Genomic DNA, 135,246 nt, shown 5'->3' on the forward strand with positions numbered 1-135,246 from the left:
GCCCCACGAAGAGCCCTGAGCAGTGTGTGAAGGGAAAGGATCTCCCTTCCCAGGGGCCAGGGGACAAGGCCTGGTCCTTTATTTTGGTGACACACAACCAGTTTTCCTACACATCGGTGTCACCTTCACATTGCCTTTTTCTGCTTGTCCTCACTGCCTCCAATGCTCTGCTCTAACGAGCTCCAAGGGAGGCTGTGTCAGTGCTGGCCCTCAGGGGGACACGGCAGGAAACTTGCCTCTGACTTGGACTTGTTGAGAGATGTCTTCAATTGTCTCTCAGTGCCTGAGGTTCGTGGGCTCCCCAGCAAAGCCCCCCGAGGGGGGATTCCAATGCCTTGGGCTGGGCGTCTGGTGCTGAGCTGGGCCGGGCTCCTGGGACAGAGAGAGCTCGTGGCAAGAGGGCCCTGGTGCAGAGAGACAGCTGTGCCCAGGAGCAGCTCCTGTGCACAGCGCAGCAGGGCTGGGGGCTCTGACCGCAGCTGGCATGGGGAGAGGAGAGAAGGAGAGAGGGCTTGGAGGCAGTTGGCAATGGGAGGATGCTGAGAGCTGCCTGCAGGAGAAATCTGCACAGCCCTTGACAAGGTACGTCTCTGGCTGCAGGGCCATGCAGGTGGGGTTGCCAGGGGGGTCTTCTACAGCTGGCACATCCGATGCCTGACAGCATCTGTCGGGATGGGTCTCTCTGTTTCTCCAGCAAAGTGTAGAAGAAGCTGTAGAGAATGGCATTTATAAGAGGAAATTTCGAAGGGAAGACAGAGGCTTGGTTTATCTAAAGGGAAGAGATTTTTTGGAGTCTGTGCTTTCAGATTCCTGCAGTGGAGGGGAATCTGAGTGAATCCGAGTACACAGCTTGTGGGATGGGTCTGTGAGCATGGACAGGGAGGAGACATGGGGACACAGAAGCGGCTCCCAGCAGGGACACGGGCAGGCAGCAGGGACATGGGCAGGCGGTGAGAGGGAGCTGCTGCCAGAAATGCTGTGCGAGGGAGGGCTCAGGCACCTCCCTGCCAGCCCCTGCAGGGCAGGCGCCTTCCCTGGGACACCCCCTGCTCTCCTCTGCCACCAGCACAGCCTCTGCCCTCAAGCCCCCCCTGTCCCCAGCAGGAGCTGCCTCCTCTGCAGGCAGAGCTGCAGCACAGGAGGGTGTGCTGAGTGTCCGTCTGTCCCTCCCTGGCCTTGCCTCCGCTGGCAGCAGCACGCTGCCATTCCTCCTGGCTTCTCCACCTGGCTGTGCTGCTGCTGCTCTTGTTCCCAGGCTGCCTGGGGATGGGGGTTTCACCTGCCCATGGAGTGAGCCCTCGGGGTGCTTGGGGGAAGGGGAGTACGGGGACAGGGTGAGGGGTCTGGAGATGGGCACTTGGAGCCTGGCTTCTTCTCCTCTCAGCAGTACCCAGGTTCTTCTCAGGAGAACCTCCTTAGTGCAATTGTCCTGTAGCTCAAAGAGATGCCAGCACAGCTGAGACCAGCACTGATGGACAGACTGGCTGTCGTCTCTGTGGGACGCTCTGCACTAAAGGGACAGTCTCTTTGCCTCTGAGGATCCACAAGGTGTTTCTTGGAGTGCAGCAGAACGCCCAGGATTTTTGACTTAGAATCACTCCTCAGGTGTGGTGGGGCAGCTAGAACCAAAAATACAAAACAAATAATTATATAACTAAATCTCCGCACCTTTGTGCTGCAGTTGGGTGAACTAGGATCAAAACTGGGGAAATCTCTTTGATATCAGCAGTAAAGTGAATCTGAGACTACCCCATGTTCCTACCATGTTACTACCATGTTACTACCTCTGGCTGTAGTGCAGGACTGATTCTTGCATTGCCCACAGATGAGTCCCCTGCTCCCAGAGACACTCTCAGGCAGAATCAATGAAAGAGACCTTCAAAATATGTGCCTGGAAATGGGCAATTTTTGGTGATTTTAAGTGACAAAATGGAAAGAGTTTTCCTCTGATATGCCTGTGGTACATTATCACTGCCTTTGTCCTCCTTGTACAGGACCTCATGACCAGAATTAGCAGATGTCCAACAGCAGCTCCATCACTGAGTTCCTCCTGCTGGCATTCGCAGACACGTGGGAGCTGCAGCTCCTGCACTTCGGGCTCTTCCTGGGCATCTACCTGGCTGCCCTCCTGGGCAACGGCCTCATCCTCACCGCCGTAGCCTGCGACCACCGCCTCCACACCCCCATGTACTTCTTCCTCCTCAACCTCGCCCTCCTTGACCTGGGATCCATCTCCACCACTCTCCCAAAAGCCATGGCCAATGCCCTCTGGGACACCAGGGCCATCTCCTATCAAGGGTGTGCTGCACAGGTCTTTTTCTTTCTCTTCTTCATATCAGCAGAATATTATACTCTTACAGTCATGGCCTACGACCGCTACGTGGCCATCTGCAAGCCCCTGCACTACGGGAGCCTTGTGGGCAGCAGAGCTTGTGCCCAGATGGCAGCAGCTGCCTGGGGCAGTGGCTTTCTCAATGCTGTCCTGCACACGGCCACTACCTTTTCCCTCCCCCTCTGCCAAGGCAATGCTGTGGACCAGTTCTTCTGTGAAATCCCCCAGATCCTCAAGCTCTCCTGCTCAGACGCCTACCTCAGGGAAGTTCGGCTTACTGCAATCACCTTCGGTTTAGGTGTCGGTTGTTTTTTTTTTGTTGTGCTGTCCTATGTGCAGATCTTCAGGGCAGTGCTGAGGATGCCCTCTGAGCAGGGCCGGCACAAAGCCTTTTCCACGTGCCTCCCTCACCTGGCCGTGGTCTCCCTGTTTGTCAGCACTGTCCTGTTTGCTTACCTGAAGCCCCCCTCCATCTCTTCCCCACCCAGGGACCTGGTGGTGGCAGTTCTGTACTCGGTGGTGCCTGCAGCACTGAACCCCCTCATCTACAGCATGAGGAACCAGGAGATCAAAGATGCAGTGAGGAAACTATTACTATACATGCTTTTTCATCATCAAGAATGACTTCATTATTGAGATTATTATCATATCATTTTTTGTCATTATACTTATTATCAAAATGTAATATTAGAAATAATCCTAACAGGACTACCTGGTTATTTGGGAAAATGAGAGAATGATTTCCTTAAGTATATTTTTATTAATATTTTAGCAACATTTTATATTGATAGAAATAATGTTATTCTTATCCTTCTGCGTAACAAGTTTTAAAAATATTTTTAACCAATCATAGAATCGCGGAATCACAGAATGGCCTGGGCTGGAAAGGACCTCAAAGATCATCTAGTTCCAACCCCCCTACCATGGGCAGTGACACCTCCCAGTAGAACATGGTTGCTCAGGACTTCATCTAATTTGCTCTTGAAGACCTGCAGGGATGGGGCATCCAATATCTCTGTGGAAAACCTGTTCCAGTGCCTCACTATCCTCTGAGTGAAAACTTCCCTGGTAACCTCTAATAGGAATTTCCCCTTTCTTTTAATTTAAAACCACTTCCCCTTGTCCTATCATTATCTACCTGAGTAAAGAGTCCTTCTCCATCCACTTTATAAGACCACTTTAAGTATTGAAAATCTGCAATGACGTCACCCCGGAGCCTTCTCACCTGGTAGGCTGAACAGCCCCAGCTCTCTCATCCTTTCTTCATAGGAGAGGTGCTCCAGCCCCTTGATCATCTTTGTGGCCTCCCTTTGGACCCGCTCTAACAGCCCACATCCTTCTTGTGCTGGGGGCCCCAGACCTGGATGCAGGACTCCAAGTGGGGCCTCACAAGGGCAGAGCAGAGGGGGACAGTCACCTGCCTCCACCTGCTGGTCGCCCCTCTCTTGATGCAGCCCAGGATGCACTTGGCCTTCTGGGCTACAACCACGCACTGCTGGCTCATGTTGAGCTTTTCATCCAGCAGAACCCCCAAGTCCTTCTCTGCAGGGCTGCTCTCAATGAGTTCTTCTCCCAGCCTATCCCCATGTCTGGGATTTCCCTGGACCAGGTGCAGCACCTTGCACTAGGACTTGTTGACCCTCCTTAAGTTAACATGGGCCCAAATTTCAAGCTTGTCCAGGACCCTTTGGATGACATCCCTTCCTCTGTTGCATCCACTACACCCCTCAGCTTGGTGTCATCTGCACACTTGCTGAGGGTGCACTCTACCCCACTGTCCCTGTCATTGATAAAGATATTAAACAGTACTGGTCCCAGGATAGACCCCTGAGGGACACCACTCATCACCAGCCTCCACTTGGACATAGAGCCGTAGACCATCTCTCTCTGGGTGTGACCTTCATGCCAAATCCTAGTCCACTCAATGCTCCATCCATCAAATGTGTATCTCTCCAATTTGGAGACCACGATGTCATGTGGGACCATGTCAAAGGTCTTACAGAAGTCCAAGTAGATGACATCGGTCGGTCTTCCATTGTCATCGGATGAGGTCACTCCATTGTAGAAAGCCACCAGATTGGTCCAGTACAACTTACCCTTTGGTGAAGCCAAGCTGGCTCTCTTGGATCACCTCTCTGCCTTGCATGTGTCTGACATTGATTCCAGGAGGATCTTTTCCATGATCTTGACAGGCACTGAGGTGAGGCTCACTGTTATGGAGTTCCTTGGGTCCTCCTTTCTACCCTTTTTAGAAATGGGAGTGATGTTTCCCTTTTTCCAGTCACCAGGGACTTCACCCGACTGCCAGGACTCTTCAAATATGATGGAGAGAGGCTTGGCAACTATATCAGCCAGTTCCCTTAGGACCCTGAGGTGCAAGTCATCAGGCCCCATAGACTTGTACTTGTTGAGTTTCATCTGGTGTTCCCAAACCTGCTCTTCACTTACAGCAGGTGGGACTTTGACCCCAGCTTCCATCTCTGGGTTCAGGGAAAGGAAAGACTTGGGAAGCCTGACTGGCACTGAAGACTGAGGAGAAGACATTGTTGGGTTCCTCAGCCTTCTCCATGTCTGTCATTACCAGTTCACCCTTCTCATCCATCAGAGGGGGTACAATATCCTTGGCCTTTCTTTTCTGAGCAATGTATCTACAAAATCTCTTCCTGTTATTCCTTGCTTCACTCGATAAGCTCAGTTCCATCTGTGCCTTGGCTTTCCTTATTCCATCCCTGCACATCCAAAACTGAAACATGCATGAGAAAAAAGTAACCCTGGATCCATAGAAGCCATTTGGGAAACAAATTTATAGGTAGGAAGTGTGATTCTGTGGAGGTGCAGAGCTGATGGGCACATTGTGCAGGATGCTCCTAAAGACGTTTGTGTCCTTTTCCCTCCTGACTACAACGCCACTTCCTTCTCAGGAATGGAGTAGCCAACAGAGGTGAGACAGATACTCTGAGGTCAGGAATGTCGTCAGAAAGCTGATCCCAGTAAGATATGGGGAGGTAAGGAGTAGCCTGGACAAGAGAGATGGGAAATTTTGGGGTGGGAAGAGGAGCATGGCCAGCTGAAATAAGAGGGTTCATGTAATGTCGAAGTTGTGGAAACAGTAACTTAAAACAGTCATGTGTGGCCCTTACCTCATTTTAACCAGTAGTTTTATTCCCTAAAACTAAATGCTACTCCAAGACTCTGACAGGAATCCCCTACTCTAATGCTTGAACTCAAAGTATCCCTTGAAGTAAAACTCACCCATAGCCCCTTTCCCTTCCCGTTACTCTCTTGCTCACCCTAATCCCTTCCCTTGACACTAGTATTAAAATGCTATATTGAGGCCTAGACAAGTTCTTGGCAGACCTAAAAAGACATTAAACCACAGAGCTTTCCCATACCCTAACCACAGAGGAAGACCAAACCTTCCCATTAAACCTTTGTTTACTCTCTGACCCACAAAGGTGAGCCCTATTCCCGTGGGGACAAGAAAGTGGTCAGCTCTGCCTCAAGATCTCCTGCCCCAGCAGGAGGAATGTGACTGGGGCAGTGACTGGGAGGTCACTTCTGTCTCTGCAGCTGATAGGGCAGCAGCAGGAACGTGTCACGCAAAGGACCTGTGAGGTCCCTTGTGTCTGGAGGTGGCAGCTCACCCTTGGCTTCTCCCTGGGATCTGCACTTTGGGGCTGACATCTGCCAGTGGCCCTGCTAGGCCAGCAGAAGGCCCCTGCTTGGCATGCCAACTGTGGGATCCCCTCTGCCTCCATCCCCAGGAGGACCCAGACAGAAAGAAGGCCCGCAGAGGGCTTGTCCTGTCCCTTCTGCTTGACGCCAGGACTGGACAGCAGGAGGCACAAGGCTTGGCTGTGTCTAGCCAAGAAGCTGCAAGGCCAGCAGCAGGCCCAGGCCTTGGCAGATGCTGCTGAGGTGACTTCTGTCTGCTTGGCTGACAGGCCACAAGGAGCCTGATGGGTTGGGATGCCTACTTCAGGCGTGGTTTCCACCCTGATGGAGCTTTCTTTGGTAGTTGGAAAGAGCAGGAGAGAAAAAACTGCCACAAAGTGCACCTTGGAAGTGTGGCACTGGCCATGAAGAGGAAGAAATGTCCCTCAAAGGGTCGTGCTGTGGTGAAAGAGGTCACCCAAAGAGTGTCTATGATCAAACCCACGCTTTTTGTTCATCAAGGAACAGCTGATGAGGGTTGATGAGACATGGGGGAAGTGATGGAAAGTCCTGGATGAGAGCAAGGTGGTGGACAGAGATGGGTGTCTGCAGACTTCAAGGAAATAGGGCAAAGTGTGGGACAGCAGAGGAAAGCCTACAGAGGAGAAGGCAGAGGGTGCTGGCAGGAATGGAAGGCCCCAACAGCCCTGACGTTTTTGTCCCTTTGGCTAGAGCTTCTGAGGAGACGAGATATAGTCATTGCAATGGGGCCTCACTGCTTCCTTGATACCCTGTGCAGGGGTGGGGAGGTGTCCTAATGAAGTTCTTCTCGTGGCATCACACTGCCCACCACATCATACAGACCCCAAGAAGAGCCCTGAGCCAGACGGGGGGGTGCAGGATCTCCCCTCCCAGTGGCTGGGGTCAGGTCTTGGCCCTTCTGCTTCACCAAAACCAACCAAGACTTTTCTCAGCACAGCGCTTTGCCTGTCTGCAATCATGGCCTCCAATTATCTGCCCTAACAAGTCCCTGGGGAGGCTTTGTTAGGAACAGCCCTCAATGGGGCCAATTAATACTCCAAGTCACTTCAGCTTTTCCTTCTGACTTTATTTTCTCAAGTAGTTGCATCATTCTCCTCTCAGTACCCAAGTTTCATTGACTCAGCACCAAAATACACCACAGAACTCATTAAAAGAGAGAAAGTCCTAAGGAGCCATATCTCTCCCACAGTTTTCTTCAAGTGTTCAGGACTTGTGCAGGTAATTGGAGAGCTTTCATGGTGTAGTTAAGGAGGAAGATTTCAAAGAGCATCTAATAAAAATCTTTTCTCATTTTAAAGGCTGAATTTTGTTGCATTTCAGCTTGGAGCATCATTTTCCTATAGATATTGGTCTAGGGTTACTCCTTTGGAGCCCTGCTTATGTAGGAAGAGCAAGGTTTTTCCTATTTAAAAACAAACAACAGGAAATCATGCTGCAATTTAAAAAAAAAAAAAATTCTTCCTCTTGTTGCCTCCAGTGATGTTTACCTTCCCGAAAGGATGACGTTACATGATATATTTTACACTGAGTAATAGGAAATTTAAAATAATAGTGTTAATATCACACACAGAATCACACAGAATCACCGAATCGTCTAGGTTGGAAGAGACCTCCAAGATCACCTAGTCCAACCTCTGCCCTAACAGTAACAAGTCCTCCACTAAACCATATCACTGAGCTCAACATCTAATCGTCTCTTAAAGACCTCCAGGGATGGTGACTCAACCACTTCCCTGGGCAGCCCATTCCAATGCCTAGCAACCCTTTCAGTAAAGAAGTTCTTCCTAACATCCAACCTAAACCTCCCCTGGCGCAACTTTAGCCCATTCCCCCTCGTCCTGTCACCAGGCACGTGGGAGAAAGACCAACCCCTACCTCGCTACAGCCTCCTTTAAGGTACCTGTAGAGAGTGATAAGGTCGCCCCTGAGCCTCCTCTTTTCCAGGCTGAACAATCCCAGCTCCCTCAGCCGCTCCTCGTAAGACTTGTTCTCCAGACCCTTCACCAGTCTCGTTGCCCTTCTCTGGAATCTCTCGAGCACCTCCATGTCCTTCTTGTAGCGAGGGGCCCAAAACTGAACACAGTACTCGAGGTGCGGCCTCACCAGAGCTGAGTACAGGGGGACAATCACTTCCCTAGACCTGCTGGCCACGCTGTTTCTTATACAAGCCCGGATGCTGTTGGTCTTCTTGGCCACCTGAGCACACCGCTGGCTCATATTCAGCCGACTATCAACCAGTACTCCCAGGTCCTTCTCTGCCAGGCAGTTTTCCAACCACTCATCTCCCAGCCTGTAGATCTGCTTGGGGTTGTTGCGCCCCAGGTGCAGGACCCGGCACTTGGCCTTGTTGAACTTCATACAGTTGACCTCAGCCCATCGGTCCAGCCTATCCAGATCCTCCTGCAGAGCCTTCCTTCCCTCGAGCAGATCGACACACGCACCTAACTTGGTGTCATCTGCGAACTTACTGAGGGTGCACTCGATACTCTCATCCAGGTCATCCATAAAGATATTAAAGAGGACTGGCCCCAGTACTGAGCCCTGGGGGACTCCACTAGTGACTGGCCTCCAACTTGATTTGACTCCATTCACCACAACTCCTTGGGCCTGGCTATCCAGCCAGTTTTTAACCCAACGAAGCATATCCCAGTCCAAGCCATGAGCAGCCAATTTCTTGAGGAGAATGTTGTTGGAAACAGTGTCAAAAGCCTTACTGAAGTCAAGGTAGACCACATCCACAGCCTTTCCCTCATCCACTAAGCGTGTCACTTTCCTTATCCCATCCGTGCACATCCAAAACTGAAGCATGCGTGAGGGGCTGGGAAAAGGACGCTGAAACCATAGAAGCCATTCAGGAAACAAAAGTTATAGGTAGGAAGTGTGATTGTGTGGAGGTGCAGAGCTGATGGGCCCATTGTACAGGATGCTCCTAAAGACCTTTGTGTCATTTTCCCTTCTGGCAACAACACCGCTTCCTTCTCAGGAGCAGAGTAGCCAACAGAGGTGAGACAGATACTCTGGGATCAAGAATGTCATCAGAAAGCTGATCCCAATAAGATATGTGGAGCTCAGGAGCAGCCTGGACAAGAGAGATGTGAGATTTTGGGGTGGGAAGAAGAGCTTGGCCAGCAGAAATTAATGATTTCGTAGAGGTAAGAGGGGTCATGTAATGTAGACGCTGTGGTAACACTGACTTCAAACAGTCATGTATGGCCCTTACCTTACTTGAACCAATAATTTTAATCCCTAAACCTAAATGCTACTACAACACTCTGACAGGAATCCATTTCTCAAATGCTTGAACTCAAAATATCACTTAGAGGAAAAAGACCATACTCCTTCCCCTTACCTTTACTCTCCTGCTCACACTGACCCCTTCCCTTAATACTAGTATTAAAATGCTCTGATTAACCCTAGACTTCATGGCAGACCAGAAAACAAACAAACAAACAAAAAAAACATAAACAGCAGAGCTTACCTAACCACAGACCTGATACACAAAGAAGAACACCAGAGCTCCCCAGTAAAGTTTTGTTCACTCTCTAAACCAGAAACGAGAAACCTGCTTGCTTGGGAACCCTGCCACTCTAACTTTGTTTAAACTCTAACACAGAAATTGAAAACCAAGTCCCCAGGGGACTAGAGAGAGGTCAGCTCTGCCTCAGGATCTCCTGCCCCAGCAGGAGGAATGGGACTGGGGCAGTGACTGGGAGGTCACTTCTGTCTCTGCAGCTGATAGGGCAGCAGCAGGAACGTGTCACGCAAAGGAACTGTGAGGTCCCTTGTGTCTGGAGGTGGCAGGTCAGCCTTGGCTTCTCCCTGGGATCTGCACTTTGGGGCTGACATCTGCCAGTGGCCCTGCTAGGCTAGCAGAAGGCCCTTGCTTGGCATGCTGCCTGTGGGATCCCCTCTGCCTCCATCCCCAGGACGACCCAGACAGAAAGAAGGCCCGCACAGGGGTTGTCCTGTCCCTTCTGCTTGAGGCCAGGACTGGACAGCAGGAGGCCCAAGGCTTGGCTGTATCTAGCCAAGAAGCTGCAAGGCCAGCAGCAGGCCCAAGCCTTGGGAGATGCTGGTGAGGTGACTTCTGTGCGCTTGGCTGAAAGGCCGCAAGGAGCCTGATGGGTTGGGATGCCTCCTTCAGGAGTGGTTTCCACCCTCATGGAGCTTTCTTTGGTAGTAGGAAAGAGCAGGAGAGAAAAAACTGCCACAAAGTGCACCTTGGAAGTGTGGCACTGGCCATGAAGAGGAAGAAATGTCCCTCAAAGGGTCGTGCTGTGGTGAAAGAGGTCACCCAAAGAGTGTCTGTGATCACACCATGGCTTTGTGTTCATCAAGTAAGAGCTGATGAGGGTTGACGAGACATGGGTGAGATGATGGAAAGTCCTGGATGAGAGCAAGGTGGTGGACAGAGATGGGTGTCTGCAGACTTCAAGGAAATAGGGCAAAGTATGGGACAACATAGGAAAGCCTGCAGAGGAGAAGGCAGAGGGTGCTGGCAAGAAGGGAAGGCCCCAACAGCCCTGACCTTTTTGTCCCCTTGGCTAGAGCTTCTGAGGGGACGAGATATAGTCATTGCAATGGGGCCTCTTTGCTTCCTTGATACCCTGTGCAGGGGTGGGGAAGTATCATAATGAAATTCTTCTCGTGGCGTCACACTGCCCACCACATCATACAGACCCCAAGAAGAGCCCTGAGCCAGACGGGGGGGTGCAGGATCTCCCCTCCCAGTGGCTGGGGTCAGGCCTTGGCCCTTCTGCTTCACCAAAACCAACCAAGACTTTTCTCAGCACAGCGCTTTGCCTCTCTGCAATCATGGCCTCCAATTATGTGCCCTAACAAGTCCCTGGGGAGGCTTTGTTAGTAACAGCCCTCAGTGGGGCCCATTAATACTCCAAGTCACTTCAACTTTTCCTTCTGACTTTACCTTCTCAAGCAGTTGCATCATTCTCCTCTCAGTACCCAATTTTCACTGACTCAGCGCTAAAATACACCATGGAACTCATTAAAACAGAGAAAGTCCTAAGCAGCCATATCTCTCCCACAGTTTTCTTCAAGTGTTCAGGACTTGTGCAGGTAATTGGAGAGCTTTCATGGTGTAGTTAAGGAGGAAGATTTCAAAGAGCATCTAATAAAAATCTTTCCTCATTTTAAAGGCTGAAGTTTGTTGCATTTCATCATGGAGCATCATTTTCCTATAGATATTGGTCTAGGGTTACTCCTTTGGAGCCCTGCTTAGGTAGGAAGAGCAGGGTTTTTCCTGTTTAAAAGCAAACAGCAGGAAATCATGCTGCAATTAAAAAAAAAAAAAAAAAAAAAGTTCAAGTTGCTAATTTTTTTGCCTCCAGTGATGTTTACCTTCCCAAAAGGATGACGGTACATGATCTATTTTACACTGATTAATAGGAAATTTTAAATAGTAGTGTTAACATTAATCCATATCATACTAATTCAATGATAAACCATGAGTTTCTTGCTAAGGAAACCATTAGACCGCTGAGAGATGGGCGAGCTGGAACTCACTGAAACTCAAAGGAGCAACTGGGTTGGTGAGAGCGGTCTGAATGATCCAAGAGTAAGGGGAGGGCAAAGCAGGAGAACCATGGGAAGTGCATAGGTCCAGACAGGCAGCTGGAAAGGGGACATTCAGCATGTTCTGTGTAATGAAGACAGGTTTTGTTCTTGGAAGATGAGGGAGCACACCATGATAGAAAAAGGGATGACAATGCAAGTACAGGTGAACACCAGTATTTCTTCTCCTGCAATGAATATAGATCATGGAAATTCACATTTCTTCATGATAGGAATTGCACTTCATGTGAGACATTTAATAGAAGGGATTGAGTCATTTGAGCTGATGAGTACTTACTTTATTTTTAAGTACAAAATAATTACAGGGTATTGAGGCAGAGCTTTGCTGTGTGGCCATAAGCATAACCAGGGAAAACCTCCTGATGCCCCGTTGTGTTTTTGGCACTTCCCTGGACCAGCAGATGTCAGAAAAGACCTTCAGGAGACCGGAGCCCTTTGGGAAAATCAGGTGGAGCCAGGTGGAGTTCCAAGGGCACCTCCACTGCCAGCAGTGGTCTTTGTCCCTGTAACTGCAGCCCAGACCAGCACAGGAAACCCCTTCAAAGACAATCCCCTTCTTCTGTGGGTTCCTGGGTTTGTCCTAGATTTAAAATGGCCATTAGGAACCCATGATACTGTCCCTTATTCCTACTAGACAGGTGAACATCCGTTTAGCATCCTGGGTCTTCTTTAGCAAACTGAGGCTGAAAAACTCAAGTATAGCACGCTTCAAATGGCTGAGGCAGAACCCATAAGCTTGCCCCGCTTTGGAAATGGTCCCTGTCCACCTGAGGTTCTGAAAGAGAAAAATGTGAAATGACCCATCAGGTCAATGTGCAGAGTAAGGGAAAGTCACACATATTGTGCTGTAGGGACAGAAGGCAAAAAGCACTGCACTGTGCCTCAGAGTAATCAAGGAGACCTAATCCAGTTCATCCAGGAGTTGAAGCAGAGCGAAGAACGAAGAGTTGTGGCCTAATATGAAGTTGGGTGTAAATCACTGTTTGAAGAAATGTCTTTTTGTGGCATCACCAATGAGAATTACACAAAACTATATCAAATAAGGGTAACGTCCCACCCTGGCCCTGTCACCCCACGGGGCAGGAGAGAGGGAGCTGACAGACAAGGGACGCATTTGGGTGTGGAAGCTGGGGCCCAGCAGAGACAAAAATCCAAGGCAGTAGCTGGGGGAGGCCAAGAGAAGCAGCCCAAGGAGTGGTGCTGCTTGTGAGGACACGTTTGTGCCAGCAGCCTGAGTGGGCAGCAGCTGTGCGCAGGCGAGGGGAGGCCAGGAAGCGCATGCCAAGAGCGCTCCTGCCAGCAGAGACAAGGCCGGGGCCGAGGGCAAGGAGAGGGGCAGGCGCAGGGCAGGGGGCTGCAAGGGCCATGCTGAGCTCCCTGCCCCTGCAGCAGCCGCACTGGCCCTCAGCAGATGTGCTGGCCGGCACGCACGGGGAGGTGCTGGCGTGCATCAGAGAGCAGCAAGGAGGGCGCTGGAGAGGGCCGGGGTGAGGGGGCTGGCAGAGCCCCATGCAGGGGCTGGCTGGGGGTCCCCTCTGCTGCAGCCACCACACGCGGCGTGGCAGGAGGAGGGCTCCCTGTGCACCACGGGGCAGAGCCTGGCCCTGGGCTCTTCCTGACGTCCCTGCAGCTCCTGGCAGGCTGCGGTGAGGTGCCCCTCAGCCTTCCCTCCTGTGCTGCCAGGGCACACGGCTGCCTTCTGCCCAGCTCACTGCCCACCAAGAACGTCCGACAGGGCTGCTTCCCAAGCTGGGCCTTGCCCAGGCTCAGTCCCCTGCAGGGGCAGAAACTGGCCCTTGTCCTGGTGGCTTTTCATGGCCTTCCTCTCAATACATGCTCTTCTCATGCTTGATCTCTTTTACTGAATTCAGAGGCTTAGGAGAACTTTTTGGTACAGACTACCACAGAAAATACTTTGAGTCCCTCAGCCACATCTCTGCTTTTCTTCCACATTGCAGCTGGGCTTTTCAATCCCACAACCTCTGCTGTACCTGAAGAGAAATCATGAGAAACAAGAGTCACAGAAAATGACTACCTGCTGGTTCCTTTATTTCGTTAATTACCAAGAGCTTATCAGCACCTGTACATGAGGTCTCTGGGTTAAACTAACTAACTAACTAAATAAATAAATAAAAGTTAGAAGAAGTGAGATAGAAGTGAGATGAAGAAAAAATACTTTAATTGGAATTTTATTGCAAAGATTGAAAGGCAATTTTGAAATACATGAACAAAGGTGTTTCTGCCTTGCCCGGGTATATGTGAGGAAGATGTGCAGGTACCTCATTGATGGGGAAATGCTGTATATTAGAATAACATCCTCAGTGCCTCCTTTAGCTCCTTGTTCCTTGTGCTGTAGATGAGGGTTTCACTGCTGGAGGCAACACCGAGTACAGAACTGAAACCACCAGATCCAGGGATGGGGAGGTGATGGAGGGAGGCTTCAGGCAGGCAACCATGGCAGTGATGCTACACAGGGAGACCACTTTGACCCAAAACACAGCACATCTTTACACCTGCTGAGGGTGCACTCACTCTATTCCATCATCCAAGTCATTGACAAATAAATTGAGCAGGACTGGACTCAGTGTAGATCTCTGGAGGACACCGCTGGCTACAGGCCTCCAACTAGACTTTGCTCCACTAAGCACAACCCTCTGAACTCTGCCATCCAGCCAGCTCACAATCCACCTCACTGACCGCTCATCCATCCCACACTTCCTGAGCTGGCCTGTGAGGATGTTATGGGAGACAGTGCTGAAAGCCTCGCTGAAGTCAAGGTACACAACATCCACTGCTCTCCCTCACCCACTCAGCTAGTCAGTCCATCATAGAAGGCTATCAAGTTGGTGAAGCACGGTTTCCCTTGGTGAACCCATGCTGACTGCTCCTGATCACCTTCCTCTCCTCCACATGCTGGAGATGACCTCCAGGATGAGCTGTTCCATAGCCTTTCCAGGGATGGAGGTGAGGCAGACCAGCCTGTGGTTGCTTGGGGCCTCCTTCTTGCCCTTTTTGAAGAGCAGCATGACATGAGCTTTCTTCCAGTCTTCAGGCACCTCTCCTGTTCTCCATGACCTTTCAAAGGTGATGGAGAGTGAGCCAGCAGTAACATCCGCCAGCTCCCTCAGCACTCATGGATGTGTCCCATCGGGGTCCAAGGACTTGTGGGTGTCAAGTTTGCCTAAGAGATCTCTTAGCTGATCCTCTTCAACCAAGGGAAAGTCCTCGTTTCTCCAGAGTTCCTCCCTTGTCCCTAAGGTCAGAGATTCCAGAGGGCTGGTCTTAGCAGTGAAGAGTGAAGCAAAGAAGGCATTCAGTAATTCTGCCTTCCCTTTGTCCTTTGTCACCAGGGCACCCACCTCATTAAGCAGTGGGCGCACATTTTCCTTTGTCTTCCTTCTGCAACTGATGAGTTTGAAACAGCCCTTTTTGTTGTCCTTGACACCCCTTGCAAGATTTAACTCCAAATGGGCCTTGGACTTCCCTGTCGCTTCCCTGCATCCTCGGACAAGGTCCCTATATTCTTCCCGAGTGGCTTGTCCCCTTTTCCACATTATGTATGCTTCCTTCTTCCATTTCAGTCGCTCCAGGACCTCCTTGATCATCCAAGCAGGTCTCCTGCCCCCTTTGCCTGACTTTTTGCTCACAGGAATACACAGCTCCTGAGCTTGGAGGACTTGGAGGTCAGTGCGCTATTGCTCCCGGTGCACCGTTGTGGCAGCCATCGGCACCTGCTCTGCTTCGGCTCTCAGCAACCCCACAACAGAAGGGTCCTGTGCGAGACCAGGCAAGGTAGACAACTATTTGATGTTCTCTCTATTCAAGGCAGTTATGCCAACAGCCCTCTGGTGCCCTTTTGCTTAGTTGTTTACCCTTGGAACAAGCCAGAAACACAGCCTGGAGGCATGTCGTTGGGGTTACCCAATGATGTTCACGGTACTCACGAGCTATCATGACTGGCCCCAAAGAAAGAAGGGGAAGGTGCCCTGCCTTGTGCCCTCCACCAAGTGGATTCATGAGTGTCGTACCAGTAGCACCTCAAATAGTATTTATTGGTGCAGATTTAGGGAAAGCATCACAAGCCCATATTTGCTTTCCTAGTGGTAACGTAGAAGTTTCTTGCAACACGTAGTTGCTTTACAGGTAGGGATTTGTAGCAATTTGTAATAAAGACGTTCATGAAGACAGAGCAACGAGGTGTCCGTGTCCTTGTGTACTATGGAATCCTACCAACCTCCTGCTGCGATCCATGGGTGGGCTGACCCTCCTAGGTCCTGAGCATCGTTACTGTGATGCCCTTGGAGTGGTCCTCAGAGCTGCAGGAGCAACCACAGACCTGGGGCTTGGTGACAGCCCTTTGCTGCAGAGAACAGACCCAGCCACAGGGGCTGGACCCTTCAGATGCCCCAGTGCCATGAAATTGGCTTTTTTTCTGCTCAGGTCTGCTCTCCCTCACACACACCAGATCTGTGGCTCATCTCCCTGTGGAGGAGGAGGAGGCAAAGCGCTGCTGGTGCGCGAGTAAGGGAGAAATACTCCACCTGTGGGAGGGCAGGGCTGGCGGGGAGGTGGCACAGGACAGGCACTGGCCTCTTTCTCCTATTCCCCACCCAGGGAGCCTTGAGACCGCAGGTCAGTGTCCGTACTGCCCACAGGCGCCTGCAGTCCTGTATCATCAGGATCCACCTTCTCTCCTTCTGTACGTAATGTTTTTACTTTGTTTCTCACAGTTTGGGGCCAGCATTGGTGGACCTGGTACCTGGCACTGCAAGGCTGTGTCTCACACCATGTTTTTTTGGTGAGTTTTTCCCATTGCAGCAGCAGAGCAGCAGCTAATTGCTTCTGGAAGACAACTGAAACAGCTTCTTCAGTGCATGCTTGAGCTCCTGGTTCCTCATGCTGTAGATCAGCGGGTTCACTGCTGGAGGTACCACGGAGTACAGAACTGCCACGACAAAGTCCAGGTATAGGGAGGAGATGGAGGAGGGTTTCAGGCAGGCAAACACGATAATGCTGACAAACAGGGAGACCACGGCCAGGTGAGGGAGGCACGTGGAAAAGGCTTTGTGCCGGCCCTGCTCAGAGGGCATCCTCAGCACGGCCCTGAAGATCTGCACATAGGACAGCACAATGAAAACAAAGCAGCCAGCACCTAAACAAAAGCTAAATGCAATAAACCCAACCTCCCTGAGGTAGGCATCTGAGCAGGAGAGCTTGAGGATCTGGGGGATTTCACAGAAGAACTGGTCCAATGCATTACCATGGCACAGAGGTTGTGAAAATATATTGGCAGTGTGCAGGACAGCGTGCAGAAAGCCACTGCCCCAGGCAGCTGCTGCCATCTGGGCACAAGCTCTGCTGCCCACGAGGCTCCCGTAGTGCAGGGGCTTACAGATGGCAGCGTAGCGGTCGTAGGACATGATGGTGAGAAGGGAAAACTCTGCTCCAACCAAGAAGACAGCAAAGAAGACCTGTGCAGCACACCCTTGATAGGAGATGGCCCTGGTGTCCCAGAGGGCATTGGCCATAGCTTTGGGCAGAGTGGTGGAGATGCAGCCCAGGTCGAGGAGGGCGAGGTTGAGGAGGAAGAAGTACATGGGGGTGTGGAGGCGGTGGTCGCAGGCTACGGCGGTGAGGATGAGGCCGTTGCCCAGGAGGGCAGCCAGGTAGATGCCCAGGAAGAGCGCGAAGTGCAGGAGCTGCAGCTCGCGCATGTCTGCGAATGCCAGCAGGAGGAACTCAGTGATGGAGCTTCTGTTGGACATCTGCTTTTTTGGGAGGTGGTCCTGAACAAAAAAGAGGATGAGAGGAATAAAGTACAAGAAATTCATCAGGGGAAAACTAATTCCATTTCTCCTTTAAAATCACCAAATAAATTGTCCACTTGCTGGCAGACATTTGGCAGATTCCTTTCATGCATCCTGATTCATTCTGCCTGGGGGTGTGTGTCAGAACAGGGGGCTCTGCTTAGGGTAATGCAGGAGTCAGTCCTCTCCTACAGCAAGAGGTGAAGAGGAACATTGGAGAATGTCAGATTCACTTCCCTCCTGATATCAAACGAGTTTTTCCCCAGTTTTGCTCCTAGTTCACCAAACTGTAGAGCAGAGCTCTGGTGGCTTATTAATAAATTAATTAATTTGTTTATTTATTTATTAATACGAACATAAAAAATATAAATATAAATATAAAATATAAATACAAATATGAACATATAAATATATGTTCTAGCTGCCCCACCACTCCTCAGAACATATTCTAAGCCAAAAATCCTGGTATTTCTGCTGGAACTGAAGAAGTGAATCCTTGTGGATCATCATCAGAGAAATCAGGATCATCATCACTTTAGTGCAGGTTGTCCTCAAGGAGGACAGCCAGTCTGTCCATCAGGTCTGGTCCCAGGTGTCCTGTGAGAACTGCAGGAAAATTCTACTCACATCTTTGACTGAAAAGAACAAGGCCACTTCTGAGAGCAGAGGAATCCAGGCTCCAAGTGCCCATCTCCAGACCCCTCACACTGTCCCCGTACTCCCCTTCCCCCAAGCACCCCGAGGGCTCACTCCATGGGCAGGTGAAACCCCCATCCCCAGGCAGCCTGGGAACAAGAGCAGCAGCAGCACGGCCAGGTGGAGAAGCCAGGAGGAATGGCAGCGTGCTGCTGCCAGGGGAGGCAAGGCCAGGGAGGGACAGACGGACACTCAGCACACCCTCCTGTGCTGCAGCTCTGCCTGCAGAGGAGGCAGCTCCTGCTCATTGTAAACGATCTGTGATCCCCTCAAGCCTGCAGACACCTTCCAAAGGCAGGGGGTATCAGGGCTTTTGTAGCTCCTAAAGATCAGCTAGGATAAAGCCTGAGAGGACCACAATGATGATATTGGTGCAGTCTGTGGGCTGAGGGGTGGGAAGGGACTTTATGAAGTTCGTTGATGAAATATTGGTCCCTCACTGCAACGCTCCAGGAGTCTCAGTCTCCTGTACAATCCTGGCAATCCATTACCATGAAACCTGCCTCCCCTCCACTGCAGGATTCTTAAAGCAAAACTTACAGAAAACTGCTTGCATTTCAGGTAGCCCCTGCCTTGGTCTTTCTCTTGAAACATCCAACCATAAATGCCATTCTCTACAGCATCTTCTACACTTTGCTGGAGAAAGAGAGAGACAACTATCCAGAGATATGCTGTCAGGCATCGGATGTGCCAGCTGTAGAAGACCCCTCTGGCAACCCCACCTGCATGGCCCTGCAGCCAGAGACTTCCCTTGTCAAGGGCTGTGCAGATTTCTCCTGCAGGCAGCTCTCAGCATCCTCCCACTGCCAACTGTCTCCAAGCCCTCTCTCCTTCTCTCCTCTCCCCGTGCCAGCTGCGGTCAGAGCCCCCAGCCCTGGTGTGCTGTGCACAGGAGTTGCTCCTGGGCACAGCTGTCTCTCTGCACCAGGGCCCTCTTGCCAGGAGCTCCCCTTGGGCCCAGGAGCCCGGCCCAGCTCAGCAGCACAGCACCCGACCATGGCATCGCTTGCTCTGTGTCATTGGGCTCCCTCGAGGTGTCCCCAAGGCCTCAGGGCTGACATCTCCCGAAGGCAGCAGGGTCTCTGCTGGGCTGTGGTGTCTGAAGCAGACTGAAGGCATCACCGACTGCTCCTTGCTGAATGTGGGAGAGATTGGTTTTCGAAGTGTGATTTGTGCTATTAAAGTTTGGTTGTCAAACATCTTGAGCTTTTAACCTGTCAGGCACTGAAGCACCACAGAGCTGTTGGCTCACTCCCACCATTCAAAATCTTATTTTTTGAAATATAGACAGTTTAAAGGGACAGGAAATGAAGACATAAGAATAACAGTAACAAAAATAATAAATAATAATAAATTTTATTTTTATTGTGTGTAAAGCATGTGATGCAAAATGCAATTGCTCATCAACCACGGACCAAGAGTCCCATTGAACCTGGCCATCCTGCATTTGGATCTCCTGTGAAGGTCCCTTGACCTTACTTTGTTTTAGGGCAATACAAGCTTTCAGAAGGATTAGGACTATTTTCTTCCCTTTCTCAAATATTCTTGAGCTGGGTTGCCCCATGTGATGACGACATCAATGTACTGGAGGTGTTCAGGAGCTTCCCCCTCTTCCAGGGCAGTCTGGATCAGCCCATGGCAAATGGTAGGGCTGTGTTTCTACCCCTGGTGCAGTCCATTCCAGGTGGACAGGATGCCCCTCCAAGTGCAAGCAAAGTGCGGCCTTCACACTGCTGCCAAAGGGATGGAGAAAAATGCATTAGCAATATTAATGGTGGCAGAGCGCTTGGCTGCCTTTGACTGCAGTTCGTACTGAATGAAGTTCTAGCACGGCCAGCACAGCAGCACTCAGCGGTGGTGTGACTTCATTCAGGCACAGAAGCCCACCGTTCTCTTCCACTCACCATTAGAATTTTGCACTGTCCATATGGGACTCCTAAAGGGTGAGCAAGTGTTGCTGATCACTCCTTGGCTCTGCAGTCAATGAACCAGCTCATGCATGGGAATCAGGGAGTCTCTGTGAGTGCAGTACTGCCTCAGGTGCACTGTTGTGGTAGCGATTGGCACCTGCTGCCCGTTGGCCATCAGCACCTGCACAGCAGAAGGGTCCTGTGAGAGAGTGGGCAAGGTAGACAACTGTTTGATGGTCTCCGTCTCCAAGGGAGTCATGCCCAAAGTCCATCCAGTAAATGTTTGGATCTTTGAAGTACATTCTCTTGATTTAGTCAGTGCCAAGGTTGCACAGAGCCTCCAGGCCAGTCCCAATGGGTCGCTTTTGCCACTCCTTCCCAGTTAGGCTCACTTCAGCCTCCAGTACAGTTAACTCTTGGGTTTGATGTGCCAGGCCAATACTCCTCAGAGTCCAATACACCCGATTGTCCCCTTCCTCCCCCTGGATGTAGGCTGGGCCCCTCTAGTCCTGCTCATAGTATTCATTACTCTATTTGGAGGACTGTCTGCTAGAAACTGGAGCAGTAATTTTCTCAGAAGAACCACTTTTTTGCGAATGCTTTTCCTTGCACTTCATGTATCCCTGCCTCTAGGGTGGAGGTAGGGCAGATTTTTGCATCCCGTTTTCTCATGGCCTTTCCGTGGTCACACAGTTAAAACAACAGGGTAGCACGTAGAATGCACGCACTATATCAACTTTCTTGAGCAGAGGGATGCTTACACCTGATAGCCGAGCTATTGGTTCGTGCAGGTGGGGAGGAAGATGTATCCTCTTGTAGTTCTAGCATCTCGTAAGAAAGTTTCTCTCAAGATGAGATGCAGGCCCATAGGGAAGAAGAGAGACTTTTCTTGTAATGCTGTAGTTGGCTACATCCAACTACATCCGATTCATCCATGTGGGTTCCTCTTGGTCTTTCCAGGTCATAACTGCCAATGAGCTGGCATATGGTGATGGTGCGCTCTGTACAAACTTCTGCCACATGGGTCACGGGCACTCGACTTCATCTGGAACTTTGGACAGCTGTTTGTTGTCTAGGTCACTATCAATCACCTTCAGCACGGCTAATTCCCTCAGGTACCGGATACCCCTCTCCATGTTGGTCCACTTTCCTGGTTGACATACAAGATCTTTCTTGAAGGGAGAACTTTCCTTGACGCCTGACAGGATTAAGTTCCTTGTGCCCTTTTCCAATGGCTTTGTCAATCACTCCTTCTCTAGAGGGGGATCCCAGCTGCTTGGCTTCCCTGCCCTCTAATTCCAGGCTATTGGCCCTGTTCTCCCAGCACTGGGGCAGCCAGGTGACAATGTGCTCACCAAGATGATGGCTGAAATCTTTTCCCTTATCTCATAGCTTACCCTGGGAAAGGGATCACGTGGTTTCTGATGTTTAGATGATCTCTTCTTCTTCGTCCTCCTGCTTCCATGGTGGCCCTTCTTTGATGAAACCTGCCTTATCTTCTTCTTCCTCCTTTCTTGTCTGGGTAGGAGTTTCTTCACTTTCTAAAGAACAACTGACTTCCGCACACATTGTTTTCTCTTTAATAAAGAGGCAACCAATAGTGGCACAGGCTGGTTCTCTGGCCCAGCCATGGGGCCCATTTCAGGGGCTGGAGTGGCTGCAGGGCCCATCACAGGAGTTGTCCTGGCTGCAGGGCCTTTCAGAGGAGTTGGAGTGGCTGCAGTGCATATCGCAGTTCTTGGAGTGGCTCTAGGGCCTGTCACAAGGGTTGGTTTAAATTTAGGCCCATCTCAGGGGCTGTGGTGCTTGAAGCAGACTGAAATCATCAGCGACTGCCCTTCTCTGAACACAGGAGAGATGAATTTTACAAGTGCGATTTGTGCTATTAGAGTGTGGTTGTCAAACATGTTGTCCTTTAACCTGGCAAGTAGCTCAGCACCACACAGCAGTTAGCTCACACCAACCCCCCAAATGCTTATGTGTTGAGATAAGGGCAGTTTAACGGACCGAAAGGGAAGAGAAATAATAATAATAGTAGCTTTTATGATGATGATGATTATGACGTTGATTGTTATTATTGTTGTTGTTGTTGTTATTGTTATTATTATTATTGTTATGTACAAAGCAAGCTGTGCACAGTGCAATTACTCATTACTTACTGATGTCCAGCCCATCCCCAAATGGTAGAACATTGTGGTAACCTACCTGCACCTGCTCTTCTTTGACCTTCAACAGTTCCACAAACGGAAGGCTCCTCCCAGAGACTGGGCAAGGTAGACAACTCTTTAATATCCTCTGTCTCCAAGGCAGCTGTCCCAAAACCCCACCTGTACCCTTTTGGATCTTTGAAGTACCCCCTCGTGGGGAAGTCTGTGTCAAGGTTTCATAGATCAACATTCTTCTTCCTCCTTTCTTTTCTGGGTAGTAGTTCTTTTCCATTCTAAGGAGCCTGATTTTCACACCCAGTGTTTTCTCCTGCATATAGAGGCAACGGATACTGGCACAGGTTGGCGCTGTGGCCTAGCAAGACCAGACCTGGGGGGTCTGGTCTAGTCCCCAGACTACACCTGGGCCTGTCCCAGGGGCTGGAGTGGCTGCAGCACATGTCAGAGGTGTTGGAGTAGCTGCAGGGCCTGTCACAGGGGTTGGAGTGGCACTGACTGAGGCTCAGTAAGCACAGACCAAGTCCCAGCACATTCCAGTGATTTGTGTCCCTTTGGAATTGCCAAGGTGATAACACCTCCTTTTCAAGCACTTCTACAGTTTTTAAGGATTCTGCAGGTGCTCAGGGAGAAGTTCCAAAGCCCTGGAGGTGCCCACTGCTCTAGGTGCCTGCCCTTATCCTCCCACTCTCCCTGCCTCTCCTAACTCTCCTGCCTTGGGGCAAGTCTCTGGAGGGCATTCTTAAATAGTTGTTTATCCTTAAACAGAAGTTGAAATACATTCAGGAGACATCACAATAGGAGCATCCCAAGGATATTCAAAGCTTTGTAGAGCTAGTGTAATTAGCCTGGAGGAGAAGGGGGAGGTGAAGGGGAAAGGGGGACTGAATAAGTGTCCCTCCCTTTTCTCCCCCTAGATTGGCTCCCTAAAGCAAAAAGGTCAAGAGTGTAATTCTTAAGTTTCTAAGCGATGGTTCCTGAGGTACGGAGGTGATGGCAATGCTCAGTACAAATAGCACATTGTCACATGACCAGACATTTTATAGAATCATAAGCCAGTGTTGCACAACATAGCAAAATAACTTTAAACCAGCCCCAGAAATGATAAACAGCACAACGGGAACACATGCAGTAAGTAATGTGCTATACAACACATTTCTGAAAGCAAGCACAACAGACCTGAGATCCAAAACGTCGACATTGTGATCAGCAACTACTAAACTGGTCTAATGTTTATAACAATTTAATTTTAGCACTCTCTGGTAAGATCTGTCATTATCTCAACCCTTCGTGCCCCACACTGGGTGCCAAAAAGACTGCTGTGGTTTAACACGGCAGTTCGAGTACGTGGAATTATTTGAACAGGCCCAGAGGAGGGCCACAGAGATGGTCAAGAGGCTGGAGCACGTCTGCTGTGAAGGCACACTGAGCAAGCTGGTACTGCTCATCCTGGAGAAGACAAAGCACTGGAGAAACCTTAGAACAACCTTGCAGTACTTAAAGAAGACCTGCAGGAAAGCTGGGGAGACAGTCTTTGTCAGGGAGTGTAGTGATAGGACAAGGAGTAATGACCTTAAACTAAAAGAGGGTAGGTTTAAATGAGATACCTGGAAGGAATTCTTTAGAATTCTTCAGAGGGATCTGGATAGGCTGGATTGCTGGGCTGAGGTGAATGGGATGAAGTTCAACAAGGCCAAGTGCAGGGTCCTGCAATTTGGCCACAATAACTCCATGCAACGCTATAGGCTTGGGGCAGAGTGACTAGAAGACTGTGAAAAGGAAAGGGACCTGGGAATGTTGATTGATGCTCGGCTGAACATGAGCCAGCCGTGTGCCCAGGTGGCCAAGAAGGCCAATGGCATCCTGGCCTGTAGTAGAAATAGTGCAGCCAGCAGGAGCAGGGAGGTGATCGTCCCCCTGTACTCTGCTCTGGTGAGGCCGCACCTCGAGTAATGTGTTCAGTTTTGGGCCCCTCACTACGAGAAGGACATCGAGGCCCTGGAGTGTGTCCAGAGAAGGGCAACCAAACTGGTGAGGACTCTGGAGCACAAGTCTTATGAAGAGTGGCTGGGATTGTTTAGTGTGGAGAAGAAGAGGCTCAGGGGAGACTTTATTGCACTCTACAACTTCCTGAAGAGATGTTGTGGTGAGGCGAGGGTCAGCCTCGTCTCTCAGATAACTAACGATAGGACTCATGGAAATGGCCACAGGTTGCGCATGGGGAGATTTAGATTAGATGTCACGAAAGACATTTTCTTTCAAAGAGTAATCAGGCACTGGAATGGTCTGCCCAGGGAGGTGGTGGAGTCACCGCTCCTCGCAGTGTTCAAGAAGCACCAGGACAAGGTGCTACGGTATCTGATTTAGTAGCTTAGTGGGTAGTAGTAGTGATAGGATGGTTGGACTAAATGATTCTTTCCAACTTTGTGTTTCTATGATTTCTATGATTCTATGATAGGACAAGGGGAATGGTTTTAAACTTGAAGAGGGTAGATTTGGATTAGATAGTCAGACGAAATTCTTGACTTGGAGGTGAGGCACTGGCAGTGGTGCTGTGGGTCCAGAGGTCACCCAGAGGGACTTTGGATCAGCCCATGCCCTTGTGTTTGAAGGAACAGCTGGCGAGAGTGGAAAGGCATCAGTGAAATCCTGGCAATACCAGAGTGAGAGCCAGGTGGGGAAGTGAAGTGGCTGTCTGCAGCCTTCAGAGAGGTGTGGGACAGCACAGGAAAGCCTGCAGAGGAGAAGGCAGAGGGCTCTGACAAGAATGGAAGGCCGCAGCAGCACTGACACCTCTGTCACCGCAGCCATGGCTTATGAGGAGACGTGTTATTCTCATGGCACTTGGACCATGTATTTTCCTTTCAACCATGTGCAAACACTGGGAGGTGTCATACCATTGTCCTTCACATGATATTATGGGCATCGTCCCCTACCCCACAGACCCCAGGAAGAGTCCTGAGTGAGACATGGGGGTGCAGGATCTGTCCTCCAGTGGCTGGCGTCAGGCCTTGGCCCTTCTGCTTCACCAAAACAAACCGAGACTTTTCTCAGCACAGCGCTTTGCCTGTCTGTAATCATGGCCTCCAGTTATCTGCCCTAACAATTCCCACGGGAGGCTTTCATAGTAACAGACTAGAATAGCCAACAGAGTATAGAGTATAGAGCACTCTAATACTACGGAATAGAGTAGCCAACAGAGGTGAGACAGGTACTCTGGTTTAACGAAAGCTGTCAGAAAGCTGATCCCTGTTAGATGACTGATATGGGGAGGTCAGGAGTATCCTGGCCGGGATATATGTGAGATTTGGGAGAGGGAAGAGGAAGGGAAGAAGAGCTCAGAAGCTTACTTTCTAGAGGTTAGAGGGTTCATGTAATGTTGATGCTTCTGTAACACTGGCTTCAAACAGTCTTCTGTGTCCCTTACACTATTTTCAACAGTAACAAAAATCCCTCAACATAAACATTAGTCCACCACCCTGATAGGAATCCACTACTGTAATGCAGAACTCAAAGTATCACTTTTAGGAAAACTCAGCCCATAGCCCCTTTCCCTTACCTTTACTCTCTTGCTCACCCTAATCACTGCCCTTAACACTAACATTAAAATGCTCTATTTAACCCCAGACTTCCTGACAAACCTAAACAAAACCCTTAACCATAGTGCATGCCCATACCCTAACCAGAGACCTGACTCCACAAGCAGAACACCAAAGACTCCCACTAAAACTTTGCTTAATCTCTAACTGAGAAAGGTAAAATCTAGTCGCTAGGAGACTAGAGAGAGGTCAGCTCAGCCTCAGGATCTCCTGCCCCAGCAGGAGGAATGTGACTGTGGCAGTGACTGGGAGGTCACTTCTGTCTCTGCAGCTGATAGGGCAGCAGCAGGAACGTGTCACGCAAAGGGACTGTGAGGTTCCTTCTGTATGGAGGTGAGAAGAGAAATGGTATGAGTTTTCCTCTGCTAAGTCGGTTGTACATTATTAATGTCTTTCTATTCTTTCAGCAGAACCTGATGCCTCTAAACAGCAGATGTCCAACAGCAGCTCCATCACCGAGTTCCTCCTGCTGGCATTCGCAGACACGCGCGAGCTGCAGCTCCTGCACTTCGGGCTCTTCCTGGGCATCTACCTGGCTGCCCTCCTGGGCAATGGCCTCATCCTCACCGCCATAGCCTGCGACCACCGCCTCCACACCCCCATGTACTTCTTCCTCCTCAACCTCGCCCTCCTCGACCTGGGCTTCATCTCCACCACTCTCCCCAAAGCCATGGCCAATGCCCTCTGGGACACCAAGGTCATCTCCTATCAAGGGTGTGCCGCACAGGTCTTCTTTTTAGTCTTCTTCATTGGAGCAGAGTATTCCCTTCTCACCGTCACAGCCTATGACCGCTACACTGCCATCTGCAAGCCCCTGCACTACGGGAGCCTCGTGGGCAGCAGAGCTTGTGCCCAGATGGCAGCAGCTGCCTGGGGCAGTGGCTTTCTCAATGCTGTCCTGCACACGGCCACTACATTTTCCCTGCCCCTCTGCCAAGGCAATGCTGTGGACCAGTTCTTCTGTGAAATCCCCCAGATCCTCAAGCTCTCTTGCTCAGATGTCTACCACAGGGAAACTCGCGTCCTTGTGTTTAGTGTTTCTTTAGCCTTTGGCTGTTTTGTTTTCATTGTGCTGTCCTATGTGCAGATCTTCAGGGCGGTGCTGAGGATGCCCTCTGAGCAGGGCCGGCACAAAGCCTTTTCCACGTGCCTCCCTCACCTGGCCGTGGTCTCTATGACTGTCAGCACTGCCATGTTTGCCTACCTGAAGCCTCCCTCCATCACCTCCCCATCCCTGGACCTGGGCTAGCAGTTCTGTACTCAGTGGTGCCTCCAGCACTGAACCCCCTCATCTACAGCATGAGGAATCAGGAGCTCAAAGGTGCAGTGAGGAAAATATTTCTATACATGCTTCTTCATCTTAAATAATGACTTCAGCGTTCTGATTATTATCATACCATTTTTATCATTAATCTTATTATAGAAGTCTAATATTAGAAATAATCCTAGTAATAAGAGTACTAGCTGTTTTTTATTTTTTTGTGAAACTTAGGGAATGATTTCTTTAAGTCTATTTTTATTAATATTTTAACAACATTTTACATTGATAGAAATAATGTTATTCTTATCCTTCTGCATAACAAGTTTTAAAATTATTTTTAACCATAGAGTCATGGAATCACAGAATGGCCTGGGCTGGAAAGGACCTCAAAGATCATCTCGTTCCAACCCCCCTACCATGGGCAGTGACACCTCCCTGTAGATCATGGTTGCTCAGGACTTCATCTAACTTGCTCTTGAAGACCTGCAGAGATGGGGCATCCAATACCTCTGTGGAAAAACCTGTTCCAGTGCCTCATTATCCTGAGTGAAAAATTTCCTTCTGACCTCTAATCTGAATCTCCCTTCTTTTAATTTAAAGCCACTTCCCCTTGTCCTGTAATTATCTACCTGAGTAAAGAGTCCTTCTCCATTCCCTTTAAAAGACCCTTTAAGTACTGAAAGTCTGCAACGACATCACCCCAGAGCCTTCTCTTCTGGAAGGCTGAACAGCCCCAGCTCTCTCAGCCTTTCTTCATAGGAGAGGTGCTCCAGCCCCTTGATCATCTTTGTGGCCTCCCTCTGGACCCACTCTAACAGCCCACATCCTTCTTCTGCTGGGGGCTCCAGACCCGGATGCAGGACTCCAAGTGGGGCCTCACAAGGGCAGAGCAGAGGGGAACAATCACCTGCCACCACCTGCTGCCCACTCCTCTCTTCATGCAGCCCAGGATGCACTTGGCCTTCTGGGCTACAAGCACACATTCCTGGCTCATGTTGAGCTTTTCATCCAGCAGAACCCCCAAGTCCTTCTCTGCAGGGCTGCTCTCAATGAGTTCTTCTCCCAGCCTATCCCCATGTCTGGGATTTCCCCGGCCCAGGTGCAGCACCTTGCACTTGGACCTGTTGACCCTCCTTAGGTTCACATGGGCACAAATTTCAAACTTCTCCAGGACCCTTTGGATGGCATCCCTTCCTCTCTTGCATCAACTACACCTCTCAGCTTGGTGTCATCTGCACACTTGCTGAGGGTGCACTCTACCCCACTGTCCCTGTCATTGATAAAGATATTAAACAGTACCACTCCCAGGATAGACTCCTGAGGGATGCCACTCATCACCAGCTTCCACTTGGACATAGAGCCGTTGACCACCACTCTCTGGGTGTGACCTTCAAACCAATTCCCTATCCACTCAATGGTCCACCCATCAAATGCGTATCCCTCCAATTTGGCGACGACGATGTCATGGGGGACTGTGACAACACAATTCCTAGTAGATGACATCGGTCGGTCTTCCCTTGTCGTCTGATGTGGTCACTCCATTCTGGAAAGGAATCAGGCATGATTTACCCTTTGGTGAAGCCATGCTGGCTGTCTTGGATCACCTCTTTCTCTTGCATGTGCCTGACATTGATTCCAGGAGGATCTTTTCCATGATCTTGCCAGGCACAGAGGTGAGGTTCACTGTTTTGCAGTTCCCTGGGTCCTCCTTTCTACCCTTTTAAGAAATGAGAGTGATGTTTTCCCTTTTTCCAGTCACCAGGGACTTCACCCAACATCCAGGACTCTTCAAATATGATGGAGAGAGGCTTGGCAACTACATCAGCCATTTCCCTCAGGATCCTGGGGTGCAAGTCATCAGGCCCCATAGACTTGTACTTGTTTAGTTTCATCAGGTGGTCTCAAACCTGCTCTTCACTTACAGCAGGTGGCACTTTGCCCCCCAGCCTCCATCTGTGGGTTCAGGGAAATGAAAGACTTGGGAAGCCTGACTGGCAGGGAAGACTGAGGAGAAGACGCTGCTGAGTCCCTCAGCCTTCTCCATGGCTGTCATTACCAGTTCACCTTTCTCTTCCATCAGAGGGGGTACACTCTCCTTGGCCTTTTTTTCCTGAGCAATGAATCTGTAGAATCTCTTCCTGTTATTCTTTGCATCCCTTGCTAAGCTCAGTTCCATCTGTGCCTTGGCTTTCCTTATCCCATCCCTGCACATCCGAAACAAAACCATGCGTGAGGTCCTGGAAAAAGGAACCCTGATCCATAGAAGCCATTCTGGAAACAAAACTTGTAGGTAGGAAGCGCAGTTTTGTGGAGGTACAGAGCTGATGGGCACGTTGTGGAGGATGATCCTAAAGACATTTGTGCCCTTTTCCCTCCTGACTACAATGCCACTTCTGTCTCAAGACTAGAGTAGCCAACAGAGGTGAGACAGATACTCTGGGATCAAGAATGTCATCCGAAAGCTGATCCCAATAAGATATGGGAGGTCAGGAGCAACCTGGACAAGAGAGATGTGAGATTTTGGGGTGGGAAGAAGAGCTTGGCCAGCAGAAACTTATGATTTTGTAGAGGTAAGATGGTTCATGTAATGTCGATGCTGTGGTAACACTGACTTAAAACAGTCATGTATGGCCCTTACCTTACTTGAACCAGGAAATTTAATCCCTAAACCTAAATGCTACTACATCACTGTGACAGGAATCCGTTTTCTCTCTTGCTAACCCTAATGCCTACCCTTAACACAAAAAATAAAATAATCTCTTTAAACCCAGACTTCTTGGCAGACCTAAAAAACACTAAACCACAGAGCTTGTCCATACCTTAACGACAGACCTGACACCACGAGTAGAACACGAAACACTCCCACTAAAACTTTGCTTAATCTCTAACCCAGAAAGTAAAAATCGGTACCGAGGGGTCTAGAGAGAGGTCAACTCAGCCTCAGGATCTCCTGCCCCAGCAGGAGGAATGTGGCTGGGGCAGTGACTGGGAGGTCACTTCTGTCTCTGCAGCTGATAGGGCAGCAGCAGGAACGTGTCACGCAAAGGGCCTGTGAGGTCCCTTGTGTCTGGAGGTGGCAGGTCAGCCTTGGCTTCTCCCTGGGATGTACACTTTGGGGCTGACATCTGCCAGTGGCCCTGCTAGGCCAGCAGAAGGCCCCTGCTTGGCATGCTGCCTGTGGGATCCCCTCTGCCTCCATCCCCAGGAGGACCCAGACAGAAAGAAGGCCCGCACAGGGCTTGTCCTGTCCCTTCTGCTTGAGTCCAGCACTGGACAGCAGGAGGCACAAGGCTTGGCTGTGTCTAGCCAAGAAGCTGCAAGGCCAGCAGCAGGCCCTGGCCTTGGAAGATGCTGGTGAGGTGACTTCTGTCTGCTTGGCTGACAGGCCGCAAGGAGCCTGATGGGTTGGGATGCCTACTTCAGGAGTGGTTTCCACCCTGATGGAGCTTTGTTTTGTTGTGGAGATGAGCAGGAGAGAAAAAACTGCCACAAAGTGCACCTTGGAAGGTTGGCACTGGCCACAAGGAGGAAGAAATGTCCCTCAAAGTGTAGTGCTGTGGTGACACAGTTCACTCAAATATCAGACTCTAGCTTTGTGTTTCAAGGAACAGCTGGTGAGGGTTGATGAGACATTGGTGAAATGATGGAAATGCTGGGATGAGAGCAAGGTGGTGGACAGAGATGGGTGTCTGCAGACTTCAAGGAAATAGGGCAAAGAGTGGAACAGCTTAGGGAAGCCTGCAGAGGAGAAGGCAGAGGGTGCTGGCAAGAATGGAAGGCCCCAACAGCCCTGACGTTTTTGTCCCTTTGCCTACAGCTTCTGAGGAGACGAGATAGAGTCATTGCAATGGGGCCTCACTGCTTCCTTGATACCCTGTGCAGGGGTGGGGAGGGGTCATAATGAAGTTCTTCTCATGGCATCACACTGCCCACCACATCATACAGACCCCAAGAAGAGCCCTGAGCCAGACGGGGGGGGTGCAGGATCTCCCCTCCCAGTGGCTGGGGTCAGGCCTTGGCCCTTCTGCTTCACCAAAACCAACCAAGACTTTTCTCAGCACAGTGCTTTGCCAGGCTGCAATCATGGCCTCCAAATATGTGCCCTAACAAGTCCCTGGGGAGGCTTTGTTAGGAACAGCCCTCAGTGGGGCCCATTAATACTCCAAGTCACTTCAACTTTTCCTCCTGACTTTACCTTCTCAAGCGGTTACATCATTCTCCTCTCAGTACCTGAGCTTCATAGACTGAGCACCAAAAAACACCATGGAACTCATTAAAATGCAGAATGTCCTAAGCAGACATATCTCTCCCATAATTTTCTTCAAGACTTGTGCAGCTAATTGGAGAGCTTTCATGGTGTAGTTAAGGAGGAAGATTTCAAGAAGCACCTGAAAAAAATCTTTTCTCATCTTAAAGGATGTGTTTAGTTGAATTTCAGTTTGGAGCATTATTCTCCAACTGATAGTGATCCAGGGTGTCTCCTTTGGAGATCTGCATAGGGAGGAAAAGCAGACTCTTGAGGTCTGACACTGCATGGAGAACCTTGCTCCTCAGCACCCCAGCCCTGACATTTCTCTCTTTGGCGCTTGCATCACTTTTCCTTCCACCAGACTTCAGCCGAGAAGTCTGCAGCTGGGTGTTACAGCTCCTTTGCACCAGCTCCCTCCTGCTGTCCTTAGAGACCTGGATGCACACAGGCGCAGAAGGGTTTCTCCTTATTTCAAACCAAACAACAGGAAAACATGCAGCAATCTTCCAAAAGCAAAGCAAGCTCCTCATCCTGTGTGCCTCCTGTGAGGTTTGTGTTCCCAAAAGGATGACTGGACCAGAAGTCTTTTATACTGATGGACCGGAAATCATATGTGTTAAGATTAGAATTAATCCATATGATATTAATTCAATGATAAATGATGATGAGCTTTCTAAGGACATAGTTAGACAGACTTCAGGTAGATGGGCAAGCTTCAACTCCCTGAAGCTCAAAGCAGCAGCTGGGTTGGTGAGGGCGGTCTGAGTGATCCAGGAGGAAGGGAAGGGCAAGCCAGGAGAACCATGGGAAGTGCATAGGTCCAGACAGGCAGCTGCAAAGGGGACATTCAACATGGACTGTTTAATCAAGACAGGTGGATGTACCTGGGAGGTGAGGGAGCACACCATGATAGACAAAGCGATGACAATGCAAGTACAGGTGAACACCAGTATTTCTTTTTCTGTGACGAATATACGTCCTGAAAATGCCTATTTCTTCATGAGAGAAACTACACTGTATGACATTTTACGGAAGGGATTGAATCGTTTGAGGTAATGAGTAGTTGCTTTATGACTTAAGTACCTAAGAATATACTGGGTACTGAGGCAGAGCTTTGCTGTCTGACCATAAGCAACCAGTGCCAAGGTCTTCAGAGTAGTTTACTGACATTTGAAATATTTCCTTGAAATCCCATTTCCTGGTTCTGCTTTCAATGAAATCATTAGGCCTCCAGAGGCCCTGGTGCATTTAGAGTAATTCCCTGGAATGGAAGCTGTGTGAAAGGACCTGCAGGAGACCAGAGCCCGTTGGTGGATAAGGTGGGGACAGGTGATGTTTCCCGGGCACCTCCACTGCCAGCAGTGCTCTTTCTCCTTGAAACTGCAGCCCAGCCCAGCACAGGAAACCCCTTCAAGGCAAATTCCTTCTTCAGCCGTTTCTTGGGATAGACCTAAATTTGAAATGGCCGTTGGGATCCCAAGACACTCTCCCTCCTTCCTAGGAGACACCTAAACATCCATTTACCGTCCTGGGTCATCTGTGGAAAACTGAGGCTGAAAGACTCAAGAGCAGGACACTTCAAATGCCTGAGAAGGAACCCATCAGCTTGCCCCACTTTGGGGAATCATCCCCTTCCAATTAGGGATATGAAAGTGAAAAATGTGAACTGACCCATCAGGTCAATGCGCAGAGTAAGGGAAAGTCACACATATTGTGCTGGAGTGTCAGAAGGCAAAAAGCACTGCACTGTGCCTCAGAGTAATCAAGGAGACCTAATCCAGTTCATCTGTGAGATAAAGCAGAGTGAAGGACGTTGAGTTGTGTCCTAACATGAAGAAGGATGTACATCACTGGTGACGGAGCTGTCTTTTTGTGCCATCACCAATGCAAATTATACAAGAACTACATCAAATAAAGGTAAGCTGTCCCACCCTGGCCCTCTCACACCACGGGGCAGCGGAGGGACCTTTTTCAGTTTCAGCCTCTTTTTCAGAGAGGCTTTGCCCTCTCCCTGTACACCACGGGGCAGAGCCTGGCCCTGGACGCTGCGTGAGCGCCGTGCAGGTTGTGGCAGGCTGCGGTGAGGGGACGAATGCCCTGGGTCCCCTTCGTGCTCTGCCCAGGCCAGCAAGGGCCCCGAGCGGCCTCGTGTTCCCTGCCCCTGCAGCTCTGGGCTCCCTTCCCCAGCCCTGGCTCTGCAGCACCAAGCCCTGCTGGGAGCCCTCCCCTGCATGCTGCCACTGCTCCCTGACGCTGCTGGTGCCCTCTGACGGGCACTGCCCAGCCCAGCCCAGCCCCTGCCCACCTCTCCCCACCTCCCGGACCTCTCCCCAGCCCAGCAGCCCAGGCTGGGCTGGCCCCAGGCCAGTGCCCACTGCAGCCTGCTGCAGGGCTCTGGGCACGGCCAGCACAGCCCCAGCCCCTCGCAAGGCACCGCAGCTGCTGGCACAAAGGCGGCTCTGGGCCTCCCCAGCAGCCCCCGCGCTGGGGCCAGCCACGGCTCAGGAGATGGAGGGCCGTGAAGCTGCAGGAGCCCTGCTCTCCTGCCTGGGACATCCCCAGCACAGAGTGCCTGTGCCCTGCAGGGCCAGCCCCGCTCCCCAGGCCAGCACAAGAGGCCTGGCCCAGGCACAGAGCAGATCCAGATTCCTCTCCAGGATGCCATTTGCCATCAGAACCAGCACCACTGGGACAGTCCCAAGCAGATAATTCAAGGGCAAGTTATTGTTTGCTGGGCCATAGGTAAGCAAAAAAGGAGCTCCTGGTCCAGCCCTTGGTCCTTCACTGATCACTCTGGGGTTCTGATCCATTGTGAGGCCCAGAAAAGCAAGAGGTCTGTTCAGGAAGCAGCTCCTTGGGTGGATTCCTGAAACCAGGTTTGCAAGAGGCGTGCAGAGACAATGAAGAGATGCCAATGTAGAGATAAGAGGACTGTCACCAACATACATGAGATCTCAGGGCTTATCCAAATACAAGAAGCACAATGTGAAGGCAGAAGAGAGCAGCAGTTGAAAGGCCAAGTCCTGCTGCTGGCCATGGCCATGGCTCCAGGGAAGCAGCAGCCCCGACCCGAAGGCAGCAGAGAGGCAGAGCCCAGCGGGCAGTGAGGGGCAGCCGCGAGGGCCAGCGGGGCTGCTCCTCCCTGTGGCAGCTGGGCTCTGGGCCCTGAGCCCCTCCTGTGTGCTGGGGCTGCTCCCCCAGCTGCACAGGAGACGGGAAGAGACGGCAGCTGATAACAATGAATTTCTCCTGGCTTCTTTACTGTATTTATCTACACGTGAAGCCCAGTTTTATAAGTACATTAGACTATTTGCTTAAAGTAAGTTAGGAAATATAACGGGCAGCATGTTAAGAATAACATTATTTAAACGAAAACCACAACTTGGACAAAGTATTCATAAAGACAAATAGTAAAAAATATTTTCCTGTTACTGAAATATACCTGGAACTCAAGTGAACATTAATGGTTCACAAAAGCATGTGTCCAAAGAGTTTCCTCACTGCCTCCTTGAGGTCCTGGTTCCTCATGCTGTAGATGAGGGGGTTCAGTGCTGGAGGCACCACCGAGTACAGAAATGAAAACACCAGGTCCAGGGATGGGGAAGAGATGGAGGGGGGCTTCAGGTAGGCAACGATGACAGTGCAGAGAAAGAGGGAGACCAGAGCCAGGTGGGGGAGGCACGTGGAAAAGGCTTTGTGTCGGCCCTGCTCAGAGGGCATCCTCAGCATGGCCCTGAAGATCTGCACATAGGACAGCACAATGAAAACAAAACAGCCAAATGCTAAACATGCACTAACCACCAGAAGATTAACTTCCTTTAGGTAGTCTGAACGTGAGCAGGAGAGCTTGAGGATCTGGGGGATTTCACAGAAGAACTGGTCCACAGCATTGCCTTGGCAGAGGGGCAGGGAAAAGGTAGTGGCCGTGTGCAGGACAGCATTGAGAAAGCCACTGCCCCAGGCAGCTGCTGTCATCTGGGCACAAGCTCTGCTGCCCACGAGGCTCCCGTAGTGCAGGGGCTTGCAGATGGCAGCGTAGCGGTCATAGGACATGATGGTGAGAACATAAAATTCTGCTGATACAAAGAAGAGAGGGCATTGGCCATGGCTTTGGGCAGAGTGGTGGAGATGCAGCCCAGGTCGAGGAGGGCGAGGTTGAGGAGGAAGAAGTACATGGGGGTGTGGAGGCGGTGGTCGCAGGCTACGGCGGTGAGGATGAGGCCGTTGCCCAGGAGGGCAGCCAGGTGGATGCCCAGGAAGAGCCCGAAGCGCAGGAGCTGCAGCTCGCGCGTGTCTGCGAATGCCAACAGGAGGAACTCACTCAGCGAACTGCTGTTGGCCATTTGCTGTCTTTGGACACAGCCTTCTGTTGGAGAGGATAAGGCAGAAAAAAGTTAGAAAAGGCTTCAATGAGGAAAACCTATTCCACCCAGACGATCCTCTCTCTTGGCAGAAGAACCAGTGTGAATCTCATTGCTTCCATACGGATCTCTCAGTGCAATGCTTCAGACTTCTCTGAGGAAAACATGATGCAAGTGTTAGAGCACTCTCATTACAAGCCTCTCTCTTTGCAGAAGAAAATTCCTGCAGCTCTCCTGCTTGAGCTGCGGCTGGTGCTGGCTGAGAGTGGCACTGGGAGCAGGGGCTGCTGTGGGCTCCAGAGGAGTCCTTCCTGCTGTGCAGCAGGAGGGAAGCAGGAACATGGGGGAAAATCAACTCCATTCGACTTGTCGGTTCTTGCAAACAACTCATCTGAACGCTGAGCTGAGCTATAGGGATTTTGTTTGCTTTATTTTATCCCAGTAGCCCCTGTAACGCTTAGGATAGGTATTGGATGGTTGAATGCCCTCACATTTCCTGGACACTCCTGCTGATATTTAATGGGAGTGTCCATTAGTGAAGACCGAGAAGAGCCCCTCTCTCCACCAGTCCTGTTCTCAGCTGCCTTGTGTTGCCCATCTCTGAGCTGCACTGTCATCCCATTCAGGTGTTTCCCTGAGAAGGAACAGGAGAATGCTGCTGAGGAAGAAGGGTCACAGCAAGCCAGACGGAGCTTGGGAGCTTCTCTTCTTTCCATGGCTGCAGGAGCTCCGGGGCAGCTGGCAGAGAGCCTGGCCTGGCCAGGTAGGGCAGGGTGTTCTGGTCTGACAGGGGGCACCTGGCTTAGGGCACTCCGAGGGGCTTCTGCCAGACTTCCTCACCTCGCAGTGCCATCCAGCAGGACTCCCAAAGCCTACTGCATTGCCAACTGCCCTCCCAGGAACAAGACCCAGAAGGAGACCCTTCCAGGATGTGCAGCTGCATGGCCGTGTAGCCAGAGACGTACCTTGTCAAGGGCTGTGCAGATTTCTCCTGCAGACAGCTCTCAGCATCCTCCCACTGCCAACTGCCTCCAAGCCCTCTCTCCTTCTCTCCTGTCCCCGTGCCAGCTGCGGTCAGAGCCCCCAGCCCTGCTGCGCTGTGCACAGGAGCTGCTCCTGGGCACAGCTGTCTCTCTGCACCACGGCTCTCTTGCCACGAGCTCTCTCTGTCCCACGAGCCCGGCCCAGCTCAGCACCAGACGCCCAGCCCAAGGCATTGGAATCCCCCCTCGGGGGGCTTTGGGGAGGAGCCCACGAACCTCAGGCACTGAGAGACAATGGAAGACATCTCTCAACAAGTCCAAGTCAGAGGCAAGTTTCCTGCAGTGTCCCCCTGAGGGCCAGCACTGACACAGCCTCCCTTGGAGCTCGTTAGAGCAGAGCATTGGAGGCAGTGAGGACAAGGAGACAAAGGCAGTGTGAAGGTGGCACTGATGTGTAGGAAAACTGGATGTGTGTCATCAAGCACAAGGGCTAGGCCTTGACCCCCATCCCCTGGGAAGGGAGATCCTTTCCCTTCACACACTGCTCAGGGCTCTTCGTGGGGCAGGAGGAGATGGGGATGATCATGGCCAAGTGCCGGAGAATGGTACGACCCCTGCCTGGTTAATCAGTGGGGATGAGGAGGTCCTGGTTCTTTCGCAATACACTGTCTCCTCCTAGGCCTCAGTATCAGAGACAAAAGCCTTGGACACAAAGATCTCGGTTTGTTGGGACTTTCAGCCTTGCCTATTTCCTTGCTCCTCTGATTACCAGAGTATCGTAGTGTCTCCCAGACATGCACCTCTTTCGCTGCTGGCTGTAGACCCTTGTCCATGTGCTGTCATATGGGGTCTTAGCTGAGTAGCTCGTATGAGACCACTCGTGGTGCCCAGGCCCTCCTCCTCCTGGGCACTGCTCACTCAGCAGGGTCCCAGTGTGCCCTGATTTGCAGGGTTCCTCTTCCTCTGCTGCAGGACTGGGCTCTTCTCCTTGTAAAGGTCAAGAGGTTTCTGTAGGCAAAAGCCTGCAGTTTCTCAAGGTTCCCCCAATCTGATGCTCCGTTCTGACAGGTGTTCATGTCTGCAGGCAGACAGTTCCACCTTTCTGTGTTTGTGCTATCTCTGACAAGACAGCAGCATCAGGAGCTGCAGGGAAGTTTGGATAATACAGGAGTAACCAGCTGAATGGAATCGCAGCACAGAGTCACAGAAGGGCAGGGGACAGAAGGGTGCCAGGTTCCACCTCTTCTGTGCTTCCTTCTCATGCATGGTTTCAATTTGTCTGGAGCTGTGTCCTAAAAGTTATGGAGCTGTGCAGGAAAGTATACAGATGGGTTAAAGCCCAGGTGGATGTCAATCCATCTATTACTGTCAAAGACAATGAAAACTCTTTATAGAAACACTCTAATAATGGAGGATTCAGGAGCTTCATCATCTTTTATTGTCTGTGGGAGGAAACCTGGTGACAAGAGATGAGGTGAAGGCTGAGGCACTTAATGCTGCCTTTGCCTCAGGCTCTAGCAGCAAGACCAGTTGTTCCCCTGGACATTTCTTCTTCCTCATGGCCATTGCCAACCTTCTAAGGTGCACTTTGTGGCAGTTTTTTCTCTCCTGCTCTTCTCTACAACAAAACAAAGCTCCATCAGGGTGGAAACCACTCCTGAAGCAGGCATCCCAACCCATCAGGCTCCTTGCGGCCTGTCAGCCAAGCAGACAGAAGTCACCTCAGCAGCATCTGCCAAGGCCTGGGCCTGCTGCTGGCCTTGCAGCTTCTTGGCTAGACACAGCCAAGCCTTGGGCCTCCTGCTGTCCAGTGGTGGACTCAAGCAGAAGGGACAGGACAAGCCCTGTGCGGGCCTTCTTTCTGTCTGGGTCCTCCTGGGGATGGAGGCAGAGGGGATCCCACAGGCAGCATGCCAAGCAGGGGCCTTCTGCTGGCCTAGCAGGGCCACTGGCAGATGTCAGCCCCAAAGTGCACATCCCAGGGAGAAGCCAAGGGTGACCTGCCACCTCCAGACACAAGGGACCTCAGAGTCCCTTTGCGTGACACGTTCCTGCTGCTGCCCTATCAGCTGCAGAGACAGAAGTGACCTCCTAGTCACTGCCCCAGTCATGTTCCTCCTGCTGGGGCAGGAGATCCTGAGGCAGAGCTGAGCTCAGCAGAGCATTCCCACCCATCTCCTCCTTGTGGCCCACAAGCTGATCAGATCCATGGCCCCTCACACTCATCGGTGAATGCAATGGTACTGCACGGCAACCTCATGGTTCCTGCCCTGCTTCAAGGGAACAAGAACCTAACATTACGGGTTAGGAGAGGGTCTGAAGGAGAGGAGGTTAATGCACAGGAGGACAGGGTTTGGATATTAGTTGTTCATGTATGGCATTAGGGACTACGGCAAACATTTCTGGGTGAGAGCTTAATCAAATATTTAGTGGGAGGGTTTGGTGTTGTGCTTGGGGTGTCAGGTCTGCGGTTAGGGTATGTGCAAGCTCTTTGGTTTAGTGTTTTGTTTAGGTCTGCAAGAACACTGGGGTTAAATAGAGCTTTTTAATGCTTGTGTTAGAGGCTGGAATCAGGGTGAGCAAGTGTGTGAAGGTAAGGGAAAGGTCTTACGGACTTATCTTTGCTTCAGGGGATATTGTGGTCAAAAATATGAGCAGTAGATTCCTGTCAGGGTGTGGAGTGGCATTTAGATTTAGGTATTAATGTTACAGGTTAAAATAAGGTAAAGGCCTCACATGACTGCTTTAAGTCAGCTTTATAGTGGGATCAACATTACCTGAGCATTCTTACCTCTCCAAAATCATTAGCTTCTGCTGGCCAAGCTCCTCTTCCCTCCCCCAGATCTCACATCTCTCCTGGGCAGGCTTCTCCTGACTTCCCCATATCAGTCATCTTCTTCGGGGCAGCTTTCTGATGGCTTTCGTGAACTCTGAGTGTCTGTCTCACCTCGGTTGGCTACTCTGTTCCTGAGAAAGAAGCAGCTCCCAGGCCAGCACGGAGAAGGACACAAAGGCTGTAGGAGCACCCTGCACAATGTGCCCAGCAGCTCTGCAACACCACAAAAGTGTGGTTCCTACCTGCAGTTTTGGTTCATATGGACAGGGTAAATTTTTGCAGGCCCTCCTGCAGGCTTTATGTTCTCCCAGGCATGTAGGAGTCAGTGGCCCCCTCTGTGTAGAAAACTGAAAGCAGCCCTGAAGGATGAGTTAGGCAAATGCTGAAACCTCTGACATGACAACACCTGTTCAAGACCTCTTCCCCTATGGGGCCCACTTAGGAAGAGAGGATCTCAAAAACTGTGTGCAAAGCAGATGCATCTGGTGTCCCATCATGGAGACCAGCAGATGTGAGCCTAAAGGCACAGATTCCAGCCAGGAGCCAAGGGATGACCTGTCAGCCGCTTCAGAAAAAAGTCACCTCACAGGCCACTTAACAGCCATTAGCTTCCTACTGGACTTGGAGCTTCTGAGGCACCACTAAGCTCATAATACCACACCTAGAAAACACCCCCTTTTTGGCCCAGAATCTGCCCAGGTAGAAGTGATCTGGTTGTGATCCTTCCAGCCCATGGCACAGCTCCTGGGCTCCCAGCCTCTCTGACACACAGGAGCCAGTGCCGTGCCAGTTCGGGGAGGTGCTAGGGCAGGAGGGACCTTGCAGTCAAATCACTCGCCAGACTCCTTGGCTGGGGCTGCTGCGTGCCCTGGGGCTGCAGAGCTCTCCTCTGCCTGCTCACAGCAGACTGAGCCCTTGAGCTGTGGTCAGTCCACCTTGGAGGAGATCCCCCCTTAGGAGGGAAGTGCTGCAGCGCAGGCCGGCTGTGCCACTGCCGTGCCCACTGCCTGTCCCTGCCTGCAGTCCCAGCACAGCCCCACAGCAGCACTGGCACCAAGCTACAGGAGCAACCGGGCCTGACCCCACCAGCAGGGCTCAGCACGAGAGGGGGGCAGTGGCAAGAGAGCAGCTCGGCATGCCCCAAGCGCTGGTGCTCCCTGGCCGTGCTGCTGGGATGGGACTCTTTTCCTCTGCAGCCCTGCACATGGCACTGCCCCTGCAGAGCCAGAGCAGCTCTCAGAGGAAGGACGTCACACAAGGAAGGCAGTGCAGGCTCCTTCACTTTGTTTATGTTCACAGAGAGACGGTTCTCCTCATGTACAGAGTCTCAGTATATACATTCAACACGTACATACTGAAATGGAAGTGGAACAACGGGCTCCTTTCTTTTATTTAAATTCACAGAGGGCCTGGCTCCTCATATACAGAATCTCTGAGCTATACTTGACAGGTACATACAGTAAAAGAAATGAGATGAATCATTAGGCCGCACCTCGAGTACTGTGTTCAGTTTTGGGCCCCTCGCTACAGGAAGGACATGGACGTGCTCGAGCGAGTCCAGAGAAGGGCGACCAAGCTGGTGAGGGGTCTGGAGAACAAGTCTTACGAGGAGCGGCTGAGGGAGCTGGGATTGTTCAGCCTGGAGAAGAGGAGGCTCAGGGGCGACCTTATTGCTCTCTACAGTTACCTTAAAGGAGGCTGTAAAGAGGTGGGGGTTGGTCTGTTCTCCTACGTGCCTGGTGACAGGACGAGGGGGAATGGGCGAAAGTTGCGACAGGGGAGTTTTAGGTTGGATGTTAGGGAGTACTTCTTTACCGAAAGGGTTATTAAGCATTGGAACGGGCTGCCCAGGGAGGTGGTGGAGTCACCATCCCTGGAGGTCTTTAAAAGACGTTTAGATGTAGAGCTTAGCGATATGGTTTAGTGGAGTACTTAGTGTTAGGTCGGAGGTTGGACTCAATGATCTTGAGGTCTCTTCCAACCTAGAAATCTCTGATACTGTGATACTGTGATATCATTTTAATGGGCAACTTTAGCCGTATTAAAACAAAGAAAGTCCTGTAATAAAACACTCATAAATAAACAAACACACACAAATATAATTATATACATAATATTAGTTGTTCTTGCAGTCATTGGCATTATTAGTCATCTGCAGAGGTAGAATGGAAATTTATTGCTTCCGAAACACATCTAGTCATTAATTTCCAGAGCGCATGCTTCAGCTCCTGGTTCCTCATGCTGTAGATGAGGGGGTTCGCTGCTGGAGGCACCACTGAGTACAGAAAAGACACCACCAGGTCCAGGGACGGGGAAGAGATGGAGGGGGGCTTCAGGCAGGCAAACATGCCAGTACTGATAAATAGAGAGATCACGGCCAGGTGAGGGAGGCACGTGGAAAAGGCTTTGTGCCGGCCCTGCTCAGAGGGCATCCTCAGCACGGCCCTGAAGATCTGCACATAGGACAGCACAATGAAAACAAAACAGCCAAATACTAAAGAAACATTAAACACAAGTGCCCCAACTTCCCTGAGGTAGGCATCTGAGCAGGAGAGCTTGAGGATCTGGGGGATCTCACAGAAGAAGTGGTCCACAGCATTGCCTTGGCAGAGGGGCAGGGAAAATGTACTGGCCGTGTGCAGGACAGCATGGAGAAAGCCACTGCCCCAGGCAGCTGCTGCCATCTGGGCACAAGCTCTGCTGCCCACGAGGCTCCCGTAGTGCAGGGGCTTGCAGATGGCAATGTAGCGGTCGTAGGACATGATGGTGAGAACATAAAATTCTGCTGTAATCAAGAAGGCAAAGAAAAAGACCTGTGCAGCACATCCTTGATAGGAGATGGCCCTGGTGTCCCAGAGGGCATTGGCCATGGCTTTGGGCAGAGTGGTGGAGATGCAGCCCAGGTCGAGGAGGGCGAGGTTGAGGAGGAAGAAGTCCATGGGGGTGTGGAGGCGGTGGTCGCAGGCTACGGCGGTGAGGATGAGGCCGTTGCCCAGGAGGGCAGCCAGGTAGATGCCCAGGAAGAGCGCGAAGTGCAGGAGCTGCAGCTCGCGCGTGTCTGTGAATGCCAGCAGGAGGAACTCACTCACAGAGCTGCTGTTGGCCATTTGCTGGCTCTGGGCATGGCGTCCTGCCCAAAGAACAAAAGCACAGTAAGATAGTACAGAATTACCTGATAATAAGTAATTCCGCTTCATCCCCTCAAAGAGACTTCGGTCAGGTCCCTTTCATGAGTTTTAACTGACACTGACTGAGGCTGTCCCTGGAATAAGGGAACTTTTCTGTGGTCAGTGTAGTAACCAGTCCTCACCTATAACGATAAGGAAAGGGGAACATGTGTTAATCCCTGATTAAATTCACTCCTGATATTAAGTGATTATCCACATTGCTCTTCCAAATTCACCCAACTGCATAGCAGGGCTGTGAGAATTTCTGTTTCTTTTTAGATTTTCATTCCTTCTGCACTCCAAGTGAAACCTTGTCGATCCTCAGATACAAGGGACTGTCCATTTAGTGCAGACTGTCCTTCTGAGGGGACAGCCAGTCTGTCAAAAAAGACTGGTCTCTTCTGCTGGCATGTTTATGAGCTGAAGGATAACTACATGTTCACCTGAAAAGAACCAGGACACTGCTGAATCAGGGCTCAAAGTGCCCATCTCCAGACCCCTCACCCTGTCCCCACACTCCCCTTCCCCCAAGCACCCCGAGGGCTCACTCCATGGGCAGGTGAAACCCCCATCCCCAGGCAGCCTGGGAACAAGAGCAGCAGCAGCACGGCCAGGTGGAGAAGCCAGGAGGAATGGCAGCGTCTACTTCATATTGGAGAAACAGAGATATCTATCCTGTCAGATCCTATCCACCATGAGCTGTGTTGGCTTCAGAAAAACTCTTTGGAAATCCCATTTACATGTTCTGCTGCCAGAGACTCACGGTGCGAAGGGCCTGCAGATCTGTCCCGCCACACGCTGCCCTCTGTTACTGCGCTCCTCACTGCCTCCAAGCCCTCTCTCCTTCTCTCCTCTCCCCGTGCCACCTGCGGTCAGAGCCCCCAGCCCTGCTGCGCTGTGCACAGGAGCTGCTCCTGGGCAGAGCTGTCTCTCTGCACCAGGGCCCTCTTGCCACGAGCTCTCTCTGTCCCACGAGCCCGGCCCAGCTCAGCACCAGACGCCCAGCCCAAGGCATTGGAATCCCCCCTCGGGGGGCTCTGCTGAGGAGCCCACGAACCTCAGACACTGAGAGACAATTGAAGCCATCTCTCAACAAGTCCAAGTCAGAGGCAAGTTTCCTGCAGTGTCCCCCTGAGGGCCAGCACTGACACAGCCTCCCGTGGAGCTCGTTAGAGCAGAGCATTGGAGGCAGTGAGGACAAGGAGACAAAGGCACTGTGAAGGTGACCCTGATGTGTAGGAAAACTGGATGTGTGTCACCAAGCACAAGGGCCAGGCCTTGACCCCATCCCCTGGGAAGGGAGATCCTTTCCCTTCACACACTGCTCAGGGCTCTTCGTGGGGCAGGAGGAGATGGGGATGTGCATGGCCAAGTGCAGGAGAATGGTACGAGCCCTGCCTGGTTCATGGGTGGGGGCGAGGAGGCAATGAGGCCCTGGTGCTTTACCGATAAGCTGTCTCCTCGTAGGCCTCAGTGGCAGAGACAACAGCCAGAGCCATGGACACAAAGCCCTGGGTCCTGTTGGGACTCTCAGCCTTTCTACAGTCCTTGCTGCTCTCCACACCAGACTGTCCTAGGGACTTCCAGACCTGCAAATCTTTTCCTGCTAGCTCTAGCCCCTTATCTGTGTGGTGTCACACCGGATCTGAGCAGAGTCTGATAACTCAGATTTTTTGGTGGTCATGCTCCTCGTAAAGCAGCTCTGTAGGAAACTGGCCTGGTTCCTGGTGAGCAGCACCACTGCTCGTATGGCATCCCTCGTAGTGCCCAGGCCCTCCTCCTCCTGGGCACTGCTCACTCAGCAGGGTCCCAGTCTGCCCTGATGTGTGGGGTTCCTCTTCCTCTGGTGCAGGACTGGGCTCTTCTCCTTGTAAGTGTCAAGAGGTTTTTATAGGAAAAATCCTTCATTTTTTCATTGTTCCTCCACACTGATGCTCCATTCTGTCAGCTGTTAATATCTGCAGGCAGATGGCTCACCCTGGTTATGCTGTCTATTACAAGATAACTGCATCAACAATTGCAGGACAATTTGGACAATAGAGTATGTAGTGGAATAAAGCTGCATCATATCATCACGTAATTATAGGGGATTGAATTCCACTGGATTCTATCTTTTCTCTGCTTCCTTCTCATGTATGTTGTCATTTTGTTTGGAACCGCATTCTGAATGTTGTGAGGCTGTGCAGGGAAAAAATTTGAAGGTCAAAAGACCAACTGGAGCCCAATCTATCTATTAAGGATAATTAAATAATAATTTATATTTTAATTCATAAAACATTCTCATTCTCCAGCAGCAAGAACAGTTGTTCCCCTCTTACTCAGACTCCTGAACTGGTAGATAGGGACAGCGAGTGGCATGAAGCCCTCATAATCCATGAGGAAAAGTTTTGAGACCTGCTACTCCACTTAGACGTACGCAAGTCTATGGGGCCAGGTGGGATCCACGTGTTGGTACTGAGGGAGCTGGCAGAAGTGCTCACCAGGCCACTTTCCACCATTTATCAGCAGTCCTGGCTATCAGGCAAGGTCCCAGTTGACTGGCGACTAGCAAATGTGACGGCCATCTACAAGAAGGGGCAGAAGGAGGATCTGGGGAACTACAGACCTGTCAGTCTGACCTCGGTGCTGGTGAAGCTCATGGAGATGATTATCTTGAGTAGCATCACATAACACTTACAGAACCACCAGGTGACCAGACCCAGTCAGCATGAGTTTACCAAAGCCAGGTCCTGCTTGGCAAATCTGATCTCCTTCTAAGACAAGGCGATGTGCTCAGTGGAGAAGAGAAAGGCTGTGGATGTGGTCTACCTAGACCTCAGTAAGGTTTTTGAAACTGTTTCTCCCAGCATTCTCCTGGGGAAACTGGCTGCTCAAGGCCAGGAGGGATGTATGCTTTCTTGGGTTAAAAATTGGCTGTATCTTCTTTTTCAATAATTTCATCAGTGATCTGGATGAAGGGATCGAGTGCACCCTCAGTAAGTTGGCAGACGACACCAAGTTAGATGCAAGTGCAGATCGACTCAAGGGTGGGAGGGCTCTGCAGAGGGATCTGGATAGGCTGCACCCATGGGCTGAGGCCGACTGCATGAAATTCAACATGGCCAAGTGCTGGGTCCTGTACTTGGGGCACAACAGCCCAACATAATGCTGGGGGAAGAGTGTCTGGACAGCTGCCCAGGGGAAAAGGATCAGGGGATATTGGTGGATAGTCGGCTGAATAGGAGCCAGCAGGGTGCTCAGGTGGTCAAGAAGGCCAACAGCATCCGGGCTTGTACCAGGTATGGTGTGGCCAGCAGGAATAGGGAAGTGATTGTGCCTCTCTACTCGGCCCTGGTGAGGTCACACCTTGAGTACTGCATTCAGCTCTGGGGCCCCCAGCACAAGAAGGACATGGATCTATTAGAATGAGTCCAAAGGAGGGTCACGAGGATGATCAAGGGGCTGGAGCACCTCTCCTATGAAGACAGGCTGAGGGAGTTGGGGTTGTTCAGCCTGGAGAAGAGAAGGCTCCGGGGAGACCTTACAGCGGCCTTCCAGTACCTAAAGGGGCCTACAGGAAAGCTGGGGAGGGACTCTTCATCAAAGAGAGCAGCGATAGGACTAGGGGTAATGGTTTAAACTGAAAGAGGGTAGATTCAGATTAGACATTAGAAAGAAGTTCTTTACTCAGAGGGTGAGAGGAACAGGCTGCCCAGAGAAGTTGTGGATGCCCCATCCCTGGAGGTGTTCAAGGCCAGTTTGGATGGGGCCTTCAGCAACCTGGTCTAGTGGAAGGTGTCTCTGTTCATGGCAGGGGAGTTGGAATGATGTGATTTTTAAGGTCCTTTCATACCCAAACTGTTCTGTAATTCTGTAAATATGAAACACAGCACCATACCAGCTACTAGGAAGAAAAATGTACTCTTTTGCAGCAAAAACTAGGACAATATTCACCACTTATTCCATACCATGTCTGTCATGCTCAGGTCCAACACTTTCCAACTAATCACCACCACCCGTCTTTTCTTTCTTTTGATATGCACACAAAAAGATCATCTCCTTAGTCTATTTGTATCTATAATAATAATAATAATAATATATTCTATTATTATTATGTTGTTGTTATTATTGTTGTTATTATTTCCTTTGTGTCCTATTAATCTGCTTTTATATCAACCCATAAATTTTTTTTTTTTCCTTTCCTCCCAGTTCTCTCCTCCATCCCAGTGGATGAATAGCTTTGTAGTGCTGAGCTGCCTGCCGGGTCAAACCACAGCAAGTCTTCTTGGTGCTTAGCGTGGAGCACAAAGGTTGAGATGACAGATCTGACCAGAGCGTTTTAAAAGTAAGTTGTTCTAAGCATTAGATCAGTTTAGCAGTTGCTGATCACAATGTCGAACTTTTTGATCCGGGGTCTGTTGTGCTTGTTTTCAGAATTGTGTTGTATAGCACATTGCTAAGAGTCTGACTTCCATGTCATGCTGTTCATCAATTCTGGGGACAGGTTTAAGGTTAATCTTTTGCTGTATTGGATAACACTGACTTCTGATAGGATAACATTATTGCACCTCTGTACCTCGGGAACCATCTCTTCATCTCTTAGAAACTCTTAGTAGTTACACTCTTTTACACTTTTTGCCTTTTCTCCTCAGGGAGTAAATCTATGTGGGGTGGGGCAGGAGGTGGGGGGCTGGAACTGGTATGGACAGTGGGGGAGGCCTTTCCCCACTTCTTCACTCTCCTTTTCTCCTTCACCTGCCCCTTCTCCTCCAGGCTAATTACAATAACTCTCCAAAGCTTTGAATATCCTTGGGATGGTCAAACTAGCATGTTCCTATTGTTACATTTCCTGCATGTGTTCCATCTTTTGTTTATGTTTAAGCAACTACTTAAACATGCCATCCAGAGATGTGCATGGAGACAGGAGAGTGAGGAGTGGCAGGGAGTGTGGGAGGATCTGGGCAGGCACCTAGAGCAGGGGGCACCTCCAAAGCTTTGGAACGTCATCCCTGAGCAAGTGCAGAATCTTAAAAAACTGTGAAATGCTTGAAAAAGTGGTGTTATCACCCTGACATTTCCAAAGAGACACATACCACTGCAGTGTGCTGGGTCTCGGCCTATGCTTACAGAGCCACAATCAATGCCACTCCAACCCCTGTGACAAGCCCTGCAGCCACTCCAACCCCTCTGACAGGCCCTGCAGCCACTACAGCATCTGCAGAATGCCCTGCAGCAACTCCAGCTCCTTTTATAGGCCCTTTGTCTGGGCCAGAGAAGCAACCTGTGACTGTATCAGTTGCTCCTATATGCAAGAAAAAACAATGGATATGAAAGTCATTTTTTTTAGAGAGAAAATAAAATCCTACCTAGCCAAGAAAGGAGGAGAAAGAAGATGAGGCAGGCTTCAAAAAGCTGGACCATCATGTGAGTAGGAGGATGAAGAGGAAGAGGTCCTAAGAGCATCAGTAATCACGCGATCCCTATCCCTATGCTGCTCTGGTGCTGGAAGAAACGGGGCCCCTCCCTGGACTCAGAGGGCACGAAAGGAGAGATGGTGGGTACACACGATGTGTCACCCTGTGGTTTTACCTGTGTGACCGTGGAGAGGACATGAGAAAGTGGGATGGAAAATCTGCCTCAACCCTAGAGGCACGGGTATGTGAGTGGCAAGGAAAAACAATCCCTAAAAGGGGTTCTTAGAGAACTGCTGCTCCACTTTCCAGCGGGCAGTCCTGCAGACACAGTAAGGAATACTATGAGCAGGACGAGAGGGGCCCTGCCTCCAGCCAGGGGGAGGAAGGGGAAAATCGGCTGTATTGGGCTGTGTGGATTCGATGGCCTTGCACATCAGGCCCCCAGAAGTCTCAGGCTCCAGTGGACACCACTGCACAGTGTACCCTAGTGCCATCAAGCTGTGGAGGGGTGAACCCATTTGTATGTCTGGAGTGACAGGGGGATCCCAACACTGACCTGTGCTGGAGGCTGAAGTGAGTCTAAGTGGGAAGGAGTGGCAAAAGCACCCCACTGGGACTGGCCCCGGACTCTGTGCATCCTTGGAAGAGACTGCTTCAGGAGAGGAGAGATATTTCAAGGACCCAAAAGGGTATGGGTGGGCTTTTGGCACAGCTGCCTTGGAGATGGAGGACATGATGCTGTTGTCTACCTTTCCTTGGTCTCTCACAGGACCCTTCTGTTGTGGGGTTGATGAGGGCTGAAGGACAGCTGGTGCCAATCACTGCCACAGCCGTGCACCTCAGTCAGTAGAGCACCAACCGAGTCCGCCGACAGAGGATTGTCGTGGCCTGAAGGAAGTCATGCAGTGCTGAGTGCTGCCATGCCGGACACGGTAGAGCTTCCATGCACACTGGGATCAAAGGCACCCAAGCGTTTTGCCACAACTGATATCCCTAATGCATTTTTCTCCATGCGTTTGCCAGCAGACTGAAGGCCACAGCTTGCTTTCAACCTGGCATCGACTGCCCCAGGGCAGGAAACTCAGCCCTACCATTTGCCATGGACTGATCCAGACTGGCCTGGAAGAGGAGGAAGCTCCTGAACACCTGCAGTACATGGATGGCATCGTTGTGTGGGGTGACACAGCAGAGGAAGTGTTTGAGAAAGGGAAGAAAATACTCCAAATTCCTCTGAAAGCTGATTTCACACTAAAAGAACTGAAGGTGAAGGGACGTGCACAAGAGATCCTGATGCAGGCTGGCCAGGGTGCAGCGGACCAATGCTCAGGGACAGGTTGAGCATCAGTGAGGGGCTTCTCAGCAATTGCGTGGTGCATCACTTACTTTGTACATAGTATTGTCATTATTTTTATTGTTATTATTGTTATTATTACTGTTTTAACTCCTTTTTCTGTCTTTTCAAATTTTCAATCATTCATTATTGTTTGGGCCCTTGTGCTTAGTGAAACACATCCAGTTCTCCTACACATCAGTGTCACCTTCACACTGCCTTTGTCTCCTTGTCCTCACTGCCTCCAATGCTCTGCTCTAACGAGCTCCAAGGGAGGCTGTGTCAGTGCTGGCCCTCAGGGGGACACTGCAGGAAACTTGCCTCTGACTTGGACTTGTTGAGAGATGTCTTCAATTGTCTCTCAGTGCCTGAGGTTCGTGGGCTTCTCAGCAAAGCCCCCCGAGGGGGGATTCCAATGCCTTGGGCTGGGCGTCTGGTGCTGAGCTGGGCCGGGCTCGTGGGACAGAGAGAGCTCGTGGCAAGAGGGCCCTGGTGCAGAGAGACAGCTCTGCCCAGGAGCAGCTCCTGTGCACAGCGCAGCAGGGCTGGGGGCTCTGACCGCAGCTGGCACGGGGACAGAAGAGAAGGAGAGAGGGCTTGGAGGCAGTGAGGAGCGCAGCAACAGAGGGCAGCGTGTGGCAGGACAGATCTGCAGGCACCGTGAGTCTCTGACAGCAGGGCCATGCAGTTGGGGTTGCCAGAGGGGTCTTCTACAGCTGGCACATCTGATGCCTGATAGCCGCTGTCAGGATGTCTGTTACTCCAGCGAGGAGTAGAAGATGCTTTAGTGAATGTCATTTATAAGGGGGCATTTGAAGGGGAAGACTGAGGATTGGTTAATCTGAGATTTTTGGATTCTGTGCTTTCAGATTCCTGTTGTGGAGGGGAATCTGAGTGAATCTTTGCACATAGACTGTGGGATGGGTATGTGAGCATGTACAGGGAGGAGATATGGGGACACAGGACCAGCTCCCAGCAGGGACACGGGCAGGCAGCAGGGACATGGACAGGTGGTGAGAGGGAGCTGCTGCCAGAAATGCTGTGCGAGGGAGGGCTCAGGCACCTCCCTGGGACAATCGCTGCTCTCCTCTCCCACCAGCACAGGGCAGCTGAGATCAGAACTGATGGACAGACCGGCTGTGCTCTCTGAAATACACTCGGCACCAGAGAAATAGTATCTGTAACTCTGAGGATCCACAGGGTTTCACTTGAAGTGCAGCAGGAATGACAGTATAGAAAAAAGAAATTGCCACAGCCCTTCTCTGCCCTTAGGGGACTTGGCAGCAAAAATTCGTTCATGTCGAGAGTTAAGTTAATCTGAGAATACTCCATGTTCCTCTTTACTTCTTTCTATAGGTAAGGACTGTTAACTACACTGTCCACAGCAGAGTCCTCTGCTCCTAGGGACAGCCTCAGGCAGCACCAGTCAGAGCTCATGAAAGGGACCTGCCTAATGTCTGCTTAATAGGTTGAAACAGAATCACATATTATCAGATAATTCTGTTGTATTTTCTTACTGAGTTTTCCCTCCTTGGTCGAAAAACCATGCCCAGAACCAGGAAATGCCCAACAGCAGCTCTGTGAGTGAGTTCCTCCTGCGGACATTCGCAGACACGCGGGAGCTGCAGCTCCTGCACTTCGGGCTCTTCCTGGGCATCTACCTGGCTGCCCTCCTGGGCAATGGCCTCATCCTCACCGCCGTAGCCTGCGACCACCGCCTCCACACCCCCATGTACTTCTTCCTCCTCAACCTCGCCCTCCTCGACCTGGGATCCATCTCCACCACTCTCCCCAAAGCCATGACCAATGCCCTCTGGGACACCAGGGCCATCTCCTATCAAGGGTGTGCTGCACAGGTCTTCTTTTCTGTCTACTTGGTTGGGGCAGAGTATTCCCTTCTCACCATCACAGCCTACGACCGCTACGTTGCCATCTGCAAGCCCCTGCACTACGGGAGCCTCGTGGGCAGCAGAGCTTGTGCCCAGATGGCAGCAGCTGCCTGGGGCAGTGGCTTTCTCAATGCTGTCCTGCACACGGCCACTACATTTTCCCTGCCCCTCTGCCAAGGCAATGCTGTGGACAAGTTCTTCTGTGAAATCCCCCAGATCCTCAAGCTCTCCTGCTCAGATGTCTACCTCAGGGAAGTTGGGGCACTTGTGTTTAGTGTTTGTTTAGTCTTTGGTTGTTTTGTTTTCATTGTGCTGTCCTATGTGCAGATCTTCAGGGCAGTGCTGAGGATGCCCTCTGAGCAGGGTCGGCACAAAGCCTTCTCCACGTGCCTCCCTCACCTGGCTGTGGTCTCCCTGTTTGTCAGCACTGTCATGGTTGCCTACCTGAAGCCCCCCTCTGTCTCCTCACCATCCCTGGACCTGGTGGTGGCAGTTTTATATGTGGTAGTACCTCCTGCAGTGAACCCCCTCATCTACAGCATGAGGAACCAGGAGCTGAAAGCCACACTGAAGAAACTGATTCTAGTGGTAATATTTACTTAGCAATGATTTGGATATCTCACTTTTCTATTTTTATTCAAGTTAATTTCAGGTAATCTTTGACCTTGATGTGTAGTATTGTTTGTAATTCTGTTTGCAGATAAATATTTGCTTTCATTCCTCTTTTCCAGATGACCAACCCTCTGTTTGACCGCGAGGTATTCTGTAAACGTGTTTATTCCTAAAGGACACCTGGCCTCCATTGTGGCATCTCGGTACTAAAAGTGAAGTTGCTCAGTGCTCAGGGCTCTTCTTCCCAAACTGGAGTGCAGAAGATGCTCAGGGAATGCCAGGCTCAAGGCCTCACTCTTGTGCTTGGGTGCCATCTGGACACAGGGGCAGGAGGGCACGGGGTGCTGGGTGAGGGAGTCAGGGCTGGACTGAGTCATCACTGGTGGATTCCCAGTGCCCCTGGAGGCCCTGACTGGTCAAGAAGCAGCTTCCTGGGATTGAAACGTGACAGGGCTGGTGGCATCAAGGAGGTATTGGGAGCCACCAGGATATCCTAAGGGTTCTCCTGGGATGCCGTGAGCCTTGTGTTGGGTGGGCAGTGAGTGGGTCTTCACAGTAAAGCCAAGCCAAAGGATGCACGGGCTGATGGGAGCTCTGCAATGCCAGGACACACAGCGAGGCCACAGCACATAGATCTCAGAGGCCTTCAGTGAGCAAGCGGAAAGGGCCAAGACTGGGTGACAAGGCGACGGCAGGGGGGTGGGGAGAGGTGGGCAGGATCTGGTCTGGGCTGGGCAGTGCCCGTCAGAGGGCACCAGCAGCGTCAGGGAGTGGTGGCAGCATGCAGGGGAGGGCTCCCAGCAGGGCTTGGTGCTGCAGAGCCAGGGCTGGGGAAGGGAGCCCCGAGCTGCAGGGGCAGGGGACACGAGGCCGCTCGGGGCCCTTGCTGGCCTGGGCAGAGCAGGAAGGGGGCCCAGGGCATTTGTCCCCTCACCGCAGCCTGCCACGACCTGCACGGCACTCACGGAGCGTCCAGGGCCTGGCTCTGCCCCATGGTGCACAGGGAGAGGGCAAAGCCTCTCTGAAAAAGAGGCTGAAACTGAAAAAGGTCCCTCTGCTGCCCTGTGGTGTGACAGGGCCAGGGTGGGACAGGTTACCTTTATTTGATGTAGTTCTTGTATAATTTGCATTGGTGATGGCACAAAAAGACAGCTCCGTCACCAGTGATGTACATCCTTCTTCATGTTAGGACACAACTCAGCGTCCTTCACTCTGCTTTATCTCACAGATGAACTGGATTAGGTCTCCTTGATTACTCTGAGGCACAATGCAGTGCTTTTTGCCTTCTGACACTCCAGCACAATATGTGTGACTTTCCCTTCCTCTGCGCATTGACCTGATGGGTCACTTCACATTTTTCACTTTCATATCCCTAGTTGGAAGGGGATGATTCCCCAAAGTGGGGCAAGCTGATGGGTTCCTTCTCAGGCATTTGAAGTGTCCTGCTCTTGAGTCTTTCAGCCTCAGTTTTCCACACATGACCCAGGACGGTAAATGGATGTTTAGGTGTCTCCTAGGAAGGAGGGAGAGTGTCTTGGGATCCCAACGGCCATTTCAAATTTAGGTCTATCCCAAGAAACGGCTGAAGAAGGAATTTGCCTTGAAGGGGTTTCCTGTGCTGGGCTGGGCTGCAGTTTCAAGGAGAAAGAGCACTGCTGGCAGTGGAGGTGCCCGGGAAACATCACCTGTGTCCACCTTATCCACCAACGGGCTCTGGTCTCCTGCAGGTCCTTTCACACAGCTTCCATTCCAGGGAATTACTCTAAATGCACCAGAGCCTCTGGAGGCCTAATGATTTCATTGAAAGCAGAACCAGGAAATGGGATTTCAAGGAAATATTTCAAATGTCAGTAAACTACTCTGAAGACCTTGGCACTGGTTGCTTATGGTCAGACAGCAAAGCTCTGCCTCAATACCCAGTATTTTCTTCAGAACTTAAGTCATAAAGCAACTACTCATTACCTCAAACGATTCAATCCCTTCTGTAAAATGTCACCCAGTGTAGTTTCTCTCACGACGAAATAGGCATTTTCAGGATGAAATCACAGAAAAAGAAATACTGGTGTTCACCTGTACTTGCATTGTCATCGCTTTGTCTATCATGGTGTGCTCCCTCATCTCCCAGGTACATCCACCTGTCTTGATTAAGCAGTCCATGTTGAATGTCCCCTTTGCAGCTGCCTGTCTGGACCTATGCACTTCCCATGGTTCTCCTGGCTTGCCCTTCCCTTCCTCCTGGATCACTCAGACCACCCTCACCAACCCAGGTGCTGCTTTGAGCTTCAGGGAGTTGAAGCTTGCCCATCTACCTGAAGTCTGTCTAATTGTGTCCTTAGAAAACTCATCATCATTTATCATTGAATTAATATCATATGGATTAATTCTAATCTTAACACATATGATTTCTGGTCCATCTGTATAAAAGACTTCTTGTCCAGTCATTCTTTTGGAAAGATAAACCTCACAGGAGGCACACAGGATGAGGAGCTTGCTTTGCTTTTGGAAGATTGCTGCATGTTTTCCTGTTGTTTGGTTTGAAATAAGGAGAAACCCTTCTGCGCCTGTGTGCATCCAGGTCTCTAAGGCAAGCAGGAGGGAGCTGGTGCAAAGGAGCTGTAACATCCAGCTGCAGACTTCTCGGTTGAATTCTTGTGGAAGGAAAAGTGATGCAAGCGCCAAAGAGAGAAATGTCAGGGCTGGGGTGGTGAGGAGGAAGGTCCTCCACGCAGTGTCAGACCTCAAGAGTCTGCTTTTCCTCCCTATGCAGGTCTCCAAAGGAGACACCCTGGATCACTATCAGTTGGAGAATAATGCTCCAAACCGAAATTCGTCTAAAGGCATCCTTTAAGATGTGAAAATATCTTTTTCAGGTGCTTCTTGAAATCTTCCTCCTTAACTACACCATGAAAGCTCTCCAATTAGCTCTACAAGTCTTGAAGACGTGAAGAAAATTATGGGAGAGATATGTCTGCCTAGGACATTCTGCATTTTAATGAGTTCCGTGGTGTATTTTGGTGCTCAGTCTATGAAGCTCAGGTACTGAGAGGAGAATGATGTAACCGCTTGAGAAGGTAAAGTCAGGAGGAAAAGTTGAAGTGACTTGGAGTATTAATGGGCCCCACTGAGGGCTGTTCCTAACAAAGCCTCCCCAGGGACTTGTTAGGGCACATATTTGGAGGCCATGATTGCAGCCTGGCAAAGCACTGTGCTGAGAAGTCTTGGTTGGTTTTGGTGAAGCAGAAGGGCCAAGGCCTGACCCCAGCCACTGGAAGGGGAGATCCTGCACCCCCCCGTCTGGCTCAGGGCTCTTCTTGGGGTCTGTATGATGTGGTGGGCAGCGTGACGCCACGAGAAGAACTTCATTATGACCCCTCCCCACCCCTGCACAGGGTATCAAGGAAGCAGTGAGGCCCCATTGCAACGACTCTATCTCGTCTCCTCAGAAGCTGTAGGCAAAGGGACAAAAACGTCAGGGCTGTTGGGGCCTTCCCTTCTTGCCAGCACCCTCTGCCTTCTCCTCTGTAGGTTTCCCTAAGCTGTTCCACTCTTTGCCCTATTTCCTTGAAGTCTGCAGGCACCTATCTCTGTTCACCACCTTGCTCTCATCCCAGCATTTCCATCATTTCACCAATGTCTCATCAACCCTCACCAGCTGTTCCTTGAAACACAAAGCTAGAGTCTGATATTTGAGTGACCTGTCTCACCACAGCACTACTCTTTGAGGGATATTTCTTCCTCCTTGTGGCCAGTGCCAACCTTCCAAGGTGCACTTTGTGGCAGTTTTTTCTCTCCTGCTCATCTCCACAACAAAACAAAGCTCCATCAGGTTGGAAACCACTCCTGAAGTAGGCATCCCAACCCATCAGGCTCCTTGCGGCCTGTCAGCCAAGCAGACAGAAGTCACCTCAGCAGCATCTCCCAAGGCCTGGGCCTGCTGCTGCCCTTGCAGCTTCTTGGCTAGACACAGCCAAGCCTTGGGCCTCCTGCTGTCCAGTCCTGGACTCAAGCAGAAGGGACAGGACAAGCCCTGTGCGGGCCTTCTTTCTGTCTGGGTCCTCCTGGGGATGGAGGCAGAGGGGATCCCACAGGCAGCATGCCAAGCAGGGGCCTTCTGCTGGCCTAGCAGGGCCACTGGCAGATGGCAGCCCCAAAGTGCACATCCCAGGGAGAAGCCAAGGCTGACCTGCCACCTCCAGACACAAGGGACCTCACAGGCCCTTTGCGTGACACGTTCCTGCTGCTGCCCTATCAGCTGCAGAGACAGAAGTGACCTCCCAGTCACTGCCCCAGTCCCATTCCTCCTGCTGGGGCAGGAGATCCTGAGGCTGAGTTGACCTCTCTCTAGACCCCTCGGTACCGATTTTTACTTTCTGGGTTAGAGATTAAGCAAAGTTTTACTGGGAGTGTTTGGTGTTCTGCTCGTGGTGTCAGGTCTGTCTTTAAGGTATGGACAAGCTCTGTGGTTTAGGGTTTTTTAGGTCTGCCAAGAAGTCTGGGTTTAAAGAGATTATTTTATTTTTTGTGTTAAGGGTAGGCATTAGGGTTAGCAAGAGAGAAAACGGATTCCTGTCACAGTGATGTAGTAGCATTTAGGTTTAGGGATTAAATTTCCTGGTTCAAGTAAGGTAAGGGCCATACATGACTGTTTTAAGTCAGTGTTACCACAGCATCGACATTACATGAACCATCTTACCTCTACAAAATCATAAGTTTCTGCTGGCCAAGCTCTTCTTCCCACCCCAAAATCTCACATCTCTCTTGTCCAGGTTGCTCCTGACCTCCCATATCTTATTGGGATCAGCTTTCTGATGACATTCTTGATCCCAGAGTATCTGTCTCACCTCTGTTAGCTACTCTAGTCTTGAGACAGAAGTGGCATTGTAGTCAGGAGGGAAAGGGGCACAAATGTCTTTAGGATCATCCTCCACAACGTGCCCATCAGCTCTGTACCTCCACAAAACTGCGCTTCCTACCTACAAGTTTTGTTTCCAGAATGGCTTCTATGGATCAGGATTCCTTTTTCCAGGACCTCACGCATGGTTTTGTTTCGGATGTGCAGGGATGGGATAAGGAAAGCCAAGGCACAGATGGAACTGAGCTTAGCAAGGGATGCAAAGAATAACAGGAAGAGATTCTACAGATTCATTGCTCAGGAAAAAAAGGCCAAGGAGAGTGTACCCCCTCTGATGGAAGAGAAAGGTGAACTGGTAATGACAGCCATGGAGAAGGCTGAGGGACTCAGCAGCGTCTTCTCCTCAGTCTTCCCTGCCAGTCAGGCTTCCCAAGTCTTTCATTTCCCTGAACCCAGAGATGGCGGCTGGGGGGCAAAGTCCCACGTGCTGTAAATGAAGAGCAGGTTTGGGAACACCTGATGAAACTCAACAAGTACAAGTCTATGGGGCACAATGACTTGCACCTCAGGGTCCTAAGGGAACTGGCTGATATAGTTGCCAAGCCTCTCTCCATCATATTTGAAGGGTCCTGGATGTTGGGTGAAGTCCCTGGTGACTGGAAAAAGGGAAAACATCACTCTCATTTCTTAAAAGGGTAGAAAGGAGGACCCAGGGAACTGCAAAACAGTGAACCTCACCTCTGTGCCTGGCAAGATCATGGAAAAGATCCTCCTGGAATCAATGTCAGGCACATGCAAGAGAAAGAGGTGATCCAAGAGAGCCAGCTTGGCTTCACCAAAGGGTAAATCATGCCTGATTCCTTTCCAGAATGGAGTGACCACATCAGACAACAAGGGAAGACCGACCGATGTCATCTACTAGGAATTGTGTTGTCACAGTCCCCCATGACATCGTCGTCGCCAAATTGGAGGGATACGCATTTGATGGGTGGACCATTGAGTGGATAAGGAATTGGTTTGAAGGTCACACCCAGAGAGCGGTGGTCAATGGCTCTATGTCCAAGTGGAGGCTGGTGATGAGTGGCATCCCTCAGGAGTCTATCCTGGGAGTGGTACTGTTTAAGATCTTTGTCAATGACAGGGACAGTGGGGTAGAGTGCACCCTCAGCAAGTGTGCAGATGACACCAAGCTGAGAGGTGTAGTTGATGCAACAGAGGAAGGGATGCCATCCAAAGGGTCCTGGAGAAGCTTGAAATTTGGGCCCATGTGAACCTAAGGAGGTTCAACAAGTCCAAGTGCAAGGTGCTGCACCTGGGCCGGGGAAATCCCAGACATGGGGATAGGCTGGGAGAAGAACTCATTGAGAGCAGCCCTGCAGAGAAGGACTTGGGGGTTCTGCTGGATGAAAAGCTCAACATGAGCCAGGAATGTGTGCTTGTAGCCCAGAAGGCCCAGTGCATCCTGGGCTGCATGAAGAGAGGAGTGGGCAGCAGGTGGAGGCAGGTGATTGTTCCCCTCTGCTCTGCCCTTGTGAGGCCCCACTTGGAGTCCTGCATCCAGGTCTGGAGCCCCCAGCAGAAGAAGGATGTGGGCTGTTAGAGTGGGTCCAGAGGGAGGCCACAAAGATGATCAAGGGGCTGGAGTACCTCTTCTATGAAGAAAGGCTGAGAGAGCTGGGGCTGTTCAGCCTGGAGAAGAGAAGGCTCTGGGGTGATGTCGTTGCAGACTTTCAGTACTTAAAGGGTCTTTTAAAGGGAATGGAGAAGGACTCTTTACTCAGGTAGATAATTACAGGACAAGGGGAAGTGGCTTTAAATTAAAAGAAGGGAGATTCAGATTAGAGGTCAGAAGGAAATTTTTCACTCAGGATAATGAGGCACTGGAAGAGGTTTTTCCACAGAGGTATTGGATGCCCCATCCCTGCAGGTCTTCAAGAGCAAGTTAGATGAAGTCCTGAGCAACCATGATCCACAAGGAGGTGTCACTGCCCATGGTAGGGGGGTTGGAACGAGATGATCTTTGAGGTCCTTTCCAGCCCAGGCCATTCTGTGATTCCATGACTCTATGGTTAAAAATAATTTTAAAACTTGTTATGCAGAAGGATAAGAATAACATTATTTCTATCAATGTAAAATGTTGTTAAAATATTAATAAAAATAGACTTAAAGAAATCATTCCCTAAGTTTCACAAAAAAAATAAAAAACAGCTAGTACTCTTACGATTATTTCTAATATTAGACTTCTATAATAAGATTAATGATAAAAATGGTATGATAATAATCAGAACGCTGAAGTCATTATTTAAGATGAAGAAGCATGTATAGAAATATTTTCCTCACTGCACCTTTGAGCTCCTGATTCCTCATGCTGTAGATGAGGGGGTTCAGTGCTGGAGGCACCACTGAGTACAGAACTGCTAGCCCAGGTCCAGGGATGGGGAGGTGATGGAGGGAGGCTTCAGGTAGGCAAACATGGCAGTGCTGACAGTCATAGAGACCACGGCCAGGTGAGGGAGGCACGTGGAAAAGGCTTTGTGCCGGCCCTGCTCAGAGGGCATCCTCAGCACCGCCCTGAAGATCTGCACATAGGACAGCACAATGAAAACAAAACAGCCAAAGGCTAAAGAAACACTAAACACAAGGACGCGAGTTTCCCTGTGGTAGACATCTGAGCAAGAGAGCTTGAGGATCTGGGGGATTTCACAGAAGAACTGGTCCACAGCATTGCCTTGGCAGAGGGGCAGGGAAAAGGTAGTGGCCGTGTGCAGGACAGCATTGAGAAAGCCACTGCCCCAGGCAGCTGCTGCCATCTGGGCACAAGCTCTGCTGCCCACGAGGCTCCCGTAGTGCAGGGGCTTGCAGATGGCAGTGTAGCGGTCATAGGCTGTGACGGTGAGAAGGGAATACTCTGCTCCAATGAAGAAGACTAAAAAGAAGACCTGTGCGGCACACCCTTGATAGGAGATGACCTTGGTGTCCCAGAGGGCATTGGCCATGGCTTTGGGGAGGGTGCTGGAGATGGATCCCAGGTCGAGGAGGGCGAGGTTGAGGAGGAAGAAGTACATGGGGGTGTGGAGGAGGTGGTCGCAGGCTACGGCGGTGAGGATGAGGCCATTGCCCAGGAGGGCAGCCAGGTAGATGCCCAGGAAGAGCGCGAAGTGCAGGAGCTGCAGCTCGCGCGTGTCTGCGAATGCCAGCAGGAGGAACTCGGTGATGGAGCTGCTGTTGGACATCTGCTGTTTAGAGGCATCGGGTTCTGCTGAAAGAATAGAAAGACATTAATAATGTACAACCGACTTAGCAGAGGAAAACTCATACCATTTCTCTTCTCACCTCCATACAGAAGGAACCTCACAGTCCCTTTGCGTGACACGTTCCTGCTGCTGCCCTATCAGCTGCAGAGACAGAAGTGACCTCCCAGTCACTGCCACAGTCACATTCCTCCTGCTGGGGCAGGAGATCCTGAGGCTGAGCTGACCTCTCTCTAGTCTCCTAGCGACTAGATTTTACCTTTCTCAGTTAGAGATTAAGCAAAGTTTTAGTGGGAGTCTTTGGTGTTCTGCTTGTGGAGTCAGGTCTCTGGTTAGGGTATGGGCATGCACTATGGTTAAGGGTTTTGTTTAGGTTTGTCAGGAAGTCTGGGGTTAAATAGAGCATTTTAATGTTAGTGTTAAGGGCAGTGATTAGGGTGAGCAAGAGAGTAAAGGTAAGGGAAAGGGGCTATGGGCAGAGTTTTCCTAAAAGTGATACTTTGAGTTCTGCATTACAGTAGTGGATTCCTATCAGGGTGGTGGACTAATGTTTATGTTGAGGGATTTTTGTTACTGTTGAAAATAGTGTAAGGGACACAGAAGACTGTTTGAAGCCAGTGTTACAGAAGCATCAACATTACATGAACCCTCTAACCTCTAGAAAGTAAGCTTCTGAGCTCTTCTTCCCTTCCTCTTCCCTCTCCCAAATCTCACATCTCTCCTGGCCAGGATACTCCTGACCTCCCCATATCAGTCATCTAACGGGGATCAGCTTTCTGACAGCCTTCATTAAACCAGAGTACCTGTCTCACCTCTGCTGGCTACTCTATTCCGTAGTATTAGAGTGCTCTATACTCTATACTCTGTTGGCTATTCTAGTCTGTTACTATGAAAGCCTCCCGTGGGAATTGTTAGGGCAGATAACTGGAGGCCATGATTACAGACAGGCAAAGGCACTGTGCTGAGAAAAGTCTCGGTTTGTTTTGGTGAAGCAGAAGGACCAAGGCCTGACCCCAGCCACTGGAGGACAGATCCTGCATCCACATGTCTCACTCAGGACTCTTCTTGGGGTCTGTGGGGTAGGGGACAATGCCCATAATATCATGTGAGGGACAATGGTATGACACCTCCCAGTGTTTGCACATGGTTGAAAGGAAAATACATGGTCCCAGTGCAATGAGAATAACACGTCTCCTCATAAGCCATGGCTGCGGAGACAAAGATGTCAGTGCTGCTGCGGCCTTCCATTCTTGTCAGAGCCCTCTGCCTTCTCCTCTGCAGGCTTTCCTGTGCTGTCCCACACCTCTCTGAAGGCTGCAGACAGCCACTCCTCTTCCCCACCTGGCTCTCACTCTGGTATTGCCAGGATTTCACTGATGCCTCTCCACTCTCGCCAGCTGTTCCTTCAAACACAAGGGCATGGGCTGATCCAAAGTCCCTCTGGGTGACCTCTGGACCCACAGCACCAGTGCCAGTGCCTCACCTCCAAGTCAAGAATTTCGTCTATCTAATCTAAATCTACCCTCTTCAAGTTTAAAACCATTCCCCTTGTCCTATCATAGAATCATAGGAATCATAGAAACACAAAGTTGGAAAGAATCATTTAGTCCAAACATCCTATCATTAATACTACCCACTAAGCTACTAAATCAGATATCGTAGCACCTTGTCCTGGTGCTTCTTGAACACTGCGAGGGGCAGTGGGTGACTCCACCACCTCCCTGGGCAGACCATTCCAGTGCCTGACTACTCTTTGAAAGAAAAAGTCTTTCGTGACATCTAATCTAAATCTCCCCATGCGCAACCTGTGGCCATTTCCATGAGTCCTATCGTTAGTTATCTGAGAGACGAGGCTGACCCTCGCCTCACCACAACATCTCTTCAGGAAGTTGTAGAGTGCAATAAATTCTCCCCTGAGCCTCTTCTTCTCCACACTAAACAATCCCAGCCACTCTTCATAAGACTTGTGCTCCAGACCCCTCACCAGTTTGGTTGCCCTTCTCTGGACACACTCCAGTGCCTTGATGTCCTTCTCGTAGTGAGGGGCCCAAAACCGAACACGGTACTCGAGGTGCGGCCTCACCAGAGCAGAGTACAGGGGGACGATCACCTCCCTGCTCCTGCTGGCTGCACTATTTCTACTACAGGCCAGGATGCCATTGGCCTTCTTGGCCACCTGGGCACACTGCTGGCTCATGTTCAGCCGAGCATCAATCAACACTCCCAGGTCCCTTTCCTTTTCACAGTCTTCTAGCCACTCTGCCCCAAGCCTATAGCGTTGCATGGAGTTATTGTGGCCAAATTGCAGGACCCTGCACTTGGCCTTGTTGAACTTCATCCCATTCACCTCAGCCCAGCAATCCAGCCTATCCAGATCTCTCTGAAGGGCCACCTACAGATCCTTGTGCAGATCGACACTACCTCCCAACTTGGTGTCATCTGCAAACTTACTGAGGGTACACTCAATCCCCTCATCTAGGTCCTCAATAAAGACATTAAACAAGATAGGTCCCAGTACTGACACCTGGGGGACACCACTTGTAACAGGATGCCAGCTGGACTAGCCAAAAATCTTGGTTAAAATCTCTGAGGAGAGCCTTTATGGGCTTCACATGAACAATCGTGGCAGTGTCATAGATAATCATAAAATCATGGGATCACAGAATCATAGAATGGTTTGGGTTGGAAGGGACCTTAAAATCGTCGTATTCCAACCGCCCTGTCATGGGCAGGGACACCTCCTCCTAGACTGGTTGCTCAAAACTCGTTCCAACCTGTCCTTGAACACTTCCAGGGATGGGACATTCACAGCTTTTCCAGGCAACCTGTTCCAGTGCCTCACCATCCTCAGAGTAAAGAATTTCTTCCATATATCTAATTTAAACCTACCCTCTTTTAGTTTAAGGTCATTACTCCTTGTCCTATCACTACACTCCCTGACAAAGACTGTCTCCCCAGCTTTCCTGTAGGTCTTCTTTAAGTACTGCAAGGTTGTTCTAAGGTTTCTCCAGTGCTTTGTCTTCTCCAGGATGAGCAGTACCAGCTCGCTCAGCGTGCCTTCACAGCAGACGTGCTCCAGCCCCTTGGCCATCTCTGTAACCCTCCTCTGGACTCGTTCGAATAATTCCATGTACTCAAACTGCTGCGTTAAGCCACGGCAGTCTTTTTGGCACCCAGAGTGGGGCATGAAGGGTTGAGATAATGACAGATCTTACCAGAGAGTGCTAAAATTAAATTGTTATAAGCATTAGACCAGTTTAGTAGTTGCTGATCACAATGTCGACGTTTTGGATCTCAGGTCTGTTGTGCTTGCTTTCAGAAATGTGTTGTATAACACATTACCTACTGCATGTGTTCCCGTTGTGCTGTTTATCATTTCTGGGGCTGGTTTAAAGTTATTTTGCTATGCTGTGTAACACTGGCTTATGATTCTATAAAATATCTGGTCATGTGACAAATGTGTTATTTGTACTGAGCATTGCCATCACCTCCGTACCTCAGGAACCATCACTCAGAAACTTAAGGATTACACTCTTGACCTTTTTGCTTTAGGGAGCCAATCTAGGGGGAGAAAAGGGAGGGACACTTCTCCACTTATTCAGTCCCCCTTTCTCCTTCACCTCCCCCTTCTCCTCCAGGCTAATTACACTAGCTCTACAAAGCTTTGAATATCCTTGGGATGCTCCTATTGTGATGTCTCCTGAATGCGTTTCAACTTTTGGTTAATGACAAAAAACTATTTAAGAATGCCATCCAGAGACCCGCCCCAAGGCAGGAGAGTTAGAGGCAGGGAGAGTGGGAGGATAAGGGCAGGCACCTAGAGCAGTGGGCACCTCCAGGGCTTTGGAACTTTCCCCCTGAGCACCTGCAGAATCCTTAAAAACTGTAGAAGTGCTTGAAAAGGAGGTGTTATCACCTTGGCAATTCCAAAGGGACACAAAGCACTGGAATGTGCTGGGACTTGGTCTGTGCTTACTGAGCCTCAGTCAGTGCCACTCCAACCCCTGTGACAGGCCCTGCAGCTACTCCAACACCTCTGACATGTCCTGCAGCCGCTCCAGCCCCTGGGACAGGCCCCAGGTCTAGTCTGGGGACTAGACCAGACCCCCCAGGTCTGGTCTTGCTAGGCCACAGCACCAACCTGTGCCAGTATCCGTTGCCTCTATATGCAGGAGAAAACACTGGGTGTGAAAATCAGGCTCCTTAGAATGGAAAAGAACTACTACCGAGAAAAGAAAGGAGGAAGAAGAATGTTGATTTATGAAACCTTGACATAGACTTCCCCACGAGGGGGTACTTCAAAGATCCAAAAGGGTACAGGTGGGGTTTTGGGACAGCTGCCTTGGAGACGGAGGATATTAAAGAGTTGTCTACCTTGCCCAGTCTCTGGGAGGAGCCTTCCGTTTGTGGAACTGTTGAAGGTCAAAGAAGAGCAGGTGCAGGTAGGTTACCACAATGTTCTACCATTTGGGGATGGGCTGGACATCAGTAAGTAATGACCAATTGCACTGTGTATAACTTGCTTTGTACATAAAAATAATAATAACAATAACAACAACAACAACAATAATAATAATCATCGTCATAATCATCATCATCATAAAAGCTACTGTTATTATTATTTCTCTTCCCTTTCGGTCCATTAAACTGCCCTTATCTCAACATATAAGCATTTGGGGGGTTGGTGTGAGCTAACTGCTGTGTGGTGCTGAGCTACTTGCCAGGTTAAAGGACAACATGTTTGACAACCACACTCTAATAGCACAAATCGCACTTGTAAAATTCATCTCTCCTGTGTTCAGAGAAGGGCAGTCAGTGATGATTTCAGTCTGCTTCAAGCACCACAGCCCCTGAGATGGGCCTAAATTTAAACCAACCCCTGTGACAGGCCCTAGAGCCACTCCAAAAACTGCGATATGCACTGCAGCCACTCCAACTGCTCTGAAAGGCCCTGCAGCCAGAACAACTCCTGTGATGGGCCCTGCAGCCACTCCAGCCCCTGAAATGGGCCCCATGACTGGGCCAGAGAACCAGCCTGTGCCACTATTGGTTGCCTCTTTATGCAAGAGAAAACAATGGGTGTGGAAGTCAGTTTTTCTTTAGAAAGGAAAGAAACTCCTACCCAGACAAAAAAGGAGGAAGAAGAAGATAAGGCAGGTTTCACCAAAGAAGGGCCACCGTGGAAGCAGGAGGACAAAGAAGAAGAAATCACCTAAACATCACAAACCACGTGATCCCTTTCCCAGGGTAAGCTATGAGATAAGGGAAAAGATTTCAGCCATCATCTTGGTGAGCACATTGTCACCTGGCTGCCCCAGTGCTGGGAGAACAGGGCCAATAGCCTGGAATTAGAGGGCAGGGAAGCCAAGCAGCTGGGATCCCCCTCTAGAGAAGGAGTGATTGACAAAGCCATTGGAAAAGGGCACAAGGAATTTAATCCTGTCAGGCGTCAAGGAAAGTTCTCCCTTCAAGAAAGATCTTGTATGTCAACCAGGAAAGTGGACCAACATGGAGAGGGGTATCCGGTACCTGAGGGAATTAGCCGTGCTGAAGGTGATTGATAGTGACCTAGACAACAAACAGCTGTCCAAAGTTCCAGATGAAGTCGAGTGCCCATGACCCATGTGGCAGAAGTTTGTACAGAGCGCACCATCACCATATGCCAGCTCATTGGCAGTTATGACCTGGAAAGACCAAGAGGAACCCACATGGATGAGTCGGATGTAGTTGGATGTAGCCAACTACAGCATTACAATGAAAGTCTCTCTTCTTCCCTATGGGCCTGCATCTCGTCTTGAGAGAAATTTTCTCACGAGATGCTAGAACTACAAGAGATACATCTTCCTCCCCACCTGCATGAACCAATAGCTCAGCTATCAGGTGTAAGCATCCCTTTGCTCAAGAAAGTTGATGTAGTGCGTGCATACTATGTGCTACCTGTGGTTTTAACTGTGTGACCATGGAAAGGCCATGAGAAAACGGGATGCAAAAATCTGCCCTACCTCCACCCTAGAGGCACGGATCCATGAAGCGCAAGGAAAAGCATTCACAAAAAGTGGTTCTTCTGAGAAAATTACTGCTCCAGTTTCTAGCAGACAGTCCTCCAAACAGAGTAATGAATACTATGAGCAGGACTAGAGGGGCCCAGCCTCCATCCAGGAGGAGGAAGGGGACAATCGGGTGTATTGGACTCTGAGGAGTATTGGCCTGGCACATCAAACCCAAGAGTTAACTGTACTGGAGGCTGAAGTGAGCCTAACTGGGAAGGAGTGGCAAAAGCAACCCATTGGGACTGGCCTGGAGGCTCTGTGCAACCTTAGCACAGACTAAATCAGGAGAGGGTACTTCAAAGATCCACAAGGGTATTGGTGGGCTTTTGGCATAACTGCCTTGGAGACGAAGGACATCAAACAGTTGTCTACCTTGCCCACTCTCTCACAGGACCCTTCTGCTGTGCAGGTGCTGATGGCCAATGAGCAGCAGGTGCCAATCGCTACCACAACAGCGCACCTGAGGCAGTATTGCACTCACAGAGACTCCCTGATTCCCATGCATGAGCTGGTTCATTGACTGCAGAGCCAAGGAGTGATCAGCAACACTTGCTCACCCTTTAGTAGTCCCATATGGACAGTGCAAAATTCTAATGGTGAGTGGAAGAGAACGGTGGACTTCTGTGGCCTGACTGAAGTCACACCACCGCTGAGTGCTGCTGTGCTGGCCATGCTAGAACTTCATTCAGTACGAACTGCAGTCAAAGGCAGCCAAGCGCTCAGCCACAATTAATATTGCTAATGCATTTTTCTCCATCCCTTTGGCAGCAGTGTGAAGACCACAGTTTGATTTCAGTTTGAGGGGCGTCCTGTCCACCTGGAATGGACTGCGCCAGGGGTAGGAACACAGCCCCACCGTTTGCAATGGGCTGATCCAGACTGCCCTGGAAGAGGGGGAAGCTTCTGAACATCTCCAGTACATTAATGTCGTCATCACATGGGGCAACACATCTCAAGAATTGGAGAAAGGGAAGAAAATAGCTTTAATAGTACAAATCACACTTCTAAAACCAGTCTTTCCCACTTTCAGTGAGGAGCAGTTGGTGATGAATTCAGTCTGCTCCAAGCACCACAGCCCAGGAGAGACCCTGCTGCCTTCGGGAGCTGTCAGCCCTGAGGCCTTGGGGACACCTCGAGGGAGCCCAATGGCACAGAGCAAGCGATGCCATGGTCGGGTGCTGTGCTGCTGAGCTGGGCCGGGCTCCTGGGCCCAAGGGGAGCTCGTGGCAAGCGGGCAGCGCTGCAGAGAGACAGCTCTGCCCAGGAGCAGCTCCTGTGCACAGCGCAGCAGGGCTGGGGGCTCAGACCGCAGCTGGCACGGGGAGAGGAGAGAAGGAGAGAGGGCTTGGAGGCAGTGAGGAGCGCAGCAACAGAGGGCAGCGTGTGGCAGGACAGATCTGCAGGCTCTTGGCACTGTGAGTCTCTGGCAGCAGGAACATGTAAATGGGATTTCCAAAGGGTTTTTCTGAAGCCAACACAGCTCATGGCGGATAGCATCTGACAGGATGGATATCTCTGTTTCTCCAGTATGAAGTAGACGCTTGCATTCCTCCTGGCTTCTCCACCTGGCCGTGCTGCTGCTGCTCTTGTTCCCAGGCTGCCTGGGGATGGGGGTTTCACCTGCCCATGGAGTGAGCCCTCGGTGTACTTGGGTGAAGGGGAGTATGGGGACAGGGTGAGGGGTCTGGAGATGGGCACTTGGAGCCTGGCTTCTTCTGCCCTCAGCAGTGTCCTGGTTCATCTCAGGTCAACCTCTGAAGGCAATCGTCCTGCAGCTCAAATGCTCAAATGTGCTGCTGATGCCAGCACAGCTCAGACCAGCACTGATGGACAGACTGGGTGTTGTCTGTGTGGGACGCTCTGCACTAAAGGGACAGTCTCTTTGCCTCTGAGGATCCACAAGGTTTTACTTGGAATGCAGCAGAATGCCCAGGATTTATGTCTTAGAATCACTCCTCAGGTGTGGTGGGGCAGCTAAAACCAAAAATACAAAACAAATAATTAAATAACTAAATCTCCACACCTCTGCTATGCAGTTGGGTGAACTAGGATCAAAGCTGGGGAAATCTCTTTGATATCAGCAGTAAAGTGAATCTAAGACTACCCCATGTTCCTACCATGTTACTACCATTTTACTACCATGTTACTACCACTGGCTGTAGTGCAGGACTGATTCTTGCATTGCCCACAGATGAGTCCCCTGCTCCCAGAGACACTCTCAGGCAGAATCAATGAAAGAGACCTTCAAAATATCTGCCTAGAAATGGTCAATTTTTGGTAATTTTAGGTGAAAAATGGAAAGAGTTTTCCTCCAATGTGCCCGTGGTAGATTATCATTGCCTTTCTCCTCCTTGTACAGGACCTCATGACCAGAATTAGCAGATGTCCAACAGCAGCTCCATCAGTGAGTTCCTCCTGCTGGCATTCGCAGACACACGGGAGCTGCAGCTCCTGCACTTCGGGCTCTTCCTGGGCATCTACCTGACTGCCCTCCTGGGCAACGGCCTCATCCTCACCGCCGTAGCCTGCGACCACCGCCTCCACACCCCCATGTACTTCTTCCTCCTCAACCTCGCCCTCCTCGACCTGGGCTGCATCTCCACCACTCTCCCCAAAGCCATGGCCAATGCCCTCTGCGACACCAGGGCCATCTCCTATCAAGGGTGTGCTGCACAGGTCTTTTTCTTTCTCTTCTTTATATCAGCAGAACTTTATGTTCTCACCGTCATGTCCTATGACCGCTACATTGCCATCTGCAAGCCCCTGCACTACAGGAGCCTCGTGGGCAGCAGAGCTTGTGCCCAGATGGCAGCAGCTGCCTGGGGCAGTGGCTTTCTCAATGCTGTCCTGCACACGGCCACTACATTTTCCCTGCCCCTCTGCCAAGGCAATGCTGTGGACCAGTTCTTCTGTGAAATCCCCCAGATCCTCAAGCTCTCCTGCTCAGATGTCTACCTCAGGGAAGTTGGGGCACTTGTGTTTAGTGTTTCTTTAGTCTTTAGTTGTTTTGTTTTCATTGTGCTGTCCTATGTGCAGATCTTCAGGGCTGTGCTCAGGATCCCCTCTGAGCAGGGTCGGCACAAAGCCTTTTCCACTTGCCTCCCTCACCTGGCCGTGGTCTCCCTGTTTGTCAGCACTGCCACGTTTGCCTACCTGAAGCCCCCCTCCATCTCCTCACCATCCTTGGACCTGTTGCTGACAGTTTTATATGTAGTAGTACCTCCAGCAGTGAATCCCCTCATCTACAGCATGAGGAACCAGGACCTGAAAGCCACACTGAAGAAACTGGTTCTAGTGGTAATATTTATTTAGCAATAAATTGGCTATCTCCCTTTTCTAGTTTTACTCAAGTTAATCTCAGGCAATTCTTGACCTTTAGGTACGTATTCTTTAAAATTCTGTTTGCAGATAAATATTTGCTTTCATTCCTCTTTTCCAGATGACTAACCCTCTGTGTGACCCACACGCTTTCTCTGAATGTGTTTATTCCTAAATGACATCTGGCCTCTGTTGTGGCATCTTGTTAATAAAAGTGAAGTTGCTCAGTGCTCAGGGGCCTTCTTCCCAAACTGGAGTGCAGAAGGCGATCAGGGAATGCCAGGCTCAAGGCCTCACTCTTGTACTTGGGTGCCACCTGGACACAGGGGCAGGAGGGCACGGGGTGGGGGGTGAGGGAGTCAGGGCTGGACTGAGTCGTCACTGGTGGATTCCCAGTGCCCCTGGAGGCCCTGACTGGTCAAGAAACAGCTTCCTGGAATTGAAACGTGACAGGGCTGGCGGCATCAGGGAGGTATCGAGAGCCACCAGGATACCCTAAGGGTTCTCCTGGGATGCCGTGTGCCTTGTGTTGGGTGGGCAGCGAGTGGGTCTTCACAGTAAAGCCAAGCCAAAGGATGCACGGGCTGATGGGAGCTCTGCAATGCCAGGACACACAGCGAGGCCACAGCACAAAGGTCTCAGAGGCCTTCAGGGAACAAGTGGAAAGGACGTAGACTGGGTGACAAGGCAAGGTCCGGGGGGTGGGGAGAGGTGGGCAGGGGCTGGGCTGGGCTGGGCAGTGCTCGGCAGAGGGCACCAGCAGCGTCAGGGAGCGGTGGCAGCATGCAGGGGAGGGCTCCCAGCAGGGCTTGGTGCTGCAGAGCCAGGGCTGGGGAAGGGAGCCCTGAGCTGCAGGGGCAGGGGACAGGAGGCCGCTCGGGGCCCTTGCTGGCCTGGGCAGAGCAGGAAGGGGGCCCAGGGCATTCGTCCCCTCACTGCAGCCTGCCAGGACCTGCACGGCGCTCACGGAGCATCCAGGGCCAGGCCAGGCTGGGTTCTGGCTCAGCCATTTGAAGCGTGCTATATTTGAGTTTCTGAGCCTGAATTTGCTAAAGATGACCCAGGAAGGTAAATGCATGTTCAAGTGTCTCGAAGGAATAAGGGGTGTCATGGGTTAAGTAGAAATAAGAATATCATGGGTTTCCAATGACCATTTCAAATCTAGGTCAGTCCGAGGAACCCACTGAACTAGGGTGTTGTTTTTGAAGGGGTTTCCTTTGCTGGGCTGGGCTGCAGTTACAGGGACAAAGACCACTGCTGACAGTGGAGGTGCTCTAGGAACTCTACCTGGCTCCACCGGATTTTCCCAAAGGTCTCTGGTCTCCTGCAGGTCTTTTCTGACATCTGCCGGTCCAGGGAAGTGCCTCAAACACAACTGGGCCACAGGAGGTTTTCCCTGGTTATGCTTATGGTCAGACAGCAAAGCTCTGCCTCAATACCCTGTAATTTTTTTAGTATTTAACTAATAAAGCAACTACTCATCAGCTCAAATGATTCAACCCCTTCCATTAAATGTCTCACGAAGAAGATCATGAAGAAATGTGAATTTTCAGGATGTATATTCATCGCAGGAGAAGAAATCCTGGTGTTCACCTGTACTTGCTTTGTCATTCCTTTGTCTATAATGGTGTGCTCCCTCATCTTCCAGGCTCAAAACCTGACTTGATTACACAGACCCTGCTGAATGTCCCCTTTCCAGCTGCCTGTCTGGACCTATGCACTTCCCATGGTTCTCCTGCTTTGCCCTCCCCTTACTCTTTGATCATTCAGACCGCCCTCACCAACCCAGTTGCTGCTTTGAGTTTCAGTGAGTTCCAGCTCGCCCATCTCTCAGCAGTCTGTCTAATGGTTTCCTTAGCCAGAAACTCATCTGAGAATCATGAGAATTTCTCATTGAATTAGTATGATATGGATTAATATTAACACTATGATTTTAAATTTCGTATTAATCACTGTAAAATACATCTTGAACAGTCATCCTTTTAGGAAGGTAAACATAACTGGAGGCCAAAAAATAAGGAACTTTAACTTTTTTTTTTTTTTTTTTTAAATTGCAGTATGATGTCGTGTTGTTTCTTTTTAAATAGGAAAAACCTTCCTCTTCCTACCTAAGCAGGGCTTCAAAGGAGTAACTGCAGACCAATATCTATAGGAAAATGATGCTCCAAACTGAAATGCAACAAAATTCCGCCTTTAAAATGAGGAAAGATTTCTATTAGATGCTCTTGGAAATCTTCCTCCTTAACTACTCCATGAGAGCTCTCCAATTAGCTCTACAAGTCTTGAAGACTTGAAGAAAACTGTGGGAGAGTTATGGCTGCTTAGGCCTCTGTCTCTTTTAATGAGTTCAGTGGTGTATTTTGGTGCTGTCAGTGAAACATGGATACTGAGAGGAGAATGATGCAATTGCTTGAGAAAGTAAAGTCAGAAGGAAAAGTTGAAGTGACTTGGAGTATTAATGGGCCCCACTGAGGGCTGTTCCTAACAAAGCCTCCCCAGGGACTTGTTAGGGCAGATAACTGGAGGCCATGATTCCAGACAGGAAAAGCGCTGTGCTGAGAAAAGTCTTGGTTGGTTTTGGTGAAGCAGAAAGGCCAAGGCCTGACCCCAGCCCCTGGGAGGGGAGATCCTGCACCCCCATGTCTGGCTCAGGGCTCTTCTTGGGGTCTGTATGATGTGGTGGGCACTGTGATGCCACGAGAAGAACTTCATTAGGACACCTCCCCACCCCTGCACATGGTATCAAGGAAGCAGTGAGGCCCCATTGCAATGACTGTATCTCGTCTCCTCAGAAGCTCTAGCCAAAGGGACAAAAACGTCAGGGCTGTTGGGGCCTTCCATTCCTGCCAGCACCCTCTGCCTTCTCCTCTGCAGGCTTTCCTATGCTGTCCCACACTTTGCCCTATTTCCTTGAAGTCTGCAGACACCCATCTCTGTTCACCGCCTTGCTCTCATCCCGGCATTTGCATCATTTCACCAGTGTCTCATCAACCCTCATCAGCTGTTCCTTGATGAACAAAAAGCGTGGGTCTGATCATAGACTCTCTTTCGGTGACCTCTTTCACCACAGCACGACCCTATGAGGGACATTTCTTCCTCTTCATGGCCAGTGCCACACTTCCAAGGTGCACTTTGTGGCAGTTTTTTCTCTCTTGCTCTTTCCTACTACCAAAGAAAGCTCCATCAGGGTGGAAACCACTCCTGAAGTAGGCATCCCAACCCATCAGGCTCCTTGTGGCCTGTCAGCCAAGCAGACAGAAGTCACCTCAGCAGCATCTTCCAAGGCCTGGGCCTGCTGCTGGCCTTGCAGCTTCTTGGCTAGACACAGCCAAGCCTTGTGCCTCCTGCTGTCCAGTCCTGGCCTCAAGCAGAAGGGACAGGACAAGCCCTGTGCGGGCCTTCTTTCTGTCTGGGTCCTCCTGGGGATGGAGGCAGAGGGGATCCCACAGGCAGCATGCCAAGCAGGGGCCTTCTGCTGGCCTAGCAGGGCCACTGGCAGATGGCAGCCCCAAAGTGCACATCCCAGGGAGAAGCCAAGGCTGACCTGCCACCTCCAGACACAAGGGACCTCACAGTCCCTTTGCGTGACACGTTCCTGCTGCTGCCCTATCAGCTGCAGAGACAGAAGTGACCTCCCAGTCACTGCCCCAGTCCCATTCCTCCTGCTGGGGCAGGAGATCCTGAGGCAGAGCTGAGCTCAGCAGAGCATTCCCACCCATCTCCTCTTTGGGGCCCACAAGCTGACCAGATCCATGGCCCCTCACATCCATCTCTGAATGCCATGTTACTGCACAGCAACCTCATGGTTTCTGACCTGCGTCAAGCGGCCAAGTGCCTAAAGATAAGGTTTAGGAGAGGGATTGAATGTGAGAAGGTTAATACACATGAGGACAGGGTTTGGATGTTAGTTGTTCACGTATGACATTAGGGAGTACGGCGAACCTTTCCGTGTGAGAGCTTAAGGAAATATTGAGTGAGAGGGTTTGGTGTTGTGCTTGGGGTATCAGGTCTGTGGTTAGGGTATGGGCAAGCTCTTTGCTTTAGTGTTTTGTTTAGGTCTGCAAAAAGACTTGGGCTAAATAGAGCGTTTTAATGCTTGTGTTAAAGGCAGGGATCAGGGTGAGCAAGAGAGTAAAGGTAAGGGAAAGATGTTATGGACTTATTTTGGCTCAAGGGATATTGTAGTCAAAAATTAGAGCAGTGGATTCCTGTCAGGGTGTGGAGTAGCATTTAGATTTAGGTATTAGACAGCAAGTTGAATATGAGCCAGCAGTGTGCCCTGGCGGCCAGGAGGGCCAACCGTGTCCTGGGGTGCATCAAGCACGGCATCGCTAGTAGGTCAAGGGAGGTGATTGTCCCGCTCTACTCTGCGCTGGTGCGGCCTCACCTCGAGTACTGTGTGCAGTTCTGGGCACCACAGTATAAAAAGGACATGAAACTGTTGGAGAGTGTACAGAGGAGGGCTACGAAGATGGTGAAAGGCCTGGAGGGGAAGACGTACGAGGAACGGCTGAGGTCACTGGGCCTGTTCAGCCTGGAGAAGAGGAGGCTGAGGGGAGACGTCATCACAGTCTACAACTTCCTCGTAAGGGGGTGTCGAGAGGCAGGAGACCTTTTCTCCATTAACACCAGTGACAGGACCCGCGGGAACGGGGTTAAGCTGAGGCAGGGGAAATTTAGGCTCGACATCAGGAGGGGGTTCTTCACAGAGAGGGTGGTTGCACACTGGAACAGGCTCCCCAGGGAAGTGGTCACTGCACCGAGCCTGTCTGAATTTAAGAAGAGATTGGACTGTGCACTTAGTCACATGGTCTGAACTTTTGGGTAGACCTGTGCGGTGTCAAGAGTTGGACTTGATGATCCTTAAGGGTCCCTTCCAACTCAGGATATTCTATGATTCTATGATTCTATATTAATGTTACAGGTTAAAATAGGGTAAGGGCCTCACATGACTGCTTTAAGTCTGTGTTATGGTGGGATCAATATTACCTGAGCATTCTTACCTCTCCAAAATCATTAGCTTCTGCTGGCCAAGCTCCTCTTCCCTCCCCCAGATCAAACATCTCTCCTGGCCAGGCTTCTCCTGACTTCCCCATATCAGCCATCTTCTTAGAGGCAGCTTTCTGGTGGCTTTCATGAACTCAGGGTGAAGGGTGAGTTCAGGCAAAAGCGAATACCTCTAACATGACAACCCCAATCCAAGACCTCTTCCCCTATGGGGCCTACCAGCTACTTAGGAAGAGAGGATCTCACAAACTGTGTGCAGAGCAGATGCATCTGCTGGCCTATCATGGAGACCAGCAGATGTGAGCCTAAAGGCACAGATCCCAGCCAGGAGTCAAGGGATGACCTGTCAGCTGCTTCAGAAAAAAGTCACCTCACCGGCCACTTAACAGCCATTAGCTTCCTACTGGACTTGGAGCTTCTGAGACACCACTGAGCTCATAATACCACACCTAGAAAACACCCCCTTTTTGGCCCAGAATCTGCCCAGGTAGAAGTGATGTGGTTGTGATCCTTCCAGCCCATGGCACAGCTCCTGGGCTCCCAGCCTCTCTGACACACAGGAGCCAGTGCCGTGCCAGTTCTGGGAGGTGCTAGGGCAGGAGGGACCTTGCAGTCAAATCACTCACCAGGCTCCTTGGCTGGGGCTGCTGCGTGCCCTGGGGCTGCAGAGCTCTCCTCTGCCTGCTCTCAGAAGACTGAGCCCTTGAGCTGTGGTCAGTCCACCTTGGAGGAGATCCCCCCTTAGTAGGGAAGTGCTGCAGCGCAGGCCGGCTGTGCCACTGCCGTGCCCACTGCCTGTCCCTGCCTGCAGTCCCAGCACAGCCCCACAGCAGCACTGGCACCAAGCTACAGGAGCAGCCGGGCCTGACGCCACCAGCAGGGCTCAGCACGAGAGGGGGGAGTGGCAAGAGAGCAGCTCGGCATGCCCCAAGCTCTGGTGCTCCCTGGCCGTGCTGCTGGGATGGGACTCTTTTCCTCTGCAGCCCTGCACATGGCACTGCCCCTGCAGAGCCAGAGCAGCTCTCAGAGGAAGGACGTCACACAAGGAAGGCAGTGCAGGCTCCTTTCTTTTATTGCAATTCACAGAGGGCCTGGCTCCTGATATACAGAATCTCTGAGCTATACTCGAAAGGTACATCCTGTAGAAGAAATGACATGAATCATATTCATCTGTTGTTGGGATAAAAACTGGCTGGATAGCCAGGCCCAAAGAGTTGTGGTGAATGGAGCTAAATCAAGTTGGAGGCCGGTTACTAGTGAAGTCCCCCAGGGCTCAGTACTGGGGCCAGTCCTCTTTAATATCTTTATCGATGATCTGGATGAGGGGATTGAGTGCACCCTCAGGAAGTTTGCAGATGACACCAAGTTAGGTGTATGTGTCCATCTGCTCGAGGGTAGGAAGGCTCTGCAGGAGGATCTGGATAGGCTGGACTGATGGGCTGAGGTCAACTGTACGAAGTTCAACAAGGCCAAGTGCCGGGTCCTGCACCTGGGGCGAAACAATCCTAAGCAGAGCTACAGGCTGGGAGATGAGTGGTTGGAAAGCTGCCTGGCAGAGAAGGACCTGGGAGTACGGGTTGATAGTCAGCTGAATATGAGCCAGCGGTGTGCTCAGGTGTCCAAGAAGGTCAACAGCATCCGGGCTTGTATAAGAAGCAGCGTGGCCAGCAGGTCTAGGGAAGTGATTGTCCCCCTGTACTCGGCTCCGGTGAGGCCGCACCTCGAGTACTGTGTTCAGCTTTGGGCCCCTCGCTACAAGAAGGACATGGAGGTGCTCGAGAGAGTCCAGAGAAGGGCAACGAAGCTGGTGCGGGGTCTAGAGAACAAGTCTTATGAGGAGCGGCTGAGGGAGCTGGGCTTGTTTAGCCTGGAGAAGAGGAGGCTCAGGATAGACCTCATCGCTCTCTATAGGTACCTTAAAGGAGGCTGTAGCGAGGTAGGGGTTGGTCTGTTCTCCCACGTGCCTGGTGACAGGACGAGGGGGAATGGGCTAAAGTTGCGCCAGGGGAGGTTTAGATTGGATGTTAGGAAGAACTTCTTTACTGAAAGGGTTGTTAGGCATTGGAAAGGGCTGCCCAGGGAGGTGGTGGAGTCACCATCCCTGGAGGTCTTTAAAAGACGTTTAGATGTTGAACTTAGTGATATGGTTTAGTGGAGGACTTGTTAGTGTTAGGACAGAGGTTGGACTAGATGATCTTGGAGGTCTCTTCCAACCTAGATGATTCTGTGATTCTGTGATATCATTTTAATGGGCAACTTTAGCCGTATTAAACCAAAGAAAGTCCTGTAATGAAAACATTCATAAATAAACAAACACACACAAATATAATTACATATATAATGTTAGTAGTTCTTGTAATCATTGACATTATTAGTCATCTGTAGAGGTAGAATGGACATTCATTGCTTCTGAAACTCATCTAGTCATCAATTTCCACAGCGTATGCTTGAGCTCCTGGTTCCTCATGTTGTAGATGAGGGGGTTCAGTGCTGGAGGCACCACCGAGTACAGAACTGCTAGCACCAGGTCCAGGGACAGGGAAGAGATGGAGGGGGGCTTCAGGTAGGCAACCATAGCAGTCCAGAGAAAGAGGGAGACCACGGCCAGGTGAGGGAGGCACGTGGAAAAGGCTTTGTGCCGACCCTGCTCAGAGGGGATCTTCAGCACTGCCCTGAGGATCTGCACATAGGACAGCACAATGAAAACAAAACAACCAAATCCTAAAGAAACACTAAACACAAGTGCCCCAACTTCCCTAAGGTAGGCATCTGAGCAGGAGAGCTTGAGGATCTGGGGGATTTCACAGAAGTAGCCCTTCAGTAGCCCGATTCTTGGGCACATGAGCAACCAGGTTCTCTACCCAGGCAGCAATATCTTGCCACAGTGCAGCAGCCCAGATGGGTTTGCCCCTGCGCTGCCAGTTGTTCTCCTTCCATTCCTGTAACCACCCCCACAGGGCATTTGCTACCATCCATGAATCAGTATAGAGATAGAGAACTGGCCACTTTTCTCGTTCAGCAATATCTAAAGCCAGCTGAATGGCTTTCACTTCTGCCAACTGACTCGATTCACCTTCTCCCTCAGCAGCTTCTGCAACTCGTCGTGTAGGACTCCATACAGCAGCTTGCCATCTCCGATGCTTTCCCACAATACGACAGGACCCATCAGTGAACAGGGCATATTTCTTCTCATTTTCCGGTAGCTTGTTGTACAGTGGGGCTTCTTCAGCACGGACCACCTCCTCCTCTGATGATATCCCAAAGTATTTGCCTTCTGGCCAGTCCATAATCACCTCCAAGATTCCTGGGCGACTGGGGTTTCCTATTTGAGCCCGCTGAGTAATCAGTGCAACCCACTTGCTCCATGTAGCATCAGTTGCATGATGTGTAGAGGGGACCCTTCCTTTGAACATCCAGCCTAGTACCGGCAGTTGGGGTGCCAGGAGGAGCTGCGCTTCAGTACCGACCACTTCCGAAGCAGATCGAACTCCTTCATATGCTGCCAATATCTCCTTTTCAGTTGGAGTATAGCGGGCTTCAGATCCTCTGTATCCCTGACTCCAAAACCCCAGGGGTCGACCTCGAGTTTCCCCAGGTTCTTTCTGCCAGAGGCTCCAGGTGGGACCATTCTCCCCGGCTGCGGTGTAGAGCACATTCTTTACATCTGGTCCTGTTTGGACTGGCCCGAGGGCTACTGCATGAACTATTTCCTGCTTAATTTGTTCAAAGGCTTGTCGTTGCTCAGGGCCCCATTCAAAAGCATTCTTCTTACGGGTTACTTGGTAGAGCGGGTTTACAATCAGACTGTAATTTGGAATGTGCATTCTCCAAAACCCCACGACACCTAGGAAAGTTTGTGTTTCTTTTTTGCTAGTTGGTGGAGACATAGCTGTTATTTTGTTGATCACATCCATTGGGATTTGACGACGTCCATCTTGCCATTTTATTCCTAAAAACTGGATCTCTCGTGCAGGTCCTTAAACTTTATTCTGTTTTATGGCAAAACCGGCCTTCAGAAGGATTTGGACTATTTTCTTCCCTTTCTCGAAAACTTCTTCTGCAGTGTCACCCCACACAATGATGTCATCGATGTACTGCAGGTGTTCAGGAGCTTCCCCCTGCTCCAGCGCAGACTGGATCAGTCCATGGCAAATGGTAGGGCTGTGTTTCCACCCCTGGGGCAGCCGATTCCAAGTATATTGGACTCCCCTCCAAGTGAAAGCAAACTGTGGCCTGCACTGTGCTGCTAGAGGGATGGAGAAAAATGCATTAGCGATATCAGTTGTGGCATACCACTTGGCTGCCTTTGATTCCAGTTCATACTGGAGTTCTAGCATGTCCGGCACTGCAGCACTCAGTGGTGGCGTGACTTCGTTCAGGCCACGATAGTCCACTGTTAGTCTCCACTCACCATTAGACTTTCGCACTGGCCATATGGGACTATTAAAAGGTGAATGAGTCTTGCTGATCACTCCTTGGCTCTCCAGTTGACGAACTAGCTTATGGATGGGACTCAGGGAGTCTCGGTTGGTGCGATATTGCCGCCGGTGCACAGTTGTGGTAGCGATCGGCACTTGCTGTTCTTCAACCCTCAGCAACCCCACAACACAAGGGTCCTCTGAGAGACCAGGCAAGGTAGACAACTGTTTAATGTCCTCTGTCTCCAAAGCAGCTATGCCAAAAGCCCAGCGGAACCCTTTTGGGTCCTTGAAATATCCTCTTCTAAGATAGTCTATGCCAAGGATGCACGGAGCATCTGGGCCAGTCACAATACGGTGCTTTTGCCACTCATTCCCGGTTAGACTCACTTCAGCCTCCAATACAGTTAACTGCTAGGATCCCCCCGTCACACCATAAATACAGATGGGCTCTGGCCCTTTATAGCTTGATGGCATTAGAGTACATTGTGCACCGGTGTCTACTAAAGCCTTATACTTCTGTGCATCTGACGTGCCAGGCCATCGAATCCACACAGTCCAATAAACTCGATTGTCCCTTTCCTCCCCCTGGCTGGAGGCAGGGCCCCTCTAGTCCTGGTCAGAATCTTCATTTCTGTGTTTAAAGGACTGCCTGCTGGAAGTTGGAGCAGCAAACTTTTCAGAGAACTCCTTTTTCCCAATTGTTTTCTTTTGCAATTCACGTACCCGTGCCGCTAGGGTCGCAGTAGATTTTCCATCCCATTTTCTCATGGCCTCTCCATGGTCACGTAGGTAAAACCACAGGGTGGCGCGGTGTGTGTGCCCACCATATTGTCTTCCTTGCACAGATGAATGTTTACCCCTAATAGCTGAGACACTGGTTTGTACAGGTGGGGAGGAAAATAAACTCTCTTCAAGTTGGTGGATCTTTCAGAAAGTTTCTCCAAAGTATTCTCTTTTAGCTGGTGGACACTGGCTCGTTCAGGTGGAGGGGAAGATAATCTTTCTTCAAGTTGGTGGATCTTTTCAGAAAGTTTCTCCAAAGCATTCTCTTTTAGCTGGTGGACACTGGTTCGTTCAGGTGAAGGGGAAGGTAAATTTTCTTTAAGTTGGTGGACCTCTTCAGAGAGTTTCTCCACAGCCGAAACACAGGCCTGTAGGGAAGAGGAGAGATTTCCTTCGTACTGCCAGAGTATTTTAGTCACTTCATTCACTGGGGGATTCTCCTCCTCTTTCCAGGTTAGTATTGCCAATGAGCTGGCATATGATGATGGTGCACTCCGTACAAACTTCCGCCACATGGGTGGTGTACATCGGACTGCATCTGGATCTGCGGATGTTTGTGCGTCATCTAGGTCCTTATAAATTACTTCCCGTACGGCCAATTCCTTCAGGTACTGAATTCCCTTCTCCATGGTGGTCCATTTGCTTGGTAAACATACAAGTTCTTCCTTGAAGGGATACCTTTCCTGCACAGCTGACAGGAGACGCCTCCAGAGGCTGCGAGATTGTGCTCCATCTCCAATTGCTTTGTCAATGCATGCGTCCCTAGCAAGGGATCCCAGCCGCCTGGCTTCCTTGCCCTCTAATTCCACATAATTGGCTCCGGTGTCCCAGCACCGGAGCAGCCAGGTGACAAGCTGCTCACCTATACAGCGACCAAAATCTTTTCGCACATCTCGTAGCTCACGCTGGTATAGAGTCCGGGTAGTTACTGTTGATTTTTCGACATCCTCATCCTCATCTTCAGTCTCCTGCACCTTTGATGGCCCAGCCTCGTCTTCACTATGCCCAGACTTCGCAGAAGACTGTCTGCGTTGTAAACGACCTGAGCCTCTATACCATTTTTTCACCTTGTCTACAGGGGCAACTTGCACTGCTACAGCTCGTTTCTCTGACCCAGCCACAGGGTCTGCCACAGGGGTTGGAATACCCTCTGCGGGGTCAACTTGCACTGCTACAGCTCGTTCCTCTGACCCAGACACAGGAGTGGGAGCAGCTGTGGGAGCTGGAGCAGGAGCGGCTGCAGGAGCTGGAGCGGCTGCAGGTGCTGGAGCTGCAGCGGCTGCAGGAGCTCGAACGGCTGCAGGAGCTGGAGCAGCTACAGGAGCTGGAGTGGCTGCAGGAGCTGGAGCGGCTGCAGGGGCTCGAGTGGCTGCAGGGGCTGGAACTGGAGTGGCTGCAGGAGCTGGAACTGGAGCGGCTGCAGGAGCTGGAGCGGCTGCAGGAGCTGGAGCTGCAGCAGCTGCAGGAACTGGAACTGGAGCGGCTGCAGGAGCGGGAGTGGCTGCAGGAGCGGGAGCTAGGTTGCTAGTAGCATCAATTGCAGCTCGATAGGCACAAGCCAGACCCCAGCACGCTACAGTGATTTGTGTCACTTTGGAACTGCCAGAGTCATGACACCTTTTTTTCAAGCATTCTGCCAGCTTTTTAGGATTTTGCAGTTGTTCAGGGGTGAATGTCCAAAACACTGGAGGTGACCACTGCTCTAGAAACCTGCCCATATCCTCCCACACTCCCTGCCACTCGCAACTATCCCGCCTCAAGACAGATCTCCGGATGAGATTCCTAAGTAGTTGTTTAACCCTCAACAAAACCTGAAGCGCATTCAGGAGACATAACAACAAGAGCAGGCTGGTCTGAGTATCCCAAGGATATTCAACATCTCGGAGAACCACCGTAACTAGCTCGGGGGATAAGAGGGTGGTGGTGAAGGAGAAAGGGAGAGTGAACAGGGAGGGAAACATGTCTTCCCCTGTCCCCTTCACAGATTGGCTCCCTAACGAAAACAGGCAGTAGGTGTAATTGCTAATAGTTTCCGAGATATGGGTTCCAAAGTATAGAGTCGACGTCAGTGCTGAGTACAAATACCAGGTTAAAGTCGTGACCAGATATTTCATCATTTCATAAGCCATTGTTACACCGCACAGTACCATAACAATCTTAAACCAGGGCCTGGAAAGGATAAACAGTGCAACAGGGAGCACATACAGAAAGTAACGCGCTATAAAACTCAATTTGGAAAACAGGCACAGCAGACTGGAGATTAAGGCAATCAACATCGTGACTAGCAACTATTAAGCAGGTCCAATACTTATACCAATTTTAGTTTAACACACTCTGGTCAAATTTGTCGATATCTCAACCCTTCGAGCCCCACGTTGGGCACCAAAAGGGCTGTTGTGGTTTAACCCGGCTGGCAGCTAAACACCACACAGCCGTTCGCTCACCCTCCTCCCTCCCTCTCTGGGATGGGGGAGAGAAACGGGAAAATGAAGCCGGTGAGTTGAGATAAAGACAGTTTATTAAGACAGGAAAATAATAATAACAATAATAATAATAATAATAATAATAATAATAATAATAATAGAATTAATAATAATAATGTGTAAAAAAGAAGTGATGCACAATGCAATTGCTCACCACCCGCTGACCAATGCCCAGCCTATCCCCGAGCAACCGGCCCCCCACCCCGGCCAGCCACCCCTATATATTGTTTAGCATGACGTCAGACGGTATGGAATACCCCTTTGGCCAGTTTGGGTCAGCTGTCCTGGGTCTGTCCCCTTCCAGCTCCTGCTGTACCCCCAGCCTGCTCGCTGGCAGGACAGAGCGAGAAGCTGAAAAGTCCTTGGCCTGGTGTAAACACTGCTCTGCAACAATTAAAACATCAGCATGTTATCAGCGCTCTTCTCATCCTAATCCAAAACATAGCACCCTACCAGCTACTATGAGGAAAAATTAACTCTGTCGTAACTGGAACCAGGGCAATTGCCTATATGTACACTGGAAGCCTACTTCTATAAGTAGTTTAGATAATACTGTCAATGTAAGTAAACTAATTAACAGGCAAAAGGCCAAGAATACTATTAAATCAAAATCAAAGATATTGAAGACATTCTTGATACTTAAGAAGCACATAGAGAAACAGTTTCCTCACTGCACAATTGAGCTCCTTGTTTCTCATGCTGTAAATGAGGGGGTTCACTGCTGGAGGAATCACTGAGTACAGAAATGACACCACCAGGTCCAGGGATGGGGAAGAAATGGAGGGGGGCTTCAGGTAGGCAACTGTGGCAGTGATGACCATCAGGGAGACCACGGCCAGGTGAGGGAGGCACATGGAAAAGGCTTTGTGCCGGCCCTGCTCATAGGGCATCCTCAGCACTGCCCTGAAGATCTGCACATAGGACAGCACAATGAAAACAAAACAACCAAAGACTAAACAGAAGCTGACAGCAGTAAGCCCAACTTCCCTGAGGTAGACGTCTGAGCAGGAGAGCTTGAGGATCTGGGGGATTTCACAGAAGAACTGGTCCACAGCATTGCCTTGGCAGAGGGGCAGGGAAAATGTAGTGGCCGTGTGCAGGACAGCATTGAGAAAGCCACTGCCCCAGGCAGCTGCTGCCATCTGGGCACAAGCTCTGCTGCCCACGAGGCTCCCGTAGTGCAGGGGCTTGCAGATGGCAGCGTAGCGGTCGTACGACATGACGGTGAGAAGGGAAAACTCTGCTCCGACCATGAAAACAAAAAAGAAGACCTGTGCGGCACACCCTTGATAGGAGATGGCCCCGGAGTCCCAGAGGGCATTGGCCATGGCTTTGGGGAGAGTGGTGGAGATGCAGCCCAGGTCGAGGAGGGCGAGGTTGAGGAGGAAGAAGTACATGGGGGTGTGGAGGCGGTGGTTGCAGGCTACGGCGGTGAGGATGAGGCCGTTTCCCAGGAGGGCAGCCAGGTAGATGCCCAGGAAGAGCCCGAAGTGCAGGAGCTGCAGCTCCCGCGTGTTTGCGAATGCCAGCAGGAGGAACTCGCTCACAGAGCTCCTGTTGGGCATTTGCTGCCTTTCATCAGGGACACTGCCAAAGAAAAAGAAAATATCAAAGAAAAGATATGGAGTATTACGGAAAATTGCTCTGAGCTATAGTAATTTGATTCTTCAATGAAGCCTGCACACTTTCTTTCTAGGGGACCTTTTTGTCTCTCCCTGTCTGGAGCCCTGCTCTGTGCTTGTTGAGTGTCCTGTACACAGCAGATGCCTCTGCCCAGCAGCTCCGAATGGGCCACCTCTGCTCCCGAGCAGTGGTACACAGAGGTACCAACAAAGCCATGTGCTTGGAGGAGAGTTCCATGGAAGGGGGTCCCTCTGTTGTGTGAGGGGTGTTTGGCTGTGTGACTCCATGTCAGTGTTCTCTATTCCCTACCCTGAGAGAGGAAATCAGCTCACAGACCACTGGTATCTGGCCGGAGAGAGCAGGGAGTATCTCCTCCTGCCTCACCCTCCGTGCACAGCACTCCCTGTCAGAATCAGGCACCAGCAGCTGCCACGCTGGGCAAGGGAGAGAAGCAGGCATGGGCAGGCAGGGCGTACCCAACGCGGTGCCGAGGCTGCGGTGTCGGTGAGGTAGAGCCTGTCCTCACACCCCTGTGCCATCTGCCCGGCACAGCCAGCAGAGGGAAAAGAGCTCTGGAGTGCAAGAAACGTTTGGACTGTGCTCCTGGTCATATGGTAAGAATTTTGGGGTAAGTTTAATTGTCTCGGTTCAATGCAATAGGAAGTTCCATCATCTGTGCAATCCCTACAACTCTGTTAACACAGAGCCTGCCCAAGGATTAGAGCAGGAAAATGCAGGCAGAGACTGCAGAAAGTGCCTTCTCTTTGCAGGCAGCCCCTGCCTTCCCCTTCCTCTGCACAAGGCTACCCTGCAGCACCTTCTCCTCGGCAGCGTACAAGCCACGAGAGACATCCTGGCATCTCCTAGCCAGGCAGAGACGTCCCGGACCCAGGAGCCCCTTCCAGGAACCTCCCCCGCACTGTCCTGCAGCCAGAGACGTACCTTGTCAGGGGCTGTGAAGATTCCTCCTGCAGGCAGCTCTCAGAATCCTCTTACTGCCAACTGCCTCCAAGCCCTCTCTCCTTCTCTCCTCTCCCCGTGCCAGCTGCGGTCAGAGCCCCCAGCCCTGCTGCGCTGTGCACAGGAGCTGCTCCTGGGCACAGCTGTCTCTCTGCACCACGGCCCTCTTGCCACGAGCTCTCTCTGTCCCAGAAGCCCGGCCCAGCTCAGCACCACACGCCCAGCCCAAGGCATTGGAATCCCCCCTCTGGGGGCTTTGGTGAGGAGCCCACGAACCTCAGGCACTGAGAGACAATTGCAGACATCTCTCAACAAGTCCAAGTCAGAGGCAAGTTTCCTGCAGTGTCCCCCTGAGGGCCAGCCCTGACACAGCCTCCCTTGGAGCTCGTTAGAGCAGAGCATTGGAGGCAGTGAGGACAAGGAGACAAAGGCAATGTGAAGGTGACCCTGATGTGTAGGAAAACTGGATGTGTTTCACCAAAGAAAAGGACCAGGCCTTTTCACCTGGAACCCTGGAAGGGAGATATGTTCATGTCATACCTTGCTCAGGGCTCTTCGTGGGGCAGTGGGAGATGGGGATGTGCATGGCCAAGTGCAGGAGAATGGTACGAGCCCTGCCTGGTTCATGGGTGGGGGCGAGGAGGCAATGAGGCCCTGGTGCTTTACCGATAAGCTGTCTCCTCGTAGGCCTCAGTGGCAGAGACAACAGCCTGAGGCATGGACACAAAACCCTGGGTCCTGTTGGGACTCTCAGCCTTGGCAGAATCCTTGATCCTCTCCATACCAGGCTGTCCTAGGGACTCCCACACCTGCACATCTTTGCCTGCTGTCTGTGGACCCTTATCTGTGTGGTGTCTCACAGGATCTGAGCTGAGTCTGATAACTCACATCTTCTTGGTGGCCATGCTTGTCGTAAGGCAGCTCTGTAGGAAGCTGGCCTGGTTCCTGGGGAGCAGCACCACTGCTCGTATGGCATCCCTCATGGGGGATGTTCATGAGTCTATGGAGCTAGATGGGATCCCCCTCTTGGTACTGAGGGAGCTGGCAGAAGTGCTCACCAAGCCGCTTTCCATCATTTATCAGCAGTCCTGGCTATCAGGGGTGTTCCCAGTCAACTGGTGACAAGGAAATATGATGCCCACCTACAAAATGGCTGGAAGGAGGATCTGGGGAACTACAGGCCTGTCAGTCTGACCAGTGACGGGGAAGTTCATGGAGCACATTATCTTGAGTACCATCATGCAACACTTAGAAGACAACCAGGTGATCAGGGGCAGTCAGGAGGGCTTTATCAAAGTCAGGTCCTACTTGACAAATCTAAACTCCTTCTATGAGAAAGTGATGCACTCAGTGGATGACGTAATGGCCGTGGATGTGGTTTATCTAGACCTCCGTAAGGATTCTGAAACTGTTTCCTACAGCGTTCACCCAGAGGAACTGGCTGCTCGAGGCTTGGACGGGTATCTGCTTCCTTGGATTAAAAAGTGTCTGAGTGGCTGGGCCCAAAGAGTTGTGGTACATGGAGCTAAATGGAGTTGGAGGCCGTTCTGTAGTGGTGACCCCCAGGGCTCAGTTCTGGGGCCAGTTCCCTTGAATATTTTCATCAATGATCTGGACAAGGGGATTAAGTGCACCCTCAGTAAGTTTGCAGACAACACCAAGTTAGAAGTGAGTGTTGGTCTGCTCGACGGTAGGTGGGCTCTGCAGGGGGTCCTAGATAGGCTGGACTCATGGGCCAAGGTCAAATCTATGAAAGTTCAACAAGGCCAAGTGCTGGATCCTGCACTTGGGGCACAACAACCCCCTGCAATGCTGGGGAATGGCGGGTGGAATGCTGCCCATGGGAAAGGGACTTGGGGATATTGGTGGAGAGTCGGCTGAATAGGAGCCAGCAGGGTGCTCAGGTGGCCAAGCAGGCCAACAGCATCCGGGCTTGTACCAGGAATGGTGTGGTCAGCAGGAGTAGGGAAGTGATTGTGCCTCTCTACTCAACCCTGGTGAGGCCACACGTCAGGTATTGTGTTTAGCTGTGGGGCTCTCAGCATAAGAAGGACACAGATCTATTCGAATGAATCCAGAGGAGGGCCACGAGGATGATCAAGGGGCTGGAGCACCTCTCCTCTGAAGACAGGCTGTGGGATTTGGTGCTGTTCAGACTAGAGAAAAGAAGGCTCTGGGGAGACCTTATGGCGGCCTTCTACTACCTAAAGGGGGCTGTAGGAAAGCTGGGGAGGGACTCTTCATCAACTAGCGTAGTGATAGGACTAGGGGAAATGGTTTTCAATTGAAAGAGGGTAGGTTTAGATTAGATATTAGGCAGAAGTTCTTTACTCAGAGGGTGGTGAGGCACTGGAACAGGCTGCCCAGAGATGTCGTGGATCCCCCCTCACTGGAAGTTTTGAAGGCCAGCTTGGATGGGGCTTTCAGCAACCTGGTCTAGTGGAAGGTGTCTCTGCCCACGGCAGAGGGGTTGGAATTTTAGGATCTTTAAGGTCCTTTCCTACCCAAACTACTCTGTGATTCGCTGATTCTGTACATCCAAAACACAGCACCACACCAGCTCCTAGGAAGAAAAATTCAGTCTATCCCAGCTAAAATTCAGACTATATCTACCCCTTACTCCATACCATTGTTCCTATGTCCTACTCACGTCTGACACTTTCTAAATAGCTACCACCACTTTTCCTCTCTTTTGATATACACACAGAGATACCTTGCCCTTAGGCTATTTGTGTCCTGGTTTTGGTTAGGATTGAGTTAATTTTCATCCTAGTATCATAGAATCGTAGAATGGCTTGGGTGGGAAAGGACCTTACAGATCATCTAACTGAACTCCCCCCAGATTCCACCCACTAGATCAGGTTGGCCAAGGCCTCATCCAGCCTGGCCTTGAACACCTCCAGGGATGGGGCATCCACAACTTCTCTGGGAAACCTGTTCCAGTACCTCACTACCATTACAGAGAAGATTTTCCTCCTAATGTCTAGTCTAAATCTCCCCTCTTTTAGTTTAAGACAATTCCCACATCCTCCTGTCATTATCTACCCGAGTAAAGAGTCCTTCTCCATTTTTTTAGAAGACCCCTTTAAGGATTGAAAAGCTGCAAGGAGGTCTCCCTGGAGCCTTCTCTTCTCCAGGCTGAACAAACCTAACTCCTTCAGCCTGTCTTCACAGGCGAGGTGCTCAAGCCCTCTGATCATCTTTGGAGCCCTCCTCTAGATTTGCTGTAGGAGGTCCACATCCTTCTTGTGCTGGTGGCCCCAAACCTGGACACAGTACTCCAGGTGAGGCCTCACAAGGGCAGAGCAGAGGGGGACAATTACCTGCCTCCAGCTGCTGGCCACCCCTCTCTTGATGCAGCCCAGGATGCAGTTGGCCTTCTGGGCTGTATGTGTACACTGCTGGCTCATGTTGAGCATTTCATCCAGCAGAACCCCCAAGTCCTTCTCTGCAGGGCTGCTCTCAATGAGTTCTTCTCCCAGCCTATCCCCATGCCTGGGATTTCCCCGGCCCAGGTGGAAATGAATGATTTCAGGGAAATGAAAGACTTGGAAAGCCTGACTGGCAGTGAAGACTGACGAGAAGACGTTGCTGAGTCCCTCTGCCTTCTCCGTGGCTGTCATTACCAGTTCACCCTTCTCATCCATCAGAGGGGGTACACTCTCCTTGGCCTTTCTTTTCTGATCAATATATCTGTAGAATCTCTTCCTGTTATTCATTGCTTCACTTGATAAGCTCAGTTCCATGAACAGAAAGCATGCATGATACTGAAGCATGCGTGAAGGCTTGGGGAAAGTAACCCTGGGTCCAGAGAAGCCATTGGGGAAATAAAATTTATACGTAGGAAGCGTAATTTTGTGGAGGTACAGAGCTGATGGGCACATTGTGCAGGATGCTCCTAAAGACCTTGTGTCCTTTTCCCTCCTGACTACAATGCCACTTCTGTCTCAAGACTAGAGTAGCCAACAGAGGTGAGACAGATACTCTGGGATCAAGAATGTCATCCGAAAGCTGATCCCATTAAGATATGGGGAGGTCAGGAGCAGCGTGGACAAGAGAGATGTGAGATTTTGGGGTGGGAAGAAGAGCTTGGTCAGAATAAAATTATAATTTTGTACAGGTAAGAGGGTTCATGTAATGTTGATGCTGCAGTAACACTGACTTAAAACTGTAACGTATGGCCCTTACCTCACTTGAAACAGGAATTTTAATCCTTAAACCTAAATGCTACTCTAACACTCTGACAGGAATCCATTTTCTCTCTTGTTCACCCTGATCCCTTCCCTTAACACCAGCACTGAAATGCTCTATTTAACCCTAGACATCTTGGCAGACCTAAACACCCCTAAACCACAGAGCTTGTCCATACCTTAACCACAGACCTGACACCACAAGCAGAACACCAAACACTCCCACTAAAACTTTGCTTAATCTCTAACCCCGAAAGTGAAAAACAGGTACCGAGGGCCTAGAGAGGTCAGCTCTGCCTCAGGATCTCCTGCCCCAGCAGGACGAATGTGACTGGGGCAGTGACTGGGAGGTCACTTCTGTCTCTGCAGCTGATAGGGCAGCAGCAGGAACGTGTCACGCAAAGGGACTGTGAGGTCCCTTGTGTCTGGAGGTGGCGGGTCAGCCTTGGCTTCTCCCTGGGATGTGCACTTTGGGGCTGACATCTGCCAGTGGCCCTGCTAGGCCAGCAGAAGGCCCCTGCTTGGCATGCTGCCTGTGGGATCCCCTCTGCCTCCATCCCCAGGAGGACCCAGACAGAAAGAAGGCCCGCAGAGGGCTTGTCCTGTCCCTTCTGCTTGAGGCCAGGACTGGACAGCAGGAGGCACAAGGCTTGGCTGTATCTAGACAAGAAGCTGCAAGGCCAGCAGCAGGCCCAGGCCTTGGAAGATGCTGCTGAGGTGACTTCTGGCTGCTTGGCTGACAGGCCGCAAGGAGCCTGATGGGTTGGGATGCCTGCTTCAGGAGTGGTTTCCACCCTGATGGAGCTTTCCTAGGGGTAGGAAAGAGCAGGAGAGGAAAAACTGCCACAAAGTGCACCATGGAACAGCGGCACTGGCCAGGAGGAAGAAGAAATGTCCAGGGGAACAACTGGTCTTGCTGCTAGAGCCTGAGGCAAAGAAGGCATTAAGTGCCTCTGCCTTTCCTCATCTCTTTTCACCAGGTTTCCACCCACATCCATTAAAAGATGATGATTCTCCTTAATCCTACCTTATTGAAATATTTATATAAACAATTTATATTTTTATTTATTTTTGTCTTTGACAAGAATCTGTCCCTCAGATAGCCTGGTGTGGAGAGGACAGAGGCCTCTGACAAGGCTTAGAGTCCCAACAGGAACCAGGGCTTTGTGTCCATGGCTCTGGCTGATGTCTCTGCCACTGAGGCCTAGGAGGAGACAGCTTATCGGTAAAGCACCAGGGCCTCATTGCCTCCTCGCCCCCACCCATGAACCAGGCAGGGCTCGTACCATTCTCCTGCACTTGGCCATGCACATCCCCATCTCCCACTGCCCCAGGAAGAGCCCTGACAACTGTGTGAAGGGAAAGAATCTCCCTTCCCAGGGGCTTGGGATCAAGGCCTGGTCCTTGTGCTTGGTGAAACACATCCAGATTTCCTACACATCAGTGCCAACTTCACACTGCCTTTGTCTCCTTGTCCTCAGTGCCTCCAATGCTCCGATCTAACGAGCTCCAAGGGAGGCTGTGTCAGGGCTGGCCCTCAGGGGGACACTGCAGGAAACTTGCCTCTGACTTGGACTTGTTGAGAGATGGCTTCAATTGTCTCTCAGTGCCTGAGGTTCGTGGGCTCCCCAGCAAAGCCCCCCGAGGGGGGATTCCAATGCCTTGGGCTGGGCGTCTGGTGCTGAGCTGGGCTGGGCTCCTGGGACAGAGAGAGCTCATGGCAAGAGGGCCGTGGTGCAGAGAGACAGCTGTGCCCAGGAGCAGCTCCTGTGCACAGCGCAGCAGGGCTGGGGGCTCTGACCGCAGCTGGCATGGGGAGAGGAGAGAAGGAGAGAGGGCTTGGAGGCAGTTGGCAGTGGGAGGATGCTGAGAGCTGCCTGCAGGAGAAATCTGCACAGCCCTTGACAAGGTACGTCTCTGGCTGCAGGGCCATGCAGGTGGGGTTGCCAGAGGGGTCTTCTACAGCTGGCACATCCGATGCCTGACAGCATCTGTCGGGATGGGTCTGTCTCTTTCTCCAGCAAAGTGTAGAAGAAGCTGTAGAGAATGGCATTTATAAGAGGAAATTTCGAAGGGAAGACAGAGGCTTGGTTTATCTAAAGGGAAGAGATTTTTTGGAGTCTGTGCTTTCAGATTCCTGCAGTGGAGGGGAATCTGAGTGAATCCGAGTACACAGCTTGTGGGATGGGTCTGTGAGCATGGACAGGGAGGAGACATGGGGACACAGAAGCGGCTCCCAGCAGGGACACGGGCAGGCAGCAGGGACATGGGCAGGCGGTGAGAGGGAGCTGATGCCAGAAATGCTGTGTGAGGGAGGGCTCAGGCACCTCCCTGCCATCCCCTGCAGGGCAGGCGCCTTCCCTGGGACACCCCCTGCTCTCCTCTGCCACCAGCACAGCCTCTGCCCTCAAGCCCCCCCTGTCCCCAGCAGGAGCTGCCTCCTCTGCAGGCAGAGCTGCAGCACAGGAGGGTGTGCTGAGTGTCCGTCTGTCCCTCCCTGGCCTTGCCTCCCCTGCCAGCAGCACGCTGCCATTCCTCCTGGCTTCTCCACCTGGCCATGCTGCTGCTGCTCTTGTTCCCAGGCTGCCTGGGAATGGGGGTTTCACCTGCCCATGGAGCAAGCCCTCGGGGTGCTTGGGGGAAGGGGAGTATGGGGACAGGTTGAGGGATCTGGAGATGGGCACTTTGAGCCCTGATTCAGCAGTGTCCTGGTTCTTTTCAGGTGAACATGTAGTTATCCTGCAGCTCATAGACATGCCAGCAGAAGAGACCAGCCTTTTTTTGACAGACTGGCTGCCCCTCGGAAGGGCAGTCTGCACTAAAGGGATCGTCCCTTGTATCTGACGATCGACAAGGTTTCACTTGGAGTGCAGAAGGACTGAAAATATTAAAGAAACAGCAATTCTCACAGCCCTGCTATGCAGTTGGGTGAATTTGGAACAGCAATGTGGATAATCACTTGATATCAGGAGTGAATTTAATCAGGGATGACCACATGTTCCCCTTTCCTTATTGTTATAGGTGAGGACTGATTACTACATTGACCACAGCAAAGTTCCCTTATTCCAGGGACAGCCTCAGTCAGTGTCAGTTAAAACTCATGAAAGGGACCTGACCGATGTCTGCTTGAGAGGACGAAACAGAATTAGTTATTATCAGGTAATTCTGTACTATCTTACTGTGCTTTAGCTCCTTGGGCAGGACCCCATGCCCAGAAGCAGGAAATGGCCAACATCAGCTCTGTGAGTGAGTTCCTCCTGCTGGCATTCGCAGACACGCGGGAGCTGCAGCTCCTGCACTTCGGGCTCTTCCTGGGCATCTACCTGGCTGCCCTCCTGGGCAACGGCCTCATCCTCACCGCCGTAGCCTGCGACCACCGCCTCCACACCCCCATGGACTTCTTCCTCCTCAACCTCGCCCTCCTTGACCTGGGATCCATCTCCACCACTCTCCCCAAAGCCATGGCCAATTCCCTCTGGGATACCAGGGCCATCTCCTATCAGGAGTGTGCTGCACAGGTCTTTTTCTTTGCCTTCTTGATTACAGCAGAATTCTATGTTCTCACCATCACAGCCTACGACCGCTACGTTGCCATCTGCAAGCCCCTGCACTACGGGAGCCTCGTGGGCAGCAGAGCTTGTGCCCATATGGCAGCAGCTGCCTGGGGCAGTGGCTTTCTCAATGCTGTCCTGCTCACGGCCACTACCTTTTCCCTGCCCCTCTGCCAAGGCAATGCTGTGGACCAGTTCTTCTGTGAAATCCCCCAGATCCTCAAGCTCTCCTGCTCACGTTCAGAATACCTAAAGGAAGTTAATCTTCTGGTGGTTAGTGCATGTTTAGCATTTGGCTGTTTTGTTTTCATTGTGCTGTCCTATGTGCAGATCTTCAGGGCCATGCTGAGGATGCCCTCTGAGCAGGGCTGGCACAAAGCCTTCTCCACGTGCCTCCCTCACCTGGCTCTGGTCTCCCTCTTTCTCTGCACTGTCATCGTTGCCTACCTGAAGCCCCCCTCCATCTCTTCCCCATCCCTGGACCTGGTGTTTTCATTTTTGTACTCAGTGGTGCCTCCAGCAGTGAACTCCCTCATCTACAGCATGAGGAACCAGGACCTCAAGGAGGCAGTGAGGAAACTCTTTGGACACATGCTTTTGTGAACCATTAATGTTCACTTGAGTTCCAGGTTTATTTCAGTAACAGGAAAATATTTTTTATTATTTGCCTTTATGAATATTTTCTCCAAGTTGTGGTTTTCGTTTAAATAATGTTACTCTTAACATGCTGCCCGTTATATTTCCTAACTTACTTTAACCGAATAGTCTCATGTACTAATAAAACTGGGCTTCACATGTAGATAAATACAGTAAAGAAGCCAGGAGAAATTCATTGTTATCAGCTGCCGTCTCTTCCCGTCTCCTGTGCAGCTGGGGGAGCAGCCCCAGCACACAGGAAGGGCTCAGGGCCCAGAGCCCAGCTGCCACAGGGAGGAGCAGCCCCGCTGGCCCTGGCGGCTGCCCCTCACTGCCCGCTGGGCTCTGCCTCTCTGCTGCCTTCGGGTCGGGGCTGCTGCTTCCCTGGAGCCATGGCCATGGCCAGCAGCAGGACGTGGCCTTTTCACCGCTGCTCTCTTCTGGCTTCCACATTGTGCTTCTTGTATTTGGATAAGCCCTGAGATCTCATGTATGTTGGTGACAGTCCTGTCATCTCTACACTGGCATCTCTTCAATATCTCTGCACGCCTCTTGCAAACCTGGTTTCAGGAATACACCCAAGGAGCTGCTTCCTGAACAGACCTCTTGCTTTTCTGGGCCTCACAATGGATCAGAACCCCAGCTTCATCAGTGAAGGACCAAGGGCTGCACTGGGAGCTGCCTTCTTGCTTGCCTATGGCCCAGCAAACAACAACTGGCCCTTGAATTATCTGCTTGGGACTCTCCCAGTGGTGCTGGGTCTGATGGCAAATGGCATCCTGGAGAGGAATCTGGAGGTGCTCTGTGCCTGGGCCAGGCCTCTTGTGCTGGCCTGGGGAGCGGGGCTGGCCGTGCGGGGCACAGGCACTCTGTGCTGGGGATGTCCCAGGCAGGAGAGCAGGGCTCCTGCAGCTTCACTGCCCTCCATCTCCTGAGCCGTGGCTGGCCCCAGCGCGGGGGCTGCTGGGGAGGCCCAGAGCCGCCTTTGTGCCAGCAGCTGCGGTGCCTTGCGAGGGGCTGGGGCTGTGCTGGCCGTGCCCAGAGCCCTGCAGCAGGCTGCGGTGGGCACTGGCCTGGGGCCAGCCCAGGCTGGGCTGCTGGGCTGGGGAGAGGTCCGGGAGGTGGGGAGATGTGGGCAGGGGCTGGGCTGGGCTGGCCATGCCCGGCAGAGGGCAGCAGCAGCGTCAGGGAGCGGTGGCAGCATGCAGGGGAGGGCTCCCAGCAGGGCTTGGTGCTGCAGAGCCAGGGCTGGGGAAGGGAGCCCAGAGCTGCAGGGGCAGGGGACACGAGGCCGCTCGGGGCCCTTGCTGGCCTGGGCAGAGCAGGAAGGGGGCCCAGGGCATTCGTCCCCTCACCGCAGACTGCCACGACCTGCACGGCGCTCACACCGCGTGCAGGGCCAGGCTCTGCCCCGTGGTGCTCAGGGAGAGGGCAAAGCCTCTCTGAAAAAGCGGCTGAAAGTGAAAAAGGTCCCTCTGCTGCCCCGTGGTGTGACATGGCCAGGGTGGGACACGTTACTTTTATTTGATGTAGTTCCTGTGTAATTTGCATTGGTGATGGCACAAAAAGACAGCTCCGTCACCAGTGATGTACATCCTTCTTCATGTTAGGACACAACTCAATGTCCTTCACTCTGCTTTATCTCACAGTTGAACTGGATTAGGTCTCCTTGATTACTCTGAGGCACAGTGCAGTGCTTTTTGCCTTTTGACACTCCAGCACAATATGTGTGACTTTCCCTTACTCTGCGCATTGACCTGATGGGTCATTTCACATTTTTCACTTTCATATCCCTAGTTGGAAGGGGATGATTCCCCAGAGTGGGGCAAGCTGATGGCTTCTGGCTCAGCCATTTGAAGTGTGCTATACTTGAGTTTTTCAGCCTGAGTTTGCTAAAGATGACCCAGGAAGCTTAATGGGTTTTCATGTATCTCGTAGGATTAAGGGAGAGTATCATGGATTTCCAATGGCCATTTCAAATCTAGGCCAATCCCAGGAACCCACTGAACTAGGGTGTTGTCTTTGAAGGGGTTTCCTGTGCTGGGCTGGGCTGCAGTTACAGGGACAAAGACCACTGCTGGCAGTGGAGGTGCCCAGGGAACTCCACCTGGCTCCACCTGATTTTCCCAAGGGGCTCCGGTCTCCTGCAGGTCTTTTCTGACATCTGCTGGTCCAGGGAAGTGCCAAAAACACAACGGGGCATCAGGAGGTTTTCCCTGGTTATGCTTATGGTCACACAGCAAAGCTCTGCCTCAATGCCCAGAAATTTTTGTAGTACTTAACTAATAAAACAACTACTCATCAGCTCAAATGATTCATTCCCTTCCATAAAAAGTCTCACGTGAAAATGGAATTTCTATCATGAAGAAATGCTAATTTCCATGATCTCTATTCAGCACTCGAGAAGAAATACTGGTGTTCACCTGTACTTGCATTGTCGTCGCTTTGTCTATCATGATGTGCTCCCTCATTTTACAGGTACAAAACCTGACTTGATTACACAGACCCTGCTGAATGTCCCCTTTCCAGCTGCCTGTCTGGACCTATGCACTTCCCATGGTTCTCCTGCTTTGCCCTCCCCTTACTCTTGGATCATTCAGACCGCTCTCACCAACCCAGTTGCTGCTTTGAGTTTCAGTGAGTTCCAGCTCGCCCATCTCTCAGCAGTATGTCTAATGGTTTCCTTAGCAAGAAACTCATCGTTTCTCATTGGATTAGTAAGATGTGGATTAATATTAACAATATTATTGTAAATTTCCTGTTATCAGTGTAAAATATATCATGTACAGTCATCCTTTTGGGAAGGTAAACATCACTGAAGGCAACAAAATGAGGAACTTGAACATTGACTTTTTTTTGTTTGAAAATTGCAGCATTGTTTCCTATTCATTCTTTTTACATAGGAAAAACCCTGCTTTTCCTACCCTAGGCAGGGCTCCAAAGGAGAAACCCTAGACCAATATCTATAGGACAATGATGCTCTAAACTGAAATGCAAAAAAATTCAGCCTTTAAAATGAGGAAAGATTTCTATTAGATGCTCTTTGAAATCTTCCTCCTTAACTACACCATGAAAGCTCTCCAATTAGCTGAACAAGTCTTGAAGACGTGAAGAAAACTGTGGGAGAGATATGGTTGCTTAGGAGATTCTCTGTTTTAATGAGTTCCATGGTGTATTTTGGTGCTCAGTCTATGAAGCCCAGATACTTGAAACCAGGACAAATTCTATACCTAAAGGTCACAACTTGCCTGAGATTAACTTCAGTTAAACTAGAAAAGGGAGATAGTTCCTTACTAAGTGTCCTGGTTCCAGTTAGGACAGAGTTAATTTTCCCTCATAGTAGCTGGTAGGGTGCTATGTTTTGGATTAGGATGAGAAGAGCGCTGATAACATGCTGATGTTTTAATTGTTGCAGAGCAGTGTTTACACCAGGCCAAGGACTTTCCGGCTTCTCGCTCTGTCCTGCCAGCGAGCAGGCTGGGGGTGCAGCAGGAGCTGGGAGGGGACAGACCCAGGACAGCTGACCCAAACTGCCCACAGGGGTATTCCATTCCATCTGACGTCATGCTAAACAATATATAGGGGTGGCTGGCCGGGGTGGGGGACCGGCTGCTCGGGGATAGGCTGGGCATCGGTCAGCGGGTGGTGGGCAATTGCATTGTGCATCACTTGTTTCTTACACATTCTTATTAGTAATACTATTATCATTATCACTATTATTATTATTGTTATTATTATTTTCCTGTCTTAATAAACTGTCTTTATCTCAACTCACCGGCTTCACTTTCCCGTTTCTCTCCCCCATCCCAGAGAGGGAGGGGGGAGGGTGAGCGAACGGCTGTGTGGTGTTTAGCTGCCAGCCGGGTTAAACCACAACAGTTCCATGTTGCATTTTGGTGCTCAGTCTATGAAGCTCAGGTACTGAGAGGAGAATGATGTAACCGCTTGAGAAGTTAAAGTGAGAAGGAAAAGTTGAAGTGACTTGGAGTATTAATGGGCCCCTCTGAGGGCTGTTACTAACAAAGCCTCCCCAGGGACTTGTTAGGGCAGCTAATTGGAGGCCATGATTCCAGACAGGCAAAGCGCTGTGCAGAGAAAATTCTTGGTTGGTTTTGGTGAAGCAGAAGGGCCAAGGCCTGACCGCAGCCACTGGCAGGGGAGATCCTGCACCCCCCCGTCTGGCTCAGGGTTCTTGTTCGGGTCTGTATGATGTGGTGGGCAGTGTGATGCCATGAGAAGAACGTCCTTGCGGCCTGTCAGCTAAGCAGACAGAAGTCACCTCACCAGCATCTCCCAAGGCCTGGGCCTGCTGCTGGCCTTGCAGCTTCTTGGCTAGACACAGCCAAGCCTTGGGCCTCCTGCTGTCCAGTCCTGGCCTCAAGCAGAAGGGACAGGACAAGCCCTCTGCAGGCCTTCTTTGTGTCTGGGTCCTCCTGGGGATGGAGGCAGAGGGGATCCCACAGGCAGCATGCCAAGCAGGGGCCTTCTGCTGGCCTAGCAGGGCCACTGGCAGATGTCAGCCCCAAAGTGCCCATCCCAGGGAGAAGCCAAGGCTGACCTGCCACCTCCAGACACAAGGCACCTCACAGTCCCTTTGCGTGACACGTTCCTGCTGCTGCCCTATCAGCTGCAGAGACAGAAGTGACCTCCCAGTCACTGCCCCAGTCCCATTCCTCCTGCTGGGGCAGGAGATCCTGAGGCAGAGCTGAGCTCAGCAGAGCATTCCCACCCATGTCCTCCTTGTGGCCCACAAGCTGATCAGATCCACGGCCCCTCACATCCACCTCTGAATGCCATGTGACTGCACAACCTCACTCTTTCTGCCCTGCCCCAAGGGGCCAAGCACCTTACGTTAAGGGTTAAAAAGTGTCTGAAGGTGGGGAGGTTAATACACAGGAACAAGTGCTTTCTCTGTTTGGTGTTCAGGTTTTGATTAAGGACCTGGGCTCACTTTTCTGGGTTACAATTTAATCAAATATTTCATGGGCAGGTTTGGTTTTCTGCTTACGGTGTCAAGGTCTGTGGTTAGGGTATGACCAAGCTTTGTGATTTAGGGTTTTGTTTAGGTCTGCCAAGAAGTCTAGGGTTAAATAAAGCATTTAAATCTAGTGTTAAGGGGAGGGATCAAGGTAAGGAAAAGTGTAAGGGTAAGGGAAAGTATTTTGGCTTCAAGGGTTTCTTTGAGGTCAAGCATTAGAGTAGTAGATCGCTGTTATGGTGTGGAGTAGCATTTAGGTTTGCGAATTAAGTTTACTGGTTGAAGCCGGTGAAGGGCTTCGTGCGACTGTTTTAAGTCACGGTTACAGCAGCATCAGCATAACCTGAACTTTCTTACCTCTACAAAATCCTTAGTTTCTGCTGGCCAAGCCCCTATTCCCTCCTCAAATCTCACATCTCTCCTGTCCATGCTTCTCCCGACCTCCCCATATCAGTCATCTTCTTAGGGGCACGTTAATGCTGGCTTTCATGAGCTCAGCTTATCCATCACACCTCTGTTGGCTACTCTATTTCTGAGAAAAATGGCACTTAAGACGCGATGGAAAAGGACACAAAAGTCCATCAGAGCACCCTGCACAATGTGCCCAGCAGCTCTGCACCTCCAGAAATGTGCTGTTCCTGCCTACAAGTTTTCTTTCCAGAATGGCTCCTATGGATCCAGGGTAACTTTTCCCAGGCCCTCACTTCCCCAGGCCACACCACTCTTGCCCGCAGGCCCCACGTGTCTCTCCGACCCTCCCCTCTTCCCCTGCAGTAGTGGCACCTCACCAGAGCAGGTTGGTGCATCTCCAGGCTCAGGGGTGTTTCCTGAGGGCCTGCCCCGTGTGGGGAGTGGCGGGGAGGAAGAGAGCAAGGTCAGCTCCTGGGGCATGGCTGAGCACAGCCCAGCCATCCCGCACCGCGGGCAGGCCCCTTCTCCCAGGCTGAGGCACACACGCAAGGTGGACACTTCTCCATCAGCCCAGCTTCGCGCAGGGCCCTTCAGCCCTGCCCCTGTCCTGGGACTCGCCTCCTCCTCCTCCACCCACAGGCATACATTGCTTTCCATTTGGGGACCCAGGCAGGACTTTAAGGATCTGCTAAAGCCCTGAATTTCCATGTTTTTCATAGTCTTCACACAAGTCTTCCTCCTGCCATCCCCACTGCCTAGCTCTGCCTTCCAGGTGGAACTCAGTAACGCAGTGCTCAGCAATAAATAATGGGGTCATCTTTCCAAGAGAGGGTAGAAATTTCTCGGGGGCAGGCTGCAGAGATGAAGAAGTATTGCGTCTTCTTCAGGGCTTTAAATAATGTCTCCTCAATTACTCTGCAGTCTTATGGGCCTTCACCTGCTGCCTCTTCACGGCCTCCCCTGGCGTTGCAGAGCCCTCCTTAGCCCCTGGACACCTCAGATTCACTTTTCCCCCTAAAAGACTCTTCCTTGGATGGTCACTCATTTTAAGAGGTCCTAATCACTACCCACTGAGCACATTGTCCCTGCAGATCCCCTGACATCTGCTGCCAGCTCCAGATTCCTCTCCAGGCTGGAATCTGCCATCAGCCCCACTGCAGGGGGCACAGTCCCATGCAGATTAGTCCAAGACCAGTTGTCATCTGCTTGGGTAAGTGCCACCATAAAGGGAGTTCTTGGTCCAGCCCTTGGTCCCTCACAGACCACCCTGGGACTTTCAGCCTGTGTCCTTCCCTCCATGAAGAAGCCCAGAAAACAGAAGAGCAGGGAGCAACCCCTTGGCTCTGTTCCTGATAGCACGTTTGGAAGAGGTGCCCAGGCGTCTGGGTTTGCCCTGAGCAGCCCCTTTTGTTACTGTGGTGCTAGCCCGGAGGCCAGCTGTGAGCCAGGGCTGCACAGTGCCTGCTGCTGCCTGCAGGGACAGGGATGTCACTGCAGAGAGAACAGGACTGTCACCAAGGTACATGAGACCTCAAGACTAACACAGATACAAGAGCACAGGAGGAACACACTGGAAGGCAAAAGAGAGCAGCAGTTGAAAGGCCACGTCCTGCTGCTGGCCATGGCCATGGCTTCAGTGAAGCAGCAGGGGCCCTGAGCCCCTCCTGCGTGCTGGGGCTGCTCCCCCAGCTCCAAAGCAGATGGGAAGAGACAGCAGCTGAGTGCAATGAGCTTCTGATGACTTCCTTATTGGGTATATCTATACAGGAAACTGGCATCTCTGGGAAAATGATTAACAAGTAGGAGGATAAAAAATATATTATTTAAATCAGAAACAAGATTTTCAGAATATAATAATACAGACAAATATTAACAAAAAATTGTCTTACATTTTTTTGAGGAAACATAGGAATTTTGATTTTATGCATATTATTATATGTAAATATATTGAAGAATTGTGTATTCTAGAACTGTCTTCACTGAATTCCTTAGTTCCTTATTCCTGATGCTGTAGATGAGGGGGTTCACTGCTGGAGGCACCACTGAGTACAGAACTGCCATCACCATGTTCAGGGATGGGGAGGAGATGGAGGGGGGCTTCAGGTAGGCAAACATGCCAGTACTGATAAACAGGGAGACCACAGCCAGGTGAGGGAGGCACATGGAAAAGGCTTTGTGCCTGCCCTGCTCAGACGGCATCCTCATCACAGCCCTGAAAATCTGGACATAGGACAGCACAATGAAGACGAAGCAACCAATACCTAAACAGAAGGTGATTGCAGTAAGCCCAGCTTCCCTGAGGTATGCATCTGAGCAGGAGAGCTTGAGGATCTGGGGGATCTCACAGAAGAACTGGTCCACAGCATTGCCTTGGCAGAGGGGCAGGGAAAATGTAGTGGCCGTGTGCAGGACAGCATTGAGAAAGCCACTGCCCCAGGCAGCTGCTGCCATCTGGGCACAAGCTCTGCTGCCCACGAGGCTCCCGTAGTGCAGGGGCTTGCAGATGGCAACGTAGCGGTCGTAGGACATGACCGTGAGAAGGGAAAACTCTGCTCCAAGCAAGAAGACTAAAAAGAGGACTTGGACAGCACATCCTTGGTAGGAGATGGCCCTGGTGTCCCAGAGGGCATTGGCCATGGCTTTGGGCAGAGTGGTGGAGATGCAGCCCAGGTCGAGGAGGGCGAGGTTGAGGAGGAAGAAGTACATGGGGGTGTGGAGGCGGTGGTCGCAGGCTATGGCGGTGAGGATGAGGCCGTTGCCCAGGAGGGCAGCCAGGTAGATGCCCAGGAAGAGCGCAAAGTGCAGGAGCTGCAGCTCGCGCGTGTCTGCAAATGCCAGCAGGAGGAACTCACTGATGGCAGTTCTATTGGACATCTGCTTTTTTGGGGATGTGGTCCTGCACAAAGAGAAAGAACAGTAATAATGTACAACAGACTTATCAGAGGAAAATTCAATTTTCTCATTAAAAGACATCAAAAAGATTGTCCACTTGCAGGCAGGTATTTTGAAGTTCCCTTTAATGACTTCGAACTGATTCTGAGTTTCTCTGCGAGAAGAGTACTCTTCTGTGGGCAATGGAAGAATCAGTCATAGCTGAAGGTAGCAACATGGTAGGAACATGGGGTAGTCTCAGATTCACTTCACTCCTGATATAGAAGAGATTTCCCCAGTTTTGCTCCTAGTTCATCACAGAGCAGACGTGTGGAGATTTACTTATTTATTTGTTTCTTTGTTTGTTTGGTTTGTCCTCTTTGTTCAGCTGTCCCACCACACCTGAGGAGTGTTTCTAAGGCATAAATCCTGGGCGTTGTGCTGCACTCCAAGTGAAGCCCTGTAGGTCCTCAGAGTCACAGATACTGCCTTGTTAGAGCAGAGTGCCCTTCAGAGAGGAGAGGCAGTCAGTCCATCAGTCCTGGTCTCATCTGCCCTGTGTTGGCAGGTCTTTGAGCTCCAGGACAATTCTCCTCCTATGTTCCTAGAGTTGTAGAATCCTCTAGAAGCTGTAGAATATCCTGACTTGGAAGGGTTCCACAAGGATCATCAGATCCCACCCCTGAATCTGTACATGAACACCCAAAAATCAGTCCATATGCCTGAGGGGGTTGCCCAAATATTTGTTGAATTCTAACAGCCTCAGCGCTGTGAACACTTCCCTGGGGTAGCTGTTCCAGTGCCTACAGAAGCTGGCTACTGCTGAGTTTTTCTAAAAGAGAAATCATGGGCATTTCTCCTGCACTTGAAGGGAAACTTTGTGGATCCTCAGAAAAAAGGGACGGGCCCTATAGTGCAGTGTCCTTTAGTGATGACAGGCAATGTGTCCCTCAGTGCTGGTCTCAGCTGCCCTGTGAGAGCTGCAGGAAAGCTGTACTCAGTTGTTCAAATGAAAAGAACCAGGACACTGCTGAGAGCAGAGGAATCCAGGCTCCAAGGGCCCACCTCCAGACCCCTCACCCTGTCCCCGTACTCCCCTTCCCCCAAGCACCCTGAGGGCTCACCCCATGGGCACGTGAAACCCCCATCCCCAGGCAGCCTGGGAACAAGAGCAGCAGCAGCACGGCCAGGTGGAGAAGCCAGCAGGAATGGCAGCGTGCTGCTGCCAGGGGAGGCAAGGCCAGGGAGGGACAGACGGACACTCAGCACACCCTCCTGGGCCGCAGCTCTGCCTGCAGAGGAGGCAGCTCCTGCTCATTGCAAACGATCTGTGCTCACCTCAAGCCTGCGGACACCTTCCAAAGGCAGGGCATATCAGGGCTTTTGTAGCTCATAAAGATCACCTAGGTTAAAGCCTGAGAGGACCACAATGATGATGTTGGTGCAGTCTGTGGGCTGATGTGTTGGAAGGGACTTTATGAAGTTCATTGATGACATATTGCTCCCTCACTGCCATGTTCCAGGAGTCTCAGTCTCCTGCAAAATCCTGACAACTCATTACCGTGAAACCTGCCTCCCCTCCACTGCAGGAATCTGAAAGCACATCCGACAGAAAAAGTCTTGCCTTTCTGGTAGCCCCTGCCTTGGTCTTTCTCTTGAAAAATGCAATCATAAATGCCATTCTCTAAAGCATTTTGTACTCATTTCTGGAGAAACAGAGAGACAACTATCCCGACAGATGCTATCAGGCATCGGATGTGCCAGCTGTAGAAGACCCCTCTGGCAACCCCACCTGCATGGCCCTGCTGCCAGAGACTCACGGTGCCAAGGGCCTGCAGATCTGTCCTGCCACACGCTGCCCTCTGTTGCTGCGCTCCTCACTGCCTCCAAGCCCTCTCTCCTTCTCTCCTGTCCCCGTGCCACCTGCGGTCAGAGCCCCCAGCCCTGCTGCGCTGTGCACAGGAGCTGCTCCTGGGCACAGCTGTCTCTCTGCAGCACTGCCCGCTTGCCACGAGCTCCCCTTGGGCCCAGGAGCCCGGCCCAGCTCAGCAGCACAGCACCCGACCATGGCATCGCTTGCTCTGTGCCATTGGGCTCCCTCGAGGTGTCCCCAGTGCCTCAGGGCTGACACCTCCCGAAGGCAGCAGGGTCTCTGCTGGGCTGTGGTGTCTGAAGCAGGCTGACATCATCGCCGACTGCTCCTCTTTGTAGAAGTCAGAGACTGATTTTTACAAGTGTGATTTGTGCTGTTGGACTGTGGTTGTCAAACACGTTGTGCTTTAACCCGTCAGCCACCTTAGCACCACACAGATATTAGCTGACACCCACCCCCAAAAGAAAATGGGTTGAAATAAAGGTAGTTTAAATGGACAGAAATTGAATAGATAGTAATAACTTTAACAATACTACTAATAAATAATAATTATTATTATTTTTATTATTATTATATGTATAAAGCAAGTGATGCACAATGCAATTGCTCATCACCCACTGACCGATGCCCAACCTTTCCCCAAGCAGGGGTCCCCCTGAACCTGACCAGCCTGCATTAGGATCTCCTGTGCAGATCCCTTGACCTTACTTTGGTTTAGGGCAATACAAGCTTTCAGAAGGATTAGGACTATTTTCTTCCTTTTCTCAAATACTTCTTGAGATGTGTTGCCCCATGTGATGACGACATCAATGTACTGGAGGTGTTCAGGAGCTTCCCCCTCTTCCAGGGCAGTCTGGATCAGCCCATGGCAAATGGTAGGGCTGTGTTTCTACCCCTGGCGCAGTCCATTCCAGGTGGACAGGATGCCCCTCCAACTGAAAGCAAAGTGCGGCCTTCACACTGCTGCCAAAGGGATGGAGAAAAATGCATTAGCAGTATTAATTGTGGCATAGCGCTTGGCTGCCTTTGACTGCAGTTCGTACTGAATGAAGTTCTAGCATGCCCGGCACAGCAGCACTCAGCGGTGGTGTGACTTCAGTCAGGCACAGAAGTCCACCGTTCTCTTCCACTCACCATTAGAATTTTGCACTGTCCATATGGGACTCCTAAAGGGTGAGCAAGTGTTGGTGATCACTCCTTGGCTCTGCAGTCAATGAACCAGCTCATGCATGGGAATCAGGGAGTCTCTGTGAGTGCAATACCGCCTCAGGTGCACTGTTGTGGTAGCGATTGGCACCTGCTGCTCATTGGCCATCAGCACCTGCACAGCAGAAGGTTCCTGTGAGAGAGTGGGCAAGGTAGACAACTGTTTGATGGCCTCTGTCTCCAAGGGAGTCATGCCCAAAGTCCATCCAGTAAACGTTTGGATCTTTGAAGTAACCTCTCCTGATTTAGTCTATGCCAAGGTAGCACAGAGCCTCCAGGCCAGTCCCAATGGGTTGCTTTTGCCACTCCTTCCCAGTTAGGCTCACTTCAGCCACCAGTACAGTTAACTCTTGGGTTTGATGTGCCAGGCCAATACTCCTCAGAGTCCAATACACCCGATTGTCCCCTTCCTCCCCCTGGATGGAGGCTGGGCCCCTCTAGGCCTGCTCATAGTATTCATTATTCTGTTTGGAGGACTGTCTCCTAGAAACTGGAGCAGTAATTTTCTCAGAAGAACCGCTTTTTGTGAATGTTTTTCTTGCGCTTCATGGATCCGTGCCTCTAGGTTGGAGGTAGGGTAGATTTTTGCATCCCATTTTCTCATGGCCTTTCCATGGTCACACAGTTAAAACCACAGGGTGGCACGTAGTATGCACGCACTATATCAACTTTCTTGAGCAGAGGGATGTTTACACCTGATAGTTGAGCTATTGGTTCGCGCAGGTGGGGAGGAAGATGTATCCTCTTGTAGTTCTTGCACCTCATGAGAAAGTTTCTCTCAAGATGAGATGCAGGCCCATAGGGAAGAAGAGAAACTTTCTTTGTAATGCCGGAGTTGGCTAGCCGATTCACCCATGTGGGTTCCTCTTGGTCTTTCCAAGTCATTACTGTCAATGAGTTGGCATATGCTGATGGTGTGCTCTGTACAAACTTCTGCCACATGGGTTGTGTGCACTTGACTTCACCTGGATCTTTGGATAGCTGTTCATTTTCTAGGTTTCTACAAATCACCTTCAGCATGGCTAATTCCCTCAGATACTGGATACCCCTCTCCATGTTGGTCTACTTTCCTGGTTGACCTACAAGGTCTTCCTTCAAGGGATACTTTTCCTTGACACCTGACAGGATTAAGTTTCTTGTGCCCTTTTGCAATGGCTTTGTCATTCACCCCTTCCTTAGGGGGGGATCCAAGCTGCTTGGCTTCCCTGCCCTCTAATTCCAGGCTATTGGCCCTGTTCTCCCAGCACTGGAGCAACCAGGTGACAATGTGCTCACCAAGATGATGGCTGAAATCTTTTCCCATATCTCCTAGCTAACACTGGGATAGGGACCACTTGGTTTCTGATGCTTATATGTTTTCTTCTTTTTTGTCATCCTGCTTCCATGATGGCCCAACTTTGGAGAAACCTGCCTTATCTTCTTCCATATTTCTTGTCTGGGTAGGAGTTTCTTTCCTTTCTAAAGAAAAACTGACTTCCACACCCATTGTTTTCTCTTTCATAAAGAGGCAACCAACAGTGGCACAGGCTGGTTCTCTGGCCCATCGCAGGGGCTGGAGTGGCTGCAGGGCCCATCACAGGAGTTGTTCTGGCTGCAGGGCCTTTCAGAGGAGTTGGAGTGGCTGCAGAGCCTATTGCAGGTTTTGGAGTGGCTCTAGGGCCTGTCACAGGGGTTGGTTTAACTTTGGGCACACCTCAGGAGCTCAGAGGTGAAGTTCCAAAGCTTTGGAGGTGCCCCCTGCTCTAGGTGCCTGCCCAGATCCTCCCACACTCCCTGCCACTCCTCACATTCCTGCCTCTAGACAGATCTCTGGATGGCATGCTTAAGTGGTTGTTTGACTTTAAACAAAAGCTGAAACACATTCAGGAGACATAACAATAGGAACACGTTGGTTTGACTATCCCAAGGATATTCAAAGCTTTGAAGAGCTAGTGTAAGTAGCCTGGAGGAGAAGGGGAGGTGAAGGAGAAAGGGAGAGTGAACCAGTGAGGAAAAGTGTCCTCCCCTTGTCTCCCCCATGGCTTGGTTTCCTGAGGAGAAAAGGTCAAGAGTGTAATTCTTAATAGTTTCTGAGAGATGGCTCCCAAGGTATGGAGGTAATGTCAATGCTGAGTACAAGTACCAGATTAGTTTCATGACCAGGAATTTTATCATATCATAAGCCAGTGTTACATGATACAAGAAAAGAATAAACTTGAAGCAGCCATCAGAAAAGATAAACAGCATGACAGGGGAGACATACAGGAAGTCATGTGCTGTACAACAAAGATCTGAAATTGAGCACAACAGACCTGAGATTAAAAAAAAAAAAAAAAAAAAAAAAAGAAAGAAAATCATCTTTGTGATCAGCAACTATTAAAATCGACTCATGCTTATAAAGGCTTTCTTTTAAAAAGCTGTGGTGAGATCTGTCATTGGCTCAAAGTTTGTGCTCCATGTCGGGCACCAAAAAGAGAGTGGTTTAACCCGGCAGGCAGCTCAGCACCACACAGCCATTCCCTCACACGCACACCCTGCTACACCCCCAGCGGATGCAGGAGAGAATGAGGAGGGGAAAAAAATAACAAAATAATAATAATAAAAAAGCATGGGTTGAGATAAAGACAGTTTAAGGGAAGACAAATAATACGAACAATGATGATGATGATCGTGATGGTGATTGCCTATCCCGCAGCAGTGGTACCCCCTACCCTGGCCAGCCACCCCATATTGATTGTTCAGCATGACGGCTGTGGTATGGAACATCCCTTTGGCCACTTGGGGTCAGCTGTCCTGCTTCTGTCCCCCCCAGCTCCTCAGGCACCCCCAGCCCTCCACTGCTGGGCAGCAACTAAGCCATCAGTGTGTGATAATCATTCTGCTCATGCTCAATGCAAAACACAGCATCATACCAGCTACTAGGAGGAAAATTAACTCAATCCTAGCCAACTCCAGGACACCCCCAGACCAAGGGCATGATATCTCTGTGTGTATATCAAAAGAGAAAAGGTGGTGGTGATTAATTAGAAAGTACTGGAGCTGAGCACGATGCAGATGGTGTGGAATATGGGATGGATATTGTCCTCATTTTGGCTGGGATAGAATTAATTTTCTTCCTATTAGCTGGCATGGTGCAGTGTTTGTATGTAAGACGCACTTCCAGACAAAATAACCGCATGCATGAGAAGGAAGAAGAGAAAAAGTGGAATCTGCAAGCCTTCTATCCCGTACCCTTAAATGAGTTTGTGATGCAATTCCATTCAAATAGTTACTGCGGTATTGTCAAAACTGTCCTGCAAATTCCTGCACCTGTTACCTTGTGAGAGATGGCATAATCAGGGTGAGCCATCTGCCTGCAGACATTAACAGCTGACAGAATGCAGCATCTGTCCAGGGGAACCTTGAGAAACGGCAGGATTTTGCCTAAAGGAACATCTTGGCATTTACAAGGAGAAGAGCCCAGTCCTGCACCGGAGGAAGAGGAACCCCACACATCAGGGCAGACTGGGACCCTGCTGAGAGAGCAGTGCCCAGGAGGAGGAGGGCCTGGGCACTACAAGGGATGCCATACGAGCAGTGGTGCTGCTCACCAGGAACCAGGCCAGCTTCCTACAGAGCTGCCTTACGAGGAGCATGGCCATCAATAAGATCTGAGTTATCAGACTCAGCTCAGATCTTGTGAGATACCACACGGACAAGGGTCTAGAGCCAGCAGGAAAAGAGGTACAGGTGTGGGAGTCCTTAGGACAGTCTGGTGTGGAGAGGATCAAGGGCTGTGACAAGGCTGAGAGTCCCAACAGGACCCAGGGTTTTGTGCCCATGGCTCTGGCTGTTGTCTCTGCCACTGAGGCCTAGGAGGAGACAGCTTATCGGTAAAGCACCAGGGCCTCATTGCCTCCTCGCCCCCACCCATGAACCAGGCAGGGCTCGTACCATTCTCCTGCACTTGGCCATGCACATCCCCATCTCCTCCTGCCCCACAAAGAGCCCTGAGCAGTGTGTGAAGGGAAAGGATCTCCCTTCCCAGGGGCTGGGGGTCAAGGCCTGGCCCTTGTGCTTGGTGACACACATCCAGTGTTCCTACACATCAGGGTCACCTTGACACTGCCTTTGTCTCCTTGTCCTCACTGCCTCCAATGCTCTGCTCTAACGAGCTCCAAGGGAGGCTGTGTCAGTGCTGGCGCTCAGGGGGACACTGCAGGAAACTTGCCTCTGACTTGGACTTGTTGAGAGATGTCTTCAATTGTCTCTCAGTGCCTGAGGTTCGTGGGCTCCTCAGCAAAGCCCCCCGAGGGGGGATTCCAATGCCTTGGGCTGGGCGTCTGGTGCTGAGCTGGGCCGGGCTCGTGGGACAGAGAGAGCTCGTGGCAAGAGGGCCGTGGTGCAGAGAGACAGCTGTGCCCAGGAGCAGCTCCTGTGCACAGCGCAGCAGGGCTGGGGGCTCTGACCGCAGGTGGCACGGGGAGAGAAGAGAAGGAGAGAGGGCTTGGAGGCAGTTGGCAGTGGGAGGATGCTGAGAGCTGCCTGCAGGAGAAATCTGCACAGCCCTTGACAAGGTACGTCTCTGGCTGCAGGGCCATGCAGGTGGGGTTGCCAGAGGGGTCTTCTACAGCTGGCACATCCAATGCCTGACAGCACCTCTCTGGATAGTTGTGTCTCTGTTTCTCCAGCAAAGTGTAGAAGATGCTGTAGAGAATGGCATTTATTAGAGGAAATTTCCAGAGGAAGACTGAGGCTTGGTTTATCGGAAGGGAAAGGCTTTTTTGGATTCTGTGCTTTCAGATTCATGCAGTGGAGGGGAACCTGAGTGAATCTGAGCACACATCTTGTGGGATGGGGTCTGTGAGAATGGACAGGGAGGAGACATGGGGACAGAGAAAGAGCTGCTGCCAGGGATAGCTGTAGGCAGCAGGGACATAGGCAGGTAGTGAGAGGGAGCTGCTGCCAGAAATGCTGTGCGAGGGAGGGCTCAGGCACCGCCCTGGCAGCCCCTGCAGGGCAGGCGCCTTCCCTGGGACACCCCCTGCTCTCCTCTGCCACCAGCACAGCCTCTGCCCTCAAGCCCCCGCTGTCCCCAGCAGGAGCTGCCTCCTCTGCAGGCAGAGCTGCAGCACAGGAGGGTGTGCTGAGTGTCCGTCTGTCCCTCCCTGGCCTTGCCTCCCCTGGCAGCAGCACGCTGCCATTCCTCCTGGCTTCTCCACCTGGCCGTGCTGCTGCTGCTCTTGTTCCCAGGCTGCCTGGGGATGGGGGTTTCACCTGCCCATGGAGTGAGCCCTCAGGGTGCCTGGGGGAAGGGGAGTACGGGGACAGGGTGAGGGGTCTGGAGACGGGCACTTGGAGCCTGGATTCCTCTGCCCTCAGCAGTGTTCAAGCTCTTCTGAGGAGAAACTACTTAGTGCAATTGTCCTGCAGTCAAAGACATGCCAGCACAAAGCAGCTGAATCTATTGCAGGAAATGGATCTCCCAATTGTTTGCATGTAATTGGGCAAGTGCTTTGAGGGGAACAATTTAGAAATGTAAATCGTTTTCTCAGATCGCTTCGCTGTATTATTACTGTATTTCTGTTCCTTTGGCAGGACCCCATGCCCAGAAGCAGGAAATGCCCAACAGCAGCTCTGTGAGCGAGTTCCTCCTGCTGGCATTCGCAGACACGCGGGAGCTGCAGCTCCTGCACTTCGCGCTCTTCCTGGGCATCTACCTGGCTGCCCTCCTGGGCAATGGCCTCATCCTCACCGCCGTAGCCTGCGACCACCGCCTCCACACCCCCATGGACTTCTTCCTCCTCAACCTCGCCCTCCTCGACCTGGGCTGCATCTCCACCACTCTCCCCAAAGCCATGGCCAATGCCCTCTGGGACACCAGGGCCATCTCCTATCAAGGGTGTGCTGCACAGGTCTTTTTCTTTGTCTTCTTCATATCAGCAGAATATTATACTCTTATTATCATGTCCTACGACCGCTACACTGCCATCTGCAAGCCCCTGCACTACGGGAGCCTCGTGGGCAGCAGAGCTTGTGCCCAGATGGCAGCAGCTGCCTGGGGCAGTGGCTTTCTCCATGCTGTCCTGCACACGGCCACTACCTTTTCCCTGCCCCTCTGCCAAGGCAATGCTGTGGACCAGTTCTTCTGTGAAATCCCCCAGATCCTCAAGCTCTCCTGCTCAGATGCCTACATCAGGGAAGTTGGAGCACTTGTGTGTAGTGTTTCTTCAGCTTTTGGCTGTTTTGTTTTCATTGTTTTTTCCTATATTCAGATCCTCAGGGCTGTGCTGAAGATCCCCTCTGAGCAGGGTCGGCACAAAGCCTTTTCCACGTGCCTCCCTCACCTGGCCGTGGTCTCCCTGTTTGTCAGCACTGCCATGGTTGCCTACCTGAAGCCCCCCTCCATCTCTTCCCCATCCCTGGAACTTTTGGTGGCAGTTCTGTACTCGGTGGTGCCTCCAGCAGTGAACCCCCTCATCTACAGCATGAGGAGCAAGGAGCTCAAGCATGCGCTGTGGAAATTGATGAGTAGATGTGCTTTGAAAGCAATAAATTTTCATTTTACATCTGCAGATGACTAATAATGTCAATGACTGGAAGAACAACTAATATTATATATATGATTTTTTCTTGTGTGTTTGTGTATTTATGAGTGTTTTGATTACAGGACTTTGTTTTAATACGGCTAAAGTTGCCCCCTAAAATGATATGATTCATCTCATTTCTTTTACAGTATGTACCTGTCGAGTATAGCTCAGAGATTCTGTATATCAGGAGCCAGGCCCTCTGTGAATTGAAATAAAAGAAAGGAGCCTGCACTGCCTTCCTTGTGTGACGTCCTTCCTCTGAGAGCTGCTCTGGCTCTGCAGGGGCAGTGCCATGTGCAGGGCTGCAGAGGAAAAGAGTCCCATCCCAGCAGCACGGGCAGGGAGCACCAGCGCTTGGGGCATGCCGAGCTGCTCTCTTGCCACTGCCCCCCTCTGGTGCTGAGCCCTGCTGGTGGGGTCAGGCCCGGCTGCTCCTGTAGCTTGGTGCCAGTGCTGCTGTGGGGCTGTGCTGGGACTGCAGGCAGGGACAGGCAGTGGGCACGGCAGTGGCACAGCCGGCCTGCGCTGCAGCACTTCCCTCCTAAGGGGGGATCTCCTCCAAGGTGGACTCACCACAGCTCAAGGGCTCAATCTGCTGTGAGCAGGCAGAGGAGAGCTCTGCAGCCCCAGGGCACGCAGCAGCCCCAGCCAAGGGGTCTGGCGAGTGATTTGACTGCAAGGTCCCTCCTGCCCTAGCACCTCCCAGAACTGGCACAGCACTGGCTCCTGTGTGTCAGAGAGGCTGGGAGCCCAGGAGGTGTGCCGTGGGCTGGAAGGATCACAACCAGATCTCTTCTACCTGGGCAGATTCTGGGCCAAAAAGGGGGTGTTTTGTAGGTGTGGTATTATGAGCTCAGTGGTGCCTCAGAAGCTCCAAGTCCAGTAGGAAGCTAATGGCTGTTACGTGGCCTGTGAGGTGACTTTTTTCAGAAGCAGCTGACAGGTCATCCCTTGACTCCTGGCTGGGATCTGTGCCTTTAGGCTCACATCTGCTGGTCTCCATGATAGGACACCAGATGCATCTGCTCTGCACACAGTTTGTGAGATCCTCTCTTCCTAAGTAGCTGGTAGGCCCCATAGGGGAAGAGGTCTTGGATTGGGGTTGTCATGTCAGAGGTATCTGCTTTTGCCTGAACTCATCTTTCAGGGCTGCTTTTGTGGTGGTGCAGAGCTGCTGGGCACATTGTGCAGGGTGCTCCTACAGCCTTTGTGTCCTTCTCCGTGCTGGCTTGGGAGCTGCTTCTTTCTCAGGAGCAGAGTAGCCAACCGAGGTGAGACAGACACTCAGAGTTCATGAAAGCCATCAGAAAGCTGCCCCTAAGAAGATGACTGATATGGGGAAGTCAGGAGAAGCCTGGCCAGGAGAGATGTGAGATTTGGGGGAGGGAAGAGGAGCTTGGCCAGCAGTAGCTAATGATTTTGGAGAGGTAAAAATGCTCAGGTAATGTCGATCCCACAATAATGCAGACTTAAAGCAGTCATGTGAGGCCCTGTTTTAACCTGTAACATTAACACCTAAATCGAAATGCCACTCCACACCCTGACAGGAATCCACTGCTCTAATTTTTGACCACAATATCCCTTGAAACCAAAATTAGTCATAACACCATTTCCATTACCTTTACTCTCTTGCTCACCCTGATCCCTGCCCTTAACACTAGCATTTAAATGCTCTAATAAAATCTAGTATCCTTGCAGACCTAAACAAAATGCTAAACCAAGGAGCTTGCACATACCCTAACCACAGACCTGACACCCCAAGCACAACACCAAACCCTCCCACTCAATAGTTGCTTAAGCTCTCACCCAGAAATGTTCACCGCAGTCCCTAACGCCATACATGAACAACTAACATCCAAACCCTGTCCTCCTGTACATTAACATCCTCACCTCCAACCCCTCTCCTCCCTGGGTCTCCTCCCCTCACCTCCGTGCCCTGTCCTGTAGCAGGGCAGGAACCGTGAGGTTGCCGTGTAGTCCCATGGCATTCAGAGATGAGTGTGAGGGGCCATGGATCTGATCAGCTTGTGGGCCACAAGGAGGAGATGGGTGGGAATGCTCTGATGAGCTCAGCTCTGCCTCAGGATCTCCTGCCCCAGCAGGAGGAATGTGACTGCGGCAGTGACTGGGAGGTCACTTCTGTCTCTGCAGCTGATAGGGCAGCAGCAGGAACGTGTCACGCAAAGGGACTGTGAGGTCCCTTGTGTCTGGAGGTGGCAGGTCAGCCTTGGCTTCTCCCTGGGATCGGCACTTTGGGGCCGACATATGCCAGTGGCCCTGCTAGGCCAGCAGAAGGCCCCTGCTTGGCATGCTGCCTGTGGGATCCCCTCTGCCTCCATCCCCAGGAGGACCCAGACACAAAGAAGGCCCGCAGAGGGGTTGTCCTGTCCCTTCTGCTTGAGGCCAGGACTGGACAGCAGGAGGCCCAAGGCTTGGCTGTGTCTAGCCAAGAAGCTGCAAGGCCAGCAGCAGGCCCAGGCCTTGGGAGATGCTGGTGAGTACCTATGATCAGACTCTAGCTTTGTGTTTCAAGGAACAGCTGGTGAGGGCTGATGAGAGACTGGTGAAATGATGGAAATGTTGGGATCAGAGCAAGGTGGTGGACAGAGATGAGTGTCTGCAGCCTTCAAGGAAATAAGGCAAAGTGTGGAACAGCATAGGAAAGCCTGCAGAGGAGAAGGCAGAGGGTGCTGGTAAGAATGGAAGGCCCCAACAGCCCTGACCTTTTTGTCCCTTTGGCTAGAGCTTCTGAGGAGACGAGATAGAGTCATTGCAATGGGGCCTCTTTGCCTCCTTGATACCCTGTGCAGGGGTGGGAAGGTGTCCTAATGAAGTTCTTGTCGTGGCATCACACTGCCCACCACATCATACAGAACCCAAGAAGAGCCCTGAGCCAGACGGGGGGGTGCAGGATCTCCCCTGCCAGTGGCTGGGGTCAGGCCTTGGCCCTTCTGCTTCACCAAAACCAACCAAGACTTTTCTCAGCACAGCGCTTTGCCTGTCTGCAATTATGGCCTCCAGTTATCTGCTCTAACAAGTCCCTGGGGAGGCTTTGTTAGGAACAGCCCTCAGTGGGGCCCATTAATACTCCAAGTCACTTCAACTTTTCCTCCTGACTTTACTTTCTCAAGCAGTTGCGTCATTCTCCTCTCAGTACCTGAGCTTCATAGACCGAGCACCAAAATACACCATTGAGATCATTAAAATGCAGAATGTCGTAAACAGCCATATCTCTCCCATGATTTTCTTCAAGTCTTCAAGACTTGTAGAGCTAATTGGAGAGCTTTCATGGTGTAGTTAAGGAGGAAGATTTCAAAGAGCATCTAATAGAAATCTTTCCTCATTTTAAAGGCTGAATTTTGTTGCATTTCAGTTTAGAGCATCATTTTCCTATAGATATTGGTCTAGGGTTACTCCTTTGAAGCCCTGCTGAGGTAGGAAGAGTAGGGTTTTTCCAATTTAAAAACAAACAACAGGAAACCATTCTGCATTAAAAAAAAAGAAAAAGCAGCAACTGGGTTGGTGAGAGCGGTCAGAATGATCCAAGAGTAAGGGGAGGGCAAAGCAGGAGAACCATGGGAAGTGCATAGGTCCAGACAGGCAGCTGGAAAGGGGACATTCAGCAGGGTCTGTGTAATCAAGTCAGGTTTTCTTCCTGGAAGATGAGGGAGCACACCATGATAGACAAAGCGATGACAATGCAAGTACAGGTGAACACCAGTATTTCTTCTCCTGCGATGAATATAGAAAACAGAAAATCACATTTCTTCATGATATAAATTACACTTCATGTGAGACATTTAACGGAAGGGATTGAGTCATTTGAGCTGATGAGTAGTTGCTTTTTTAGTTAAGTACTAAAAAAATTACTGGGTATTGAGGCAGAGCTTTGCTGTGTGACCATAAGCATAACCAGGGAAAACCTCCTGTGGCCCCGTTGTGTTTGTGGCACTTCCCTGCACCAGCAGATGTCAGAAAAGACCTGCAGGAGACCGGAGCCCTTTGGGAAAATCAGGTGGAGCCAGGTGGAGTTCCCAGGGCACCTCCACTGCCAGCAGTGGTCTTTGTCCCTGTAACTGCAGCCCAGCCCAGCACAGGAAACCCCTTCAAAGACAACACCCTAGTTCAGTGGGTTCCTGGGACTGACCTAGATTTGAAATGGTCATTGGAAACCCATGATACTTTCCCTTATTCCTACTAGACACTTGAACATGCATTTACCTTCCTGGGTCACCTTTAGCAAACTCAGGATGAAAAACTCAAGTATAGCATGCTTCAAATGGCTGAGAAGGAACCCATCAGCTTGCCCCACTTTGGAAATAGTCCCCGTCCAACTTAGGTTTTCAAAGTGAAAAATGTGAAATGACCCGTCAGGTCAATGCACAGAGTAAGGGAAAGTCACACATATTGTGCTGCAGTAGCAGAAGGCAAAAAGCATTGCATTGTGCCTCAGAATAATCAAGGAGACCTAATCCAGTTCATCCGTGAGATAAAGCAGAGTGAAGGGCGTTGAGTTGTGTCCTAAAATGAAGAAGGATGTACATCACTGGTGAAGGAGCTGTCTTTTTGTGCCATCACCAATGCAAATACACAAAACTATATCAAATAAAGGTAACAAGCCCCACTCTGGCTCTGTCACCCCACAGGGCACGGGAGAGGGAGCTGACAGCCAAGGGACGCATTTGGGTGTGGAAGGTGGGGCCCAGCAGAGACAAGGAGCCAAGGCAGGAGCTGCGGGAGGCCCGGAGAAGCAGCCCAAGTGGTGGTGCTGCTTGTGAGGACACGTTTGTGCCAGCAGCCTGAGTGGGCAGCAGCTGTGCGCAGGCGAGGGGAGGCCAGGAAGCGCATGCCAAGAGCGCTCCTGCCAGCAGAGACAAGGCCGGGGCCGAGGGCAAGGGGAGAGGCAGGCCCAGGGCAGGGGGCTGCAAGGGCCATGCTGAGCTCCCTGCCCCTGCAGCAGCCGCACTGGCCCTCAGCAGACGTGCTGGCCGGCACACACGGGGAGGTGCTGGCGTGCATCAGAGAGCGGCAAGGAGGGCGCTGGAGAGGGCTGGGGCGAGGCGGGTGGCAGAGCCCCATGCAGGGGCTGGCTGGGGGTCCCCTCTGCTGCAGCCACCGCATGCGGCGTGGCAGGAGGAGGGCTCCCTGTGCACCACGGGGCAGAGCCTGGCCCTGGGCTCTTCCTGACGTCCCTGCAGCTCCTGGCAGGCTGCGGTGAGGTGCCCCTCAGCCTTCCCCCCTGTGCTGCCAGGGCACACGGCTGCCTCCTGCCCAGCTCACTGCCCACCAAGAATGTCCGACAGGGCTGCTTCCCAAGCTGGGCCTTGCCCAGGCTCAGTCCCCTGCAGGGGCAGAAACTGACGCTTGTCCTCGTGGCTTTTCATGGCCTTCCGCTCAATACGTGCTCTTCTCATGCTTGATCTCTTTTACTGAATTCAGAGGCTTAGGAGAACTTTTTGGTACAGACTACCGCAGAAAATACTTTGAGTCCCTCAGCCACATCTCTGCTTTTCCTCCACATTGCTGCTGGGCTCTTCAATCCCACAACCTCTGCTGTACCTGAAGAGAAATCATGAGAAACAAGAGTCACAGAAAATGACTACCTGCTGGTTCCTTTATTTCCTTAATTACCAAGAGCTTATCAGCACCTGTACATGGGGTCTCTGGGTTAAAAATAAATAAATAAATAAATAAATAAAAGTTAGAAGAAGTGAGATAGAAGTGAGATGAAAAAATACTTTAATTGGAATAATATTGCAAAGATTGAAAGGCAATTTTGAAATACATGAACAAAGGTGTTTCTGCCTTGCCCGGGAATATGTGAGGAAGATGTGCAGGTACCTCATTGGTGGGGAAATGCTGTATATTAGAATAACATCCTCAGTGCCTCCTTTCGCTCCTTGTTCCTCGTGCTGTAGATGAGGGTTTCACTGCTGGAGGCAACACTGAGTACAGAAATGAAAGCACCATGTCCAGGGATGGGGAGGTGATGGAGGGAGGCTTCAGGCAGGCAGCCATGGCAGTGATGCTACACAGGGAGACCACTTTGACCCAAAACACAGCACATCTTTACACCTGCTGAGGGTGCACTCACTCTATTCCATCATCCAGGTCACTGACAAATAAGTTGAGCAGGACTGGACTCAGTGTAGATCCCCGGGGGGCACTGCTGGCTACAGGCCTCCAACTAGACTCTGCTCCACTAAGCACAACCCTCTGAACTCTGCCATCCAGCCAGCTCACAATCCACCTCGCTGACCACTCATCCATCCCACACTTCCTGAGCTGGCCTGTGAGGATGTTATGGGACACAGTGCTGAAAGCCTTGCTGAAGTCAAGGTACACAACATCCACTGTTCTCCCTCACCCACTCAGCTAGTCATTCCATCATAGAAGGCTATCAAGTTGGTGAAGCACGGTTTCCCTTGGTGAACCCATGCTGACTGCTCCCGATCACCTTCTTCTCCTCCACATGCTGGAGATGACCTCCAGGATGAGCTGTTCCATCGCCTTTCCACGGATGGAGGTGAGGCAGACCGGCCTGTAGTTGCCTGGGGCCTCCTTCTTGCCCTTTTTGAAGACCAGCATGACATGAGCTTTCTTCCAGTCTTCAGGCACCTCTCCTGTTCTCCATGACCTTTTGAAGATGATGGAGAGTGGGCCAGCAGTAACATCCGCCAGCTCCCTCAGCACTCATGGATGTATCCCATCGGGGTCCATGGACTTGTGGGTGTCAAGTTTGCCTAAGAGATCTCTGAGCTGATCCTCTTCAACCAAGGGAAAGTCCTCGTTTCTCCAGAGTTCCTCCCTTGTCCCTAAGGTCAGAGATTCCAGAGGGCTGGTCTTAGCAGTGAAGGCTGAAGCAAAGGAGGCATTCAGTAATTCTGCCTTCCCCTTGTCCTTTGTCACCAGGGCACCCACCTCATTAAGCAGTGGGCCCACATTTTCCTTCCTCTTCCTTCTGTGACTGATGTGTTTGAAACAGCCCTTTTTGTTGTCCTTGACACCCCTTGCAAGATTTAACTCCAAATGGGCCTTGGACTTCCCTGTCGCTTCCCTGCATCCTCGGACAACGTCCCTATATTCTTCCCAAGTGGCTTGTCCCCTTTTCCACAGTATGTATGCTTCCTTCTTTCATTTCAGTCACTCCAGGATCTCCTTGATCTTCCAAGCAGGTCTCCTGCCCCCTTTGCCTGACTTTTTGCTCACAGGATCACACAGCTCCTGAGCTTGGAGGACTTGGAGGTCAGTGCGCTATTGCTGCCGGTGCACCGTTGTGGCAGCCGTCGGCACCTGCTCTGCTTCGGCTCTCAGCAACCCCACAACAGAAGGGTCCTGTGCGAGACCAGGCAAGGTAGACAACTATTTGACGTTCTCTCTATTCAAGGCAGTTATGCCAACAGCCCTCTGGTGCCCTTTTGCTTAGTTGTTTACCCTTGGAAAAAGCCAGAAACACAGTCTGGAGGTATGTCGTTAGGGTTACCCAATGATGTTCACGTTACTCACGAGCTATCATGACTGGCCCCAAAGAAAGAAGGGGAAGGTGCCCTGCCTTGTGCCCTCCACCAAGTGGATTCATGAGTGTCGTACCAGTAGCACCTCAAATAGTATTTATTGGTGCAGATTTAGGGAAAGCATCACAAGCCCATATTTGCTTTCCTAGTGGTAACGTAGAAGTTTCTTGCAACATGTAGTTGCTTTACAGGTAGGGATTTGTAGCAATTTGTAATAAAGACGTTCATGAAGACAGAGCAACGAGGTGTCCGTGTCCTTGTGTACTATGGAATCCTACCAACCTCCTGCTGCGATCCATGGGCGGGCTGACCCCCCTAGGTCCTGAGCATCGTTACTGTGATGCCCTTGGAGTGGTCCTCAGAGCTGCAGGAGCAACCACAGAGCTGGGGCTTGGTGACAGCCCTCTGCTGCAGAGAACAGACCCAGCCACAGGGGCTGGACCCTTCAGATGCCCCAGTGCCATGAAACTGGCTTTTTTTCTGCTCAGGTCTGCACACAGCCTCACACACAGCCAGGCTTGTGGCTCATCTCCCTGTGGAGGAGGAGGAGGCAAAGAGCTGCTGGTGCGCGAGTAAGGGAGAAATACTCCACCTGTGGGAGGGCAGGGCTGGCGGGGAGGTGGCACAGGACAGGCACTGGCCTCTTTCTGCTATTCCCCACCCAGAGAGCCTTGAGACTGCAGGTCAGTGTCCGTACTGCCCACAGGTGCCTGCAGTCCTGTATCATCAGGATCCACCTTCTCTCCTTCTGTACGTAACATTTTTACTTTGTTTCTCACAGTCTGGGGCCAGGATTGATGGACCTGGTACCTGGCACTGCAAGGCTGTGTCTCACACCATGTTTTTTTGGTGAGTTTTTCCCATTGCAGCAGCAGAGCAGCAGCTAATTGCTTCTGGAAGACAACTGAAAGAGTTTCTTCAGTGCATGCTTGAGCTCCTGGTTCCTCATGCTGTAGATGAGCGGGTTCACTGCTGGAGGCACCACCGAGTACAGAAATGACAACACCAGGTCCCTGGATGGGGAGGAGATGGAGGGGGGCTTCAGGTAGGCAAACACGATAGTGCTTACAAACAGGGAGACCACGGCCATGTGGGGGAGGCACGTGGAAAAGGCTTTGTGCAGGCCCTGCTCAGAGGGGATCTTCTGCTCGGCCCTGAAGATCTGCATATAGGACAGCACAATGAAAACAAAGCGACCAATACCTACACAGAAGTTGATTGCAGTAAGCCCAACTTCCCTGAGGTAGGCATCTGAGCAGGAGAGCTTGAGGATCTGGGGGATTTCACAGAAGAACTGGTCCACAGCATTGCCTTGGCAGAGGGGCAGGGAAAAGGTAGTGGCCGTGTGCAGGACAGCATTGAGAAAGCCACTGCCCCAGGCAGCTGCTGCCATCTGGGCACAAGCTCTGCTGCCCACGAGGCTCCCGTAGTGCAGGGGCTTGCAGATGGCAACGTAGCCGTCGTAGGACATGACCGTGAGAACATAAAATTCTGCTGTAATCAAGAAGACAAATAGAAAGACCTGTGCAGCACACCCTTGATAGGAGATGGCCCTGGTGTCCCAGAGGGCATTGGCCATGGCTTTGGGCAGAGTGGTGGAGATGCAGCCCAGGTCGAGGAGGGCGAGGTTGAGGAGGAAGAAGTCCATGGGGGTGTGGAGGCGGTGGTCGCAGGCTACGGCGGTGAGGATGAGGCCATTGCCCAGGAGGGCAGCCAGGTAGATGCCCAGGAAGAGCCCGAAGTGCAGGAGCTGCAGCTCCCGCATGTCTGCGAATGCCAGCAGGAGGAACTCAGTGATGCAGCTGCTGTTGGACATCTGCTAATTCTGGTCATGAGGTCCTGTACAAGGAGGAGAAAGGCAGTGATAATGTACCACAGGCATATCAGAGGAAAACTCTTTCCATTTTCTCATTTAAAATCACCAAAAATTGCCCATTTCTAGGCAGATATTTTGAAGGTCTCTTTCATTGATTCTGCCTGAGAGTGTCTCTGGGAGCAGGAGACTTTTCTGTGGGCAGTGGAAGAGACAGTCCTGCACTACAGCCAGAGGTAGTAGCATGGTAGTAACATGGTAGTAACATGGTAGGAATATGGGGTAGTCTCAGATTCACTTTACTGCTGATATCAAAGAGATTTCTCCGGTTTTGCTCCCAGTTCACCTAACTGCAGAGCAGAGGTGTGAAGATTTAGTTATATAATTACTTGTTTTCTATTTTTGTTTTTTACCTGCCCCACCACACCTGAGGAGTGATTCTAAGGCACAAATCCTTGGCGTTCTGCTGCACTCCAAGCAAAACCTTTTGGACCCTCAGAGGCAAAGAGACTGTCCCTTTAGTGCAGAGCGTCCCACAAAGACGACAGCCAGTCTGTTCATCAGTGCTGGTCTCAGCTGCGCTGGCATCTCTTCGACTGCAGGACAATTGCACTAAGGAGGTTGTCCTGAGAAGAGCTTGAACACTGCTGAGAGCAGAGGAATCCAGGCTCCAAGTGCCCGTCTCCAGACCCCTCACCCTGTCCCCGTACTCCCCTTCCCCCAAGCACCCCGAGGGCTCACTCCGTGGGCACATGAAACCCCCATCCCCAGGCAGCCTGGGAACAAGAGCAGCAGCAGCACGGCCAGGTGGAGAAGCCAGGAGGAATGGCAGCGTGCTGCTGCCAGGGGAGGCAAGGCCAGGGAGGGACAGACGGACACTCAGCACACCCTCCTGTGCTGCAGCTCTGCCTGCAGAGGAGGCAGCTCCTGTTCATTGCAAACGATCTGTGCTCACCTCAAGCCTGCAGGCACCTTCCAAAGGCAGGGCACTGGGCATCGGAGGGTTCGCAGCTCCCTAAGATCAGCTAGGATAAAGCCTGAAAGGACCACAATGATGATGTTGGTGCAGTCTGTGGGCTGAGGTGCAGGAAGGGACTTTAAGAAGTTCATTGATGCCATATTGGTCCCTCTCTGCAATGCTCTAGGAGTCTCAATCTCCTGTACAATCCTGACAAACCATTACCATGAAACCTGCCTCCCCTCCACTGCAGGATTCTTAAGGCACCGAGTGCAGAAAAAGTCTTGCCTTTCTGATAGTCCCTGCCTTGGTCTTTCTCTTGAAAATTGCAACCATAAATGCCATTCTCTACAGCATCTTCTACTCCTCGATGGAGAAACAGACAGACCCATCCCGACAGATGCTATCAGGCATCGGATTTGCCAGCTGTAGAAGACCCCTCTGGCAACCCCACCTGCATGGCCCTGCTGCCAGAGACTCACAGTGCCAAGAGCCTGCAGAACTGTCCTGCCACACGCTGCCCTCTGTTGCTGCGCTCCTCACTGCCTCCAAGCCCTCTCTCCTTCTCTCCTGTCCCCGTGCCACCTGCGGTCAGAGCCCCCAGCCCTGCTGCGCTGTGCAGAGGAGCTGCTCCTGGGCACAGCTGTATCTCTGCACCAGGGCCCTCTTGCCATGAGCTCTCTCTGTCCCACTGTCTTGGTTCCAGTTAGGACAGAGTTAATTTTTCCTCCTAGTAGCTGGTAGGGTGCTCTGTTTTGGATTAGGATGAGAAGAGTGCTGATAACATGCTGATGTTTTAATTGTTGCAGAGCAGTGTTTACACCAAGCCAAGGACTTTTCGGCTTCTCGCTCTGTCCTGCCAGCGAGCAGGCTGGGGGTGCAGCAGGAGCTGGGAGGGGACAGACCCAGGACAGCTGACCCAAACTGTCCAAAGGGGTATCCCATACCATCTGACGTCATGCTAAACAATATATAGGGGTGGCTGGCCGGGGTGGGGGGCCGGCTGCTCGGGGATAGGCTGGGCATTGGTCAGCGGGTGGTGAGCTATTGCATTGTGCATCACTTGTTTCTTACACATTCTTATTAGTAATACTATTATCATTATCACTATTATCATTATTGTTATTATTATTTTCCTGTCTTAATAAACTGTCTTTATCTCAACTCACAGGCTTAACTTCCCCGTTTTTCTCCCCCATCCCAGAGAGGGAGGGGGGAGGGTGAGCGAACGGCTGTGTGGTGTTTAGCTGCCAGCCGGGTTAAACCACAACAGCCCTTTTGGTGCCCAACGTGGGGCTCGAAGGGTTGAGATATAGACAGATTTGACCTGAGTGTATTAAACTAAAATTGGTATAAGTATTGGACCTGCTTGATAGTTGCTAGTCACGATGGTGATTGCCTTACTCTCCAGTCTGCTGTGCCTGTTTTCCAAATTGAGTTTTATAGCGCGTTACTTTCTGTATGTGCTCCCTGTTGCACTGTTTATCCTTTCTGGGCCCTGGTTTAAGATTGTTACGGTACTGTGCGGTGTAACAATGGCTTATGAAATGATGAAATATCTGGTCACGACTCTTACCTGGTATTTGTACTCAGCACTGACGTCGACTCTATACTTTGGAAACCATATCTCGGAAACTATTAGCAATTACACCTATTGCCTTTTTTCGTTAGGGAGCCAATCTGTGAAGGGGACAGGGGAAGACATGTTTCCCTCCCTGTTCACTCTCCCTTTCTCCTTCACCACCCTCTTATCCCCCGAGCTAGTTACGGTGGTTCTCCGAGATGTTGAATATCCTTGGGATACTCAGACCAGCCTGCTCTTGTTGTTATGTCTCCTGAATGCGCTTCAGGTTTTGTTGAGGGTTAAACAACTACTTAGGAATCTCATCCGGAGATCTGTCTTGAGGTGGGATAGTTGCGAGTGGCAGGGAGTGTGGGAGGATATGGGCAGGTTTCTAGAGCAGTGGTCACCTCCAGTGTTTTGGACATTCACCCCTGAACAACTGCAAAATCCTAAAAAGCTGGCAGAATGCTTGAAAAAAAGGTGTCATGACTCTGGCAGTTCCAAAGTGACACAAATCACTGTAGTGTGCTGGGGTCTGGCTTGTTCCTATCGAGCTGCAATTGATGCTACTATCGCTCCAGCTCCAGCTCCTGCAGCTGCTGCAGCTCCAGCTCCTGCAGCCGCTCCAGCTCCAGCTCCTGCAGCCGCTCCAGCTCCAGCTCCGGCATCCACTCCAGCACCTGCAGCCGCTCCAGCTCCTGCAGCCGCTCCTGCTCCAGCTCCCACAGCTGCTCCCACTCCTGTGTCTGGGTCAGAGGAACGAGCTGTAGCAGTGCAAGTTGACCCCGCAGAGGGTATTCCAACCCCTGTGGCAGACCCTGTGGCTGGGTCAGAGAAACGAGCTGTAGCAGTGCAAGTTGCCCCTGTAGACAAGGTGAAAAAATGGTATAGAGGCTCAGGTCGTTTACAACGCAGACAGACTTCTGCGAAGTCTGGGCATAGTGAAGACGAGGCTGGGCCATCAAAGGTGCAGGAGACTGAAGATGAGGATGAGGATGTCGAAAAATCAACAGTAACTACCCGGACTCTATACCAGCGTGAGCTACGAGATGTGCGAAAAGATTTTGGTCGCTGTATAGGTGAGCAGCTTGTCACCTGGCTGCTCCGGTGCTGGGACACCGGAGCCAATTATGTGGAATTAGAGGGCAAGGAAGCCAGGCGGCTGGGATCCCTTGCTAGGGACGCATGCATTGACAAAGCAATTGGAGATGGAGCACAATCTCGCAGCCTCTGGAGGCGTCTCCTGTCAGCTGTGCAGGAAAGGTATCCCTTCAAGGAAGAACTTGTATGTTTACCAAGCAAATGGACCACCATGGAGAAGGGAATTCAGTACCTGAAGGAATTGGCCGTACGGGAAGTAATTTATAAGGACCTAGATGACGCACAAACATCCGCAGATCCAGATGCAGTCCGATGTACACCACCCATGTGGCGGAAGTTTGTACGGAGTGCACCATCATCATATGCCAGCTCATTGGCAATACTAACCTGGAAAGAGGAGGAGAATCCCCCAGTGAATGAAGTGACTAAAATACTCTGGCAGTACGAAGGAAATCTCTCCTCTTCCCTACAGGCCTGTGTTTCGGCTGTGGAGAAACTCTCTGAAGAGGTCCACCAACTTAAAGAAAATTTACCTTCCCCTTCACCTGAACGAACCAGTGTCCACCAGCTAAAAGAGAATGCTTTGGAGAAACTTTCTGAAAAGATCCACCAACTTGAAGAAAGATTATCTTCCCCTCCACCTGAACGAGCCAGTGTCCACCAGCTAAAAGAGAATACTTTGGAGAAACTTTCTGAAAGATCCACCAACTTGAAGAGAGTTTATTTTCCTCCCCACCTGTACAAACCAGTGTCTCAGCTATTAGGGGTAAACATTCATCTGTGCAAGGAAGACAATATGGTGGGCACACACACCGCGCCACCCTGTGGTTTTACCTACGTGACCATGGAGAGGCCATGAGAAAATGGGATGGAAAATCTACTGCGACCCTAGCGGCACGGGTACGTGAATTGCAAAAGAAAACAATTGGGAAAAAGGAGTTCTCTGAAAAGTTTGCTGCTCCAACTTCCAGCAGGCAGTCCTTTAAACACAGAAATGAAGATTCTGACCAGGACTAGAGGGGCCCTGCCTCCAGCCAGGGGGAGGAAAGGGACAATCGAGTTTATTGGACTGTGTGGATTCGATGGCCTGGCACGTCAGATGCACAGAAGTATAAGGCTTTAGTAGACACCGGTGCACAATGTACTCTAATGCCATCAAGCTATAAAGGGCCAGAGCGCATCTGTATTTATGGTGTGACGGGGGGATCCCAGCAGTTAACTGTATTGGAGGCTGAAGTGAGTCTAACCGGGAATGAGTGGCAAAAGCACCGTATTGTGACTGGCCCAGATGCTCCGTGCATCCTTGGCATAGACTATCTTAGAAGAGGATATTTCAAGGACCCAAAAGGGTTCCGCTGGGCTTTTGGCATAGCTGCTTTGGAGACAGAGGACATTAAACAGTTGTCTACCTTGCCTGGTCTCTCAGAGGACCCTTGTGTTGTGGGGTTGCTGAGGGTTGAAGAACAGCAAGTGCCGATCGCTACCACAACTGTGCACCGGCGGCAATATCGCACCAACCGAGACTCCCTGAGTCCCATCCATAAGCTAGTTCGTCAACTGGAGAGCCAAGGAGTGATCAGCAAGACTCATTCACCTTTTAATAGTCCCATATGGCCAGTGCGAAAGTCTAATGGTGAGTGGAGACTAACAGTGGACTATCGTGGCCTGAACGAAGTCACGCCACCACTGAGTGCTGCAGTGCCGGACATGCTAGAACTCCAGTATGAACTGGAATCAAAGGCAGCCAAGTGGTATGCCACAAATGATATCGCTAATGCATTTTTCTCCATCCCTCTAGCAGCACAGTGCAGGCCACAGTTTGCTTTCACTTGGAGGGGAGTCCAATATACTTGGAATCGGCTGCCCCAGGGGTGGAAACACAGCCCTACCATTTGCCATGGACTGATCCAGTCTGCGCTGGAGCAGGGGGAAGCTCCTGAACACCTGCAGTACATCGATGACATCATTGTGTGGGGTGACACTGCAGAAGAAGTTTTCGAGAAAGGGAAGAAAATAGTCCAAATCCTTCTGAAGGCCGGTTTTGCCATAAAACAGAATAAAGTTTAAGGACCTGCACGAGAGATCCAGTTTTTAGGAATAAAATGGCAAGATGGACGTCGTCAAATCCCAATGGATGTGATCAACAAAATAACAGCTATGTCTCCACCAACTAGCAAAAAAGAAACACAAACTTTCCTAGGTGTCGTGGGGTTTTGGAGAATGCACATTCCAAATTACAGTCTGATTGTAAACCCGCTCTACCAAGTAACCCGTAAGAAGAATGCTTTTGAATGGGGCCCTGAGCAACGACAAGCCTTTGAACAAATTAAGCAGGAAATAGTTCATGCAGTAGCCCTCGGGCCAGTCCAAACAGGACCAGATGTAAAGAATGTGCTCTACACCGTAGCCGGGGAGAATGGTCCCACCTGGAGCCTCTGGCAGAAAGAACCTGGGGAAACTCGAGGTCGACCCCTGGGGTTTTGGAGTCGGGGATACAGAGAATCTGAGGCCCGCTATACTCCAACTAAAAAGGAGATATTGGCAGCATATGAAGGAGTTTGATCTGCTTCGGAAGTGGTCGGTACTGAAGCGCAGCTCCTCCTGGCACCCCAACTGCCGGTACTAGGCTGGATGTTCAAAGGAAGGGTCCCCTCTACGCATCATGCAACTGTTGCTACATGGAGCAAGTGGGTTGCACTGATTACTCAGCGGGCTCGAATAGGAAACCCCAGTCGCCCAGGAATCTTGGAGGTGATTATGGACTGGCCAGAAGGCAAATACTTTGGGATATCATCAGAGGAGGAGGTGGTTCGTGCTGAAGAAGCCCCACTGTACAACAAGCTACCGGAAAATGAGAAGAAATATGCCTTGTTCACCGACGGGTCCTGTCGTATTGTGGGAAAGCATCGGAGATGGAAAGCTGCTGTATGGAGTCCTACACGACGAGTTGCAGAAGCTGCTGAGGGAGAAGGTGAATCGAGTCAGTTGGCAGAAGTGAAAGCCATTCAGCTGGCTTTAGATATTGCTGAACGAGAAAAGTGGCCAGTTCTCTATCTCTATACTGATTCATGGATGGTAGCAAATGCCCTGTGGGGGTGGTTATAGCAATGGAAGCAGAACAACTGGCAGCGCAGGGGCAAGCCCATCTGGGCTGCGGCATTGTGGCAAGATATTGCTGCCCGGGTAGAGAACCTGGTTGTAAAGGTACGCCATGTAGATGCTCATGTGCCCAAGAATCGGGCTACTGAAGAACATCAAAACAACCAGCAGGTGGATCAGGCTGCTAAGATTGAAGTGGCTCAGGTGGACCTGGACTGGCAACATAAAGGTGAATTATTTATAGCCCGATGGGCCCATGACACCTCAGGCCATCAAGGTAGAGATGCAACCTACAGATGGGCTCGTGATCGAGGGGTGGACCTGACCATGGACACTATAGCACAGGTTATTCATGATTGTGAAACATGTGCTGCAATCAAGCAAGCCAAACGGTCCAAGCCTCTTTGGTATGGAGGACGATGGCTGAAATATAAATATGGAGAGGCCTGGCAGATTGATTACATCACACTCCCTCAAACCCGCAACAGCAAGCACCACGTACTTACAATGGTGGAAGCAACCACCGGATGGCTGGAAACATATCCTGTGCCCCATGCCACCGCCCGGAACAGTATCCTGGGCCTTGAAAAGCAAGTCTTATGGCAACATGGCACCCCAGAGAGAATTGAGTCAGACAACGGGACTCATTTCCGAAACAACCTTATAGACACTTGGGCCAAAGAACATGGTATTGAGTGGGTGTATCACATCCCCTATCATGCACCAGCCTCTGGAAAAGTTGAACGATACAATGATCTGTTGAAGACTACACTGAAAGCAATGGGTGCTGGGACATTCAAAAATTGGGATACACATTTGGCAAAGGCCACCTGGTTAGTCAATACTAGGGGATCTGCCAACCGAGCTGGACCTGCCCGATCAAACCTGTTACGCACTGTAGAAGGGGATAAAGTTCCTGTAGTGCACGTAAGAAACATGCTGGCTACTCCTGCCTCAGGAAAAGGCAAACCCATTCGTGGAAATGCTTTTGCTCAGGGACCTGGATGCACTTGGTGGGTACTGCAAAAGAATGGGGAGGTCCGGTGTGTACCTCAAGGGGATTTGATACTGGGTGAGAATAGCCCATGAGTTGAATTGTAGTATGTTAATTATTATATAATACTGTATGTCATCACTACCATGATTGCTATATATCATAGATGAAAATGGTGATTAATTAGAATGTACTGGAAAGAGTGTAACCTGAGCATGACATAAATGGTATGGAATAAGGGGTGGATATCTGTCCTGGTTCCAGTTAGGACAGAGTTAATTTTCCTCCTAGTAGCTGGTAGGGTGCTCTGTTTTGGATTAGGATGAGAAGAGCGCTGATAACATGCTGATGTTTTAATTGTTGCAGAGCAGTGCTTACACCAAGCCAAGGACTTCTCAGCTTCTCGCTCTGTCCTGCCAGCAGGCAGGCTAGGGGTGCGGCAGGAGCTGGGAGGGGACAGACCCAGGACAGCTGACCCAAACTGGCCAAAGGGGTATTCCATACCATCTGACGTCATGCTAAACAATATATAGGGGTGGCTAGCCGGGGTGGGGTCCGGCTGCTCAGGGATAGGCTGGGCATTGGTCAACGGGTGGTGACCAATTGCTTTGTGCATCACTTGTTTTGTACACATTATTATTATTAATGCTATTATTATTATTATTATTTTCCTGTCTTAATAAACTGTCTTTATCTCAACTCACAGGCTTCACTTTCCCGTTTCTCTCCCCCATCCCAGAGAGGGAGGGGGGAGGGTGAGCGAACGGCTGTGTGGTGTTTAGCTGTCGGCCGGGTTAAACCATAACAAGCATAATTTGGTGGAGGTGCAGAGCTGATGGGCACATTTTGGAGGATGCTCCTAAAGACCTTTGTGCCCTTTTCCCTCCTGACAGCAACGTCACTTCCTTCTCAAGAGTAGAGTCGCCAACAGAAGTGAGACAGATACTCTGGGATCAAGAATGTCATCAGAAAGCTGATCCCAATAAGATATGTGGAGGTCAGGAGCAGCCTGGACAAGAGAGATGTGAGATTTTGGGGTGGGAAGAAGAGCTTGGCCAGCAGAAACTTATGATTTCGTAGAGGTAAGAGGGTTCATGTAATGTAGATGTTGCGATAACACTGACTTAAAACAGCTATATACAGTCCTTACCTTACTTGAACCAGGAATTTTAATCCCTAAACCCAAATGTTACTACAACACTCTGACAGGAATCCATTTTCTTGCTTGCTAACCCTAATGTCTTCCCTTAACACTAAAATTAAAATGGTCTCTTTAAACCTAGACTTCTTGGCAGGCCTAAAACACCCCTAAACCACAGAGCTAGTCCATGCCTTAACCACAGACGTGACACCACAAGCAGAACACCAAACACTCCCACTAAAACTTTGCTTAATCTCTAACCCAGAAAGTGAAATACAGGTACCGAGGAGGCTCTGTAGGTCAGCTACGACTCCCCCAGGTGAGCTCTGCCTCAGGAGGAATGTGACTGGGGCAGTGACTGGGAGGTCGCTTCTGTCTCTGCAGCTGATAGGGCAGCAGCAGGAACGTGTCACGCAAAGGGCCTGTGAGGTCCCTTGTGTCTGGAGGTGGCAGGTCAGCCTTGGCTTCTCCCTGGGATGTGCACTTTGGGGCTGACATCTGCCAGTGGCCCTGCTAGGCCAGCAGAAGGCCCCTGCTTGGCATGCTGCCTGTGGGATCCCCTCTGCCTCCATCCCCAGGAGGACCCAGACAGAAAGAAGGCCCGCACAGGGCTTGTCCTGTCCCTTCTGCTTGAGGCCAGGACTGGACAGCAGGAGGCACAAGGCTTGGCTGTGTCTAGCCAAGAAGCTGCAAGGCCAGCAGCAGGCCCTGGCCTTGGGAGATGCTGGTGAGGTGACTTCTGTCTGTTTGGCTGACAGGCCACAAGGAGCCTGATGGGTTGGGATGCCTGCTTTAGGAGTGGTTTCCACCCTGATGGAGCTGTCTTTGGTAGTAGGAAAGAGCAGAAGAGGAAAAACTGCCACTAAGTGCACTTTGGAAGGCTTTAATTGGCTACGAGGAGGAAGAAATATTCCTCAAATGGTAAGGTTGTGGTGCCATAGGTCACTGAAAGAGTGTCTCTGATCACAAGATGGTTTTATGTTTCAAGGAACAGCTGGTGAGTGTTGATGAGACACTGGTGGAATGATGGAAATGCAGGGATGAGAGCAAGGTGGTGGACAGAGATGGGCGTCTGCAGACTTCAAGGAAATAGGGCAAAGTGTGGAACAGCATAGGAAAGCCTGCAGAGGAGAAGGCAGAGGGTGCTGGCAGGAATGGAAGGCCCCAACAGCCCTGACGTTTTTGTCCCTTTGGCTAGAGCTTCTGAGGAGACGAGATAGAGTCATTGCAATGGGGCCTCACTGCTTCCTTGATACCCTGTGCAGGGGTGGGGAGGTGTCCTAACGAAGTTCTTCTCGTGGCATCACACTGCCCACCACATCATACAGACCCCAAGAAGAGCCCTGAGCCAGACGTGGGGGTGCAGGATCTCCCCTCCCAGTGGCTGGGGTCAGGCCTTGGCCCTTCTGCCTCACCAAAACCAACCAATACTTTTCTCAGCACAGCGCTTTGCCTGTCTGCAATCATGGCCTCCAATTATCTGCCCTAACAAGTCCCTGGGGAGGCTTTGTTAGGAACAGCCCTCAGTGGGGCCCATTAATTCTCCAAGTCACTTCAACTTTTCCTCCTGACTTTCCTTTCTCAAGCAATTGCACCATTCTCCTCTCAGTACGCAAGTTTCACTGACAGCACCAAAATACACCATGGAACTCATTAAAACAGAGAAAGTCCTAAGCAGCCATATCTCTGCCACAGTTTTCTTCATGTCTTCAAGACTTGTGCAGGTAATTGGAGAGCTTTCATGGTGTAGTTAAGGAGGAAGATTTCAAAGAGCATCTAATAAAAATGTTTCCTCATTTTAAAGGCTGAATGTTGTTGCATTTCAGTTTGGAGCATTATTTTCCTATAGATATTGGTCTAGGGTTACTCCTTTGAAGCTCTGCGTAGGTAGGAAGAGCTAATTGGAGAGCTTTCATGGTGTAGTTAAGGAGGAAGATTTCAAGAAGCACCTGAAAAAAATATTTTCTCATCTTAAAGGATGCGTTTAGCTGGATTTCAGTTTGGAGCATTATTCTCTAACTGATATTGATCCAGGGTGTCTCCTTTGGAGACCTGCACAGGGAGGAAAAGCAGACTCTTGAGCTCTGACACTGCATGAAGAACCTTGCTCCTCACCACCCCAGCCCTGACATCTCTCTCTTTGGCGCTTGCATCACTTCTCCTTCCACCAGACTTTGGCACAGAAGTCTGCAGCTGGGTGTTACAGCTCCTTTGCACCAGCTCCCTCCTGCTTCCCTTAGAGACCTGGATGCACACAGGTGCAGAAGGGTTTCTCCTTATTTCAAAGCAAATAACAGGAAAACATGCAGCAATCTTCCAAAAGCAAAGCAAGCTCCTCATCCTGTATGCCTCCTGTGAGGTTAACGTTCCCAAAAGGATGACTGGACCAGAAGTCTTTTATACTGATAGACAGGAAATTATAAGTATTAAGATTAGAATTAATCCATATGATATTAATTCGATGATAAAAGATGATGAGCTTTCTAAGGACACAGTTAGACAGACTGCAGATGGATGGGCAAGCTTCAACTCCCTGAAGCTCAAAGCAGCACCTGGGTTGGTGAGGGCGGTCTGAGTGATCCAGGAGGAAGGGGTGGGCAAGCCAGGAGAACCATGGGAAGTGCATAGGTCCAGACAGGCAGCTGGAAAGGGGACATTCAACATGGACTGTTAAATCAAGACAGGTGGATGTACCTGGGAGATGAGGGAGCACACCATGATAGACAAAGCGATGACAATGCAAGTACAGGTGAACACCAGTATTTCTTTTCCTGTGATGAAAATACATCCTGAAAATGCCTATTTCTTCATGAGAGAAACTACACTGTGTGACATTTTACGGAAGGGATTGAATCATTTGAGGTAATGAGCAGTTGCTTTATGCAACCATTGCCAAGGTCCTCAGAGTAATTTACTGACATTTGAAATATTTCCTTGAAATCCCATTTCCTGGTTCTGCTTTCAATGAAATCATTAGGCCTCCAGCGGCTCTGGTGCATTTAGAGTAATTCCCTGGAATGGAAGCTGTCTGAAAGGACCTGCAGGAGACCAGAGCCTGTTGGTGGATACCGTGGAGACAGGTGATGTTTCCCGGGCACCTCCACTGCCAGCAGTGCTCTTTCTCCTTGAAACTGCAGCCCAGCCCAGCACAGGAAACCCCTTCAAGGCAAATTCTTTCTTCAGTGGTTTCTTGGGATAGACCTAAATTTGAAATTGCCATTGGGATCCCAAGACACTCTCCCTTCTTCCTAGGAGACACCTAAACATCCATTTACCATCCTAGGTCATCTGTGGAAAACTCAGGCTGAAAGACTCAAGAGCAGGACACTCCAAATGGCTGAGGCAGAACCCATCAGCTTGCCCCACTTTGGGGAATCATCCCCTTCCAACTAGGGATATGAAAGTGAAAAATGTGAAATGACCCGTCAGGTGAATGCGCAGAGTAAGGGAAAGTCACACATATTGTGCTGGAGTAGCAGAAGGCAAAAGGACTGGATTGTGCCTCAGAGTAACCAAGGAGACCTAATCCAGTTCATCTGTGAGATAAAGCAGAGTGAAGGACATTGAGTTGTGTCCTAACATGAAGAAGGATGTACATCACTGGTGAAGGAGCTGTCTTTTTGTGCAATCACCAATGCAAATTACACAAGAACTACACCAAATAAAGGTAAGCTGTCCCACCCTGGCCCTGTCACACCATGGGGCAGCGGAGGGACCTTTTTCACTTTCAGCCTCTTTTTCAGAGAGGCTTTGCCCTCTCCCTGAGCACCACGGGGCAGAGCCTGGCCCTGGACGCTGCGTGAGCGCCATGCAGGTCGTGGCAGGCTGCGGTGAGGGGACGAATGCCCTGGGCTCCCTTCCTGCTCTGCCCAGGACAGCAAGGGCCCCGAGCGGCCTCGTGTCCCCTGCCCCTGCAGCTCTGGGCTCCCTTCCCCAGCCCTGGCTCTGCAGCACCAAGCCCTGCTGGGAGCCCTCCCCTGCATGCTGCCACCGCTCCCTGACGCTGCTGGTGCCCTCTGCCGGGCACTGCCCAGCCCAGCCCAGCCCCTGCCCACCTCTCCCCACCCCCCTGCCCTTGCCTGCTCACCCAGTTTAGGTCCTTTCCTACTGTTCCCTGAAGGCCTCTGAGACCTTTGTGCTGTGGCCTCGCTGTGTGTCCTGGCATTGCAGAGCTCCCATCAGCCCATGCATCCTTTGGCTTGGCTTTACTGTGAAGACCCACTCGCTGCCCACCCAACACAAGGCACACGGCATCCCAGGAGAACCCTTAGGGTATCCTGGTGGCTCCCGACACCTCCCTGATGCCGCCAGCCCTGTCACGTTTCAATCCCAGGAAGCTGCTTCTTGACCAGTCAGGGATTTCAGGTGCACTGGGAATCCACCAGTGACGACTCAGTCCAGCCCTGACTCCCTCACCCCCCACCCCGTGCCCTCCTGCCCCTGTGTCCAGGTGGCACCCAAGCACAAGAGTGAGGCCTTGAGCCTGGCATTCCCTGAGCGCCTTCTGCACTCCACTTTGGGAAGAAGAGCCCTGAGCACTCAGCAACTTCACTTTTATTAACAAGATGCCACAACAGAGGGCAGGTGTCATTTAGAAATAAACACATTCTCTAGGTCACACAGGGGGTTGGTCATCTGGAAAAGAGGAATGAAAGCAAACATTTATCTGCAAACAGAATTTTAAAGAATACGTACCTAAAGGTCAAGAATTGCCTGAGATTAACTTGAATAAAACTGGAAAAGGGAGACAGCCAATTTATTGCTAAGTAAATATTACCACTAGAATCAGTTTCTTCAGTGTGGCTTTCAGGTCCTGGTTCCTCATGCTGTAGATGAAGGGGTTCACTGCTGGAGGTACTACCACATATAAAACTGCCACCAGCAGGTCCAGGGATGGGGAAGAGATGGAGGGGGGCTTCAGGTAGGCAAACATGGCAGTGCAGAGAAAGAGGGAGACCACGGCCAGGTGAGGGAGGCACGTGGAAAAGGCTTTGTGCCGGCCCTGCTCAGAGGGCATCCTCAGCACGGCTCTGAGGATCTGCACATAGGACACAACAATGAAAACAAAACAGCCAAATGCTAAAGAAAAACTAAATACAAGTGCCCCAAACTCCCTTAGGTAGGTGTCTGAGCAGGAGAGCTTGAGGATCTGGGAAATTTCACAGAAGAACTGTTCAAAAGCATTGCCTTGGCAGAGGGGCAGAGAAAATGTAGTGGCCGTGTGCAGGACAGCATTGAGAAAGCCACTGCCCCAGGCAGCTGCTGCCATCTGGGCACAAACTCTGCTGCCCACGAGGCTCCTGTAGTGCAGGGGCTTGCAGATGGCAGCGTAGCGGTCGTAGGACATGACAGTAAGAGTATAATATTCTGCTGATATGAAGAAGAGAAAGAAAAAGACCTGAGCAGCACACCCTTGATAGGAGATGGCCCTGGTGTCCCAGAGGGCATTGGCCATGGCTTTGGGCAGAGTGGTGGAGATGCAGCCCAGGTCGAGGAGGGCGAGGTTGAGGAGGAAGAAGTACATGGGGGTGTGGAGGCGGTGGTCGTAGGCTACGGCGGTGAGGATGAGGCGGTTGCCCAGGAGGGCAGCCAGGTAGATGCCCAGGAAGAGCCCGAAGTGCAGGAGCTGCAGCTCCCGCATGTCTGCGAATGCCAGCAGGAAGAACTCGCTCACAGAGCTGCTGTTGGGCATTTCCTGCTTCTGGGCATGGGGTCCTACCAAAGGAACTGCAATACAGCAATAACATACCAGAGTGATCTGAGAAAACCATTCCCGTTTCTCAATTAAGTCCCTGAAAGCACTTGCCCAATTGCACGCAGACAGTTGGCAGATCCCTTTCCTGCGTTGGTTTCAGCTGCTCTCTGCTGGCATCTCTTTGACTGCTGGACAATTCCGCTACGGAGGTTCTCCCGAGAAGAGCTTGAACACTGCTGAGGGAAGAAGAAGCCAGGCTCCAAGTGCCCATCTCCAGACCCCTCACCCTGTCCCTGTACTCCCCTTCCCCCAAGCACCCCAAGGGCTCACTCCATGGGCAGGTGAAACCCCCATCCCCAGGGAGCCTGGGAACAAGAGCAGCAGCAGCATGGCCAGGTGGAGAAGCCAGGAGGAATGGCAGCGTGCTGCTGCCAGGGGAGGCAAGGCCAGGGAGGGACAGACGGACACTCAGCACACCCT

General features: G+C 51.1%; 9 protein-coding genes across 9 annotated transcripts; 4 read left to right on the forward strand and 5 right to left on the reverse strand.

The window, feature by feature from the left end:
* The first annotated feature begins 1,932 nt into the window (after window positions 1-1,932).
* Window positions 1,933-3,530, forward strand: LOC310890596 (olfactory receptor 14C36-like). Its single transcript, XM_083852912.1, has one exon. It carries the CDS (start codon window positions 2,018-2,020, stop codon window positions 2,954-2,956), a length of 939 nt encoding a protein of 312 aa, XP_083709038.1. The 5' UTR covers window positions 1,933-2,017; the 3' UTR covers window positions 2,957-3,530.
* Window positions 3,531-26,169: 22,639 nt separating this feature from the next.
* On the forward strand, window positions 26,170-27,043 carry LOC310890597 (olfactory receptor 14C36-like; the record flags this gene model as incomplete). The annotated part of the gene is made up of 1 exon (XM_083852913.1): window positions 26,170-27,043. The coding sequence occupies exon 1, from the start codon at window positions 26,228-26,230 to the stop codon at window positions 27,041-27,043; it is 816 nt and encodes a 271-aa protein (XP_083709039.1). The 5' UTR covers window positions 26,170-26,227.
* Window positions 27,044-40,695: 13,652 nt separating this feature from the next.
* Window positions 40,696-43,727, reverse strand: LOC310890613 (olfactory receptor 14C36-like). Its single transcript, XM_083852926.1, has one exon. It carries the CDS (start codon window positions 42,679-42,681, stop codon window positions 41,629-41,631), a length of 1,053 nt encoding a protein of 350 aa, XP_083709052.1. The 5' UTR covers window positions 42,682-43,727; the 3' UTR covers window positions 40,696-41,628.
* Window positions 43,728-50,848: 7,121 nt separating this feature from the next.
* LOC310890520 (olfactory receptor 14C36-like) lies at window positions 50,849-51,866 on the forward strand (the record flags this gene model as incomplete). The annotated part of the gene is made up of 1 exon (XM_083852850.1): window positions 50,849-51,866. Exon 1 carries the CDS (start codon window positions 50,937-50,939, stop codon window positions 51,864-51,866), a length of 930 nt encoding a protein of 309 aa, XP_083708976.1. The 5' UTR covers window positions 50,849-50,936.
* A 7,278-nt stretch (window positions 51,867-59,144) lies between these two features.
* Window positions 59,145-59,960, reverse strand: LOC310890498 (olfactory receptor 14C36-like; the record flags this gene model as incomplete). Its single annotated transcript, XM_083852836.1, has 1 exon — window positions 59,145-59,960. One exon carries the CDS (start codon window positions 59,958-59,960, stop codon window positions 59,145-59,147), a length of 816 nt encoding a protein of 271 aa, XP_083708962.1.
* Window positions 59,961-68,410: 8,450 nt separating this feature from the next.
* On the forward strand, window positions 68,411-69,346 carry LOC310890621 (olfactory receptor 14J1-like; the record flags this gene model as incomplete). Its single annotated transcript, XM_083852933.1, has 1 exon — window positions 68,411-69,346. One exon carries the CDS (start codon window positions 68,411-68,413, stop codon window positions 69,338-69,340), a length of 930 nt encoding a protein of 309 aa, XP_083709059.1. The 3' UTR covers window positions 69,341-69,346.
* Window positions 69,347-82,651: 13,305 nt separating this feature from the next.
* Window positions 82,652-83,816, reverse strand: LOC310890521 (olfactory receptor 14C36-like; the record flags this gene model as incomplete). Its single annotated transcript, XM_083852851.1, has 1 exon — window positions 82,652-83,816. The coding sequence occupies exon 1, from the start codon at window positions 83,603-83,605 to the stop codon at window positions 82,652-82,654; it is 954 nt and encodes a 317-aa protein (XP_083708977.1). The 5' UTR covers window positions 83,606-83,816.
* Window positions 83,817-100,080: 16,264 nt separating this feature from the next.
* On the reverse strand, window positions 100,081-101,737 carry LOC310890620 (olfactory receptor 14A16-like). The gene has a single exon (XM_083852932.1). The coding sequence runs from the start codon at window positions 101,360-101,362 to the stop codon at window positions 100,322-100,324; it is 1,041 nt and encodes a 346-aa protein (XP_083709058.1). The 5' UTR covers window positions 101,363-101,737; the 3' UTR covers window positions 100,081-100,321.
* A 17,547-nt stretch (window positions 101,738-119,284) lies between these two features.
* Window positions 119,285-120,692, reverse strand: LOC310890522 (olfactory receptor 14C36-like; the record flags this gene model as incomplete). The annotated part of the gene is made up of 1 exon (XM_083852852.1): window positions 119,285-120,692. The coding sequence occupies exon 1, from the start codon at window positions 120,215-120,217 to the stop codon at window positions 119,285-119,287; it is 933 nt and encodes a 310-aa protein (XP_083708978.1). The 5' UTR covers window positions 120,218-120,692.
* Between the last annotated feature and the right edge of the window lie 14,554 nt (window positions 120,693-135,246).

This window comes from Anser anser, assembly GCF_964211835.1.
Source record: "Anser anser genome assembly, contig: HAP1_SCAFFOLD_32, whole genome shotgun sequence".
Lineage (NCBI taxonomy): Eukaryota > Metazoa > Chordata > Aves > Anseriformes > Anatidae > Anser > Anser anser.

What these genes read in the sequence shown, in the direction of transcription:
- LOC310890596 (XM_083852912.1), top strand. Translation starts at nt 2,018, where the DNA reads ATGTCCAACAGCAGCTCCATCACTGAGTTCCTCCTGCTGGCATTCGCA.
- LOC310890613 (XM_083852926.1), bottom strand. Translation starts at nt 42,681, where the DNA reads ATGAAGCGGAATTACTTATTATCAGGTAATTCTGTACTATCTTACTGT.
- LOC310890620 (XM_083852932.1), bottom strand. Translation starts at nt 101,362, where the DNA reads ATGTCTTTTAATGAGAAAATTGAATTTTCCTCTGATAAGTCTGTTGTA.